The 126,696-nt window shown below is 34.5% G+C and overlaps 4 protein-coding genes across 7 annotated transcripts; 1 reads left to right on the top strand and 3 right to left on the bottom strand.

The window, feature by feature from the left end:
- Positions 1-6,307: 6,307 nt before the first annotated feature.
- Positions 6,308-19,505, bottom strand: LOC123528596 (store-operated calcium entry regulator STIMATE-like). The gene is made up of 7 exons (XM_045308418.2): positions 19,063-19,505; positions 14,891-14,939; positions 14,392-14,487; positions 8,644-8,765; positions 7,826-7,938; positions 7,029-7,112; positions 6,308-6,836 (listed from the first exon to the last, which is right to left on the bottom strand). The coding sequence occupies exons 1-7, from the start codon at positions 19,235-19,237 to the stop codon at positions 6,594-6,596; spliced, it is 882 nt and encodes a 293-aa protein (XP_045164353.1). The 5' UTR covers positions 19,238-19,505; the 3' UTR covers positions 6,308-6,593.
- A 3,803-nt stretch (positions 19,506-23,308) lies between these two features.
- LOC123528625 (uncharacterized) lies at positions 23,309-75,571 on the top strand. Of its 4 annotated transcripts, XM_045308486.2 has the most exons (7): positions 23,309-23,613; positions 32,095-32,139; positions 52,229-52,295; positions 58,291-58,410; positions 67,770-67,980; positions 68,676-68,823; positions 71,329-75,571. In XM_045308486.2, the coding sequence occupies exons 1-7, from the start codon at positions 23,428-23,430 to the stop codon at positions 71,431-71,433; spliced, it is 882 nt and encodes a 293-aa protein (XP_045164421.1). In that variant the 5' UTR covers positions 23,309-23,427; the 3' UTR covers positions 71,434-75,571. The 4 variants fall into 4 exon arrangements, with proteins under 4 accessions (XP_045164421.1, XP_045164423.1, XP_045164422.2 ...); XM_045308488.2 differs by lacking the exon at positions 58,291-58,410 and having other exon boundaries at positions 23,312-23,613; XM_045308487.2 differs by lacking the exons at positions 23,309-23,613; positions 32,095-32,139 and adding an exon at positions 44,777-45,013.
- Positions 75,572-91,415: 15,844 nt separating this feature from the next.
- Positions 91,416-107,703, bottom strand: LOC123529622 (carbohydrate sulfotransferase 1-like). The gene is made up of 5 exons (XM_045310020.2): positions 107,557-107,703; positions 97,877-97,975; positions 96,318-96,498; positions 92,660-92,772; positions 91,416-92,263 (listed from the first exon to the last, which is right to left on the bottom strand). The coding sequence occupies exons 1-5, from the start codon at positions 107,639-107,641 to the stop codon at positions 91,563-91,565; spliced, it is 1,179 nt and encodes a 392-aa protein (XP_045165955.2). The 5' UTR covers positions 107,642-107,703; the 3' UTR covers positions 91,416-91,562.
- Positions 107,704-110,228: 2,525 nt separating this feature from the next.
- Positions 110,229-115,120, bottom strand: LOC128547901 (uncharacterized). The gene is made up of 3 exons (XM_053521626.1): positions 114,903-115,120; positions 113,093-114,292; positions 110,229-111,390 (listed from the first exon to the last, which is right to left on the bottom strand). The coding sequence occupies exon 2, from the start codon at positions 114,289-114,291 to the stop codon at positions 113,200-113,202; it is 1,092 nt and encodes a 363-aa protein (XP_053377601.1). The 5' UTR covers position 114,292; positions 114,903-115,120; the 3' UTR covers positions 110,229-111,390; positions 113,093-113,199.
- Positions 115,121-126,696: the final 11,576 nt, after the last annotated feature.

The following is a 126,696-nucleotide window of genomic DNA, read 5'->3' as shown; positions in this document are numbered from 1 at the left end:
ATCAAGATGGCCGAAAAGAGCATTCTACAATTCATGCCATACATTAGTAAAAAATTGTTTGAAAACCCTTCAGAGTTAAAATGACACAGAGCAAACAGTTTTGTTATGGACACATGGTTGGACGGACAAAAAAAGTATTTTTTATGTTTCCCCAGAACTGGATGGGTGGGACCTAATAAGAGGCAAGCAAATATAGTTCCGGATTCAATACGGTTAGTTAAACTAGTTTATCTACCAACATGCAATTTAAATACTAAAGAAGAAATGTTATGAGTATTTTTTGTACATGACCCTCATGTAAATACAACAAACAACAATATTTACGGGACCTTTAACATACAGACTAACTGCACAGAACATCAGCATTAAAAAGTTAAAGAGAGTAAAATATATAGCAGAAGGGTGAATTTACTACAATTACAGTGTCTAATTGACACAGGCTCCCCCTAAAAATAATAGCTAGTTCATAAATAACTTTTTACAAAATCATAAAGGGACATAATTCAAGATATTAAGTTCCATTTAAACTTTTTTTCATAATGCTTATATTTACACCTCATAAATGATCACCTGTAAAAGTTTTAAATGATTATATGCAATAACGAATGAGAAAGCTGTCAGGTAAACTTTTCAGATGATGAAGCAAATGTGTAATTAAGATGAACGAAAGCATCGCTTTTAGGGACAAAGACTGGTCTGTTCGACAAGCAATTTACAAGAAAACAGTTATTGTTCTTGACCTTCTTACTCAATTACTGACGATATAGAAATGAATTAAGTTTCCAAGCTATAACTCCTATAGTATTCAAGATATGTGGCCCTTAACAAAAAATAACAAACAAATTCCTAAGGGTCATGATTTTGACAAAATACAGGTAAGAGTTACAATTCCTGGCCTACTTACTCATATAATGATAATAAATAAGTATAAATAGTTTCAAAGCTATAGCTCTTATACTGTTCAAGAAAAAAGCACCTTAACACAAAATTAAACTGTCAGAGAAATTTCAATTTTCAAAGTACAAAAATGCTGACAATCAAGTGACGACAAAACCTTTAGATCTTTTATTAAAAAATCTGATATAAAGAGCTGTCACTGTAAGTGACATACTAAGTATGTCTCGGAAGAAGACTTAAGCAAAAAGCCTGACTGAATTAGAGCAGTAACATTCCCCTTAAATATGTGAGAAACTGTCTTTACTAAGATCCTTGTTCACAGTTTATTTGAAAATCACGATTTATAGTATCAAATACCATGTAACATTTCTACAAAAAAATCAGATGGGATGAAATATACTCATAATGTAAAATATTTCTGTTTTTGCTGGGTAAAAATCACACCAACATATAATAGGTCAGATGGCAACTTTCCTGCTTATGATGGTGGCGGAAGACAGAAAGTGTCCGCTGAAAATTATGGTATCACAGGCTGGCACCCGGACCTTTCATAAGCCAGTCATATAATACAGTTAAACACGCCATTTAACTTTTGCGCACAAACCTGTGAGAGGCAAGTGATTTAAAGTCATCAACCATAACCACTTTACCACAGATCTTCCTCTAATAATGTAGATATAGAAAATTATTTACTAGTAAATATGTAAGAAATCTGAACAATTCAGATAAATCTGAACAAATACGGCATGCATGATGCAAAACTATACGAAGGGAACATTGGGAAATTTTCTCATGATTTACCAATTTTTCTTAATAATGTGAACATGAATTACTCATACTATATGCTTTTTGCACCTTTCTAACAGTCAAAACTACTATGGCATATATGAAACACCCAACACCGAATTTAATCACAATTTATGATACTTCAGGTTTAAATTAATGTGTGGTATATTTCATGTACACTTTTAAAGACAAATATCTGTACCTTTCGAACAACTTTTAGTATGACCCTTAAATTCAAAATTACTGTATAGCGGGTTATATTCGCGGAGGTTTAATTTTCGCTATATTCGCGGTCAACATTGACATCTAAACGCCGTGATTTTTTGTTACTGCGAATATACACATTTCACCAAGGAAGACCATTCAATTACAAACTTTACTCATCAGTGTTACTGACTTTGTTTTTTGTTACTTTACATTGTGTGCGTCAAATTGCAATGTACTGTGTCAGTGTGTGTGGGGGGTACATTCACCACCTTCAGTGATAGCTCTAGTTTTATATAAATCTAATACTATTTTGAAGAAAGAAATATGAAAAATCCTGAATTTTATGATACTAATAACAGATCGACTAATCCGAGATAAAACTGTGAACAACGGAACTGACACCAGGCGTCACGCTAATTGCCGACAATTACTGGCCACTTCATTTATGAAGTTTAACAAAGGAAGATCACACCATTTGTTATCGGTCTGAATGGAGAAGTTGATATCATTTTGGAAAATGCCATTAGGAGATACTGAAAATTGCTTTCTATTCATTCAAAAAAATATTTATATTTTAAAAAAGAAACACCAAATACAACAATATTTTATTGGTTTTATTTTCAAGAAAACAAAAACCGATTGTTCACCAAGACCGATTCCACTCTCCGCAAAGGAGGTGTCGATGTAAATCCTACTTTCGTTTTCAATCTACCTGAAAATTTGCGTATTTATCATTATTTGCATGTCTAGGAAGAGTGACCGCCCTTTCTGTTGTTTACAACCGAGGTTTATAATTCGCATTCAAAGTAGTTTCCGCGAAATTAAGACACCGTGATTTCAAAACTCTTCAAAAAAAACGCGAACATTTGGCACCGTGAATATAACCCACTATACAGTACATCATAAAGTGTAATCAGCTATCTTACAATGGGAAAATGTGCAATGTTGGACCAACAGTGAAGGCTGAAACATTCTTAAAACCAAAAGTCAGATAGTATATTACAGGGCTTTTTATGGTTGTAATTGGGTATTCACAGAGATCAAAAGCCTGGGTAGCTCTTCATGAGATAGATATATGACAAATAACAAATGTAGAACAGAACAAAAAATGCTATTGGATGAAACTGATTTATTATTGATCTATTACAGCATCCAGCAATTTCATTGCTTGAAAAATGGGTTATGGCAATTAACAAAAATGACTGCATAATGTTCCAGCCATTTATATTCGACTAATTAATGACTAACAAAGATACATGCAAGTTTTACGAGTGTAAGATAACAGAAAAATATAAATTCCCGCACAGTCTAGTCAGGATCTATGCTGTTCGCTAATGGTTTCTATAATTGCAATAGGCTTTAAAAGCAAACAGCATGGATCCTGACCAGACTGCATGGATGCACAGGCTGGTCTGGATCCATGCAGGTCGCAAAGCCACTATGTTGGTTTTCTCATGGCGTGGCTCAAATAGATATCTTTACACTTGATAATTATTATTATATATATATAATTAAGTTATGTGTTCTTCTATTACACTTCCGAAAATCTGTTATGTGTGGGGCATATGGATAAGCAAAACAGTTCACTTCAAATAGGAAATAATATTTCATGAAAAAATTAGCGATGGATAATTCAACAAGCCTGCATGAACTGAACTGTCTGTAGGAATTCATCATATCAATTAGAATATTTAGAGTTATGCTTTCAGTAAGGATGAAACATACAAAAATAAACAAAAGACATAGTGTTTAACAGGGTTATTTTTGTAACACAGAATGGGGAACAAAATGTCTGGCACTATTATGCATATTTTCAAAATGCAATACAGCTGAAACTCTGTATCTTGAATTGCAAGAGACCAAGCACTTTACTTTGAGATAACAGAGCTTCGACTGAAAAATGAAATTTTGTGCACGTTTGAGATAGCCAGAAATTTGAGATAAGAGAGTTTAATATATCAAGTTTCATCTGTACCTGCCTGTATCTGACAGTATATGTCAGAAACTATTAATGAGAATATTAAAATTTCTAAAATAGAATGTTATAATTCTTATGAAAGTTTTATGTAAATGGCTTACATGGCACCAATCAAACTGAACACACACATAAGACTTTAAGTTCAATAAGTAAATGTTCATCATATACAGTAAACAATATAATAAATTAATCACATGGGGGAATAAATGTCAAGATACAAATGTAAATTGTATTCATGTAGGAAATGATGACATCTACAATTCTAGTACAACTACAAAATCACTGAGAAAAAGGCCAATCAAAACGCCCAGAACCCACATCTAAACCAACATACATACAGTAGAACATTCTAAAGAATGACTGTTTAAGAATATAATTTCTCATTAGCAAAATAAATATTCTCGAAGTAACATTTTTATATAGTTTTATATAAATACGTGGAACAAAAATCATATTACAGCACCATTCAAAACTGAGTAATGACACAGTCATATTGAAATCAAGGGTGAATGCAATATTGTCATTGCACATACTAAATAAAGAATGACTTACAACAGTATTGTGTTCATCTCTCAACATACATTCAGTAATATTGCTTGTATGAGAAGAAGAACATATAAATTCTATTCAACTACAGTACTATGAAATGTATAAATGTAACTATTAAGATTTCATCAAATCCGCAATCAATAAAATTATGACACAAAAATTTCATTCTACATTGCTTGAAGCAACATTATCTATACATAATTAACTATAACGCCAAAAGGGCAATAAAGTGCTGTTTGTGGTGAAAAGAGAAAAATGGTGAACTGTTTTGCATGCAATGGGTAAAAGATTTTTCAACATCTGTTTCAAAAATTCGATTGTTGTCAAAATTATTGCTCAAACAACACACTATATACACTGACCCTCCATGTGACTTAGTTTTACATTTACCTTTTTATGGCAACTTTTAAGCTATACAGTACAGTCTTCATCTTGTGACAATTTATTGTCAAGTTATTTCTAAATCATTTTTATACTGATGGATGTACTTTTGGTCTGGACAAGAATTAAATGTTAAAATAACATTGAATCACCTAAGCAAAAAGTTTGAAATCTATGGCATGGGTCTTGTTTATATTTATAAAAAATATTTCTAAATTTGCCCAAAGTAGGTTAATATTACAGTGCAGACAAGATTACAGACATCATAAATTTGGACACTGAAGTGTGACCTTGACATTAGAGGTACTGAACTTAGTCTTCTGTATCACACATAGTCTCCTTGTGTAAATATATGCTGAATCATTTCAAAACGCCATTTCTTGACAGCATAAAGAAGCCTCTAAAAACCACTGACTTCTAGGAATGACCTCGACTTTTGACCTTGTCTTATGGTGTGGCACATCCACTCACTTAAGCAAACATTTTTGCAAGATCAGATGCATGCACACAGTTTGTTTGTTTGTTTTGTTGGATTTAACGTCGCACCGACACATGATAGGTCATATGGCGACTTTCCAGTTTTAATGGTGGAGGAAGACCCCAGGTGCCCTCCGTGCATTATTTCAACACGAGCGGGCACCTGGGTAGAACCACCGACCTTCCGTAAGCCAGCTGGATGGCTTCCTCACATGAAGAATTCAACGCCCCGAGTGAGGCTCGAACCCACATCGATGAGGGGCAAGTGATTTGAAGTCAGCGACCTTAACCACTCGGCCACGGAGGCCCCTGCATGCACATAGAGATACATATAACAGCAATTCTGACAACTTACCAACTGCAACCAGACTATACAAAAGCAAAGAAATACAATTCAAATTAACAACTTTGTACATGTCCAGCACTTTTTTTTGACAATTGTTTACAACCTTATTACAATTAATTTATCAATATTTTGGGCAACTGACTAAACATCTAACTAAGAATATAAAGTATATTCTTGGGTTCACACAAACATGAGACTACACTGACAGATCTAATTTACAATACAAAACAAAACTTTGTAATCTGGCTTCTTGTCAGCCTAACAACAATCACCATAACATAAGCCAGGTTCAAGATAAAAGAACAATCCCATATTCTCCAATGTCCGAGAGCTATTGTCATGTCTTCTAAAATATTATAAACTATTTTAACTTCATTAATTTGTTCTTAAAAAAATGAAATGAAAAGCAAAAGAGATGTCATTTCAGAGCTGGTATTTTACTTTTTATAGTCATACAGTTCAAAATTTCTGACCTAAGAAAAAGACTAAAATCTGTTTAAACAAGGAAAGCACCTCTTCAATTTTTTCTGTCTTTGACATCTACACATCATAAATGACCACTATGAAATTTTAAACCCAAAACCAACTGATAATGTTTCAATAGAATTCCAGTTATGTAACAGCAACAGTAAACTTACTATAATGATCTGATTATTTACAGTACTAATTGTCTCAGCAAGAAATGAGAGTTTCCCCAAATAATAAGAGAAACTGTCTTCTTTCAAATCCTCCCAAGTTTGAGGACTGAACATACAAAATCTGGATTCATCGTCTTCAAATCTACTTTATGTGCAACCTTGCAAACTACCAGATAATGTATCAGGTAAATGTATACATACAGAATCTATATAACCCTCATTTTGGATTTTCAAGGAAAACAAAAGAGGGACTCAAAATGGCAGTGAATACTAATTTTGTCAAAGCGCTGGCAAATCTATTATATTTATAAATAATGTAGCACTTGAGACACTATCAAGTGATGAGCAGTTCTGCAACATCGTTGTCACTACTGTGCCTCTGGCGAAGCTCCCCGTCCTCATCTGTTAGTATGATATCTGAGTCTCCGTCTTCGGTCCTGTCTATACGATTATACAATCTTGCGGTGTCCTCGCCTCGGCTATATCGCACAGAATGGTCACTGTCACTCACATATATAGTCTTTGTGTCTTTAGTTCTCCTCTTCAGAAAATTGTCCACTACCCAAAATATAAATGCCTGAAAAACAATAAACATATAACACTGGTGGTGTTTTCTCTGCACCAATCAATAAAATGAAATCCAACAAAGGCATGCCATTATTTCTAAATTAACTTTTTTAATAAATAAATTCTTGTCTCCACAAAAAACAACTCTGGCCATAACCACAAAAATTCATGACACAAAATTAACTGATTTTACAGTACTTACATTCACAACCAGTGGGACAATAAACATGACTATCACTAACTCAACGTTAGGATCCTTCACTGGAGACATGATTATACGTCGTACCTGGAAAATAAATGTAATAAACGTGGCTATCACTGCTAAACTATAGGATCCAAGATAATAAATCATACCTAGATATTAAATGTAATACACATGACTGTCACCAACTCAACTTCTGGTAACTGTTTATTGGTAACTTTGCAGAGCCTCGTTACCACCTAAATTGTTATCCTTGCGCCAGGTATTTCAATCGGCATCTTTAACCAGTGAACACAAGACACAATATTTTCATAAGCAGTTGCAGTCGCAAGTGGGAAAACTTACCAGGTGTACACAAGTGAAAATATTTTAATCTGCCATCTATCATTCTATGCCAAACAAATTTTCTTTTTGTTTCTTGTTTTTCATACCAAAAATGTCACATATTTGATATTTTTCATATTTTTCAATGTAAAATTATCAGATATATTTTTTTCTAATATTTCAATAATTCACTAAATACATGTAAGAAAACTATGTTAAAAGAAAAGCCAAACTACTTATAGAAGGTTTAGTAGTATTCTTTCTCTTGTTCAGTTTATCGTCACACCAAACATAAATATGGTGAATTTTTAAGATTCATGGTAGAGACCTTGTGTGCCTTTTTTAGAACAGGTATTGGCAGGCACTGGGATAAAACCATTGCAAAAAAAAACAGGCTCCTTGCAGAATGAATGAGTTATTACAGAAACTTATGAATACAGGAATAGATGAAGAAAAAGTTGCTAAATACTTACATCTGCCCAGAAATCAAACTGGATTAGCCCTGTCATGAGCATTTTTTCTATAATCATCACCAGTATGTACAGACCACACTGCCCAACCCATGAACTACACTTTGGTGGACTACCTACAATGGAACATTACATATAAAGTTTAACCTTTAGCCTGCTAAATTTCTAAAATGGACTGGCCCCTCATTCAATTTGGGCAATACCATTTATTATTCGAAAGGGTGTTCACTGCAAATTTACAGACTGAATAGCGAACAGTGCAGGGCTGATTTTGGTCTGCACTGGTCGCTAACTTAAAGGCAGAATCACTTGCCGCCAGCAGGCTAAAGGTTAACATGTCTTAGCAGCCACCTGTATTAAAACAGCCACTTGCCTTATGCAATGAGTCAGTTAACTTCTAAAATCGACAATATATTCTTATTGGGCAATACCATTTATCATTCAAAGGGGTGTTCACTGAAAGTTTGCTGACTGAACAGCGAACAGTGCAGATCAAGATCAGTCTGCACGGACGTGCAGGCTGATCATGGTCTACACTGTTCGCTATTCAGTCAGTAAATTTCAGACACAATGTCTTCTATCAAATGGTCATGGAGAACATACGCCTTGCATGGGGATCGAATTCACGCCACCCACCCCCCCGCAATCCGTAGATCTGCACTCTCCCTACTCAGCTAAGAGGGTTGAATTCATAAAATCATGGCCCCTCTGAAAGAAAAGCATTAAAAGTTATGCAATATAATTAAGAGACCTCATAGTACAATGCAGCTATATCAAAGGGCTATTCAAACAAGATTAATTCTATGCATTGTATTGTTTACCATATTCTCCAAAGTATAGCGTCTCCATCTTATTTCTTCTCACAAATACTTGTGTTAACTTTAGGCCTATGTAGATCACAAACAAACCAATTGTAGAATCCAGTATGAAGCTTACAACATACCTGTGAAAATATAAATAAAGTTATTCCATGTCATAGCATAAAACAGTCTTTGCACTAGCAGTTTCTTAAGAGATTTCTTTCTAATTAATTTTAAGCAGTAAGTGCAAAATATTATACATTGTAATAATTTTTGTCTTTCCTTGTATGCTGGGTTTAATGTCACATCAACACATATATTAGTCAGATGGTGACTTCCCAGCTTTTCATGACATAGGAAGACCCCATTATCTCAGGCACGGATGGGCACCTGGGTAGAACTACCAACCTTCCATGAGGAAAGTGCCACAACTGGATGACTTCCTCATATTAAAAATTATTACCGGTACAACCAAAGCAAGTTTTGAACCTGGGTAGTAAGAAGTAAGTGGTCCAAAGCTAGCTACCTTAACCACTCAGCCTTGAAGGCCTCTCATATTAATTCCTATGTCTTGTATGCAAGGCTATAAATGCCTGACTTTTTGTCTTCATATATCGACAAGACTCTTACGCAGAAGTGAAGGAAGTAAGCATTCACAGTCTGCTCCAAGTTAATTTCAAGATCAGATTGCTTTTGTACCTGAAATCTCAGTCAGAGGAAAATGTACAAAGAGCAAACATAGTTTATTCATTCTTGCAAACCTCACCTCGTCTATATCTTTAGTTTCATTCATGTTTAAGGTTTCCACTGATCAGCAGCTTTTAATGTCATTTCTTCGCAAACCAATTAAAATTGTCTGTGACAACCATGGCCTCATGACTATGACAAATCTCTGATTGATGCAATTGAGTATTTTAGGTAAGAACAGAAGTCCAGTTTTATTTGTTTGATTTTAAATTGAGTATTTCATTTTTCTAAGCATTTTTTCTTCATTTTCTCCTCTAATCTGATTGTACCATATTCCAAAACTCTGTATATATGATTTTTACTAAGTTCTGTTCATAGTATTATTATTGTACAGCAAAAGTATTCAGCAAATTCTAAACAGTATTTAATTCATTGATAATGTCATATGGATATAATATTATAATAAAAGTTTGGGAAAATAAACAACCTTCACTCTACTTTACATTGTATACTCATTGATACATCATTTTGTTTTAATTATATATCTTGTTTCTAAAGAAACAGAAACACGATGGCTACATTTGTATGATGGTCCCGGATTGCTCACCTGATATTCAAAGCTGGATATTTTCAACAGTTTTTGGAACAGGTCAAATAGGGAATATTTCTATGAAATTATTTTGACATTGGGCTAAAGGTTTCTGAGAAGATTTCAAAGTTTTCCATAGAGCCAAATAGAGAAAACTAGTCCCACCCCTGGCAGTCATATTTTCAGATAAATCATAATTACTTATAGGGAATTTAGTACAGGGTCAAAAAAGGAACATTACTGTGAAATTATTTTTAAATCGGGACAGTGGTTTCAGAGAACAAGATTTTCCTAGTCTTTCAAGTTTTTGTGGATCTTGTCATAAACATGTACCATGTAGGTGATACTGTAGAACAACAGGTTAAAGTTTGAATCAAAGCCATTCAGCAACAACTAAGATAGAGAATGAAAGTGCATCAAAACATAAATCAGAAATTTTGCAGATAAAAAAGGCATAATTCATACAATATATCTCACAACGTTATGGCCCATGTGTCTAATAATATGGGTGATGATATGGAATAAATACTAGCTTTATTTTAATTTGAAGAATGAAAGGACATCAAAACTTTTAATAAAAATCAAAGTACAAAAAGGGACATAATTCATGCAGCACTTGTTTTAAGGCCCTTGTGTTACATGATATATAACATTAGTATGGAAGTGTATCAACACTTTAACCCGAAATTCTAAGTAAAAAAAGTATAATTGGGCTGTTTCAAAACAAATGGCTAGTTTTAGTTTTTCTTAAACTACTATCACATCATGCATTATTAGATGCTGATTTGTTTGTCTAAAAATGCAAACTGGTGTCATAGAGCTGTATGCAAAGTTTGGTCAAGATTGCTTCACAGAAAAAAAAGTTATGTCTGAAAAACATGCCAAAAATGTCAGGAGTGCAACAAAAAAGTGTGACACTTTAAGAAAAGCTTAAAATTCAAAATATTATTTCAATGTCAAAATGTATATGAGAGAGTAAAACATGTATTTTTTATTCAAGTTGAATGTCTTGACTAAAAGGTAACATAAATCTATGGATAATATAAGAATGTTTTAAACAAAATACAAGGCTGAAAAGGAATGAGGGCAGTTATGTTAATTTCCATAAAAAATCAGTATAAATCTATGTAAATGACTACAAATTTTTGGTACTAATAGTATTTCATAACCTACACTTACTATTATAGAGTAACACATATAATTGACTTAAAAAAGTAATAATTTAATCATAATATCTCTCAAAACTATCTTTAACACGGTATATCGCAGTGGACCCAAATTTGGTCAGGAGTGAAACATTTGCGCTTAATGAGGCACCGTGTTTGAAAATAAAACATACATGTACCCAAATGCAGTTTTTCAAGTAGTGTGTGTAGTGTTGCAATCATAAAAGACAGTCATGAGTGAAGTTGTGTTTTTGTATGAAGTACGTGGCTCGTATGTATATGTCAGGAGTGAAACATTATTTTCAGTTTTGGTGCTATTCTTAAAACTAGCATATTAAAAAGCAACACTGTTCAGCTGGGCATTTTTTAAAATTCTGGGTGATGAATGGAGGATATCACTACAATCTGGTTCATTTTAGGTAAGTGTTTTACTGCTCTATAAACTGAAATTGATACATTAATATTTTAGCAGTAGAAAATATATCTTATAAATATCCATGTCCACAAAGTAAAACATTTTTATGTATTACTTTTAAGATTTTCCTGTTTATGTTTTATCAAATGTATTTACCTATTGCTGAAAATAACAAATTACAGCATATATCTTTTCTTTTTAGCATGCTTTCTTGCATGAGTAAAAATGTTTCACTCCTGACATTAAAATGGTAAAATTGCATACATTCATTTTATAGAGTAAATATGAAGCAGCCAAGATGAGAAAACTTATTGTTAGCCTTCCAGCCATCAGAAAAATCATGAAGAACATAAAGACTGAAACCAATAGAATAACATCCACAGAAAGAGTTTGAAAACTTTTACAAAAGCTGAAAAAGGATGGAAAACTACTTGAAAAGGCGAAACTGAAACAAAAACAGAAACAAATCAAAACAGCTGGTCAGAAAAGGAAGAAAATCAAACAAAGTTGTAGATGAAAGAATGAAATCTAAACAGAGAGAATGGATAAAAGAAAAGTAGAATACAAGCAGTATCATTGTTGAAGGTAATACTAAAAACACTAAGGCTATCACTGAAGCTGATGAATGTACCCTACTCACCTGCACACAATGACACAGTACATTGCAATTTGATGCACACAAGATTGCATAATTATGTGGAGTGTATGTTTAGTAACAAAAAACAAAGTGCCATAACTCTGCAGAATATTTATCAAACAGAACCTAACATGCACCATTCACTGAACTAGAGTTTTTACTGATCACTTGAGTGAGGTTCCATTAAATTTGTATGCAGGGGTTCGGGATATTAGGAGTGCACAAGATTGCATCTGCAGATTGTATGTATATAGTTTATTAACAAAATACAAAGTCCCATAACTGTGCAGTATTTTTTTCTGAAAGAATCTAACAAGCACCATGCACAACTAGGTTTACTACTGATCACTTGTCTTAAGTTTCATCAAATTGTGTGCATGGGTTCAGGAGATTAGGCACGCACAAGAATGCATATGCAGACTATGTATATAGTATAGTAACAAAAAAACAAAGTCCCATAACTCTGCATATTTTTTTTTTCTGAAAGAGAACATAACCTGCACCATGTACAACTACAGTTGTTAAATTTCACTTTTGTGAAGTTTGTTTCATCAAATTGTGTCAAGGGGATGAGAAGAGTTGATTTGCACAAGATTGTGTCTATAGACAGACAAAAGGAAACTAGTATACCCCCTTACAACTTGAGTTTTTTTGGGGGTAACAACTGATGAGCACAAGGTTGTGTCTATATACAGACAGATGGACAGACAGGCAGATGAACAGACTGATAGTCAGACAAACTGAAACCAGTTAACCCACCAGGCACCTTACAACTTCGATGTTCAGGGGGTTTAATTACGATAGTAGAAACTGACACTTCAAATAATATAAAATAATCAAGTTTATATGTTAAGGTAATAAAATATGACTTATGTAATGTTTAGCTCTAATTTCTAAATATAACCTTGCATTTCACGTAAATTTGCAGGATGAAAAGGTTGATGAACCGGAAATACAGTTGAGGTTCCTCCAGAAGACACTGAGGCTTTCCGGGAGTTCAAACATAGCCAAACACTGGTGTGTCCTGGCAGTCACCACATGATACTTAACAAACTCTAACTCAGCCTAACTGTTGCCTTGCAGTGGAATCAAAATGGAGTTCAATATACCAGAGCTTGAATGTGCAGGATGAACTATTCATTCTTAGTGTTTAAGTTGACAAACGTGTCAGGAGTGAAACATTTTGACATTTTTATGTTATCATGGTTATATTCTATTAATAGCTCATTGTTACTTTGATATGTAACAAATCAGCACTGTGAGGAGCTGTTCTTATAAAACTGATCGTAAGTTAACTCAAAGTTGAAAATCTGTTGTTGTTTCTTGAATCAAATTCATCGTTGTTGTTCTAAAAATATAAAAATATCAAAGTTTCAGAATCAAAACTTGTTAAAAAGCCGCTTCTTTTCTGCATTGCAATAATAAATTAAGGTGTTATTAGACTTGCATTCTGTTTAGATCACAACATTAAGTTAAAATCTAAGTTATGGTAATAATGTGTATTATGTCAGGAGTGAAACATTTATTGGTCAAACTGTTAATCAGTTCTGTAATATGAAATACTAAGTCATGTTTATGTAATACCTTGTGGTATTTATTTGATATTCTTTAAAATATATGGCAAAGTTGCCTTTTTGTATTAAGAGTACACAGTTAATTTAAAAAACAAACTTTCTTCATTATAATAGCCATAAAATTGGGCTAAATAACGAAAAAATCAATTAATTTAATTTTTTGGAGGCATATAGCTAGCTCGGACATTTTTTTCATTTTCTTTAACACCTAAACTAAGAAAAGTTAGCATAAAAAGACACAAAGAATTATACTTTTTGTTTCTGCAGTGACTTTGAAGATGGTATGTTGTTTTCTCTTTTTTGTTGGGTCAGTTGAATTAAAGATCAATAAAAAACTTAATATGTGTTGTATTGTTTGCACGCAACCATTTTTATAGACTGCAATGACGGCTTATTAAAATGAGATAATCAGAATGCTACTTAGACCTGTTTTAATTTTCGATCATTTTTACATGTTTCCTGCCATTTTTTTTAAAACAGCCCAATTCGTGAAATACTGGAGCAAGAGCTATTACCTTTGTGTCATATGATGTGTGTGATGATGAGGAACAGACATTTCAAGCACCAAATCCATCAAGTCAGAACAGAAATAAAGTGCACCGAGCTGTGGAAGCTGACATGGCAAGTAGGATATCTCTCTATATACCTGGTAAATATGGCTTTTTTTGATGGGTTTATATGTAATATCCTATATAACTTACCAGGTACATGGGTCTCCTTGAAAAGCATCGGCAAGAAAGACATTAGCAAAATGTATAACTGCAGCACCAAATGCTTGTTTAGATGTGTCATAAAACCTGAAATTTGTATTTTGAAATTTCACATAAAATATTTAAACACATTATAATATTAGAAGTTGGTGACATAACATCATTTATCTAGCTGATGATAACCCTGTACAGAACAGTATTTGCTGAAAGAGGAATATTTGTAAAATTAAATGGAAAACACCAAAACAAATGTAATCTTTCATTTAAAATTTTTTCTATATGAGGCCCCTAAGATGAAATGAGATTTATTATTTCCCAGAAGATGCTCACTCACTATGATTCTTTCATTTCCTGGAAATGTGTCTACAAGCTAAATGAGGCTTATTTAAAGGTATTTTGTTTTTTTGTATCATTTTTTTTTTAGATTCTGTTCCGTATGATATAATAATTATCTCAAAAATTAAATGTAACATTAATAGCACAATAGTACCATATCTTCCATGGTCTTCTTTCATATCTTGGTTCACAGTATCTTTTCACTGCAAAAGAAAACAAACTGTCAAGACAAGATAAAAGCCCATCTGGTGGCATGATTACGTAATAATCCACTAACTTTTGTTTAACTTTAAAAATACTACAGTTACATAAAACTTAGCATTTAACTTAGTTTCAACTTGTTCATATTACTGTTAACAACTTGTTACAATCATGAATCTACATATAAAATATTTTGTAATGTTTTCAACTTTTACAACAAAAGGATGAAAGTGTCAGTTGAATATAAAAAACATAATAATTATTGGTTTTACTTTAAGGAAGTGGCTAGGGGTCCTGTAACTAGACCTCTAGCTACTGCCTTACTTTTAATGTATCACAAGAAAAAATTTACACTGATGAGTCAAATAGTCTCAATGTAAGAGAAGTCTCTCATTCTGATTTGATAAAAATCAAAGGCAGTGGCTACTCAACCGTCACCGGTGCAGCAGACCCGAGGTCTAGTGCACCGTCACCGGTGCAGTAGCCATGAGGTCTAGTGCACTGTCATTTTTGTTATATATAAAATACAGCCTTTCTTTGAACTATAATTATAACATCCTGTCACCAGTTACATGTATGACCATTATTAAAAGAATGAAGTAAGATTTCCCTCAATGCGCTAATTTCATTCTTCGGCAACATTATCATCCACCATTAACTAAGATACAGTTGAATATCGTTACCTCGATATCGGTTAGCTCGATACTCCGGTTAGCACGATGTATTTTAGTCGGTCCCGATTTTTCCCTATATATTCTAATGTAATTATTTATCATTACCTCGATATGATTAGCTCGAAATTTTGTTTAGCTCGATGAGATTTTTCAGTCCCGCCAACTTACCTGTAATATTTTTACACCTGGTTTCGTTGATATCACAGCGTGTCAAAAAAAATATCCATGTTATTTGTAAGGTGTGAAAAGCAACCTATTGCTGTCCGGCGATGTATTTATCATAATCAAGTTAGTGTGTTTGTTATTTAATCTTTAATCCAATTCAAATGTTAGGAAGTTTGCATTTAATTCCCAATAATTAGTCTAATAAAACAGCGTGCAAGCGGGCAACTTGCTTTCAAATATAACAACTAATTTGGATGAAATATTTTCCTGTATCTGCCATTTAGGATTAACAATATGCGTATTACACAGGCAAAATTTCGTTATCGAAGCACAGTCAAAATGACTACTCAACTAGGAACATTACAGCTGCATTCAGACTTGTTTATGGAAGGTCAGAATAAAATGCAAATGTTTACACGTATATTTTGAAAAATTTAAAACTTAAATGTAAGTATGTACTATTTAATTAATTAAAATGTTTATTTGTCAATAAAATTAAAATCGTATTTACGTTATGTTATTTCTTTCCCCTTTCAAACCCTCTGAAAAAAAAAAAAGCATTGGATATAGTGACAAAAAAGACGTCCGACACAAGTACAAAGTTGTCCCAGATAGTCGATATCGTTACGTCGAACTTCGGATATGTCGATGCAATTTTTACAGTCCCTTGAATATCGTGGTAACGGTATTCGACTGTATTTCCAAATAAAAACATCATGCCGTTATCAGATACGGTCTGTTAACAGAAAGTTAATTTGGCGGAATGATTTTTAAGAAGAGCGTTCAGTTAAGACAGAATGAGTTTCATTGAAAGAAATTATTAATTTTTAATTTTCATAAATAGCATACTAGTACATTTATGTAAATTTAAGATAAGTTATTGTCTGTATTTGGATACATCAAAATTGAAATCCGAACTTTATTTCAGATTCACTATCTCATGATCAGAGCTGCCAATACAAAAGACAAACACGCCCAATCCAATCATTAAATAACTTTAACAAGCAGCCCAACAAAGCCTACATTTGTAGACCTCCATTTATTGTCTTAATTTAATCTTTATTGTTTTTCCCACTTTTTATCATAGATTTCGTAAGATGTAGCTTTTGTAATAATAATATAACAAATATTGAAATTATAACAGTTTTCTCCGTACATGTACATTATGAAATATTTGCTTGCAAGGTGTCAATATTTCCGAATTTCAGGTTCCATGAAGAGTTAATCGTCAATTGTCACTAACATAACCTGAAATTAAGATCGAATTTCAATTTTGATAGATGTTCATATATATCCTAATGCAGCCAGACAATAATTAAACTTATATATTCAACTTAAATTGACAAAAATAACGATCAGTCAGGGGTGTAACTGTTTTCAGTTACTTTTTCAAGCATTTTATAACCTGTATTAGTTATAAAATATAATTAACTCAGGTAAGTTATTCAAAAAATGTCTTTTTGCAGTTCTCACAAAGTGACCTTTAAAGTGCAATTAGTAGCAAACTGTGGTTAATCAAATTCTCTTTTAGTCTGATCATGACCTGATAAGCATAATGGGTTGTTAAGAGTTTTATAGCTTTAAAACTTCTGCGTAAAACTTTATCAGCCTTGCGTAAAAAAATTTATTGCATAGCTGGAAAGATAGAAGTTCAAGGATTCAGGAAATAATTGCATTAGTCTCATTCAAAATAAGGAATTGGCACAGGAGGGCTTTGTAATATTTCATGATAACTGAAACAAGTTATGAAAGTATAAGCAATAACTCAAATGGGTTCTAAACTGCGCTAACTTGAAACAGTTACACCTCTGACTGACGATATGTGGTTTTCATGAAAATTTTAAAAAATCAATGAAATTCATTCTGTCATTCGGAAATAGCTTAGTAAATAACGGATACCACTTGCCGAAGAACAGAGATCATCTCTTTGAGGTAAACGGTAAATTAACAGGTAAGTCAAGGTTTATATTACTGCATTCTTTTAATTATGTTCTTGCATATTACTGCCACTGGTGAAAATATCTTTTGGTTAAATTTTACATAAAGGTTATATTTTACAGGGTGCGACACCTTATGTACCAGTCACTTTATGTACCAGACACTTTATGTACCACTTTGACACTTAGTGTACCACCTATATATTATATAGTAATTGTATCTCATTGTGTAGCACTGTCAATATGTGATAATTACCTGTGAAAACAACTTTGATTTAATCAGCTTAAGTCCATAGAATGTTGTTAACATTCCTATGTGCATATAAATTACCTTATTAATTATGACAATTAACATTTAATTTAGTAAAAAAAACATTTCAAGTAACATAAAATAAAACATTTTCATCAAATAAAAACAAAAATGATCATCTAGTATATATCATATATGTGGTACATAAGGTGTCCAAAGTGGTACATAAAGTGCTGGTACATAAAGTGTCTGGTACATAAAGTGACACATTCTATTTTACATATAACAAAAATGACGGTGCACTAGATCTCAGGTCTGCTGCACCGGTGACGGTGCACTAGACCTCGGGTCTGCTGCACCGGTGACAGTTCACTAGTCCAAATAATTGTACTCGAGAGTTGAATATCGTTATATTATTTTGACTTGTCGATATCCGCCTCCGAGTACAAACCAGAAAAGGTAAAGAATGTGGTAGCACTGTCCTCTTCTTTGCGTAAGTAACACCCAATGGAATCCGTTGGGCGGGAATCATGTTATAATAATGCAACGGATAAAAAAAAGAAATACATACATAGAAAGCCTGTAATTTTTCCTTTTCAATGATGTATATATTACCGAGATTTCTTGAGAAAAATTCAAACTATGGCAGTTAAAAAAATGCCAAGGTTTAACACGAGTGTACTACATATTGGAAAATGGCCGATCACCGGTAAACGAAGCGTTTTCATTGGTCACGCCTCCGACCGCCATTACATGAAGACGAGGTTTAAATTTTTTACAACAGAAATTCTTGATAAATATGTCCTGTTCTTATGTTTTTTATTTACTATTTATGATTTAAAACAACAGGTAAGCAGTTAGGCTAAAGAAAAATCGTGACTACCGATAAATCGTAATTTCAATTGACCACAGTTTCCACCACAGTTTTGATTGTTTCTGGTTGAGACCTCTAGGTAGACAATGTAAAATATCAAAATGTAAAATCGGTCTGCCCGAGGTCTCATTATTTAGACTAACAGTTCACTAGCCACTGCCAAAATCAAAATGATCCTCAGATATGCTAAGGCTAATGAAAATTATTCATCCATCGTAAACTTACATATCAATGAGGTAAATGCTAAAATGGCCAACAGAAACTGAAGAAAAAGTCCTAGAGTGTTCATCAAGTAGCCACTGTTGCAATGAAATGCACCATCTGTCTGGTGACTTCCACTATTCAGACTCTTGTTCAGTGCAGAGCTTGGAGTCACCGACTTCATCACATCAGACGCCATTTGTATCGAAATTAGATCCTATTAAGCTATATTTAGCCAACACATTAAATCATTTCTCAGTAAAAATACATTTTGTGATTTGCCATTTTCTTTAAGTTGTCATATGGGGTTTGTGTAATAGCTAAGCGAAATGATATAAATGATATGAAATTTGTAACATTAACAACAATGTGGTAAATGTCATTTTAGAAATGTTTTGAAGTTTCTGTGCAATTTTTTGCTAAGCAATGAAGAGATGCACGTTCGTGACAGGAAACCAGGAAGTGCACATTTTACCGGTGAAGAAGTAAAAATATTCTTTTAGACTGGTTTCTAAATTTATTTATTTTCAAACCCAACTAAAGAAAATCTCCCATGTCTTTTTACAAAATCCTGACAGGTTGAACTTTACCATCTATTTCATATATAACCCGTTTGTTTGATAACACTATTTCGACATTTTTTAGATTGTCGATCAGATTTTCAGTGAATTATGCTAGTGGGAGGATAGTGCAAGATACAGAAGACGGTCCAATTCCAAAAGTTTTCCCTGGTTCTTTAGTTTTTAGTTAACATCCATTCACGGGACTGTATTGTCTCAATGTTAGTATTTTAGTTAAGTTGGAGGAGTGGGGGCTCTAATTCACGACCCGTGGTTTCTTGGTTCGACCAAAGAGCTATAAAAATAATTAATTAAAAAAATAATTAATAAGTATTTTATACTTCTTTGGTTCGACAACGTTTACAAGACAAGCTAGAAAACGTCCAGAAAAGATCAGCTAGATTTATTTCTTCCAACTACAGTTACGAACCTGGTTCTATGTCGAAAATTTTAAGTGAATTGTAACTTACTCCATTGATAGAAAGAAGAGAACAAAACAGACTAATCCTATTTTGCAAAGGACTCAATTCTATGGCAAATCTTCCACTTGATAATCTGCAACGACCATCTCGTTTTACAGTAGCGTTGTTTGTGCCGTGTGGCGGCCGTAAAAAGTCTCCCCGACCGTACATTCAATCAGGGCTGTTATATTTCGATCTTCTCATATCGTTCAGCACGACTTTTATGTCGTGTTATTGGTACTGTTTAGTTTCTCAACATGACCATTTCGGCCTGGGTGGTTCCAATACTCCCGCTTTCATAGTATTGGGTATTGTATAATCACCCTTTGGATATGGTGCCTGCTTTTTAATTTTGTCTTTTGACAGTTCCTGTGATACGCAGTCTCCATAACCTCAGATCCCCTTCCTAAATTCCAGTTTGTTTAGTTCTGCCCATTGTTTTCTCGTTTGGGGAAAACCCTTTACTTTATCTGGGGACCAAACGCCGCTCTTCATGGAATTACACGCCTCAACACGTGTCATTAAAGGTTCCATGTTCACCGCCGTTTGAATACATCTGCGGATGTCTCTAAATTGCTTTTTGTACTTTTAGCATGTGTAAATGTTGTGTTCTGCTCAACCCGGGGCTAGAGGGCGTGGACGGTAGCATGCATTTCCACTACCGTCCATGAACAAGCTCAATCAAACCGAGCCTGCACCATTTTCGTTTTTGTCGTGTTGAGCGACCTGTGAAGTTTCCACTTTTCTCTATTTTACAAAGAATATGCATAGTGATCATTTCAACAGAATTTATGCAAGAACTAATACATTAAAATACAGTCAGTGACTGGGACTCTCTACCTCCGGATTTAATCAGTAAATACATGACAGCAAACAATCCAGTCTCCACATTTATATCAGCAGTCAGGGAGAGGGGGGAGTGAATTCTAAAATATTAGCAACTTGACGCAGGCGCGGTGAGTAAACGTTTCTTATGTTTCACCGTAATCAATCAAGATCAAAACGAAGAACGTTACCACTGAATCACTGTGTCCGCTCTAAAGAAAACTGTGTGTTAGCCTTTACATAAGAACGTTACGCTTCATCAATTACAGCCTCTAAATCAAACTCATTTTCATTTCTTCCAGTCTCACTTTTCAGGACCTAGGAGTTAGTCTGTGTTCAGACCCTATGTTTTGTTCTATGTTTTGTTCACAGGAGATAACTCCTGAGGCTATACAAATTTTGTATCATTATGTCCCTTTTATTTTCAAAAGATTATCAGAGCCAAGATTGATGAAGTCAGAATATATACAAGAATTATTTTTTCTAAAAAAAAAAAGATTATCTAGTCGGTAGCCAGACTAGGTATCATAATGCTAAAAATATTCAAACTACTCAAACAGTGGAGTAAAAAATATATTTGGACTACTTATTATTTGAATTAGTACTGTTCACTCTGAATAATTATGTTGACTGAAAGAAAGATTCTTAAAAGCCCTTTATATAATTTTATTTCAATATTTTATTGATGAAATTGTCTGTGATTACGGACCCTGGGTCTAGAATTACGGAAGTGATAATATGAATATATATCTATAATTACTGTCATTAAATATAATTAGTGCTATTCTGTGGGGAATCACATGATCAAAATAATCACTTAACCAAAATAAATTCATGAATACTATGGGATAATACTGAAGCAACTTTTGCTGTAAGTATTGAATATAGCCTATCATATGGCAACATAGATGTATCCTAAAACTGCATAGATTTCAATCACAGTCCTGATAATCTGTAACACTTCAAGAAGCTGAGACTTCTTATCTTCCTTAGTGTTTGTAATTACATAATATCTATCATTATTGGCAATAACATAATAATTTATCAATATTTTATATGTTAGGCTATGTTTAAATCTCATATCTTATCACGGTAGGAAATTTATTCATGTTCTTCAAAATATAACTTTGGTTTAAAGATTTTTGATCATGTGATTCTCTACAGTAAAGAATATCGTGCAAAAATCCTATGTCAGTAATTTAATACGTTTGAACTACTAGTCACTTTCACAGAACTCACTTTTTATGAATTTTTGTAGCCATATATGGATTTTTGAGAGAAATTATTTTTCGCCTAAAATGTGTGGATTAGTCCCTTTAACCTTACATGTATTGCTTTATGTATTTTACATAATTATGGTACATATAATAAAATCTGTAAAAACATCCTTTGGAAGCACAGAATGCAACCAAGCAAAATAATAGCAGACTCAGTTTGATTGCGTCTGTTCATGAGAAGTAATGGAAAGTACAACACCTCTCATGCCCCCTAGCACCGGCTATAACCTGATCCACATAATACGTGGTACACACTGACCAAAAGTGGTACACTTTGACCATAATTCTAGACAAATGATAGGGTTTTCACTAGGATCAAGCTGTAAATCAAATACTATTAACCACGTGTATTTACATACTTCCATTGTGATTGTTTATTTCCAAAAATGTATAAATATATTTGAAGTAAAATATGGTTATTTTTAAAATTGTCTAAATTTTTTATTATGCTGTAGGCTTGGTTTCTGAATTATCGTGGTACAAACTGGTTCAAATGCACTCAAAAGGACATAGTAAAACATATTTTATAAATAATGCTTTGCTATTTCAAAGAAATTCAGATTTAATCATATCATTCATACCACGTTGACTAAAAAAATCATTATATTCATTAATTAGAAAAATATAATCCTTTTCGCATAGCATTTCCATATGCGAAAAGGACTTTACCATAAGCCGCTTTTCATGGAATTACACACTAGTGTAGCATTGAAGGTTCCATGTACACCGCCGTATGAACACATCTGCGGATGTCTACAAATTGTTATTTTTTGTACTTTTAGCATAAGTAAATGTTGAGTTCTGCTCAACCCGGGGCTAGAGTGCGTGGACGGTAGCATGCATTTCCACTACCGTCTATGAACAGGCTCAATCAAACCGAGCCTGCAACATTTTCGTTTTTGTTGTGTTGAGCGACCTGTTGAGTTTCCACTTTTTCTATTTCATCAGATCACTGTTTTATAAAGTGTCAGAGACTTTTTCATTTAACATCGAATTTTGTTTCGTTTAGATATGTACTATATTATTCATACTGTGTTGGAAAAAAATGCAATATAAAATATAAAAGGAGTCCTTTTCGCACTTTTGGCGTATTGCTTTGGGTTTATTTGCAAAACACAAATTCCTACCCGTCAAATGTAGTAAGGGAAGTAACTGCGTATGAACGACGAACGTAAACAAGAATATAAGTTACGGATGCAAAACATTGACAAAATTTAAGTGTTTCCGTTATTCTTTGAAAATGCTTTCCTGAATAAACTTACAAGTATGGAAATTTACGTAGCAATTTCCGATTTCACGCCGCCAATAGCGGACGGTTCACAAAACATCCTTGAGTTTAAAAAAGGTGACACTTTCGAAATATTTGACTGTCACAAAACTGACGCAGACTGGTGGGGTGCCCGAGCATTAAAAACTAATACTGTTGGATATGTACCTTCCAGATACATGCAGGTTTGTTATTTTAAGTGTCATTTTATATACAGTATGTTGTCACTTCTAAGCAGTGACTTTAGCAGTCGCTGCTCAAGTGAAATTTTTTGGCGGTACAGTACATAGATCTCTATATGGCAATAATTTTTATGAGTGACGGATACAGTTCTTTAGTCTGTTTCGGATCATGGGGGTCCTGGATCACAGCACTGTTTACACAGACATGACGAAGATAATCATTTAGTTCTGAGCATGAATATTTGCTTCAATCAGAGAAATAACATACCAAAATATAAGTTTTGCAGATTGATGTAAATTATGTGAAGAAAACTCATATTTTGTCAGTCCATGAGATCCGAAACTCGCGCGACAGGGACACAACACAATCAAGAAATTATTTTAAACAAGAAATTATTCTTATCTTTCCAGATTATTTGGCAGGGATATAAACTAGCTATTTTTATTTGGGGGCCCAGGCAGTTAAAAATGAATGTTTAACATTAGGTATATTGGCATTTTCTCCAACAATTTAGGGGCCCAGCCCAAAAGCTAGGGGCCGTGGGCTACTGGGCCCCTGCCAGTTTATATCCCTGTTTGGTCAGATGAAAGAAATCAGTTATTATCTCACAGGTTTCCAGTGCGTTTTAGTTTTATTCTAAAATGATCTGAGATAGACCAAAATGATCTGTAACTGAGCAAAGTGGTGACACAACTGTTGCTTCTACAGTATAATTATTTACTTTGCATTTACAAATTAAATAGCAAAAGGATTTTACTTCCTACCTGTGCAAAAATATGTTGTAAAAAAATTTATTTCCGAAGCTCAATTTATAGCCCTAAGAGATCCGGAACTGACTAATCGACTGTAAATAAAGTTTTAACTTTACCTTAGGATTGGAAATGAAACAGAATCATTTAGATATGACCAGCTGATATTGTCAGTTAGATCCTGCACACTAGCATACTTGGTAGCATTGTTAAAAGGCTGATGCTATAGATCTGCACAACCAGACCTCCAGACAGTCTCTCCCTCCCCTCACCACCACCCCCCAGGGTTGGCTAGAGGTCCATTAATCAATATGTCAGAATACTGAAAATGGTATATTTTATCTTTAAAATCGGGAGATGATGTCAAATGTTTGCTCTCATATTTTTTTCATCTTCTTAAATACATGTATTCATGATTGTGAATGACAGGAAACAAGACTTAGTAGATCTATTTATTATTCTTTAATCCCGAGAAAGATAAGATCGCAAATTTGATAAATAATAAATAGCAATTTGTACGCCGTAATCGGGAGCTTTTATCAAATTCTTGTTTTTCTCTGGATTGATTAATAAATTTAAATGATAAACATAATGTTTTCTTTAGCATTTAAGACGTGGATTGTGCTCATGAATTGTTGAATTTGTTAAATAAATAACGATGACTACCGGAAATTGCTGTTAAAACTTCATATTCAATAAATCTGCCTCAAACTTGAACAAACAAAAACGTAACAAGGGCAACTTTATGACAACTAATCATAACTTTTACCAGCAATTACCTTATGCAGCTTATCTGGAACCTGGTATTAGACAGGGCACACACATCTTTATGCATGTTTCGGCTAGTTTATGTTTGGGGCCAAAAGTATAATTATGTAGTGAATGTGCTAGGTTGCAGGCTCACTGAAAAGTACAATGTCGTGCCACTTGAAAATGAAATCGCCATTGCCTATCTTACTAAGATTCTTAGGTCAAGGTTGGCATTGAAGCGGGAAATACAGTACTAGTATTTTCCTGGAGGGTGGGATATACAAGAATTTCTCAGGAAATATTGGGAATTTTGAACTTTGTTGTTAAGATAAAATCTTCATCTATAGGGCAAACAAATAACCATCATATCTGCAGTATTTCCGACTTTAAAAGTTAACTTATTTTTGGAGTATTTTTTCAGTACAGGAATTACTGGTAGAAACATTTTTCATATGCTTACACACCTAGCTGAGTGTGCATGCCCATAATACTTTGTGTTAGTTTTTTTTGGTGTGAACCAGGTTTAAATTCTGAAGAGAGCAGGCTAATAGCTCATTTTTTATGCAATTCCTGAAATGTGAAGGTCAACAACAAACCTAGGAATAGCTCCGAGACGATTATCAATTTTATTTTTTTTTTTCCTCCAGATTATCTATCAATGTAAAGTAAACTTCATTCATAGTTTCTGTGTAACCACATAAAGTAAAATTTAGTTAAAGTCACTTATCTAATTCATACATAAATATGATAATAAAAGTGACAGCAGTTTTTGTTGCTTATGATGGGTTACAAGTTTGAAAAGTCTTAGTCAGTGCCATATTGTTCCAGTATATTTAATTTTCATAGGTATTGCAACAAAGTAATTGGTTCTTGATTGATATGGTGTATTTTGAGAAAAGTTAAAAGAAGGTGAAACAAAAATTTATTTTAAAAAATGCACATAATGTTAATTTCCTTGAGTATTAACTTTTCTTAGCATTCCAGAAGCATACATGTATATTAGAAGTCAAATTTAATGCTTTTCGACTATCGAAAAAAGTTTGTGTATTTTACAGGTGTAATTTGCAAGTCAATAATTTTGCAATATTAATTAATGGTTTAATATACTTAGTACCATATAATACAAAATAGAAATTCTGAGAGGACCTATTTTTATAGAAAAAACTTTATAAATGACACCCAAAATAGCTCTTTTCATTGCTTAAAAGGCTTGTCAGTTTTAAGTGCCTTCCTATTAACAGTTGTTCACAATATACTTTAAGGTTAAATGGTGTTGACTGTATCTGTATAATAATTTGTCAGGCCGCTTTAATGTAAATTTGTATAAACTCGCAAGAATTAACAGGGTAAAAATGAAAATTTGCCTACCATAGTATAGTATAATACTTTGACCATGAAATGAAAATTTGATACTTAAATGGTGTAATACATGTATTCATGGGATGGTTTTAAACCACCTTTTAAAGGTGTAACTGAGGGTTCCGCTTGACCTGGTAACTGGTATGTGACCATCATAGTATTTTAAAGTGTTTAATATGTTTTATAAATGAGCTTATTACATATTACAAATGAAAAATAAAAATATTTAGAAATATTAGTATTTAGGTAGCTCTTGAATTAAATCAGAGAAGAATTGGGACATGTATGGTGTCAAATAGACTCCCAAAATGATTTAAATTGCAGTTCAGTTAAAGTTGCAACAGCTGGTACAAGTTGTTGATAATACTGTTACAAAAACAAGGTCTTAATAACTTTTTACCCAATTTTCCAGCTGAGTTCTCTTTTCAAAATCTGATGTCAACATTTGATAATTCACTGTTTATCGTGATGATATAAAGTGATATGGCTATGTTTTTTGTTAAACATTAGATATCTTTATTAAAGCAACAAGGTTTCCACCGGCCCTAGTTTTTTTTGGCCACAAAATATCGAAGTCAGGCACGATCCCCCTTAGCCCGGCCCTAGATCAGGGCCTGGAATTATTTTTCAAATAAAAGGGCTTTATAAATCAAAGAAACAGTCTTATGCAAGGTTAGGGGCTTATAGAGATATACATGTTGTTGTATTTAACATTTTGTCAATTTTATTTTAAATTGAAAATACATATGCATAGGTAGGTCTTTTAAATACATTTACGACAAAAACATTTTTGCCACATTTTTATTTTTTTGCCATTGGTGAATTGTTGTGGAAACCCTGAAGCAAGATTGAATTTAACTACTGTGTGACTAAACTTTTAATGCTGACTTTTCAGGGCACAGAATAATCAAATTTTTTAACCTTCCTTATATAATCTGACAGTGATCAGTATAAATTTTAGAATGACTATTTCACCTAGATCAACTTTTAGATTTTAGACTTTGATAACCTAAAACAGTTGTTTTCATACTCGTTTAGTCGTTATCATTAAAATTAATAAGAAGTGAAAAATAGAAACTTATTTCCTGATTTTACATTAAATAGTAATACCTTAACTTTATAAGACATTAAAGGCATGTGTATATGATTGCCACTAACTTCAAATACAGCATTTAGGTCATAAATCTGAATATTGTAATATTTTGAATATTCATGCTGTAATAGGGGCGAAAAAAGGGCCCTTTGGCTAAATGTTATAAGTGCATCAACTAAAAATTGCCTCTCAACTGTCACATTCTGAGATCTGAATTGCATCACAGGTTTTTGTGACCATGTAGTGTTTGTAAATAATCTTGTATGTGTATCTAATAATGTTGTCCTATAGCTATCAAATGGTAGATGACATTTGTCATGATATCGTTAACATACCTTGAAGGTAAAGATCAAAGATAAAAACAAATACCATATTTCATGTAACATTTTGTCAAACAATTGAAGTACTCCAGTTTCACATTGTTTGGAATGCAAGATCAATATGATGTCAAATAATAATATATAATATTATAATATTTGATATAGTTATTATTTTCTGTTATTGTATACTGTGAAATCATTAATATTCATGGGGGCCAAATTTTTGTTGAGTTCATAGTGGAGTCTATCCATATAATATTATATTAAAGGTTCCCATACTTTTTATGTCAAGAAGTCATATCTGATGAGTTAATTCATATCCCAAAAGAAATAACCATTTCGACTAATGATTCCGCTATTAGAGACCAGTACTGGTTGTTCCAAGGACAGATGGCTTCGCGTGTATCAATGCTTTACATCGGGCATGTTAATTTTAAGAACCAGACTGTCTATTCGCAAAGAGCTAGGTTAAGTTAGCCAGACATGCCTGTATGTTGAAAGATTTCTCTCTCTCTGTTATGGGGGCTTTGTCTCAGACTCTGTCCCTCTGGTCAGATCGCTCTGTGTCTGTACTGGTAGAGGATGAATTTTGCACCCTAAGTGGCTGCCTTAATTATATATTTGCGCTGTGTAAAGCACATTTGAATGTGTTCGTCATGAAAAGGGAGCTATAAAAATCTGGTATAATACATTACATTAGGTAAAAGAAAAAAACATTTGTGCCCTAAATGAGATCTTCATAAGCATCGGCTTGAAACAGAACTTAATGAGAAATTTGAAATGACATATTTATTTTCATATTTTTCAATGTAAAAACTAAATCTAAATTAATTAATATAAGATTAATATTAGACATCTAAGGATACCAAGTTACTTCAGGAAAGTAGGCCCATTTAGGACTGACTTTTAAATTTTTAAAGTTGTTAAGATTCTGACTGATTTAATTTCATCAGATATTATCCACAATGTGAAGATTGTATATTGGTATAATAATATTAATACAAACATTGGGATTACACTATACATTCATTTAGTCAGAAAAGTACATTTGTGGTAAATTTTATACACAGCAGATTTTTTTAAAATGCATCATTTCATATTAAGATCATAAACAAAATGACAACCTAACATATTAAAATAACATATTTGAAACTCTGAGCCCAAATTTATACTTTAATGCAAACACACGAATTATAATATTCTTGCAGATATGCACCCATACAAATGAGCCGCATCATGAGAAAACCAACATTTAGTGCGTTTGTGACTGGCATGGATCCAGACCAGCTTGCGCATCTGCGCAGTCTGGTCAGGGTCCATGCTGTTCGCTTTCAAAACCTATTACAATTAGAGAAACCATTAGCGACCAGCATGGATCCTGACCAGACTGCGCGGATGCGCAGGCTGGTCTGGATCCATGCCGGTCGCAAATGGATTATGTTTGTTTTCACATGGTGCGGCTCAAATGCAAGTTACATAATAATGCTCTCAAAGATAGTTGAGAGTGGTGATAAACAATTCTAATCTGATCTACGGATCAAAATGTTCACAATATTATGACTGAACAATGATTATGATGCAAGCCTGATAACAACTTTGAAAACATCATCTGCAAAAATGAGAGAAGATGCAGTGGTAACACTGCATGCATAAAAAAACAGGGCTTGAAAGTTTGATCCCCCACTCAGGGCTCAGCCTAAAGGAATGCCCTATTTCCCCGGGCAGGTGAAAGTGGAGTATCAGGGCAGGCAAACAATCATACTCAGTTGCACATATATGAAAGATCCCAGGAAATACTTAGTAATACTGTTTTTTTGTTGCTATACTGCATTGCAATAATTTCAACACATCACCATGTTACATTTGGACAAGAAACAATTGGGTTCAGGCAAGTAAAAATATAATTGAAGTTGCCCTATGGGCAAGTGCTAAACAAAGTTAAAGTCCTCCTCCCCCTCCACAAAGTTAAATCCTATAAAAATTTCCAGATGAGCTCCATTAAAAATCTATAGTCATGAAATTGATCAATCTTTGCAAAAGTTCATCAGAACTAATTCTGTCAAATAGTTATGCTGTTGATATTGAATATATAATTGGAAAGTTTTTCCCAATTGGATTAAAATACTGTTAAAATTCCCAAAGCAGGTAAGTCAGTAAGTAAAGTAACAACTTTATTTCTAGTGGTTACACATTCACCAGCATTCCCCCATTACTTTGTGGACCTCAAGCCAAAGGTATGGGTAATTTTTCAAAAATACTAAACAAAGCCCTAGTTGATGACATCTATACAGAATCATAAATAAGAATACTTACAGTAAGAAAATAAAAAAGAGAAGAAAATAGAGCTTAATTTAATGTGCAAGAAAGCTGAAAAAAAGATTTTTAAAAATTCATATTTATGTTAAAAGTTTTCATGAGTCAGTGGATTTGTCTTTGTATTTTCTATAATTTGTAGCTGATATATCTGTAAATAGTCATTTATCCTTCGGCCACTCCACAATAAATACTGTTATATTAAATAGTGGTTAAGACAGAAAAAACAACTTTTTTTTTACAGTCGACCAGCTTGCGTAAAAATCTAAAAAAAGAAAACAGTAAGTTGAGTTATAAAAAGTAAATTTTCTATTTTGATAGGCATGTAAAGTATGTTTTTTAAAAATGAAAACATTAATCATTCAGATGAATGAGAGCTTGCAGACTGTGTAACTGCAGTAGAAGATTGATGAGTCTATACAATGTTTATGTGATTACAGTTTCTCCCCTGTGTTAAGAATAATTTCTTGCTTCAAACTCTTCTTAAATCAAAATTGAATGTATATCTAGTCAGGTAAAATTTTCCTTGCTCCTTGAGAACATTTTTATGCAGTTGTGGTGAACAATGGAAAACTGTGTTTAAGTTGCAGTGAGAGCAATAGAAAACTGCACTGAAGTTACATTGTTGTATGGTGAGCAATAGAAAACTGCACTAAAGTTGTGGTGAGCAATAGAAAACTGCACTCAGAGTTGTGGTGAGCAATAGAAAGTTGCACTCCAGTTATTGTAAAGTTTTGATGAGCAATAGAAAACTGCACTAAAGTTGTGGTGAGCAATAGAAAACTGCACCAAAGTTGTGGTGAGCAATAGAAAACTGCACTAAAGTTGTGGTGAGCAGTAGAAAACTGCACTAAAGTTGCGATGAGCAATAGAAAACTGCACTGAAGTTATGGTGAGCAATAGAAAGTTGCACTCCAAGTATTGTAAAGTTTTGATGAGCAATAGAAAACTGCACCAAAGTTGTGATGTCTCAGCAATAGAAAACTGCACCAAAGTTGTGATGAGCAAAATTTAGAAAACTGCACCAAAGTTGTGGTGAGCAATAGAAAACTGCACCATAGTTGTGATGAGCAAAATTAAGAAAACTGCACCAAAGTTGTGATGAGCAATAGTAAACTGCACTAAAGTTGGGGTGAGCAACAGAAAACTGCACCAAAGTTGTGGTGAGCAATAGAAAACTGCACCAAAGTTGTGATGAGCAAAATTTAGAAAACTGCACCAAAGTTGTGATGAGCAATAGTAAACTGCACTAAAGTTGGGGTGAGCAACAGAAAACTGCACCAAAGTTGTGGTGAGCAATAGAAAACTGCACCAAAGTTGTGATGAGCAAAATTTAGAAAACTGCACCAAAGTTGTGATGAGCAATAGTAAACTGCACTAAAGTTGGGGTGAGCAACAGAAAACTGCACCAAAGTTGTGGTGAGCAATAGAAAACTGCGCCAAAGGTGTGGTGAGCAACAGAAAACTGCGCTAAAGTTGTGGTGAGCAATAGAAAACTGCACTAAAGTTGTGGTGAGCAACAGAAAACTGCACCAAAGTTGTGGTGAGCAATAGAAAACTGCACCAAAGTTGTGGTGAGAAATAGAAAACTGTGAGCAATAAAGTTCTGTTGCAAAGCTTCCAAAAGGTATGGTCATAGTTTCAAGTTTATGAGAATCTTTCAAAGTTTCACTGGTGGTAACTTCAAGGCATGGATGGGAATATCCAGCTTGAAGATAAATGCTTAGGTGGTAACAAGGCTGCACCAGGCTGGTCACCAGATATTGGTCATGCCAGATATTGCAGGTTCTTCTTGCGTACCATATTCTACAAATAACAGAATATAACCCTTTATAGATACACCAGTTCAGCTATAAATTTTGTAATAGTGAATAATGATACATATTTTTTCTGTTTCAGTATGAAGAAAGAAGAATAGGTAAACTATTACCATCAGGCTATAAGGTATTTATGTTTTTATATATCTGTTTTTCCTTTCTCCTTAGGTTACACGAATTCTTTCATTATGTACTCTTTAAACACTTCGTGAACCAGGTTGAAAAAAAATGCAGTATACAATGCCAAATGTTAAAAGTGATTGTACCCCCTGACAACAAAGTTGTAAGGGGGGGTATACTGGTTTCAGGTTGTCTGTCTGTCTGTCCGTCTGTCTGTCTGTCCGTCCGTAGACACAATCTTGTGCGCACCATCTCTCCTCATCCCCTTGACACAATTTAATGAAACTTCACACAAGTGATCAGTAACAACAGTAGTTGTGCATGCGGCATGTTAGGTTCTTTCAGAAAAAAAAAATTGCAGAGTTATGGGACTTTGTTTTTTGTTACTATACTATATACATAGACACAATCTTGTGCGCACCATCTCTCCTCATCCCCTTGACACAATTTAATGAAACTTCACACAAGTGGCATGTTAGGTTCATTCAGCAGCAAAAATCGCAGAGTTATGGGACTTTGTTTCTTGTTAACATACTATGTACATACAGTCTGCATATGCAATCTTGTGCACGCCTAATCTTCCGAACCCTTGCACTCAATTTAATGAAACTTCACGCAAGTGATCAGTACCAACCCTGGTTGTGCATGGTGCATGTTACGTTCTTTTAGATAAATATTCTGCATAGTTATGGGACTTTGTTTTTTGTTACTATACTGTATACATACAGTCTATATACATACAGTCCACATAATTATGCAATCTTGTGTGCGTCAAATTGCAATGTACTGTGTCAGTGCATGCAGGGGGTACATTCATCACCTTTAGTGATAGCTCTAGTTTTTAGTCGAGTTAAATGCACCTCAAAGGTCAAGGTCACAGACAAAGGACTTTAACACACAAGCAAGAAACTTATAATCTATAGACAGTAATAGTGCCTATTTATCACTTTATAATATATATCAGCTCATTTTGAAGACATATTTATCAAATGTATTGCAAAAGCTTGGTAAGGCATAAACAGGTCTGATGTTGGAAACGGTTTTTCATGTGCAGTTATGTATAGACAAGTATTGATGACTGTTTTAATACTCGTGCTTTTAAGGTGACTTGGATTTTCTTTCTAATTTGTGGTTTTATGATTCACTTAATGCATTGATTTAGAATAAAATGAAAAAGGATCAGTCAGTGAAAAGTTATCAGTTCAATAGTTATCTTAATTAGTCATGATGTAACACTGAAAGAATCTGTCCAGGAGTTCATTGCTTTTGTATTACATTTTGTGTAGGCAATTGTCCACTGGTACCCAGATCATAAAACTTTGTAGACCAGTCTCAGAATGTGACCTTGTCATTTAGGTCAATTTTCAGAATGTTCTCTGAACCAACCAATCAGATGCTGTAGGTGGTGTTTCAAAAATGGTTTATGAAACATGTAACACTGGGACAACATTCTAATTGATATTTTCGAAACATTTATAATAATAACATAAGTCTTTAAAATGTTAGAAATCTGTACAGTAAAATTCCAAGCGCTCAAAATTGCATGAGGTCATGAATAAAATCCTCAGGTTATCCAGGGTTTTCGAGGGATCAAGACGTGGAAATTGTAAGGAAAATGGCTTGGGTCCATCAGGTTCTCGCCAACTTCACGGGTCATGAATGCTCAAACAAATGATGTTTCACTGTAAATTTGAAACTGTTGCACATAACTAACAAGTAATCAAGGTTTTTGAGTAGTTTGTGATCTGATTTATCATGATTCTTCCTAACTTCAGATGCCAAGAATCTGAAACACGTGGGCGTCAACCAGTGTGGTTAAATATCTAAGCTTCTGATCGATGAACTGTGGTAAATTAGATGATAAACCACAAGAAGGCATTGATTGTTTTCATACTTACATGTTCATTGAAATATATTAATGACTTTTATGCTGGGTTTCATACGAGTAGTAATGAACTGGACTTCATGTGGCAATATGACATCAAAATTGACGTCATAGTGCTCTCTTACCGGTCTGTGCGTCAGCCGTTGTTTATTGCAGAATACATAGTCTGGCTATCGACTAGATAATCTTTTTTTTTATAGAAAATAATTCTATCATATATTCTGACTTCATCAGTCTTGACTCTGATTAATATGTTTTGAGCAGACAAGGGGCATAATTATACAAAATTTGAATAGCCCCAGGAGTTATCTCCTGTTAATAAAACTTTCTTCTTTGTTATGCCCCCATTCGAAGAAGGAGGGGTATATTGTTTTGCAGATGTCTGTCGGTCGGTCGGTCTGTATGTAGACCAATCCGTTTCCGGATGATAACTCAAGAACGCTTGGGCCTAGGATCATGAAAGTTGATAGGAAGGTTGGTCATGACCTGCAGATGACCCCTGTTGATTTTGAAATCTGTATGTCAAAGGTCAAGGTCACAGTGACCCTGAACAGTTGAACGGTTTCCGGATGATAACTCAAGAACGCTTTGGCCTAAGATCATGAAAGTTGATAGGAAGATTGGTCATGACCAGCAGATGATCCCTATTGATTTTGAGGTCAGTGTGTCAAAGTTCAAGGTCACAGTGACCCGGAACAGTTAAACGATTTCCGGATGATAACTCAAGATTGCTTGGGCCTAGGATCGTGAAAATTGATAGGGAGGTTGGTCATTACCAGCAGATGACCCATATTGATTTTGAGGTCAAGAGGTCAAAGGTCATGGTCACAGTGACCAGGAACAGTAAAACAGTTTCTTGGCGATAACTCGAGAACGCTTGGGCCTAGGATCAGAAAAATTGATAGGGAGATCATGACCAACAGATGACCCCTATTGCTTTTGAGGTCATTTGGTCAAAGTTCAAGGTCAGATTGGCCAGGAACAGTTAAATGGTTTCTGGACAATAACTTGAGAACACTTGGGTCAAGGGTCATGAAAGATGATAGAGAGGTTCATCATGACCAGCAGATGACCCGTATTGATTTTAAGGTCAGTAGGTCAAAGGTCAAGGTTACAGTCACCCGGAACATTTAAACTGTTTCCAGAAAATAACTTGAGAACGCTTGGGCCTAGGATCATGAAACTTGATAGGGAGGTTGGTCATGACCTGTAGATGTCCCCTATAGATTTTGAGGCCTGTAGGCTAAAGGTCAAGGTCACATTGACCCGGAACAGTTAAACCCTTTTCATATGATACCTTGAGAACGCTTGGGCCTAGGATCACTTAACTTAATAGGGAGGTTGATCATGACCAGCAGATGACCCCTGTTGATTTTGAGATCAATAGGTCAAAGGTCAATGTCACATTGAATCAGAACAGTAGAACTTTTGTTTACAGTGAGCAAATAATTTCTGTTCCTTGTTCAGTTACTGAATGCATCAAGGGGGGCATTTCGTGTGCGACGAGCTCTTGTTTAACTTGCAGTCAAACTGTTAGAATACTTTTTGAAAAGCCTAAAAGTAGATAATTTTTCTACCTATTTATATTACTACACCAGTTTATCAGTAAAATCTGCATGGAACTCATCAAGTCAATTAGCTTTTTTACTTCTTGCAAATGAATGAACATTCCTAGTTTTGAAAACAAATGAGGTAAATCTTGAGCTATTCCCCTTTAAAGTGTGAATGTTGCAGCAGACCTGTAAGATCTAGTGCCAAACACAGATTTTTAAAATTCAGTGCCTTGTGAAAAAAAAGTGTTGAGATTGCCAAGGAAAGCTAAAGGTTCTAGCCTGGAGATATAGAGCCTTATGTAACTGTATTACAACTGCAAAAAAAAAAAGAGAAAAAAAACCTAATTGAATGAAAACTGCTTGCTAAAATCTAATCAGACTTGGATTATACACACTGCACTGTTTCTGATAAGGAAATTGATTTGTGTTTCAAAATATTATGTATGTCTCTTTTATTTCTGTTATATATGAAAACAAGGGGGTCTGAGAGAGATTTATTGCCAGACAGGGAAAGTAAATAGAATAATTTCAGGTTAATCACCCATGTAACTAAGCATGTAATGAGTTTGTTTATTTAGAGATTAGCAAAGATCTGTATTTTACAGTTAATGATAAAATTAATTTACTATTTACTAAAATACTTCAGCAACTGTGTAGACTGTATTATATTGCTAAAAAAAGTGTTATGTGGCTTTATTAGCTCCCCTGAGCATGAAGTGCTCAACGGTGAGCAGTTCTGGTCAGTGGTTGTCCGTCGTCCTTCGTCGGCCGTCAACGTTTCCCTTTAAACAACATCTCTTAAACCACCAGGCCAAATTTGATGAAATTTCACAGGGATGTTCCTTTGATGGTCTTCTATTCAAAAATATGAGTTCCATTCAGAACTTCATGGAAGCCAAAAAAAACAACTTTAAAAACCTTCTTGTGCAAAACCACAGGGCGTAGGGTTTTGATATTTGGTATGTAGCATCATATAGTATTGTTCAAATTATTCCCCTATGGTCAAATATGGCCCTGCCCTGGGGATCACATCATGGTAATATGTAGACTTATATAGGGAAAAACTTTGACAATCTTCTTATCCAAAACTGCGGGTCCTAGGGCTTTGATATTTGGTATGTAGCATTTTATATCTAGTGGTCCTCTACCAAGATAGTTCAAATTATCCCCCTAGAGTCAAATATGGCCCCACCCTGGGTGTCGCGTGGTTTATATAGACTTATATAGGGAAAAATTTGAAAATCTTCTTGTACAAAACCACAGGGCATACCTGGCTTTGATATTTGGAATGTAGCATCATATAGTAATCCTTTACCAAGTTTGTTCAAGTTTCCCCTTGGGTGAAAAATGGCCCTGTTGACTGTAAAAACCGATCTCTGTATAACAGTGTTACCTGTTTTCCTGTGTACATGGTCAACTGGAAGTTTACATGTTGACTCTATACACTGAAACTTTATTGTTTACCTGTCTGAAACTCAGTGAAACAGTATTGTTTACCTGTGGACTAGGTAAACTGAAACTCAGTGAAACAGTATTACTTGTTTACCTGTTGGATGTGTAAAACTGAAACTCAGTTAATCAGTGTTACTTGTTTACCTGTCAACTAGGTAAACTGGATCTGATAGTAAAACAGTGTAACTTGCTGGATGTGTAGCACATGGAACTCTGTTTAATAGTTTTACGTGTTTATCTGTTGACTGTGTTTCTGAAACTCTGTAAATCAGCTTTACTTGTTTACCTGTCACCTAGGTAAACTGAAACTTATTAAAACAGTATTACTTGTTTACCTATCAACTGTGTCTCTCTGAAACTCTGTAAAACAATTTTACTTGTTTACTTGTCAACTGTGGGTTACTGAAACTCTGTAAAACAGTGTTACTTGTTTACCTGTCAACTGTGTATTTCTGAAAGTCTGTAAAACAATTTTACTTGTTTACCTGTCAACTTTGTCAAACAGTGTTGGTTGTTTACCTGCTGACTGTGTACACCGAAACTCTGTTAAACAGTGTTACTTGTTTACCTGTCAACAAGGTAAACAGAAATTATTATATGCCCATCTCTGAAAGAGTGGGGCGTATTATGTGAACACCTGTGGAGGGCAGGCGGTCAGCGTCCAAAGCATGTCCGCTCTCTAAGTCGAACAGTTTTCATCCGATCTTCACCAAGCTTGCTGACAATGTTTGTTGGCATAATAACTCGGCATTGTTGATAACCACCCTAATCGCCCCAGGCACTCTTGGATTATGGCCCTTGAATTACTCGAAAAACTGCGAATTTAGCCTTGTCCGCTCTCTAAGTCGAACAGTTTTCATCCGATCTTCACCAAACTTGCTGACAATGTTTGTGGGCATAATATCTCGGCCAAGTTCGATAACCACCCAAACTGCCCCAGGCACTCTTGGATTATGTCCCTTGATTTACGTAACTGTATATTTAGACGGGCGTATTTTGTGACAGTTAGTCCGGCACTCTTATTGCTTGTGACTGTTACTGAAACTGTTGAACAGTGTACGTTACTTGTTTACCAGACGAGTCAGCTGTAGGCTACTGAAACTCTGTACCATAAAGCAATTGTAGTCAGATATCTGATACAAAGATATATGATAGAAAATGCAAGGGTCATAAACATGACATGTGAAGTAATAGTAACTATGATAGTATATAACAGAGTACTTTGTAGATGGTTATTAAATCTTCAGGAAGTATTTGATGTGAAATAAGGAAGTGTCCACTTAAATAGTGTTCCTAATGAATTCTCAGGTTGTGTTTTTGGTTTGTGTGAGTGAAACATAACATATAAATGATACAGAACTTAAAGAATTGCTCAACTTGAGGTAGGGAAGTTTCAAATTAATGTTTGGTTTTTCAGGTTTTATTATGGGATGAATTTTTGTCATACTTATAATGAAATAATGTTTGTTTGGGGGAGACTAAAATTTGTGTATTTGAATGTGTCTTCACTTCAATGCACATTTCTTAAAGTGTTGTTATATGTTGCAATACTGTCACATGCCAGCACACCATTTAAGCCAAGGAAAAAATCAGCCGCAATAATTTGTGGTCCTCAAACAGCTGTTTTTTGCAAATCTATAGGTGTCATTTAATGAGTAAAGACTTAAATGTTTAGTTTGTGAATTAAAGTAAGAAGTAATTCAATTTTATATTTGACTCCTGTTGGTTTACTTTTCTATATAAATATTCACCTTTGACCGTAGATTTTTGGTAAGATATTAAATCACTGCAAGTCTTAAAAGTAATTTACACAGTGTCGAAAAATAAACATTTTCATTTCCTTTAATTTATCTTAGAGGCATAATTTTGTCATTCATTATATCGGACATGACGGTTAACTTGATTTTGAAGTTTGTTTGTACAAGTATATTTCTTTCTGAAATTAGGGGCTTTCTTGTTGCTTAATAGTTCTTTTTGTTATAGGATAGCAAAAAGTCCTTCGAAAAAAATATACGATGCTAATGGAATTGGAGTTAAATTCCTGGAGTGTAAAATGAATGTTGTAAAAATGTACAACTTGAATAATTGCTTCAAAGGTGCACATGAAAACTTTGCTCAATTCTGTGTTATTTAAATGAAAGTAATCTGTTTTTTTATGGGGAAAAAAAAATATGCAGACTGACTTGTTGTTCCTTTATGATGAAATTGTTACTATTTAAGACTTTTGTATTTCTTAAGGTACTTTATAATTGTCATAGTTTTGACATTTGTTAAAAAAAGACGCTTCGTGTGACATTTATAACATTAAATGCTTTGTTTTCTCACAAATGCTCAAAATTAGAACATAAAACATGCAGACAAAAAAATTCATTATATATTGTATCATATCATAATGGGACACAGGGGCATTTATATTGTAAGTGATTTGTCATAAAATACTGGTAGATGTATTACAATTGTCACTTGATACATTTATTGTTATTAAGTAACAGTGCGCCTGTTTTTAATGTTACTACGGTAATTGTTTTTATTGTTCGTAAAATAATTGTTACCACAGGTTTTTTCTCATGATTAACGAAGATTGCATTTCTGTCTCATATATGATGCAAACTTACCTAAAATTGGATTTTAATTCTAATTTTTGTCATTAAGTGAGATATAGCTAAAATATTTTTTCCAAGTCCAGTGGCTCTACAGTAATTAATAATTTGAGCCGCACCATGAGAAAACCAACATAGTGGTTTTGTGACCAGCATGGATCCAGACCAGCCTGCGCAGGTTGGTCTGTATCCATGCTGGTAGCAAAACCACTATGTTGATTTTTCTCATGATGTGGCTCATTTATGAGTGACTGTCAATACATCAGCTGAAATGACAAATCACAACTGTAAAGATTGGTACATTTATTTATGAGTGCTTAAGTAACAATTTACAAAGGTAATCAATTATTGTTTCAATAAAAAAATGTTGTTTATTATGTATCAGTGTCATTAGAAGCTTTTTGTGCAGTCTCATTTAAACAGTCTTTTGTGTGAACTTGAATTACGTACAGTAATCAAAAAACTTGGAATCATTTTTGTCAGGAGAAAAAAATAAATAAGCATATTTTTATTTCATTACTAAACATTTTATTGGATTAAAAATGAAAATGGAGGAACGTGCTATTTGATACTCTTACAAGAGTAAGGGACAAATTGACAATTTATATTTTTTTCTGTAATTGAAAATGTATCATGTATATACATCGGATGGATGGCACTGTGTAAAGTCTAAAGTAAAGCCAGCATCTTATGTAAGTATAAATAAGTAGTAAGGTTTTATTTGGGGAATTATTAAAATGAAAAAAATAAACTAAAGGCGGAAAATAATTTGTTGTGGATGAATTTTCTTTGCTAAGTACAGTTTGGGCCAAATTTAGTTTATTTTTTAATGCCTACGTGGGACTAATTTTCACTCTAAATTCTAGCAGGGCTTTCGGTAGGTTCTGAAACTCAAGAGTCATTGACTCTTCAGCCTAAATTTTCAAGAGTCAAAATCAGATTTTCAAGAGTCAAAGTCAGATTTTCAAGATTCAAGATCAGCTTTTCAGGGGTCAAGCTATACTTTTATTAATGCAACTCTCATAGACATTATCTAAAACAAGAACATTAGTCATTACAGATTTTCTTCAGCAAATTCATATTTTAGTTGTCTTATTTTGCACATTGCCTAGAAATGCGTGGGTTTGGTGTTTTACTTTATTCTTGGTAAATTCTTCTAAATTAGAACTAAGAGTGATCATATTTTTCTTAAATGCAGACTTCTTATTGTCTTTTTATTTAGATTGTACTAGAAAAATCTTAAGAAATGATAAAAATGTCCGAAAATGGCGGTCGCGAAAACGAGTGACAAATACGGAAAACGAAAGTAAACATTAAAAATTCTTGCTAAAATACCTGTTTTAAATTTAAGAAATAATATATCTCATCCAGTGATTTGTCGTTGAATAAATCACTGCTTGGAGTTCAGATGCGAAGGAATTATATCACGAGGGCGTAGCCCGAGTGATATAATAATACGCATCTGAACGACAAGCAGTGATTTATTCAAGAGCAAATCACTAAATGAGATATATTATTTCGATTCTAACACGTTATAAAGGATTTTAAAGTACATCCTTGATGACATGCATTAAATATTTGCCCGTTTTCAATCGGTTTCTTTTCCAGCGCGCCGCTATGCCGCTTGACGCCGTGACGTAATAAATGTGACGTCAGAACAGTGATTTGTTGTATGATAATTCATTGCTTTCTTCCTTCTTTGTTTAATAGGAAAATGAATCGGATCGTGTTAGAATTTATTTTTTTTCACCATACCACGTATAATTTCTGCTTATTTAAAGCATTTATTTTTTTTGGCCCAAACAAAACCTCGGCAATGATAATGAATTTATTATAGACCGTGACGGCCGACTGGCTCATTACACGAGTAATCGTGTCAAGCACACAAAATAATTAACAAGTAGTACAAACATGTTAATCTTGGGCTGCATTGTTTACCAATTAACATTTACACATTGATCAATAAACACCTTTGATAAATTCAATACTCAATACAAACCGCGAGATGATTACGTGTCAGTCTGTCAGTAGCTAATTAACATACGACGCTCCGCCTATTGCCATACTTCCGTTTGTGCCGGCAACAATATTGAAATTCACTGAGATTTTGATTGATATGGGGCAGAACTTTCTAACTCGAGACGCATCAAAGTAAATTTCCGCGAGTCAAGCCGACGCACGGGGTATATTTTATGCGGGTCAAATACAAGTTTTTCTCTATTTTCGTGGGTCAAAACCCGGGACCTCGGGTCAACCGAACGCCCTGTTCTAGTATTTTATATTTACCAGTGTTTAATTTACTGAAGTGGAGATATGTTTAAAATACTACTAGGGGAGGTAATCCACTGTGTTTTATATCCCAACAAAAGAAATTATTCTTTTTTAGTATAAACTTCTTGTATTATTTCTAGATTTTCACTCAGTCATAGACCTGTTTTCAACAAGAGTACATCTATATACATTTGAATGAAAAATCAAGGGGTGTCGAATTTTGTATGCTGTGAAATGCGAGTCAGCTTAGTCAGGTACCCTCATACAGTCACCCATTTCAGAAATCAGTCCACAGAATAAATGCTGCATACTTCTGTTTCGAAAACATGTGGATATAAGCATAAAAACTGGTTTAATGTTATGTAAATTGTATTGATTTCAATGTGAAATAATGTCCTGTTAGCAATGATTATGGACACCATATTATGCACTGAAAATGGAAGATAATATGGCTTTTTTTAACTTAATTCACTATGGAAGCATATTTTTGACCGAATTATCGCTATTATACCAGCTTAGAGGAAGTGAGTGAACTACTGTTGTTATATACTGATTGATACTGCTAGGGGAGGTTACCTTCTTTGTTTAACCTTTACCCTGCTAAATTTCTAAAATGGACTCATCCATCATTCAGTTTGGGCAGAACCACTTATTATTCTAAGGGGTTTTCACTGAAAATTTACTGACTGCATAGCAAACAGTGCAGACAATGATCAGCAGGCACAGATGTGGAGGCTGATCTTCAATGTCTGTACTGGTCGCAAAGGCAGAATCACTTGCCTCCAGCAGGCTAGAGGTTAATATACTGTAAGGGGAAGTAATCTACTGTGTTTGCTTCATTGGGGAGGTAATTTGTGTTTGATGTACTGAAAGTAGAGATTAATCTGCTTTGCTTTTGTTTTTAATGAAAGGGGAGATAACCCATTGTGTTAAATATACTGCTACTGGGGAATGGGGAGATACCCCTGAACCATTTCTCTACTGTATACATTTAATACCTTGCTTAGGGGAGATAATCTAATGTAATAATTTAATGTCTGGAGAGATTCTGCTTTAAAACTTTATGTTTTAAACTATGCATTTTCATTCCCCTTTAAAACTTCATATTTAAAACTATATATTTTTGTGCATTTTTAAAACTTTAAGTGATGCATTTTCATGCCCCTTCATATTTAAAACTAAATACATTTTTGTGCTCCTTTAAAGTTCATTTTTTAAACCATGCATTTTCATGCCCCTTTAAAACTTCATTTTTAAAAATATGCATTTTATGCCCTTTTTAAACTTCATATTTAAAACTATACATTTTCATGCCCTTTTAAAACTTCCTATTTAAAACTATGCATTATCATGCCCCTTTAAAACGTACGTCATATTTCAAACTGTACAGTCATTTTCATACCCTTTAAAACTTCATTTTTAAAACTATACATTTTCATGCCCTTTTAAAACTTCATATTTAAAACTATACATTTCATGCCCCTTTAAAACGTCATATTTCAAACTGTACAGTCATTTTCATACCCTTTAAAACTTCATTTTTAAAACTACACTAGTCTAGGTGTTGTGGTTCAAGAAACAGATGCTGCACCAAAAGCAGCCGTTGTGCCAAATTTCTTTCCATAAGTTTATAATCTGTTTGAAGGATATGTTAGAAAAGAATCTTAACACTAAGATACCCTGGCAGCATTCTGGAATGTTCATGCATTCTGTTTTTGTTTGGTTTAACTTCTGTCACTAGTGTAGTTATACGTATGGCGACTTTCCAGCTTTTGATAGTGGAGGAAGACCTTAGTTAACCAATTGGTCACAGAAGCCCCAAGTCAGATTTTTAGGTAACAATTGATAGAGCTCTTACCTTTTCAAAGAAAAAAATATGATGTTAATACACTAATCGGAAATATTTAAAGATATTTTGCAGATTGTATGCATCAAGTTTGTGATTTTTTTGTGAGAAAACACAATAAATAATGCAAATGCATCATTATCGAATTTTATTTCAGTAAACATTTACAATATTAATAGGAAACAGAATGATTTGAATGGAAGGGTTGCAGAAAATAAATTAATATTGAAATAACATTACGTGATCAATACACATCTGTAATGCTTAAGGACTAACTTTGTGTTGTGTAGCATAAGGGGCATAATTTTCAAAAGAGGAGCTATAAATAATTTCATGCTTGAATTAACTTACAAACAGCACAAAGTCCATGATTTTCACAATTTCTCCTTTCATTTTATTAAAAATGTAGTTTGAGGCTCTAACCAGTGGTGTCACATTTAGCAACAGGTTGTTCCCTTTGACTGTGTCCATTATGAGTTCTTTTTGTAAAATGCTCTGTAAGCGCAGTTCTATGGACCGCAGGGTCATTCACTTTGATCCCTAGGTGCGGCTCATGTTCTTCATGACGATTTGATAAGAGACATTGTGTCTGATTTCATTCATCCTCCATCTCAGATTCATGTGGGGAAGTTGGCAGTTACTTGCGGGGAACAGGTTTGTAGTGGTATAGAATCCAGGAAAACTGGTTAGGTTAACTGCCCGCCATTATATAACAAAAATACTGTTGAAAAAACAGCATTAAACATAAAACAAACAAACAAGATTATAGTCATTTACATCAGGACTTACATGCATAAAGTTACAATTTCAGTATTTACCTAAAGTTTGAATTCTAGAAAGAGATTCATTTGATATGAGGGAGAAACATGTGCAGTATCTTTCCATTATTCAGGTCAGGGCAAGTTCATTCAATTAGCATAAACTAAGACTTAGATCTTCAGAAATCATACAGAAAATGTTCACGATATTCAGACCCTACTGAAGGGCCTCACTTAATTATTGCATACACTGTCAGTTTAGTTCAGTTGAGTTCTGAATGTGTAGAAGTGGAGATGTCATTAGATAGAAAACTTCTCGAGAAAAGACAGGCCGAGTCTGTTATGTACAGGTCACGGTTAGTCCTTTCTCGACACATGACTGTCATACCTGTACGCCATCAGTCAAGGTCAGAGGTCAAGGTCGGTCATTTGACCTCACACTCTCAGCGGTCACATTCTGTCACAGGGTGTACGGAACATGTATACTATGGTAGAAACAGAGCATTTTCATATCAGGTAAAAACTGTGACTTTTATTCAACCTGAGTATTGTCTTGGAGCCTGTGCTGTACATAGTTACTTTCATGAGGTGTGTTCGTTAATCTTTACACTACTAAATTTCTAAAATGGACTGGTCCATCATTCAATTTAGGCAGCACCACTTATTATTCAAAGGGGTGTTCACTGAAAATTTACTTCCATGCAGGCTGATCTTGGTCTGTGCTTGGCTCACATATGTAAATTTTAAGATCACTTGCCATCAGCAGGCTAATGGTTAATATTAGCCAGCCCTTTTAGCACAGTAAGTTAGGTCACCAGATGTGTAAGACACTGCGTCTGAAATTAATACAGGACCTCTGATGTCAGTTACTTGTAGAATAGTTGATTATATGAGGAGAAAAATGGGTGACTACTGTGTTTAAATACAATGCAAAAAAAATAATGATTGCTTTTAATTCTCCTCAGTAATACTACAGTCACACATATGGGGCAGATAGCTACGTCTAGCCAAGGATAGAAAGGTAGTTATCCGTATCAATCCGTAATTGAGCCGTACCTTAAAGTAGTAATCCGTATCAATTTGTACCAATCCGTACGGCTCAAGTACAGATCAATACGGATTAGTACATTTCTATCCTTAGCTATCCGCGCCGTATGTGTGACTGGGGTATAAGGAACCTAGATAGTTTAACTTTTCACTTTAAGATATATTAACTCACACACGGAATTTCACCTCTGATAATTCATGTGGGGAAGTTGGCAGTTACTTGTGGAGAACAGGTTTGTACTGGTACAGAATCCAGGAACACTGGTAAGGTTAACTGCCCACCATTACATGACTGAAAAAACAGCGTTAAACCCAAAACAAACAAACAAACACATGGAATTTAAAACTGTATAATAGAATATTATGTCGGAATCATGTAAAATAAATTGGAATGTTAAAGATAATTGTCTATACTGTCAGTTCTTTGGGGTTTTTTTACTTTCTACTGGAAAAGTTCATATTTCCTTTTGTTTTTACATTCTTAAATGATTTATTTCTTTCTTAAAACATGAAGGAGGAACAACAATGAAATATGAAACACATGGAAGTATTTTCTTATCTCAGGGTACTTCACTTTTTGTAAGGCCTGGTGAGTTTTATCTAAAATGCATTATTAAACATTTTGAAATGACATGTAAATTTAGAGAATAAGCAGCTTGTTTCATGTGAGGAAGATATGTGGCAGAAGGTTGTTTGTTGTCTTTTTGTGCTCTCCTGTATGACAGTGCCATTTGAGTCAAAAGGCTGCATTGCGTGCGTGCACATTTCAAAATATAAAAGTACCTATAAAAATATGTGGAACACATCCATGTGTATATTTTTAAATGTGCATGCATAAATATGTTGTTGCACGCTTATATGAACGTGCCTGTGTTACTATTCAGTATTGATATGCCTGTACTTGTAATTATGCATACATGTATAAATTTATGCATACACCTCCATATATGCATGCAAGTTTATATATATACTTGCACCTATAATTAAAAGGGCTCGTGTAAATTTGTGTGCACACACACATTTGTACGCACACATGTATTGATACGAGCAGCTAGGGTTACAATGTTATACGTCCACAAATATATATTTACGCACTTCTGACATTGTATGCGTCTTCATGACGATTGTATATTTTAATATGTGTATGCGTAAATATATATGTGCACGCTTGTATTAATGTGCATGTATTTATTTAAATGTGCACATGTAATTACAAGTGTTTACATAATACACGTGCACGTCTAAATATAAGCATATTTTTATGCATGCATGTATATTTTGAAATGTACGCACATGCAAAGCAGTCTTTAGACCCAAATGGTACACCATACGCCTGAGTGGTATGTGTACCACCAGTGATCTTCCTCAATCATCATCTAAGCTCTGAGCCAGAAAGTCAAAATATGTCCTACTGTTGTGTCTAGGGGTACACCTGATAGGATTCTTTTTCACAATTAAAGATACATCTGATTATTATTCCCTTCTAATAGACAGAATGATTTCTCTGAAATTTCACTAATTAATATTATAAAGCAATTTCCATTTAAAAAAAAAATTTGGCCAAAAAAATCTCCTGTCAGATGAGTGAGTGAGTGAGTGAGTTGGGTTTTACGGCGAATCGACACAAAATGGTCATATATCGCCCATCCTGTCAGATGAAGCTGTACAGTAATGATATGACCTAAATAGTACCTTAAAATTCCATAAGGCTTAAGAATTTTATGTTAAAAACAGTTAAACAGCTATCCAAACAGATGTTATGCACAATTACATAGCCAGAAAAGCACTACTTTCATTACTGCACATGAATGTATACAGTTGGGGTCATAAAGGGGGGTAATTAAAAGTAATGAATTAAATAAAACTTTAGAATATTGTAATCAGTATTTGAATCTTTGACAAATGTTGCAGAAAATAGTTATGGAAAATTGGATTTAACAAGAAATTGATATACAAAATGTATTATAATGTTCAGTTTCAAAAATGTGACAGCCACTAAATTATAAACAAAGGCATTATGAGCATTTAAGGGTGCACCTTGGATTTTTTCTCCAATTACAGCAGGAGAGTCACAGTATGACATAAATTATGTCTAAATGTGCTTCTTGAACATCAAAACTGGAAAGTTACAATATAACTTTATAAATTGTATGTGAGTGAGATCTTTTTCCATAATTAAAGCTGGAATTTTTTTAGTCACTATAATTATGTGACCTAAATTTTGTATGTGTGACTAATAATAAATTATTAAACTGAACAACAAACAAATTTTGTGGCTAATACATGGCAGTTATCTTTTTTTCTAGCTGATCTATGACCCTGCAATAAGGAAGTGCATTGAAGAATTGAAGTTTTGGAAGATAACTCCGGTTTTCTCTCTCACAGTAATGTTTTCTTTCCGGGGCTTAAATCATTAAGTGTAGGGTCATATTTTACTATAACACAAGATTAGCTTATGATAAGTGTTTACATGAAGAAAGAAGTGGATGTCAGTTTACATTCTTGTAGGGTTTCAAGCACCCAAGTATCTCGGCTATCTGTTACACAAGCAGCCTGCTATCTCTATTAGGTACCACTTAAAGTGTTTGTATTTGATAGGTAATTATGATACCCATTTGTTTCTCAAAATGATTCTATCTAAAATATCTCTATTATTTGACATTGTATTATATTAGGTCTCATCTTGACCTTCACTTAAGTATATTTGTTTATTATCAAGTGTTCATATATAAGATATATACTCAAGATCTATGGGGTCAGTTGTGTATGTGAATACATTGAACCTTTTGAGTGTTAAACTGTTGTATGAATATTAAACATGTTCTGAATAATTATTAGACGCATATAAAAAAAGCTTGTGTTGCCTTTTCAAAATTGCAAGTCATCCAGCTGGCTTGAGAACTTTTAGAGAGCTCTTAATGTTGGAATTACCCAAGTTATAGAACTCTGTTGCATATCCAAGTTAAGATTAATTAAAATTAATTCATAATACGGGCCTTATTTTTGTTGAGTCCGCTTGCGGAAGCTAATGGTTGTTCGGTGTATGTGCGACCGTGTGTCCGTCCATCTGTCTGTCAGGATTTGTTTGTCCAGACCATAACTTTTACATGCGTGGAGCAATCTTGTTTATATTTGGCATGAATGTTAACCTCTGTGAGACGGAGGTTCCTATCTCAAAGGTCAAGGTCACAGTTGGAGGTCAACGGTTATGTCAGATCTTGTCCGGCCTATAACTTTGACATGCATTGAGGAATCTTGTCTATATTTGGCATGAATGTTTAATTAAATGCGGTGGAGTGTCATCAGCAAACCCCAAGGTCAAGGTCGCAGTTATGGGTCAAAGGGCGGGCTCGACATGTTGCTCGTGGGCATCTAGTACTTAAGAAAGTATTGCATGCTAACTGTTATCATATCCTGATAAAATTTTAACTTGTAATAAATTGTAATAAAGTAATTCAGTCACATATTAATTAGTCATGCAAAGTTATGGCCCTTGTTCAACTAATAGAAGTTGTTTCATAGACAGCTTATGTCTGTATTTGGCTGGCTTGGAGCTCTAGGTAGCCCTAGCATTTAAGAAAAATGCTTATACCCTGGCAACCTTGCCGGATCAGTGTACTGTATTTCTAATGCTGCTGGTCACCTCGGCCTTTGATTCATGTGTAGGAATTGCTACTTGTGTAGAAAGAGTAATACGAAATCCAGCATCACATCCTAAAGTAGTCAGAATATTATATGACATCACAAACAGCCTTTTCGGGAATAGCACATTACCGTATAATTATTGAACTTTTATTGTCTTGTGGGAGCCCAGGGACTGTGATGATCTTGCTCTGTCTGCTTATATATATGGGTGGTTTTCAAAATAATGAAGCTTTTTCTTCTCTCTCACCTTACTTTAATTCAGTTCAGTTTTAGAATGTGTTTTGGGGCAAATGATATCCAAATCAATGAAGTCAATAAATGTGTGCAATTTCAGCTTAATGGCTCAAGCAGTTTTAAAGTTATATTAAATAATATAGCTAATTTTGTCCCCTGTGCACCCAAAAAAGTGTGACATTTTACATGAAGGATAGTTTTCAACTGTGTTTTACTTTTTCAAACCAAGCTTTATTGTTACAACTTTGGCTTTTTTATGTAACTTAAACTCTGCACATTTAAAGCAAAATACTTTTTTTCATTAACTACATCTTATTCTTACCAATATTTCATATCTTGTGATGGAACCCCCTTCACAAAAAAATAGTGAAAAAATACTGAATTTATATGTTGAACACTACATTTTCATAACCCCATTACTTTTCTTAAGTCCTAATGTTTTTCTAAAACCTTTATCCTTTCAGCTGTGAAGACACAGTATGATTTTTTTGTTTAATAAATCAACTTTCTCAGAATCTTGATGAATGTCTATACACCCAAAAATGTCCCCTGTGCACCTTTTCAGTTGTTAAGTGTCAGATTTCTTTTATTCTTTGAATAAAACTGGATTTTGCTTTATTTTCCTTGAAAGGGAGTTACAATGGATACAAAAGCAGCTTTCAACTTCACATATTAAGGACTGTTAAACATTCACAAAGCCAAAAGTGATGTCCCCTGTGCACCCTTTTTTGACATTCATCAATTATCATAGAATTACTGTAATATGTGGTGGCAGTTCTATATTCTTAGCAGTGTACACGCAAAATTTAGGCATTACTTGATAATTTAGCATTATATAAGTAACCCTGGACAATTAAAAATTCATTGTTTACATTTTTTCTGAAGTTGCCAATTTTCAAGTTTAAAAGTGGAAACATCAATTTTATTGCTTCTTAAGCTTTTAAGTTTACCTACATATGTAAATGTTCACTAGTGAATAATGTGTAGTTGAAAGAATTTTACTTACTATGAACATATTCTATGAATATATGCTTTGCTATAATTTGTCCCCTGTGCACCGTCTCAGTAACATTATAAAGTATGTATGAATTTTACTATTCCATTTTACCATGCATGGTATTTTGTCATTTTTCTACTATGAATAAGCAGTGCATGTAAACTAAGTGATTTCAATGTGTTAGTTATGTTTAAAGTCACTTATTTTTCATTTAAAGCATTACATGCTGTTAAATTTTCATGTTTTTGTTGTGAAAATTTTCAGTTTTGTAGTTATTTTGTGAAATAAACTAATTGTTTGATAGGATCTGTCTTAAGTTGATCACCGTTAGTCTTTTTATGAACAGAAAACTAATATTCAATGAATATTACACTGATTTTCAGTATGTGTCCCCTGTGCATCTGTAAAATAACTCAATTTTGAGTTGACAACTTTAGAAATTAAAATTACTGGACATTCTTGAAATTTGGCATGTTGTTTATAAACATGCAAAATGCGAGAGAAAAATAGGTTTTATAATAATATGTTTATTATTTTTCATTCAGCAACAACTTTTCTAGGTAAAATTTTATTTTCATGTCAGATTTGTGCAGAAAGGGTGATTTTAAAAAGCAATGTCCACAAACATTTGATTAAATAAGTTTCAGACCATACACAGACACCTATTACATATCATATATGTTGAAAAAAATTACTGTTACACATATTTCCTTGTCATAAAACACTGCAACATTTATCACCCATCTTACTGGAAATTCACTGAACTTTCGAATTAAAGGCTGAAATATTTTCTGATTGGTATTTCTCAACACTTTCCCAAAGTTATTTCCTTGAAATTTGAAGTATTTGCTATCATAAAAAATAGGTGACCACCATAAGAAATAGGTTTGAATTTTCAACCCCTATGTCACACTTTTGCTTCATTATTTTGAAAACCACCCATATAGCTATGAATTTTTTATTACCTAGACTGTTTCTTGCATGAGACAATACTAAAGTCCCACAATTCTTTGAACTTTAATATTCCAGTGAGGTACATTATTATCATTATGTACTGTTTGGTGCCTTTTTAACTTGCAGGCTATGAAATATTACTGATAACTTAAATGATTCATGAACCATGTGTGTTGAAAATTTCGAGAGCTCTCGACACGATCCATAGGCAGTTCATGAATTGCTCATAAACTATTTTTCGTGTTAAAATATCTAAGGATTATTCATGATTTAGTTCATGAACTGTTCATATTAACTCATGAACAAGTTCTTTAACCATGGCAGTTTATGAATTTTTCCAATTTCTATTTCAGCGGGGAATTCATGAACTTAGTTCATAAGTTGACTAATAATTCTTAGGTATCTGTCTTGAGAATAGCTTCTACAGTACAGTATATAAGATTTATAAAATGTTCTAACACAACCCGAGTTATTCCCCTATTAAACTAAGAAGAACTGTGTGTAATTTTTATGCAACACTTGTACTATGTTACAGTTACCATTTGTCATAGCATCAAATGCCGTCATGGAATGCTGGAAAAGAAAACCGCACAGGACAAGCAAATATTTTGTTAATAAGTTGTTGATAATAATTCAATAATTTTGGGTTATAATCAAAATCATATATCTCAAAAAGGAAATTGTTCTTGAATATAATAATTGTTTGTCCTTCAGATGCATATTATTATACCGCCCTCGTAATGTTATTGTTTTGCATCTGAACTCTTTTTATTCAATTGGGATATATCATTTTTGTAAAATTTATCAATGATATCCATGTACGTAATTATTATTTTAAATATTTTTTTTTTCAGGATCAGAAACAAACATCACTGAAAAGGTTGTCGGATATACAAAACAGTCCAGACCACAGAGCTCCAGGTAACTATTTGGTTTGTTTTCTAAAGCTGTAAAATATTTTGTATTTGCATGGAGTTTATTTTCTCACAAAAATTTATATTTTTCTTTTTTGTGTTTTTTTAAGCATAACTTATCTCTATGTACATGTATTCTCCAGTAAAATACTAAAATTTAAGTTGCAAAACTGTTGAAAATTAGAGATATCGAACATTTAACCTTGCATTGAAAATATGGACTTAGGTAAAAAGTGGACTGCAGAAAAAAAAAGATGGCAAATATAAATTGTTTACAGTATATTTTCTGTGTCCAGGTGTTTTGCATTGTGTATTTTTATAGAGGTCTTGACTTCATCAGCCAGAAAACATGTTTTACAGATGCCTAAAAATCTACTTATATCATCATTAATTAACCGTTTCTTTTCAAGTTTCTTCCTGTAATTATTTATCCATTCCATTTCTGTTCTGTAAATTGTTTATTTTGTGGGCGAGGATGGAGAAAACCAGAGTAAAAATGTAATGTAAAATGGCAGCTGGTTAGATGATAAATTTAACAAAACAGAAATTTTGATAACCTTTGACCTGTTAAATTTAGAAGCCCTACTCCAAATTTACATTCATGACCAACTGATTAAGTCAAAAGGCAGAGCATAAAGGTCTCTAGTTTGATTCCAGAGTGAGGCTGCGATATTTGGACAAGTTGCTTCTGGTATACTGGTTAAGTAAACTGGCATTACAGAAATTTAATTAGACAAGCTAACAGAATGATAATGTTAATAAAAAAGATGAAGTTAGAAATTTTTACCAGTGTCATGGTTGCCTAATATTTACATCTGAGACTGCACAAATAGCTATTTATTATACATGAAGGCTGATGCAGGAAAAATACTTTATAAAATTGAGCCGTGCCATTTAGAAAACCAATATAGTGGCTTTGCAACCAGCATGGATCCAGACCAGCCTGCACATCCGCGCAGTCTGGTCAGGATCCATGCTGTTCGCTTTTAAAGCCTATTGAAATTGGAGAAACTGTTAGCGAACAGCATGGATCCTGACCAGACTGCGCAGATGCGCAGGCTGGTCTGGATCCATGCTGGTTGCAAAGCCACTATGTTGGTTTTCTCATGGCACGGCTCAAATGATTTGAAAAAAGATACATGTGTGCAATGGTCAAGTGTATTCTGCAGCACGAGCTGTTCATTGTTTTTTCTGTAATTTGTACCTGAAATGTTCACAGTTTCAAAATTCTTTTTAGAATTTTAGTGCAGATATAGAATAAGACATATAATTATGTTCATTTTTAAAAAAAATTATTAAGAGTTATTTTTAATCTGAAATTTTCAGTTTACATTTTTTTTAGAGAGTGCAGCTAATAATTGGAATAAGACATATTTAATAGAATTGACTTAAGATTTGATATAATATTGTCTCAAATTAGCTAAGCCCTGTTTGTTATTATTGAGAATTAAAATTAGATGAGGAGTTTCTAGCACTGCGTCTGATGCACTGACTGCTGTTAGTGAGCTCATTTTGTTGAAGTGGCGTGGAGCTTTTCGCCAATTAGACATAATTGATGCTAACGATTTTGGCAGATCTTTTCTGTGAAGTGAAATTTGCCACTGTTTGTTAGAATAATACTTCCGTCATCACTCTTGTAGTGATTAGAATTCCAGAAGAATTTCCCCAGCAAGACACCTTGAATTATGTAGACTGTTTACTGTAGAGCAATGATGATATTTAAAATCTTCAAAGGTTGAAATCCTTGTATTCTATAGTCATTTTAAAACCTTGAAATTAAATAATATTTCAAAGTATTCACAAACAAAGTGTTAGGTGATGAATATTATGCAACAGTATATCTTAAAGCATATAATGATAAGAATATACATAATGTAATTCTTAACAATGCAGTTTAATAGCTGTTGTCTTTCTAGTCAATTTAGTATAAAAGTCACTCAGTTTGTGACAAAATTACAAATTAGCAAGGGCTTTAACCAAAACACTAGAAGGAAGTGAATGTTATTTCACCTTTTAAAGGCTTGTGGGATAAATAAAAAGGAACACATTGTATTGTAATTGAGATGATTTTAGATCAAGTTTCACCGTGTGTCAGATGGGTTGTTTATACAGAGTTGTTGCCCCTTGTATAGTACTGTATACTGTTTTTACCATTCCCATATTTCACTACACTGGCATTGCTGGTAGTTTGAGAAAGACCTGTAATCTCTAGTTCATGGGTGGTAAATGCGCAATCCAATTCCCACTGGGAATACGCTTAAAATGGGTTGCGCGACTTCCGGTGCTGGGGTTGCGCATCAATATATACAAAATCGAGGTAGGTGGGATTTTGTTTTTGTAAATAATGACACATTTACGAGTGTTTTCGAAAAAAAACAAAATGCTATTCGACACAGAATTGAATAAAGATCATTATGTTTGAAATACCAAATTATTAATTTAAGAATCAGCCCTGATATCACGAAAACTCTGCTGGCTCGATCTGTCAAAAAAGTATGGAATCATGAAAAATGCAAATTTTCTAACTCTTGTGCCTTCTTTCTGGAAATGTGACACTTCTGATGATCAAACACGTGTAAAACAGTCATGAATATTGCATACACTTGAATGAAATGTTGCTTTTGGGGGAAAGATTGGCAAGAAAACAATCGGGAATGGGGTTGCGCCCCGGGAATGGAGTTACGCGTATACAATATATACATTATGATGTATACGAGCAACTCCATTCCCAGTGCGCAACCCCATTCCCGATGATTTTTTGTCAATTATGTCCCCGTAAGCAGGATTCGAAGCAAATGATTTTGATATTCGTTACTTCATAACAGTTGAGTTATCATAAAAAGCATCAGATGTCCTCAGATTAGGCATATGAGGTCAGAAACTGCCATTTTTGTTGATTTCATACTTTTTTCATGCTTCGTGTCGCCAGAGTTTTTGTGATAATAGAGCCAAATCATAAATTACAAACCAGATATTTTACATATATGATGTTTAATCATATTTGTGTCGAATAGCATTTTCCTTTTTTCGAGAAAATTTATTCTTGTCTTATACTAAACAAAGTCATAACTTCACATACCTCAATTTCAACTTTTTTTACGCGCAACCCATATTAAGCGTATTCCCAGCGGGAATTGGATTGCGTGTTTACCACCCGTGTAGTTGTAAACAAGAGTTCAGACTAGGCATGATAATTGACTTATTATTAATAAATTAATACAGGATAGAGGATTCATGATTATGCCAGTCTATCTACATTGTTACATAAATATAATGAAGTTTATCTTACATGGAGCCACCCATCCGACAGTTATTTTGTTTATGTCCTATACCATTAAGTGTATCTTAAAGATTCTAAACATTAAGAGAGTGCAAATTTTGGAGCATTAATTTTAAGCTGCAGCTAACAGAAAAGGAAGCTTAAATGTGAACTGGTTGTGGGGAATGAGGTTAATTATTATTGGCTAGATCCTCTGCATTGCCAAAATTGCTGTTTTGTTAGGAAATGAATATGAATTTGATTAAATTTCATGGATTGATTCAAGCAAGAAAATCATGAAAATTAGTCATGTTTTCACAGTATTCCTTTTACTTCTAGGGAAATTCTGCAGGTGTTAAAGAAAGGAGTTATTAGTGTTCTGGAATTTTTCCAGCCTATGTGCAGACTGATTCTAAATCAAACTTGATTAAAATAGAATATATCGTCACATGACAAATGATTATTCAACAATGGAAAAGCAGGTTTTTAGTCCCTGTCCACTATGGATGGATTAGAATGGAAAACTGTGATTGTATACTTCAATTTAGAAATCGTCTCTAAAATATTAGAACAATGTTCTGAGTATAGTCTGAGTATGAAAAATGGCCTAAAATTTAAGAACAGTGTACTGAGTAGTCCGAGTAATTAAAACGTGGCCACCATCTCTTTAACTAAATTGCCATAATAGGACATTATGTTTGAGAAATGCATTCTGAAAATGCCACTTAATTATTTCAGTATTTCTAAAAACAACTTCTACATATGAGTAGACATTTCTTAGATGTCAGGTAGATTTATGTATTTTCATGTAATATTATACTTAAAGTACATTTTGTTGCCAAGGTGTTATAGATTTTAAGGAGAAAAAAATACTGTTATTTAGAAATTTAATATTCAGGGAAGTTCAAAATTCACATTCTGTTTTTTTTTTTTTTTTAGCTCACCTGTCACATAGTGACAAGGTGAGCTTTTGTGATCACCCTTCGTCCGTCGTCTGTCAGTCAGTCCGTCAGTTCGTCAGTCCGTCAACAATTTCTTGTCTGCACAATAGCAGCTTCATTTATGATATGATTTTAACCAAACTTGCACACAACTTGTATCACCATAAGATCTTGGTTCCTTTCTTGAACTGGCCAGATTCCTTTATGGGTTCCAGAGTTATTGCCCCTGAAAGGGCCAGAATTAGCTATTTTGACCTTGTCTGCACAATAGCAGCTTCATTTTTAATTTTATTTTAACCAAACTTGCACACAACTTGTATCACCATAAGATCTCATTTCCTTTCTTGAACTGGCGAGATTCCATTTTGGGTTCCAGAGTTATGGCCTCTGAAAGGGCCAGAATTAGCTATTTTGACCTTGTCTGCACAATAGCAGCTTCATTTATGATTTGAATTAAATCAAACTTGCAAAACACTTGTGTCACCATTAGATCTCGATTCCTTTCTTGAACTGGCCAGATCCCTTAATGGTTTCCAGAGTTATGGCCCCTGAAAGGGCCAAAATTGGCTATTTTGACCTTGTCTGCACAATTATAGCAGCTTCATTTATGATTTAAATTTAATCAAACTTGCACACAATTTGTATCACCACAAGATATTGGTTCCTTTTTTGAACTGGCCAGATTCCATCATGGGTTCCAGAGTTATGGCCCCTTAAAGGTCCAAAATTTGCTATTTTGGCTTTTGCAGCCATATGGAGACTTCATTTATGGTTTTATTTGATATAAACTTCCAAAATATCTTCAACAACAATAAATCTTGGATTCCATGATAAATCTTTCAGATCCAAAAATTATTTTATATCCGATTACCTCCCCTGATTGTAATCAAAATGGATTTATATCAGTAAGTCGTTATAGGACTTATTTGAAATTTCATTATTGTCATTAGTTGGACTGAGACAATCAGGGTAGATAACTATGGACTGATTTTATGTCAAATTACCTCCCTTTATTTCAAATTAATATGGGTATTTCTCCATAACAAATGAAGATACTGATCTGAAATTTCAACAGATGGACTTGGACAGTCAGTGAAGATCATATTGACTGAATTTATGACAAATTACCTCCCTTTATTTTTTATCTAAATGAATACACCTTAGCAGCTTCTAATGAGATTGGTTTGAAATGATCATATCATTTTGAGCAATGGTACTCAGGTGAGCGATATAGGGCCATCATGGCCCTCTTGTTTGTTGTTTTTTTTTAAATGGCTTCATTTTATTGACCTGTCAGTTCACACATTATACTAAGTTGACCTCCTGGACTTTGGCATGCTTGGTAAAATTCATTGGTATTGGCGTTATAAATTTCTAATTCTGAAAAAAAAGGAAGATATTTTAAGAAAATAACATAGAATTTTGTATCATATTTTTGACATTTTGTTTCCCGTTCATTAAATGCAAGAAATTTCCCTAAAGTTGGGTGAAATCGAGTGAAAGATTTTATGAATGTTTTAGTGTGACGAAGTAGAGAGATGGTAATCATGACTTTGATAAATGATACAGTATTTCACTTTAGGTGTAAAGAAAAGGTATTGCAAAAATGAGTGCACATGCTGTGAATGAAGAAAAACAAATCAGTTTTTCTAACATAACTGGCAATGAAATTGAAATGCACAGGGCTTAAGAATTTTTCTCATCTATTATGCATGAGTAATGTTTCTTTTTCATCAGAAAATTGTTTAACAGGACTTCCATGAACAGTGCTGATATTTTCCGATGTTTCTGGAAATTTTCAGAACAAGTTATGCCTGAAACACCTGTACCAGATTACGGAGATGCGGCGACTCAGGAAAACCAGAATGTTTTTAAATTTGCCCAAAAATTTCAAACTGTTTTAACAAACATCCAGAAAATAGGTATTCCTTACTAATTTCACGCACAGCTTTTTATATAGGATGTGTCGTCACTTTGAGGGAGTAGAGCTGGTCTAATAATTCTGTGCTTTTTGTTGCTTATTAGTCATATTCTATTTAATTTTAATTCCTATTCTTTTATAGCTCTTCGTACATGGGATGTTGCCAAGTGGTTAAGGTGGCCGACTGAAATCACTTAATTGCCCCTCTCTGCTGTGGGCTTGAAACCTCACTTTATTTGAGCTGCGCCATGAGAAAACCAACATAGTGCCTTTGCGACCAGCATGGATCCAGTCACCAGCCTGCGCATCCACACAGTCTGGTCAGGGTCCATGCTGTTCGCTTTCAAAGCTTATTGAAATTAGAGAAACCGTTAGCAAACAGCAAGGATCCTGGCCAGACTGCGCGGATGCGCAGGCTGGTCTGGATCCATATGCTGGTCGCGTATGCACTATGTTGGTTTTCTCATGGTGCGGCATATTTACTGTATACCTTGCATTGTAACTATGAGTGAGTCCTGTATTCTCTGCAAGCAGAAGACGCCATGCTCCAATTGTAATAAAAAAATCAAGGTCGAGTATTTGAGGTCATAGACTGAAACACTTAATTGGCTGCAAGTTGCCGTTAGTTCAAACCTTGCTTCAGATCAAGAATTCTTTCATGTGAGAAAGTCATCAAGCTGATTTATGTGAGGTTTATGGTTCTACCTTGATGCTCACCCTGGTCTGAACAAAATGCCCAGAGTGTCAACTTCGGTCTTCTCCACCTCCAGATTTTAGCTTTGTGAGCCAACCAAACTAATAAAAAATTCCTTTGAAATTTAGCTTCCTCAGATATCTTCCCCAAGAGCTAAACTAATTTATATGATTCTGAGCATTTTATAATAATTTCTTGCAAAGATTTCTTTAAATGCAGTGGGTTTTTATTTTGTGACTTAAGTGGGCCTAAATTAGAAAGACGGCTTGGGTCAGTCATGCTCCTCATGGTCTGTTGTATGTAAAGTCAAGATGAAGGGAACTATATAATACTGTTATAAGGGTCCCTGCAACCTATGACATAATACCGATAACCTGAAATAGTTCAGAAAAAATTGAAGTTTGTCTCTTAAAGCAAAAACAAAATTAGATTTTCTCATTGATTTACATTTATCAGATGGTGATTGTAATTGCATTATAGTGTTGGAGAATGTTATGGCATTGTGAATGATTCAGTCTGTAACATTGATTTTGGCATCAGGAAATTTAAAAGAAGTGCATCTGCTAAAGCAGTTGTTACATGCATTCTTCTTTTTTTTCTTTTTTTAAGTTTTTATGCAATATCATTTTGTGGGAAATAAACTGCGTACTTCATATCTAATATCATTGGATATTAATAGAATTATGCTTTTTTAGCTCACCTGTCGTGACAAGGTGAGCTTTTGTGATCACCCTAAGAATCGTCCGTCGTCAGTCCGTGCGTCCGTCCGTGCGTCAACAATTTCTTGTCTGCACAGTAGTGGTTTCATTTATGATTTTATTTTAACCAAACTTGCACACAACTTGTATCATCATAAGATCTCGGTTCCTTTCTTGAACTGGCCAGATCCCATTATGGGTTCCAGAGTTATGGCCCCTGAAAGGGCTAAAATTAGCTATTTTGACCTTGTCTGCACAATAGCAGCTTCATTTATGATTTTATTTTAACCAAACTTGCACACAACTTGTATCACCATATGATCTTGGTTCTTTTCTTGAACTGGCCAGATTCCATTATGGGTTCCAGAGTGATGGCCCCTGAAAGGGCCAGAATTAGCTATTTTGACCTTGTTTGCACAATAGCAGCTTCATTTATGACTTGAATTTAATCAAACTTGCACAAAACTTTTGTCACCATAAGATCTCGGTTCTTTTCTTGAACCGGCTAGATCCCTTTATGGATTCCAGAGTTATGGCCCCTGAAAGGGCCAAAATTAGCTATTTTGACCTTGTCTGCACAATAGCAGCTACATTTATGATTTGATTTTAACCAAACTTGCACAAAACTTGTACCACCACAAGATCTTGGTTCCTTTCTTGAACTGGCCAGATTCCATCATGGGTTCCAGAGTTATGGCCCCTTAAAGGTCCAAAATTGGCTATTTTGGCTTTTGCAGCCATATAGAGACTAATCATTTATGGTTTTATTAGTCCCCTACTGGTTGAAAACCAGTTTCGGGGACTATAGGAATGCACTTTTCCGTCATTCCGTCTGTCCGTCCGTCCGTCTGTCCGTCCGTCTGTCCGTCCGTCCGTCCGTCCGTCCGTCCGTCCGCAATTTCGTGTCCGGTCCATAACTCTGTCATCCATGAAGGGATTTTAATATTACTTGGCACAAATGTTCCCCATGATGAGACGACGTGTCATGCGCAAAACCCGGACCCCTAGCTCAAAGGTCAAGGTCACAATTGGAGGTCAAAGGTCAACAGGGCTTTTTTCCTGTCCGGTCCATAACTCTCCCATCCATGAAGGGATTTTAATATTACTTGGCACAAATGTTCCCCATGATGAGAGGATGTGTCATGCGCAAATCCCGGACCCCTAGCTCAAAGGTCAAGGTCACAATTGGAGGTCAAAGGTCAACAGGGCTTTTTTCCTGTCCGGTCCATAACTCTCCCATCCATGAAGAGATTTTAATATTACTTGGCACAAATGTTCCCCATGAGGAGACGACGTGTCATGCGCAAAACCTGGACCCCTAGCTTAAAGGTCAAGGTCACAATTGGAGGTCAAAGGTCAACAAGGCTTTTTTCCTGTCCGGTCCATAACTCTCCCATCTATGAAGGGATTTTAATATTACTTGGCACAAATGTACCTCATAATAAGACGATGTGTCATGCACAACTTTCAGACCCCTAGTTCAAAGGTCAAGGTCACACTTAGCAGTCAAATGTTAACATAGCATGAACAGGGTCTGTTTCGTGTCCGGTCCATAACTCTGACATTCATTAAGGGATTTTAATATCACTTAGCACAAGTGTGCCCCATGATGAGACGACATGTCATGTGCAAATCCCGGACCCCTAGCTCAAAGGTCAAGGTCACAATTGGGGGTCAAAGGTCAACAGAGTTTTTTTCCTGTCCCGTCCATAACTCTGCCATCCATGAAGGGATTTTAATATTACTTGGCACAAATGTTCCCCATGATGAGACAACATGTCATGCGCAAAGCGCAGACCCTTAGCTCAAAGGTCAAGGTCACAATTGGAGGTCAAAGGTCAATAAGGTGTTTTCCCTGTCCGATCCAGAACTCTGTCATCCATCAAGGGATTACAATATTACTTGGCATAAATGTTTCCCATGGTGAGATGACGTGTCATGCGCAACACCCAGTACCCTAGCTTAAAGGTCAAGGTCACACTTTGAGATCAAAGGTCAAGAGGATTTTTTTCCTGTCCGGTCTATAACTTTGTCATGCAAAGCAGGATTTAGATATCAGTTGGCACAAATATTCCCCAGGATGAGACAACATGTCATGCGCAAGAACCAGGTCCCTAGGTCTAAGGTCAAGGTCATATTTAGAGGTCAAAGGTCAAATTCAAGAATGACTTTGTAAGGAACATTTCTTCTTCATGCATGGAGGGATTTTGATGTAACTTGGACCAAATGTTCACCACCATGAGGCACCCTTGTTTTTAGAATTACGTCCCTTTGTTATTACTATAAATAGATTTTATTGTAACTTTTTTATTACTGGCGGTAGAGAAAAATCGAGACCACTTTTCTGTGGTACAGCATGCATGTTACATCCAATTTTTAGGTGTATTTTGACCTATCTCTACCTGGTAAAGAGTTTCTTGTGGACTTATATTATATAGATTTTTTTTTTTTTTTTTTTTTTTTTTTTAAAGATTAATTTCCCTTTGTTGTTACTATAAATAACTTACATGATAACATTTTTATAATCAGCCAAAAAAATTCAATATGAAAACAACTGTGGGTTTTTACATATGCACATTTTAATCCAAGTGTGTTGTTATCACATATTGTATATGTAGTACAATATCGTTTATACATCATTGACAGATATCAGTTCATTATGTTATACTGCAGTAGAGAAAATTAGGTGCCTTCCAGTAGGGGACTTTGTATTGCATGGCAATACTTCATTCACTTGTTTGATACAAACTTCCAAAATATCTTCAACAACAATAAATCTTGGATTCCGTGACAAATCAGATCCATTCGTAGGTTCCAGAGTTATTTTATATCTGATTACCTCCCCTGATTGTAATCAAAATGGATTTATATCAGTAAGTACTTATAGGACTTATTTGAAATTTCATTATTGTCATTAGTTGTACTGAGCCAATGGGGGTAGATAACTATGGACTGATTTTATGTCAAATTACCTCCCTTTATTTCAAATTAAAATGGGTATATCTCCGTAACTAATGAAAATACTGATCTGAAATTTCATTTATGTCAACAGATTTATTTGGCAGATCCTTCTCTTGTTAACTTACAATCATTTTTTTTTTAATTACGTCCCTTTTACGTTACTATAAATAGCTTGTTTTTAGTAACTTTTTTATTATTGGCCATAGGGAAAAACCGAGACCACTTTTCTGTGGTACAACATGGATGGTACCTCCAATTTCTAGGTGTATTTTGACATATCTCTACCTTGTAAGAATTTTTTTTTTCTTTTCGGTTCAATTTCTCCCTTTGTTGTTCCTGTCCTTTGGACTTAGATATTTTTTCTGAGGACCTTCTTGTCCTCAAGTGCAATGATAACAGGTGAGCGATATAGGGCCATCATGGCCCTCTTGTTTCCTTTCTAATTGGTTATAAAAAAGTAGTGGTTCAACTTAAAGCTATTAGAGCTAGATTACCAGCTGAGTATCACATTATCATGTCACTGGTGTGATGAAATCATTGCTTTTTATTGTCTTCTTGTATGTTAGCACAGCTGAAAACTCCTGCCACTCACCCTGTGAGTTCAGAATTCTGTCATGTTTGGAAGCTTGTTTAACCAGGTGGGGTCTTCCCGCAGTCCCTGAAATTATGTTGAGGTGGGCTTTTGGGATTACACTTCATAAAGCTTTCTATGATGACCAAATAAGTGTCAAACAAAAGCAGGAACATTATACTTTCTGTAATATATTGATGAGACTTAATTAATCTAATTAAGCAATTTTTCTGCAGTAATTACTGGTTAGCAGGCTATCAGTGCACATAACTTTTGTGTTTTGCAATGTATATATAGTGCTTGTTATCATATTGTGTAATGAATTCTTAAAGATACAAAGGGAAAAAACGAAGATAAAGCAATGATTTCTGTTTGTGAAATATTATTAATAATATCTTACTCTGTATTTATCTAGATTTGTCACCCTATATTATTCTGTTAACATTTCTTACCAGCCTCAAAAGTCTTATACTACTAATGAAACAAAACAAAAGGAGACATTAAAAATTAACATTACTTTTATTAGCTTGACTATACGAAGTATATGCCATTGGAGAGCTATCCTACTCATGTCGACGTCGGCATCTTTCCGCGTCTCCAGCTTGGTTAAAGTTTTTTTTACACTTTCTCTTTTTTCTCCTTATCTCTGTAATTACTTGATGGATTTGTTTCAAACTTCAAATAGTTATTCCTCATCATCACCCACATCATATGGCACAAGGACCATAACTGTCACACCAATATTTTATTAATTATCCCCCCTTTTTACTTAGAATGTCAGGTTAAAGTTTTGGTGCATTTTCACTCTATCTCAGTTATTACTGTATGGATGCGATTCAAATTTAAAATAGTTGTTTCACATCATCACCCACATAATATGACATAAGGGCCATAACTCTGGCACCAATTTTTCATGAATTATGCCCCCTTTTTTACTTGAAATTTCAGGTTAAAGTTTTGGTGCACTTCCACCCTATCTCAGTTATAACTAAACCGATTTGATTCAAACTTAAAATAATTGTTCCACATCATCACTCACATCATATGGCACAAGGTCCATAACTCTTGCACCAATTTTTCATGAATTATGTCCCTTTTACTTAGAATTTAAGGTTAATTTTGAAACATCTTCACTATATCTCAGTTACTGCTAAATGGATTTGATTCAGACTTAAAATAATTTTTCCACATCTTCACCAGCATCATATGACACATAGTGCAGAACTCTTGCACCAATATTGCATGAATTATGCCCCCTTTTTGCTTTGAATAGTTATTTAATGTTTTGGTACACTTTATCTTTATTTCTCTTATCACTTAATACATTTGACACAGATTCAAGTTATTGTCGAATATCTTCATCCACATTGGAGTCATTAAACACTCCAATGACAGCTCCAGTTTCCTTAGATGTGCCCAGTTTCACTATCAAGCTTTAAAATAGTCAAGTGTGCTGTCTCCTGTGACAACCTTGTTTTCTTGGGAATAAAGGTTTCTGTTTTGACAAAAAGTGTTACATAGTTTATAAGACTTTTGAAGCTGAGTACATGCTATAGTCCCTGTATAAACACCACCTGGGGCATTACATTTTGTGAGCAGGGGGCTGTGTTGTTTTAGGCCTCTTTTCTAAATTTCTTAAGTGAATAGAAACTAATGTGAAATAATTGATTTCTGAAGGTAATAGTTTTTTGTAGGTTTCACAGGTGTGTTAGTGGTGAACTTAAATCCTAGTAAGTAAATAAAATTCCCAATTATTTGTTCTTTAAAAGTTGAGATCCACGAATGCATATCACCACGAAATAGCCGTCTGAGCCGAAACAACAAAATTTCATGCCCACAAAATTAAATGATTTCACAGTATATATCCAACTTCTAACTTTTTATTATATGCCCGAAGAGACGTTTTAATTTATATTATGACGCCAGTGTCAATCCGTCCATCAGTCGGTCCATTAGCAATTTCGTGTCCACTCTGTAACTCTTGAACCCCTTGAAGGGTTTCGAGGAATCTTGACACAAATGTTCACCTGACACTGAGACGACATGCAGAGCGCATATTTTGGATGGTTCGCTTCAAGGTCACACTTAGGGGGCAAAGGTCATTAGACTTTGTTTCCGCTCTGTAACTCTTGAACTGCTTAAAGGATTTTAAAGAAACTTGGCACAAATGTTCACCACATTGAGACGACATGCAGAGTGCATCACAGTGCTTCGGATGGCTCGCTTCAAGGTCAAGGTTGCACTTAGGGGTCAAAGGTCATACCTTTTGGTGCTCTTGTTTTTCTTAGTGAATTTGGTGGGGCTTTTTAGCTCACCTGAGCACAAAGTGCTCAAAGGTGAGCTTTTGTTTTCCGTCGTCAACAATTTGACTGTTAACACTCTAGAGGTCACAATTTTGGCCCAAACTTAATGAAACTTGGTCAGAATGTTACACTCAATAAAATCTTGGACGAGTTTGACATTGGGTCATCTGGGGTCAAAAACTAGGTCACCAGGTCAAATCAAAGGAAAAGCTTGTTAACACTCTAGAGGTCACAATTTGGGTCCAATCTTAATGAAACTTGGTCAGAATGTTACCCTCAATATAATCTTGGACGAGTTCGATATTGGGTCGTCTGGGGTCAAAAACTAGGTCACCAGGTCAAATCAAAGGAAAAGCTTGTTAACACTCTAGAGGTCACAATTTTGGCCCAATCATAATGAAACTTGGTCAGAATGTTACCCTCAATAAAATCTTGGACGAGTTCGATATTGGGTCATCTGGGATCAAAAACTAGGTCACCAGTTCAAATCAAAGGAAAAGCTTGTTAACACTCTATAGGTAACAATTTGGGCCCAATCTTAATGGAACTTGGTGAGAATGTTACCCTCAATAAAATCTTGGACAAGTTTGATATTGGGTCAACCAGGGTCAAAAACTAGGTCACCAGGTCAAATCAAAGGAAAAGCTTGTTAACACTGTAGAGGCCAGATTTATAACTGTATCTTCATGAAACTTGGTCAGAATGTTAATCTTGATGATCTATAGGCCAAGTTCAAATCTGGGTCAGGTAGGGTCAGAAACTAGGTCACTAGGTCAAATCAAAGGAAAAGCTTGTTAATACTCTAGAGGCCACATTTATGATGTATCTTCATAAAACTTGGTCAGAATGTTAATGATCTCAAGGTCCGGTTTGAATCTGGGTCATGTAGGATCAAAAACTAGGTCACCAGGTCAAATCAAAGGAAAAGCTAGTTTACACTGTAGAGGCCACGCTTATGACCATATCTTAATGAAACTTGGTCTGTATGTTAATCTTGATTATCTGTAGGTAAAGTTCAAATCTGGGTCAGGTGGGGTCAAAAACTAGGTCACTAGGTCAAATCAAAGGAAAAGCTTTTTAGCACTCTAGAGGCCACTTTTATGACTGTATCTTCACGAAACATAGTCAGAATGTTAATCTTAATGATCTTTAGGTCAAGTTTGAATCTGGGTCATGTAGGGTCAAAAACTAGGTCACCGGGTCAAATCAAAGGTAAAGCTATTAACACTTCAGAGGCCACATTTATGACCATATCTTGATGATACTTGGACAGAATGTTAATCTTGATATTTAGGTCAGTAGGTCAGGTTAGCGATACAGGGCCTTCATGGCCCTCTTGTTTTCAGTGAGCATGTGTTAATATGGGGATAAAACTATATTGTCTTAAATTTGTAATTTAAGCAAGTGTTAAGTGTGTTTTCAGTTTTCAGTTTCTTTTGTACTACTGTCAGCTTTACACTTACCTATGAAGCCAAAATTTCTTTAAGATGTATTCTTTTTCTTATTTATTAAGCAACATGAAACTCATAAATGTATTATCTTTAATAAAAAGGTAAAAATGTTTAACTGTTTGCTTTAACAGAAGAGGAATAATAATGTACTGGATAAATTAATTAGAAACTCACAGTAACCTCCCCTTAGTTGACTAACTCCCATCATCTGAGTAATAATGGAACTATTTTTGGTTTAATGGGAAGTGAATCGGTATATTTTATTTTGTTCTTACTTAAGTTCCTGTTCCAGCTTGGTGTTTTCAAGTGTTAAAAATTTCATTCTTTTTAATACATAAGAGTTTCATAGAATACAGACAAAAGTCTGTATTCTATGAAATCAAATTGGTTTATTTATTTACTTAAACAGTGTTGTGTATGATTGTCTTAGATAGATAAAAATAGTGGTGGAATAAACAGAACACCATAAACTAATATGGAATTTTACCATTTGAACATTGACCCCAATGGATATGTTTAATGAAAAAAAAAGTATATTTAGGGGCATTAGCTAAACAAAGGAGAGAAAAAAGCATTGCATGAAAACATAAAATAAGCTTAAATTTTCAGCATTCCAATGCAGAAATTCTAGTTTATTGTCTGAATTTTGGTTCTAATACAAAATGTATTTGTACTAATTCAGAGGACATGTATAATGACAGCATGGAGCCAGAACCAGACTACAACGATGAATTGGATACAGTTGTCTTAGAAACGGAGAATGGCAAAAAGGAACGTCCACCATCTCAGTCCTCAGATGACGGTCTTATACCGGCAAAGAAATTACAAAATCCGTGTATTGAGTCGCCGACACGACAGGCATTACATAAAGAGTTGTTACTCAACTACAAAAGGTGTGTTTGTTTTTTATGGGTCTTAATTTTTAAACAGTAGTTCAGTGTTGCAGCGATAGAACCTTAGTCCAGATCAGGAGGTCATGGGTTCATATCTTAGTGAGAGCCAAATTTGACCAGAGGCAATCGTATTTGACCAGTTATAGACATGGTTACTTCTAATCTTTGAAACTTTGCTTTTAACTGTCATCTAGACTTACAAAGTCTGTTGAGATCAAATAGTCTGTAATAATATTAATTTCTTCACACTGACACTAAATTATTTTCTCTCTAGGCTCATCTCAACAGAGACAGAGGCAAGAGATATTGTAAAATTTTTTAGAAAGTGGTATCAGAGAGGATTGATTTTATGGCCAGGTGCTTTACATTCAATGACTCTAACGACTGATGCCAGTCTAACTGTCATCATGTGCATGTTGCAAAAACAGTGCTTTGTAAACAAATTTTGATTCACCAAGTGTTTAATTGTCATTGCTACACAAACTTGCAGTGTTTGCAGAAGAAAGGAGAATTTTTCTGAATATCTTCTGTGAAGCCACTGTGTCATTAACATTTTTGTATAAAATAAAGAAATTTTTACAATATTTTCATAATTTAACCTCAAAACTATGTTCATTATCAATTCAAATGAATTTGAGTTCATATGCTTTGGCAAAGGATTAATAAAATTTACTGCAATCTTTTTCACGTAACAGAGGAGTAAATGTACTGGAGAAGCCAGAGTTAAACAAAGTATTACAGAATCGTCGAGAGACTCAGAAACGTAAAGAATGGCAGGAGCAAGCGTCTAGCAAACGGACAAGTCTTGAGATGAAGTTAGAACAGAGAGCTACGAGATTAAAGGTATACTAAAGATATAGAGTGATACTGTTCACTGTAGTAATACATACCAAGGAGAGCAGTGAGAAATAAAGCAAAAAATACAAATTGCAATGCTGGGCCTTCTTTGCTTAGAGCTGTGCAGGTCACTGATTTCAAAACACTTCTCAAAGGTGAGGGATTGAAATTTCACTTTTGATGTAGTATTATTTCATTTTGACGGAAATTTCCAGCTGGTTTGTGAGTTGGTGGTTCTACCACTACAGTGCCTACCCTTATTTGAAATAAGACCTGAGAGCACCGTCTGTTGTCATCAGAAACTGGAAAGTTACAAAAAGGTAAAGGTAATGGTCTTGTTTATTATAGTGTCACGCCTATTAAAAGGGCCAGCCAATTTGGCTTATGAGACACCTTTATTGTGCGTACCAATTACCTCCCACTATGCCAGGCACCAGGCGGATAGAAGTCGGTAACCATTTAACTAGCTCGCGGCTCACGAACCAGCCTTTTCAGAACGAGTCCCATGACAAACATCCCCCGGACGAACGCTCCCCGTAGGCCTCGAACCTTCGACCTCCCAATCCCGAGGCGGACGCCTGAACCACTGTTACAATATAACTTAAATTGTGTTAATATGATGTGAAATCAAGCAACACCACAGTAACATTAACAGTTGACCTGGGTTTGAGTTGCTTCCATTGTATCTATAAAAGATATCATGTAAATGTGTCAGCAAGAGTCGTGGAACTCTCTTTTCAATATATATATAGATTTTCTTATGAAAACTACGTTTTTTGCTGCAAAATCAAAAATATTGAAGTTATCCCAGAGGCTAAGATACTCCTACGACATTGTTAATTCATATTTAGTTCATGTAAAATCTGGTAATGTTAAAATAGCACATTCACCAAGTTGGTAAAGTAAACATTGAATATGGCAGGCCTGGATCCAGAAATATTTGATTGGGGGTCCCCAGTTTAGAACAAAGGCGTCAGCGGCGAGATGCACAGCGCCGAGAGGGGGTAGGTACGGGAGGGGGCCTCTGTCCATATTTTGGGTAAGTTTGGGGGTCTCCTCCCTGAATTTTTTTGATATACAGATATGAAATGGTGGCCTCGCATTTTTGTGGCGCGCCCCCCCCCCCCCCCCCCATGAGTGGTTGGGGCATATAGATTTGCTCTTGTCCGTCCATCCGAAGTTCGTGACGCGCCTAGCTCAAAAAGTATTTGATTTAAATTGATGAAACCTTGCAAGAGTCTTTATCATGATATAAATTTGCGCACCTCCTATTTTTCGTCTGGCTCCAATCCCTATTTTCAGAGTTGTGGCCCCTGAAATAGTAAAAAAATGCACATTTTCATCTTGGGACACGTTTAGCTCAAAAAGTATTTGATATAGATTCATGAAACCTTGCGTGAGTCTTAATCATGATATGAACTTGCGCACCTGCTATTTTTCATCTGGGTCCCCTCCCTATTTTCAGAGTTATGGCCCCTGAAATAGTCAAAAATGCACATTTTCACCTTGTGACGCGCCTAGCTCAAAAAGTATTTTATATAAATTTATTAATCCTTGCATGAGTCTTTATCATGATATGAACTTGTGCACCTCCTATTTTTCATCTGGGTCCGCCCCCTATTTTCAGAGTTATGGCCCCTGAAATAGTCAAAAATGCACATTTTCACCTTGTGACGCGCCTAACTCAAAAAGTATAACATACAAATTAATGAAACCTTGCATGAGTCTTTATCATGATATGAACTTGCGCACCTTCAATTTTTAGTCTGCCTCCGCCTCCTATTTTCAGAGTTATGGCCCCTGAAATAGTCAAAAATGCACATTTTCACCTTGTGACGCACCTAGCTCAAAAAGTATTACATATAAATTGATTAAACCTTGCATGAGTCTTTATCATGATATGACCTTGTGAACCTCCTATTTTCTGTCTGCCTCCGCCCCCTATTTTCAGGGTTATGACCCCTGAAATAGTCAAAAAATTAACATTTTCACCTAATTATGTGCATAGCTCAAAAAGTATTTGATGTAAATTCATGAAACATTGCTTGAGTCTTTATCATGATGTGACCTTGCGCACTTGGCATTCTTCTTGAAAATCTTAGCACTTATTACAGAGTTACAGCCCTTGAAATAGCCAAAATAGTGGATTTTTTGTTTGTGATGCTCATAGCTCAAAAAGTATATGGCCTAGAATAATGAATCCTTTTCATAAAATGTTTGTTGAGGCTATACCCCATTAAGACTGCAGACATTTGAATCATTCCCCCTTATTTGTGACAAATGTACCAGTGGGGGGGGGCACACCCTGTGTCCTACAGACACGTTCTAGTTTGTCTAAATTTTGAGGTACTGTAGGGGTACTTCCCTCATTTTAGGGGGGTCAGGGGGTTCTCCCCCTGGAAAATTTTGAAATATAGGTATGAAATAGTGGCCTATGGTGCATTTTGGATCTAAATTTTGAGAAAATGTTGATTCGGGCCTGTGTGGTAAACTATTTTTTATTTATTGCAGGAGGATGAAATGAAAACAATATCGGAGAAAGATGAATCAGAAAAACCTGAACTACATAAGGTCTTCGCAAAATTTGCTCAGAAGTCAAATGGACAAGTAAAGTGAACGTATCTTCAACAGACAATCTTCCTCCCCCAATCCTAGTGCTTTCAGTCATTTTTCAGTCATTGTTGTTCATTTGTTGCTCTTAGGTGTCAATAGTTTATTGCACAGTCTTGACCAACTTTGAATTTGAAATTTTGATTGTGCTTGATACATTTTGAAAATGTCAAGAATTATGAGACCAACATTAAGAAAATTGTAAGCTGTTTATTGTCAGTTGATGAAGATGGTGCAGATAACTTCATTATTTCATTCTATTGTTCATTTTGGTTATATTTAGATAGAGTATATAGGTAGTTATGTAAAGTAAATATCACGAAAAAATGTATATATATACAGTTACAAGATATTGTCGTATCATTTTGTTTGAGCAAGTTACTAAAATACACGGTAGATTTTAGGGGATAATACTATAATTAAAGGGATATAGGGTGTGTTGGCTTTATTCCTTTGACAATTCCACGTTCTATGGACATGTTCTAGGTAAATGGAATAACTTAGAATAGTATTCTGAAAAATTTGGAACATATGTGTACTGTTCTAAATAAAAGCTTTAGGGCAGAAAGGTGACATGAAAGATCAGAGTAGATGTCAAACAAAGTCAAGCAATTGTTCCAGTCCACTATGAATGGTCATGATAAAACTGGAAACCAGTTTGGAACATGTTTTCTGTTCGTTGATACCAGTTTCAGATCAGCATTCTTGAAGAGTTCTAGCGCCCAAAGAATCAAGCCTAAAGTCACAATCTACCTTGTATCAAATTTAATGTGTACCAAATAGTTACTACGAAACAAAAAACATTCAATATTATTTGAATTAAAAAGCTGTATACATACAAATAATACTCGGAACATTAAGGAATGAATGTTTCCTTTCATGACATACAGTTAAACGAGAAAAAATGTTTACCTAGCCTTTACAGTGCATAATTGAAAATAAAATTGCTCAATCAAAATGTCAGTTATGGTTTTTCAAGTTTGCCAGACTTTTTTATGGCAAGTATACAAAGACATAAAAGATTCTAATTTCACTTCTCAAGTCATGTTTTTCATTAAAATTATTAATTTTTGTGCATAAATTTTCTTTCAATCAAAATTTCATTCTGAACTGCTTTTTCTCTCTCAAAAGTCAAGTTAGCAGTATCACAAGTTGAAAAATTTATCCATTACCATAGAAATACTGTTTATCAAAAAATTCTATTTCAGTAACCATAGTTAAGTGCATTTTTATTACAATGGGAACTGTTTAATCAGGATAATGGTCACAGTTTGATTTTGTGTATCTTCGTATATAGTAAATACTTTTACATTTACGGAAAGTAAACAAATGTAATATTCCAACTTATTAATAATAAATTCATATTGTAATTTTACCTAACTCTCAGAGTAAATGTTTAGATAGTATCTCAGCAGAGCTGGGTATTTTCATCCACACCTATTACCAGTAAAGGAATCATAATCACAAAAATTGTTTTCAATCACATGAAACTAATTTTTTTAATTCATTTTATTTAACCCTTACCCTGCTATATTTCTATAATGAACTTGTCCATCTTTCAATTTGGACAGTACCATTAACTGTTAAAAGGGGTCCTTACCATAAAGATACTGAATGGCGAACAGTGCAGATCATGTACAGGCTGATCATGATCTACACTGGTCGCAAAGGCAGAATCAATCGTGTCCAGCATGATAAAGGTTAAGGGTCTGCCCATTCATGACCTGGAGAAACAAATGCTTTAGTTAGAAGTGTATTAAAAACAGTACGGTAAACAATGTTTATACTGTTATCAGACACTTCTGAAGTATTCAGGGTAGTTGCATTCTTTGTTTTCATCTGTATATAAGACCATCATTAACTATAATGGGTGTATAAGGTCATAGAGTAGGTAGAGTTTGCAACAAATTTCAGGCGCCAAGGAGTCAAACACATGATTGTCCAGTGATACTAGAACATAATATTTTGGGTATAAATGAATGTCTGTTATAGATATATAATGCCCAAACATATTTGAAAATGTGGCAAATAATTGCAAAATGTCTGTTTTAACTTGGAATGAAAATGTTTATGTGTAAAAAGAGTACTGTATATTAGGTTTAAAAAATACTACACTCTTATATGTGTATAAGTTTACACAGTATAAATATGTCATGCCACAAAAAAAGAGATTTTTTTTTTAAATCTGATATGTAATTGTGTGTTTATGTATTTAGCCTAGTTAAATATATTTGATGAAGATATTAGAAATTTAAATCGAAATCATTTGATATATATATTTTTTTTAATGGGCATAGTACATCTTTAACAGAATGATGTTCTGACTCAAGACTGCTTTTTCTCAATTTGTTTACATGTTCGTGTAACTTGACTTGAGGCATTTGTTGCAGAGATCATCATGTTGTTTGACTCTGAGGCACTTTAGGGCCAGTTGAGGTGTGAGAGCAGCATTATATGAAAGTAATTCCAGAAAAAAATGATTATTTTGAATGTGTTTCATAGTTAAGTATTATGACTATTGCAGGGAGTGTAGTATATTTGTTTGTTACCTATGAGTTGCCTAAATTTCACCTAGGCAGACTTTTGGCAGGTTATAAGTTAGTGTATTGTATCTTAGTGTTTGTGGATGTTTCTGTCTGATTCACCTTAACTGTATTTGATTTCCTACCCTCTCTCCCTCCCGCTCCATCCCCAACCCCACCCACAACCGCCATCAGCTATATTTACCTTTGCCGAGGTTGAATTCTATACAATAAAGGGAAGCCACCCTGCTGGCTTGCAAAAAATGGATGGTGTTACCCTGGTGAAAAAAAAAATGTGGTAAGGGGATGGTGGGGCATCATGGTTTTATGACTTTTTTAATAACCTAAAACACACAAAGAAAAACCATTAGGAATTTTAAAGTTGGCCAGCATTATTCATTTGATATATGTTATATAGGTCTTTAATACAATAAAGAAATGTAGGTTGTGTAGAATTAACTGTTTACATTGCTGAATTCATATTTTATTCTATCCAGATTATAATAGGATGAAAGTTTATGCACTTGTGTATCATTTGCCTTTGTTAAATGGCAGGATGCTAGTGTATGTAAATTTTTCATTACAGTAAGTTTAAAATAGAAGACCATTATATGTTCTAATTTCCAGTTATGAGTGAGTTACACGGAGAGAGACTTGTGTATATGCTAAGACAGTGTTTCTGTCATTATTGTAAATAGTCTGGAACATTGTAAGGACAGAATTTGATTATTTAGTATAGAGTATTCTAAAGAAAACTTAAGAAAAGTAAAGAAACTATTGAAACATTTTATTAATGAAATTGAAAAATTGTATATTATATTCATAGAGGATACTACATGAGTGTCTTTTCATATTGAATTTATTAAACAAGTTTAATAAAATGTGAGGCTGTGCTGAGCATTTTATCAATATTATTCAGTGAGTTTAATAAATTCAGTGTGGAAAATCACAAATGTAATATTCTTTTTATCACATGTTAGCTTTTCCTGTCAAAACATAAAAAAATTCTACTTTCTTTAACTATTATAAACAAGTCACTTTGACCAACTCTCCTATATTGTAAACGACGTTGACGTCAAAGCTTTATTTCACTAGTGTATTATCATTTTCATGTAATGGCTTTATTACATTCCCTGCAACATCAAACATGTGGTAATAGTTACTGATAAAATTAATGTATCAGTTTAACGAAAACTATATTGATGAAATTTGTAGTAAAAGTAATGTTCCAGCAGACCAGTCAAAGTTTATAATAAATATATGGTAATGTTTCTTGTACCTCAAAATAGCACTTTGGTAATTAACTTCCTTGAGGTAAAGTTTTAAGTTGGCATTTTATAATAGCTCACTAAAAAGCTTTTTCCTCACATATTACTGTTCTGAATAACTAACTTTTACTCTGTTGTTTTCTTTCAAATACTCAGATTTTGGAAATTGTTTTGGTAATTCCAGATTTTTGATTTTGGTTTTTTATCAATATTGATAACCAGTAAGTTTGAAATCCTTTTTTGCCCTGAAGAGCAGAGATTTATGTAATAAATGGCTTTGCCTGATTTTTATGTGTTATAAAAATGTTTTGATATACTTTCCATAATATGTCTAATATGATTTTTGGTTATTTTTTTTGTGTTCTGTTTTGACTTTTAAGTGCTAACCGTGGGATGAATTAGCTTCTTTTTTGCCAAATATTTTTGATAATTAAAAAAATATTGTGTGGTTCAGGTAATATTGAATAAGTTGGTAGATTGTTTTCTATGCCCCCCGAAGGGAGGCATATTAGTTTTCAACTGTCCGTCCGTTCTTTAGTTTGTTCGTTCGTTCGGTCGTCACAACGTTAACTTTTTGCATGAAGGCACTTTACTCGGAACCACTGCACCAGGTACCTTCAAACTTCACTGCTGATAGTACTTATTGAGTACACGACCCCTACTGACTTTGGGGTCACCAGGTCAAAGGTCAAGGTCACAGGGGCCAATGTTAACTTTTTGCATGAAAGCACTTTACTCGCGAACCACTGCACCCAGGACCTCCAAACTTCACGTGCTGATAGTACTTATTGAGTACACGACCCCTACTGACTTTGGGGTTACCAGGTCAAAGGTCAAGGTCACAGGGGCCAATGTTAACTTTTTGCATTAAGCCTCTTTACTCGCGAACCACTGCACCCAGGACCTTCAAACTTCACCTGCTGATAGTACATATTGAGTACACAACCGCTGCTGACTTTTGGGTCACCAGGTCAAAGGTCAAAGCACTGTGGGGGCATTTATCACCATTAGTGGCAGCTCTTGTTTTTATATAATTTGATATTTCAGGAAATATCATTTTTCATTTATGTGTGATGTAACCTATCATTTGGTTCTTATGTCTGTCTGTTAATATGTACACCTCATGTGTGTTGGTTTGTTTGTTAACTTTACGCAGTCCAGCTGGATTAAAGTAATATTATCTACCTTATTTGGAAAAAAACACAAAGGTTGGCTTAATAAAAGCTGGGGTCCTGTTACCTGAAGCACACTTTAGTTTTTTTTTGGCCTTGACAAAAATTCTGTCACCTAAGCGCAAAAAGTTGGTAAGCACTTCTTTACGTCAATCCGCTGTTTTTCTGTTGAGGTGACGATTATTTAATGTTTTTTATGTACAAAGTAGCTGATTATTGTTTAATTCTAGAATTAATAGAATTTTTTCTGTTATTTATATGTTTTTCTGTTGATCTGCCTTTACTAAAGGGGAGTTTAATTTTACCTCACGTAGCAGAAACATGGACATCCACATAAATATATCCTTATACCTCAGTTTATATGTAGTTTGTTTCTCTCTTTTTTCAGCTCAAGAAAAAAATTGGCATGTATGCTACTTTTACCTCTTTTGCCCAATGAAATTATTTAGAAATAGAAATGTTAATCCTTATATGTGTACTTTTGTATATTTAAAGGGCTTTTTTTTTCATGAAATAGAGCTATGATGTATTTATCCTCTTTTAGGCAACTAATTATGGCAAGCAGCAGTGAGCCATTTTATGGGTCAAAAACTTGCCTTAATAATCTCTTTCTGACAATGATTTTAAAAATGCGTAAATATTTTCCAGTCAAGAATTTTGACTATCGCTTGCTGATTTATCTAACTTGAGACAGTGGCAAAAATGAGAACTATTAAAAAAAGGAAAGTGAGGTGTTTCTATGATAATTGTAAGAAGTTTTTATTTTTGCTTCCAGTATTTGACTTAAATATCTCTTTAAGATATCTGTAATTATATGCTCTGTAGAAATTGTATGTGTTAAAAGCATAATAATACCTTCTGTATGTGTGTCAAAGTTTATTTTTAGCCTCTACCAGTTTCCTATATGGGACACTCCCCAAGAAGTGTGTAAGTCAGTATAGGGTTTAGTGTAAATTATGAATTCTAGAAACTTCTCAGGTTCTTCAGCATGCCAGATGTAAATCACCAATACATAGAAATCTTCACTGATTTTTTTCTTTTTGACAACTGTAGTTGGAGAAAAGAACATTGCACGTGCAACCTGTGGTTATGTATTCCAGTATTATACCACAGGATGTCTGAGGTCGCTGTTAATTTATTACCATTTGGTGGTAGTATAACTGCTACGCATGATACAAAGTAGTATACTTTAGATATTGTGATGTAGTATTGCATTGCTTTAATGTACTGGCTTAAATGCAGGCTTTTGATATTCATAGTTTGCGTGCTGAATAATTAGAAACTTTACATTCTTGTAAGCCCATTTTGGAACAACTGGCACATTATGTGATGACATGTGTATCGGTCTGATCCTCCATCCTATTTTGTGTCCCATATATAACTTGATAACAGTTCAAGGTATTAAGTTTAAACTTGGCATAACGGTAGGAGGTGATGAGACAATGTGTTTTTAGGTCAAAGTTCAAGGTCACAGCAACCTCAGAAATCTGTCTGTCATATTTCATGTCCAGAACATGACTTGGTAACAATTCATGATATTAACTTCACACTTGGCATATAGGTTGATGGCAATGAGACGATGTGCATAGTACATCAACTGGTTTCGTTGGTCAAAGGTCACTGTCACAAATGGAGCTCAGGTGTTAAATCTGTCCTTCATATTTCGTATTTGATGCACAACTTAGAAATAATTCAAGGGATTGACTTTTGATTCAGAATGTAGGGATGGTGATGAGACAATGTGCAGAATGTAGCAAACGAAATTACTCACTCTCAACCCTTCCCTCGTCTCAGTTCCAAAAATAAAAAAAAATACGTTTAGTTTATTGTGCCCTAGTATCCTGTCACCCCAAACACACACAAAAAAACAGCCCACCGCCACATTATCCCCTGCCAAATAATCAGCCCAAAAATTTCTTCTTTTAATTTCATTTCCCCATCATCTGATCTAAAAAATCTCCGGGCGTATATTACTTTGCAGAGCTCTTGTTTACCTTTGAGTGCACTGTTCTTGAGGAAAAACATCAGAAATGTGAAAAAAAAAAAAATTTCTGTAAATGCTTATTTTCTGATCCATCTATTCTCATAGAAATGTTTATTTTCCAATTAATACTTTCTTGTAGTATTTTTTATACTGCAGAATGAATGATATCTATAATGATTTCAATTTGATAATTTTGACTGTGAAATTATTTTTGACCAAAATTTCTAGAGATCTGAATTCATGAATTTCAAATTTTGAAACTAAATGTGTAGAAATTTTACTTGTTCACTGGGTTTATAATGTTTTGGATAGGCTAGATCACAAAATCAATGAAAATAAGTCCCCAATCAAATTTGAATATTTCACAATATTTGTGAGTATAGCAGTTCTAAACTTGGGGGATGTGAATTGTTGCTATTTTTAAATTATAGCTAGCCGAGCAATTGGGAATGATGTGGCTGACTGCCACATCACATTTTAAGCAATACAAATTAGCAAATTCATTTACACGTAAAATGTGATAAAAGTTCATAAAATACGTAGCTATTCCAAAGAAATTCCTCAGCCTATTTGAAATTATGCCAGAGACTGTAACAACATTTTCCATGTTGACAACGAATTCGATTTGCAAAAATATACATTTTTATATCTATATTTTCCTATATTTCTGTAACACAGCTTCTGTAAAATGTACTATATTGTTACAGATGTATCTCAAAGATTATATATGTAATATTTATATGCTATTTTTGTTGTCACGTATTTACCTTAGAGATGCTATTTTTTCTTGACAAATACGATGAAATGATGTTTGCCGCATACACTGCATGCTTTGAAAAGCATTATGTTAAAAGTCATAAAATGCTGTTTATATACATGTATGTTACGCTAGTTATCTACACAATATATTTTATTATATTTGTAAATAGACTTTAAGTGTATTCAGTATGAAGAATATTCTTTATATCTATTTTTGAGATTTTATGTTTTGCTCTACTGTGAAATCATTTAATTTGTGGGTATGAAATTAGGCCTAAAAAAAATGTTTCTTTTCGGTATCCCAACCTACCCTAAAAATTTGCTGCGGTCCTAAATGTTTTTATGGCGTTTGGAATTTTTTTCTCGATATTTTTGCTATTTTTTTTTATACTTTTCGCTTTGTGGTGCTCTTTCGTCATTGTAAAAATAAATCAAAATTTTTTTTTCCTACTTACCTACCCTATTTTTGGGGTTACCGGAAACAAACAATAGTTTTTTTAGGCCTTTCCTTGTTTTTTGCCAAAACGGTCATTTAATGATGATATGAAATTTGTGGATTTCAACTTTTCAAGATAAAATTGATGCGGAATTTACTTATTCGTTTTGATTTTACTTCGTGGATTGACACAACCATGGAATCCATGAGAATTAGGCCATCATGAATATTAAGAAAAACTCATGAATACTAATGATTTCACAGTATATGATAATGGTACCAAACTAAGGGTTTAGGTTAAAACTTAAGTGGGACCATAATTATATTCTGATATCGTATTTTTATGACTCGAGTGTAGCTGATTTTTTGACATGCATGTTTTTGTTAAACATTTAGTAAATTTCGTATTTTTCCTGTACATATTTGAGAAACAAATCTTGTCTATATATAAGTACACAACAGAATAAATAAGAAATTCACGAAAATCTGAGAATTGCTGTATGCATGATTTAAATCTATTTTGAGAGGTTGAGATTTTAATTTGTGTACTGTAATCTCTGTAGACAGCACCAGCACCTCTGAAGAGCAGATGCATTTACTTTCTGGCTAGACAAATTTCTTTGTAAACAAATCTGTATGGAGCAACTGCCTTTGAACAATAACCAAGTGATGTTGATCTACAGAATGCGAGAAAGCCATCCAGCTGGCTAAGGGAAGGCTCGTGGTTCTCAAGTGCCTGCCCATCTCTGAAATAATGATTGGAGTGGCATCTTTGGTCTTCATTTGCAATCAGAATTTAGAAACCTGTCATTGTGTCAGTATGACACGGGAACAAAACAAAAAAAACAACAATAAAGGTGTATAGGTAAGGGCCAAAATTGTAGTGCGAAATATTTCTGGAACTGGGAAAATAATGATATAACAGCCTGGGAGGTCATCAATGATTTATGCTTTTGGTGTACAAAACTGAAAACACTCAATACATGTACATTAAAGATCAAGCTAAATAGACACTGATAAATTTTAATTGGCATTGTTTGAATTTCTGATATAGTTCTGTGATATAATTGATAATACTTGGAGGGGCACCTGGGGTCTTCCTCTACCATCAAACCTGGAAAGTCGCCATATGACATATAATTGTGTCAGTGTGGCATTAAACCCAACAAAAAAAAATTGATATAACTGACAAAGTTTTGGGAAGAAGAAGGTTTGAAATTCTCAGTTTGGATTTTCAGACTAAAGACTTGTTGCTCTAGAGAGGTTAATATTCGAAGAAACTGGTGTAGGTGGAAAGAAAGTGAATGCCATTATTGGGGATTACTTTCTGTTTAGTGTCATTTATTGTAAGCAGCTGCAGATAAACCTGAACCTTGAAAGTGGTAATTTAATTTATTTGAGTATAAGTTTAGATGTGTGAAGTAGTTTATTTAAGCATGTAGAAGACAGCTCGTTTCGGTATTGTGCTATGCTGGTTTATCTGTTATTTTCTTCTTTAAAGTATATTGTTATTTGTGAAAGAAAAAATAAAAAATATATTTAACTATGATATTGGAAACTTGTTACTCTTATTTCACTGCATCCCCTCAGGAATTTTAGCTCAGGAAGGCACTAGAGGTAAGCATTTTTTTTTTATACTGTTCTCTTTTTGTTGCCCTTTCTTCATTGTAAAATAATGATTAAAAAAAACCTTACTTACTTACACATTTTTTTTTGTGGGGGGTTGGGGTATGTTACTGGAAACAACAGTTTTTTAGGCCTTGTTTTTTTGCCAAGATGATATAAAACTTTTCAAGATAAAATTGATGCGGACTTTACTTATTCGTTTGGATTTTATTTCGTGGATTGACACAACGTGAAATTAATGGTTTCACAGTATATATCATGGTACCAAACTAAGGGTTCAGGTGAAAGTTTTAGTGGGAACATAATTATATTCTGATCTCATATTTCTATGACCTCGAGTATAGCTGGCATTTTGATATGCATGTTTTAGTTTAACATTTGATAAATTTCGTATTTTTCCTGTAAATGTATGTATTTACGTGACAAATCTTGTCTATATATAAGTACACGATAAGAAAATCACAAATCTGAATTGCTGTACGTATGATTTGAATCTACCTTTAGAAATAGAGAGGTTGAGAGTTTAACCATTAGCCTGCTAAATTTCTAAAATGGACTGGTCCATCTTTCAATTTAGACAGTACCATTAACTGTTAAAAGGGGTGCTTACCAAAAAGATACTGACTGAATGGCGAACAGTGCGGACCATGATCAGACTGCATGCATGTGCAAGCTGATCTTGGTCTGCACTGGTAGCAAAGGCAAAAACATTGCCGCCAGCAGGCTGAATGTTAATTTGCGTACTTCAATCTCTGTAAACAACACCTCTTAAGAGCAGATGCATAAATTTACTTTCTGGCTAGACAGATTTCTTGGTAAACAAATCTCTATAGAGCACCTAACTTTCAGCAATAACTAAGTGGTGTTGATCTACAGAGTGCCTCAAACTACTGTGCGTTTGAAACCACCGTTGCGATGTAGAATTCTTTAATGTACGGAAGAGCATCCATCTGGCTATAAGGGAAGGCTTGTGGTTCTCAAGTGTCTCTCCATGTCTGAAATAATTATTGGAGAGGCATCTTTGATCTTCATCCGCAAACAAAATTTAGAAACCTATCATTGTGTCAGTATGACACAGGAACAAAACATAAAAACAATAAAAGTGTATGGGTAAGGGCCAAAACTGTAGTGCAACCTTTACATAGCAAAATTTTATGGTAAGGTGAAAAATATTTCTGAAACTGGGAATATAATAATATAACAGCCTGGGAGGGCATCAGTGATTTATGCTTTTGGTGCACAAAACTAAAAATATACTCAATATCTGTACATTAAAAATCAAGCTAAATAGACACTGATAAATTTTAATTGGCATTGTTTGAATTTCTGATATAGTTCTGTGATATAATCGATAATATTTGGAGGGGCACCTGGGGTCTTCCTCTACCATCAAAGCTGGAAAGTCGCCATATGACATATAATTGTGTCACTGTGGCATTAAACCCAACAAAAAAAATGATATAAGGCCTCACCAAATTAAAAAGTTGTTCATCGGATTTGCCGCTCGTATATTTTCAGAAACACAAAAAAATATTTTTTTTGGTTTTTGGCTTGCACTCGCCCCCATTGAAAAAAATCAATCCAAAATTTGTTGGTGCGCTACTTTTTACGGACGTAAAAGTGTATAAATGCTTATAATTTCAGTCCCAGATTGTTTTCAAATGGATTTTAATCAAAATAAATACATACTACGCTCACATCGCCTATAATAAATCATAACACTTATATTTAGTTGCATTAAAGTTATTTCCCCTTTATGCAGTTATGCCATTTTCTTCAAATGTTTACCAAATTACATGCTACAAATAATCGATTTATTTCATTAAAAACTGGACGAAGAAAAACATACTAATTTATCTGATAACATCAATCTATATTATTTTGGTAAGGTAACATACTTATTGATGCATGTCACTTGTCTGTTTTCTTTTTCCTGTCCAAATGGGCAGTATTTGCATACGAAAGTTGGTGGGGTAAGGAATTTACATTATGAGTTGTTTTCAGAACAGTTTCGATTTTCAGATTTTCCAATCATTTAGTAGACTAATGTTAATGTACATTAATCTCCATTTCAGATCTTAATTGAGACTTTGTTTCAACAAATTTAATATATTATGAAAGTTTATAAAGTTAGAAAAAGAGCTGTACATAAGACATCATGCTCGACTTTTTTGAATCAGAGCTTTGCCAGTAATAGGGGCATAATAGTCAGAAGCTATTAGTCATTGTATAAAACTTAATTAAAAATATTCTATGTTAAAAAGGGGGATAACTCTGTCTAGATTCAGACTTAAGAGTATTGTTTCTCCAGGTGTAGACTTTGACAGTAAATAACATTTCTAAGTTTCAAATCAAAAGCTTTGATAGATCTAGTAACACTCACAGAGATATTTGATGTATCAAAACCTTTGTAAAGTTAGCTAAAAATGCTACATTTTCATAGCAGTAAATATTCAAGTCATATATGTAGGTGATAAGTATGGTTGTAACGTAGCGTGGCCATTCAATACAACAAACATAACCTTTTAACCAGTTTTATTTATCATAGCAACAGTCTTTAATATTTAAACATAACATTTTAGCTAGATATTATTAAGTAAAGGTGACCTTATCAATCTAGCATTTTTAACCCATCTTTCTCTCTCTAACTCCCAATCTAACTCTCTCTAGATAATTATATTTCAGCATATATATTTAATTAAGCAGTCTAGCCGCTATGTAAAATTACACAATTCGTCGTGCCTTTTTCCTTAACATATCTAACTTTGATCCCGGAAGTAAATGATATAAACAACTAAGTATACCTGTTTAACCCTTGGGCTACATGTTTTGTGACAGGTTTGACAATTCAGCTTTTCAATTTAGATTCAAGTATTATAGTTTATCATCTTCCTTCGTAGCATATTAAACAATGATTTATAGAATATACAATATTCCGAACCTTTCAAACCTGTTACATTACATGGTGTAAGGTTATGCATTGTTGTTTATTACATATTTTCTAACAGCATTTTCAAAAGCATGCATTATTTGATTACAGTGTACTGTATGACAATGTTATTACCTTTTTTCACGAGTTTGCTTTGTTGTGCGTCTGCATGTCAGATTTTCTCAATCCCTGGAAACTTACTTTTTAATTTAAAAGGGCTATACATTCTATTTTAAGGTATTTATTAGTCAGTCGAGAGCTAAATGAAGACAAATATATTTCTTCGCTCTTCGCTCGCTCCTGATTTTCTCAAAAACCAAAAAAAATATTTAAATTATTTTTTCGCTCGCCGCCTCAATTTTTTCAGAAAAAAATCCGATGAACAACTTATCAATTTGGTGTGGCCTAACTGACAAAGTCTGTGGGAAGAAGAAAGTTTGAAATTCTCAGACTGGATTTTCAGACTAAAGACTTGTTGCTCTAGAGAGGTTAATTTTCGAAGAAACTGGTATAGGTGGAAAGAAAGTGAATGCCATTATTGGGAGATTACTTTCTGTATAGTGTCGTTTATTGTAAGCAGCTGCAGATAAACTTGAACCTTGAAAGTGGTAATTTAATTTATTTGAGCATGAGTTTAGGTGTGTGAAGTAGTTTATTTAAGCATGTAGAAGACAGCTCGTTTTTGTATTGTGCTATGCTGGTTTATCTGTTATTTTCTTCTTTAAAGTATATTGTTATTTGTGAATGAAAAAATAAAAAATATATTTAACTATGATATTGGAAACTTGTTACTCTTATTTCACTGCATCCCCAACGTTTACTTTAATCAGGAATTTTAGCTCAACTGAACTGAAGGCACTACAGGTTGTTCTTCTTTTCACAATTTTGGTTCAGTTGTAATGAAACTTGGTCAGATTGTTTGCCATCGTAAAATCACTGATTTCAATACTGGGTCATTTTAGGATAAAAACTAGGCCACTCGTGTAAACACTCAAAGGGTTTCCAATTTTTCACCGGATTTCCATGAAATTTGGTCAGAATGACTGTCTTTATAATATCTTTATAAAGGTAAAAATTGGTCATCTGGAGTCGAAAACAATGCCAAATCATAGACATTTTCTAGCTTACCTGAAATCTGTACAGGATGAGCTGTCGCTATAGGTGGGTGGTCGGGCATCTGAAATCCATCTTGCATATATCGTCCTGCGTCAACAATATTACTTAACGTCTTCTCCTGTGAAACTGCTGGGCAGAATAAGAATTTTGGTCAGTAGCATCCTGGCATGGATCTAAATCAAAGTTCAAATGGTTCACCTTTGCGACTTAGAGCCCTTTAGAGTTTAAAATAGAAGCAAAGCATTTAGACTTCATCTCATGAACCTCTTAATGGCTCTTCATGAAACTTTGTAGCATCAATATAAGGTCCTTTTGCAATTTTGCTCAAATTTGGGTGTTTGGTCCCTCTTACGGTCCGCTACAGCTAATTTTAGAAATACGTTTAAATTTCTTCTTCTCATGAACCGCTTCATGAATCGTCATCAAAGTTTATCTGTAGTATCCAGTTCAATTCAAATGGGGGCACTTGGGCCCTTTTAGAGGCTGTTGGAGCTAAAAATAGATAACACATTAAAATGACTTTTTTTTCATGATCGGCTTGATGAATCTAAAATCAAACAGTGTTTAAGAATTACTATAACGTTATATCTCAAATTTGTTCAAATGGAAATGCTTGGCCCTTTTGAGGGGTTGTTAGGCTTAAAAGTAGAAAAAAACACCTTGAAATGAAATCATTTTTATGTCCTCGCCCAAATTTATTCAAATGAGAGCACTTACCTCCTTAGAGAGCTGCTAGAGTTAAACAAACAATTTCTCGTGAACTGATTGATGGATCTTAATCAAACGTAGTACGAAACGTCATTTCAATGTCCTTTCGCAAATCTTTTAATTGGGACACTTGGCTCCTTTTAGGGACTAGAGGGTTAAAATTATAAAAATACGTTTGAGTGAATTTTCGCATTAAGTGATAGATGGGTGTCCATCAAACTTGATCTGTTTGTTTGTTTGTTTGTTTGTTTTGGGTTTAACGCCGTTTTTCAACAGTATTTCAGTCATATAACGGCGGGCAGTTAACCTAACCAGTGTTCCTGGATTCTGTACCAGTACAAACCTGTTCTCCGCAAGTAACTGCCAACTTCTCTACATGAATCACAGGTGGAGGACTAATGATTTCAGACACAGTGTCGTTTATCAAATAATCACGGAGAACATACGCCCCGCCCGAGGATCGAACTCACGACCCCGCGATCCGTAGACCGACGCTCTACCTACTGAGCTAAGCGGGCGGGCAAACTTGATCTGTAGCATCGTCATAAGGTCATCTCCCAAATTTATTCAAATGGGTCACTCCGCTCCTTTTTAGGGACCCCTAGAGTTATGAATAGAAATGCCTTTTAAAGAACTCCGCATGATTGATCTTTATCTTACTTGGCTTGTAGCATCATTGTAAGGCCCTCTCAAACTTTGTTGTTCAGGCAAATAAGAGAATTCGGTCCCTTTTAGGGGCCACTTGAGCTAACTATATAAAAAAAAAATCCTGTAAACAACATCTCAGGAAACGCTTAATTGACCGATCTTCATCAACTTAGGTCTGTAGCAGTCTTATAAATCCTTCTGTTCAATCATAGTTTTCAACTGGGGTGGGGTAACCGCTGGGTGGATCTTCATTTATCTTGATCCATAGCATAATTGTAAGGTCCTTTTGCAATTTGTTTTCAAATAAGGGCACTTGACCTGTTTTATGTTTTTGATGAAATCTAGGTCAGTTTCGAAACTGAATAATAGCAGACCAACACTTTATCACTAGGTCAACTCATTAGAATTCATTAGAAAAAGCTTAGTTAATAGGGGATCGATCCTTCTATGGTAATATGGGTTTTACCGAATGAGATATAATACCGAATTAAAAAAAAAATGTTTAATTCCGGCACGTGGACAGAGCGTCTGACTCAGGATTTGTTGGAAGAATACGCTCTTTCTCTGTGCCGAACCGCAACGTCTTGCACATCAGTACAAATATGGGCAGAGTTTTTTATTCCAAAATTTACTTTTAAATTAATACAAACGCATATTCGTCGGCAAGCTGATGGATTGTAATGACTGAAAAGAAAACGAACGCTTAGGCGGCAAACACGAGTGATTTCCCGCCAAGACTGAAAATAGCATTATCTTCGTCAATGCTCACTACGAGGGAAGGCGCTACCCTGTGTTGTGTTGTTGCCTTATGGGATGAGTTGAAGTCGGATCGATTCCCGATTGAGACAGTGCCTTATTTCATATTAATGACTGCCTAGTTATTTGTTAATGTTATTTCATTCGTATAAACAGCACTGAATGGGTCAAGCTTGTTCATAACTTTTCATATCTATTTTATACCTGTTTTGAGTTGCAAAATTCAGGTGAGCAACCTAAGGACAACATTGCTCTTTTGTTGATTACATTTCACAGCCTTGACGAGTCCTAAAAGTGGCAGAAACTGTAATATGGTGTAACGTCATAACACAATAAGGATGCCGTTTACGTAGCGTCAGTAAATATATAAAACACAAAATGATGAGTTCCTATCAACAGTTACAGGTTTAGTGGAGGTTATTTCAGGGAGCAATATAGGTTTGGCACTGTCCGTACTTCCGTCCGAAGCCATTCCTAACACATTGTTTGAAGTATTTCGCTAAAAGAAGGTAAAAATGTGAAAGAATGTTAAAATAGGGCCGGTGTAATGAAGTATTTCGACCCCCATAGAATAATGACCCCCGGTCATTATTCTATAGAAAAAGCGACCCCCGGTCATAGTATTATGACCTCCAGATCATAGTACTATGACTCCCCCACGTGAAGTAAACTGAACCTCACGAAGAATATTGACTCCCATAAAAAAACGACCCCCGTCATTTGGTCAAATTTAGTGATAACTCATGTATCTAAGGCCTAATTTCTGCATTTTATGGCCCCACGCGGGGGAGGGGGGCATATAGATTTGCCCTTGTCCGTCCGTCCGTCCGTCCATCCTTCCGTTTGACCATTAGCCCCAGATACCATCACTTGACACAGAAATCAGAGCATTCCGCAACGGGTAAAGGGATTCTATTTCTAGACGCTGTATCTTGGTGTATACATTTTTTCAGGAAAATAACAATTCACAATACGTTCACAAAACACACCAGTGTCAATAATCCCTGCAAACTTCGGTATGAAGTAATTCTTCAGAAGAAAACTGCACAAGAAACTGCTAGCATAGAACTTAGTATTAATAGAAGTTGCAATACTTAACAGTGGCAGTAAAGTACGGTAGCGGCAACAATAGAAAGTAGTAGTAGTAGTAGTAGTAGTAGTAGTAGTGGCAGTGGTAGTGGCAGTTGCAGTAGCAGCAGCAGCAGCAGCAGCAGCAGCAGCAGCAGCAGAGGAATATGTGACAGCAACAACAGCAGCAGGAGAAGAAGATGTAGATGTACAAAAACAAAGACAAATATCAAACTTGGAATGCCACGTACCAAAATCGCAGCCTCCCCAAAACGAAACCTACAGCACGCAGACGTGCACACCACAAACACATACACGTGCACACACACAAAGCCAACACACGAGGACAAAACGAACAAACAAAGGAACACACACACATACACGCGCACACACACAAAGCCTACACAAGAGGACAAAACGAACAAACAAAGGAACACAGTGCGGCACCGCCTTGGAACGGTCAGTGGCAAAAACACCACTGGGGAGCTTAAACCGGTTTATGGTGCGCACCCAACCTCACTCTTACCCCCACCATGTTCCAAAGACACGGGACAGTGTAAATAAAAGTAATCCCCTCCAGGTGAATCTCTAACACATGTAATGGAAACAAAAAGGCATATAAGACGTATTAGTGGAAGCAGGTATAGTAGTATCAGTAGTAACAGTTGTAGTAGTAGTAGTAGAAGTAGTAGTAGTAGTAGTAGTAGAAGAAGAAGAAGAAGTGCATGTAGTAATAGCAATAGAAGTAGCGGCACCAGTAGTAGTAGTACAATCAAAATGTTAACTATTGGCAATGGAGGGTATTAGAGTTGTAGATCTAGTAAAATTGTCCGTTAGGTTTGGTGGGGATCACTTTTTAATAGATATTATCGTCGAAAGTCTTTTTAGGAGCCGGTGTTTTACACGGAAAGAGTAACTTTTTTTAAATAGAATAATGTCCGAGAATCGATATTGTATGAGAGTTCGAATGTAGTAATTTCGGCAGTGAGTATTTTACATGGAAGGAGTCACTTTTTCTATAGAATAATAACCGGGGTCGTTATTCTATGAGATTCGAAGGGAGTCATCTTTAGGGAGTCAGTATTTTACTTGGAGGGGTCAGTTTTTCTATAGAATAATGACCGGGGGGTCGTTATTCTATAGAGTTTTCAAAGGGAGTCAGTTTTTTTATAAGGGGAGTCAATATTTTACAGGAAAGGAGTCACATTTTCTATAGAATAATGACCGGGGGCTCATTATTCTATGGGGGTCGAAATACTTCATTACACCGGCAGGTCTGTGAAATTGTTTGACGAACACAAGCGTTATGGTCCTTAGTATATATAGGGTGTTTACTATATCGTGTGTGTCTTTCAGAGTCCAGTTTTCCTGTGAGATACTGTGACCAAGATTGGTACGTTTGTAACTTTCTTGGAGGCTGTTCAGGTGGCTTTTATGAAGACCAATGTTTAGTTGCATTTTTGGTTGCTTTGGTCAAGATATAGGGCGCGTGTGGAATGGCCGTGCCGCTTAATTATTATTACAAACCACATTTTCATTATACCCGTTTATTCGGCGTTATTTGACTTATTGATAGCTTTACTTTAAACTGTAATGAACATAACTATAGTTATCTTCATTGTGTGGGTAATATGGCCGCACCGCTTATTACGAAACCATATTTTCAATATTTGTTTTACAATATTCGACTTCTTGAAAGCCTTAATCTCTGGATATGCTAGTAAGTATGGTGGAATAAAACTGCCACCACTTAATTATCACGTTTCATGAAAACTTTCACGAAAATAATTTAGGTTTTCACGTTAATAATGGAAGATTTCATGAAAACAGTAGATTATCACAAAGGCCACTTAAATATCTTAACACGAAATTATGCTAGTTAGTGCTTTGAACTGACACCACTTAAAGAAAATTTTCATGAAAAGTTTCGCGAAAGCAGATAATTTTTTCACGAAAGCAGATAATTTTTCATGAAACCAGATAATTTTTCACGAAACCACAAAACATTTCAAGAAAAGTTTTCATGAAAAGTTTCGCGAAACCAGATAATTATTTCACGAAACCAGATAATTTTATATGAAACCAGATCATTTTCACGAAACCAAAAAAAAAATAGATCCAACAGAATTTATGGAAAGAAAATTGTTTACCTTGTTCAGTGTTCCTGAACCACGTTACCACAAGACAGAAGAATCGTTCCGAATATGTTCCGTTTCTATTCTTAGTTAACTATTTCCATGAAAAGTAAATTGGTATCATGAAAACTTTAACTGGTATGCTGTGGCAGTTTGAAGCATTAACGAGCAAATTTTCATGTTAAGATAGTTATCTTGCATTCATGAAATGATTATCTTTTCTCGTGATGTTTTTTACTCTTCGTGAAAACCTAAATTATTTTCGTGAAAGTTTTCATGAAACCTGATAATTAAGTGGTGGCAGTTTTATGCCACCATACAAGCACGGCCTATTTCCACAAAAAAAAAATTCTACTGTCACCAAATGTAGCATATTGTCACCTTACTTTTTTCATGTTATCAAAACGGTATTTGTATTTTACATTTTTTTTTCACTGCGGAAAATGGTTCCGTATACGGGAGTGTACGCATTCCGTATACTCCTAATATACGGGCGTATACGGAAACATTTTTCCCGTATACGGAACATTCCATATACGGGAATCCCGTATTCTTTAATTGGACATTCATGTTTTTCTCACATGGATCCGTTCATTCATACTTAGCATAAATACGTTTCAACAGTTTATGTCAGTATACAAAGTTAGGGATTGTCAAGGTCCAAAAGTATGTTTAAGGCGTAGGTTTTGATCATACTTTCAGGAAAGATACCTTTTATATGATATTCGTATAATAGAAATATACGGAACCGTATACTCCCGTATATGCACATATTTTTCGCAGTGAATTTAAATTACAATTATGAAACTATTATAAGAACAAGTATATAATAAAATTGCAAACATGAGACTGTATGTAAGTACAGAACATAGATGTGTCTTGCCATATGTAATTCCTGACTTATGTCATTAGCTTGACATTGGCCCTGTGGCAGGGTAGGGCCCAGGCATGAAACAATAACGTATTTCAAAGTATTTTTTGAACATTCATTAATCAATTTTTTACTACCTACATTAACTCAAACGGTAACTTATCTATCACAACATTTTGGGTCAGGTCCCGATATTCTTCCTCTGTTTTGAACTGTCTTAAACCTAGTTCTCTCAAAACATCCCCACAATGTTTATGTACAGTCTCAGCAATGACCCAATCCATTTGCTCTCTAAACAGAAATGGGTGAAAACCATCGTGTCTTTCATACTTCACGTTTGTGCTTGACATCTTTGCATGTAGTGAATTGTCCTCCTTCAAACTTTGTAAAATATTATTTTGTTGACTTATTAATTCCATGTTAAGAAACTTGTAAAGTTTTTGCACTTTCTCGTCTAGGTTTTTAAAGTCTTCATATTGAAGCAGTCTCACTCGGTCAGGGTATAATTTCATCAGTGATTTTCCTGCTAGAATATCGTTTCTTAATCTTGAGCAAAGCACTATAGAATCAGCTTCGATCTGTTGGTGAGATTTTAAATTCATTCCATACCATCCTGTACGCAAATGACTGTTCATAATAGCTCTAGGATCACGTAACAACTGAACTATTTTCAGTCGCGGATTTCTTTCGAGGAGAGATGCAGTACCTTCTAGATCTATGCGGAGTACCTTTGCAATGCGGTGCTTTGTCTTTTTACATGAGTTAGTCAATGCAGTGTTACAAGTCAAGGATTTGTTCAGGCTTTTCTTGCACTTTGCGTATTCAAACCAACTTGGAGCTGTAATTTAGACGTAGAAATACAATATAAACTCCTAGAGGACAAAACACAACATATTCAATGTGTGATTAAATTTATCATGTGGTCCTTGGTTTACATTGTGTATTTATGTTCTGAAAAGAAAATGTCCACTTTATTATGTATTGTTTAAAGATATAAAAAGCAGCATGTATGCATCTATAGTTTTGAACAGTAGCAGCTTCAAAAGTTTTGAAGTCTTGCTATTTGCTAAAATTGAACAACTGCATGCATTTTATAAATTGTACTGAAGATAAATTAGGGATATTCGTCGATCTCTTTCAGAATAAGAATAGAAGAATCCATTCGGGTAGGATTTTGTTGAAGATATGTCTGGAAGGAGGGTCCGTACATTTGACACTAACCATGCATACTTACGTAATAATTCTGTTTTAAAGTTGATATCTGTTGGCATGCTGTCATAGGGCTGTAGGTTGCAGTCAAAAATATCCAGTAGAAATCTTAGAGCTATCTTTTGTTGGTTGCTTGCACTTCCATTCATGTAGATAGATTAAATTCAATGGTTAGAATTTACTGTAGTCAGACTTTGTATCTTAAGTAGCATTTTTTGTTTACTGAAACTTTGCGACTTAAAGATTTAATTTAATGTTGACAAAAACAATAAAAGGTTAGAATAGAATTCCCAGAAGCACAGAGTAACCAAAACATATTTAGCTATATTGTTTTAGATCAACATGAATTTTCAGTCATGAATTTCAGATTTCTTTTTCTCCTTTTACAATGAGTAACTTTACATGCCCACCATGTTTTTGGTCGCAGGCGTTCCTGGGCGGTGCCCAACTGTGTTGTTTTTTCTGCTTGTTTGCTGTGTGTGCGTGTGCGTGTGTATTGCGGGTGTGTAGGAACGTGGCTTTTCCTGTTGAATATTCATCCTTGTTCCCCTCCCCTCCCCACCCCCGCTCCCCCCCCTCCCCTCACAACATCCCCACCCTTTTGTCTATCCCTTACCCTCTTTTCAGTAGTTTGCATATAATTAAAATGTACGGTGTGTTGGATTTTTGAAGCTACTCTTCTGCTATATTTTTCCGTTACAGTTTCTTTTTTGTTGGTTTAAACAGTATTAATGAGTACATGTATACATGCATACATCTGGATACATATGAGCAGAATCAAAAAACAAGTCGTCGAAAAAGACGTATATGAATCGTTTCCGTAAGCGTGTAAAATTTCTTTTTGTTGTTGGCCTTCTTTGCGATGCATGACTTTATGGCTGGGTTTTTGGTGCTCTGCGCTTCCGCGAAATCTACCAATACCTTTTACCTTTGAGCGAATAGACAACCTAAAGCAATCAATATTCTTAAGTTAACTAGAACTTTCTTTCTTGCAGTCACAAAATGTAGTTTCCTTCCGTGTAAAAATTTAACCTATATTTGAACTAATCATTTTGCAGAATGAATAAGATACATGTATTAATTTTTTTTTAATCACCAGAATTATCATCTAGACCCTTATTTTAATGTTAATTAGAACGTTCAGTATGACAGAATACATTCAATTAATATGAAAGGTATTACCTGCCGTAAACAGGCACATTATATATTAATTTGTGATCGAAGCAGTTTATGCTACATGTAGAAATGTTACGATGGTGTATATTTAGCTTGACCTAATTAAGATAGCAGTAGTTAGAATTTAGTTTCTGCTACGCACAGAAGATCTATATTGTACAGACTGACCTTTAGAAATATAATTTCTGCTGCATGCAAAAAGGGTTTCAAGATCTGTTTTACACAGCCGGGCCTATTGTTAAAATGTGGTTTCTACTGTGTTTAGAAATAATAGCCGGAACTTAAGTTAAGAATAATCTCTATTTCATAAAGAAATATTGTTAAGGCCACACCAAATTGATAAGTTGTTCATCGGATTTTTTTCTGAAAAAATTGAGGCGGCGAGCGAAAAAATAATTTAAATATTTTTTTTGGTTTTTGAGAAAATCAGGAGCGAGCGAAGAGCGAAGAAATATATTTGTCTTCATTTAGCTCTCGACTGACTAATAAATACCTTAAAATAGAATGTATAGCCCTTTTAAATTAAAAAGTAAGTTTCCAGGGATTGAGAAAATCTGACATGCAGACGCACAACAAAGCAAACTCGTGAAAAAAGGTAATAACATTGTCATACAGTACACTGTAATCAAATAATGCATGCTTTTGAAAATGCTGTTAGAAAATATGTAATAAACAACAATGCATAACCTTACACCATGTAATGTAACAGGTTTGAAAGGTTCGGAATATTGTATATTCTATAAATCATTGTTTAATATGCTACGAAGGAAGATGATAAACTATAATACTTGAATCTAAATTGAAAAGCTGAATTGTCAAACCTGTCACAAAACATGTAGCCCAAGGGTTTAAACAGGTATACTTAGTTGTTTATATCATTTACTTCCGGGATCAAAGTTAGATATGTTAAGGAAAAAGGCACGACGAATTGTGTAATTTTACATAGCGGCTAGACTGCTTAATTAAATATATATGCTGAAATATAATTATCTAGAGAGAGTTAGATTGGGAGTTAGAGAGAGAAAGATGGGTTAAAAATGCTAGATTGATAAGGTCACCTTTACTTAATAATATCTAGCTAAAATGTTATGTTTAAATATTAAAGACTGTTGCTATGATAAATAAAACTGGTTAAAAGGTTATGTTTGTTGTATTGAATGGCCACGCTACGTTACAACCATACTTATCACCTACATATATGACTTGAATATTTACTGCTATGAAAATGTAGCATTTTTAGTTAACTTTACAAAGGTTTTGATACATCAAATATCTCTGTGAGTGTTACTAGATCTATCAAAGCTTTTGATTTGAAACTTAGAAATGTTATTTACTGTCAAAGTCTACACCTGGAAAAACAATACTCTCAAGTCTGAATCTAGACAGAGTTATCCCCCTTTTTAACATAGAATATTTTTAATTAAGTTTTATACAATGACTAATAGCTTCTGACTATTATGCCCCTATTACTGGCAAAGCTCTGATTCAAAAAAGTCGAGCATGATGTCTTATGTACAGCTCTTTTTCTAACTTTATAAACTTTCATAATATATTAAATTTGTTGAAACAAAGTCTCAATTAAGATCTGAAATGGAGATTAATGTACATTAACATTAGTCTACTAAATGATTGGAAAATCTGAAAATCGAAACTGTTCTGAAAACAACTCATAATGTAAATTCCTTACCCCACCAACTTCGTATGCAAATGCTGCCCATTTGGACAGGAAAAAGAAAACAGACAAGTGACATGCATCAATAAGTATGTTACCTTACCAAAATAATAAGATTGATGTTATCAGATAAATTAGTATGTTTTTTCTTCGTCCAGTTTTAATGAAATAAATCGATTATTTGTAGCATGTAATTTGGTAAACATTTGAAGAAAATGGCATAACTGCATAAAGGGGAAATAACTTTAATGCAACTAAATATAAGTGTTATGATTTATTATAGGCGATGTGAGCGTAGTATGTATTTATTTTGATTAAAATCCATTTGAAAACAATCTGGGACTGAAATTATAAGCATTTATACACTTTTACGTCCGTAAAAAGTAGCGCACCAACAAATTTTGGATTGATTTTTTTCAATGGGGGCGAGTGCAAGCCAAAAACCAAAAAAAATATTTTTTTGTGTTTCTGAAAATATACGAGCGGCAAATCCGATGAACAACTTTTTAATTTGGTGAGGCCTAAATTCTAGTTTCTACTTCATAAAGAAATATTATCAGAATCTATATTGCACTGTCGAACCTTTTTTGTTACCTTTAGATATCCTTTCAAAGTTTTATACTGAAATGTCTAATTTATAGTTTTTGGTGCGTGTAGAGATTATAGAACTGCCGGACCTATAGATAAAGTCTTTCTGCCTCTAGACTTCTCTCTAGCTGATTTCAGGTAATTTATATGATCTAAAATCATTCCCTTTAGCATACATGAAAAAACGCGTATAGTTACAACTGTGATATTTGCATAGAAATAAACAATGTCTCATATTAAAACTTACGTTATTTCACAGGCGGGCTTTAAATCTTGACACAGAAGGTCGTTTCCACGCAAGTATTGCCAGTTCCTATCTTTTCTCAGCGGTTCGAACCAGAAGAACACGTCGTCTCTCCAGCCTAGAACCTTTCCAAGAAATGTTGACCCTGTTCGCATGTAGGCAACAAGTAAAACATCTGTCCTGTCTGTTGCAATAAACCAAGATCATACATTTGCTTATAAATCAAAACCTAAAGTATCATTTAAAAGCTGCTAAATAAGGCTGGGGACTCTGAGGCCGCTGACTAAAGGTATCCGATCCACAAATAAGCAAGTTCCATATAATAATTCTATCAAAATATATCATGTACTGATGCCTGGTTACGCTCATATAGCTTTGGTATAATTATATATGATTATATATGTTGCATATATTTTTTTTATTATTTTTTTTTTTTTACTTTCTAGTTTTCAGTAATATTTATGGTCATCTTATTTACTAATTCTTGTTCAGCAGACACAACTCTTTCAGATGTTTCCTTAAAAACATGGAGTCACCAGGTATCGAAATGTCACCTATTTGTAAATCGGATACCTTAAATGACTTGCTTCTCACCGGTGTTGCTTCGGCTTGGACATGAAAAAGCCACCCAGCTTTGATATTCTTCTGGAAAAGTCGTCATAAGACCTATTTTTTTCGATTTTACTCTTAATTAAACCAATAAAACAGAACACTGTAATTGTTTCGTTTTCTGTGTTAGGTGTTGATAGAAAACAGTTAATTTTCACAGGCATTTTTTTTCCTGAAATTAGATTACTCTCATATAAAGAGAAGGTCACTTGAAAATTTTACAGTTCAAACTGCTCGAGAAAAAAATGTACCTGTGATTTTGTATTGACATGTGAAGTGTCTCCTATGTAATAACTGGTTATATACTTATCTACTTGAACCTGACGGATTAGAATATTTATTTGGCGTATGTAACAATAAAGTTTAAGAACCTCTGATAAAATAGTTTAAGCATTGTAAAATTATAGCTTTGGCGTAATAGATTTTGCCATAGCAACAGTAGAGTTAAGATATGGTTATTATAACAGTAGCTCGATCTGGGATGCTGTATTCAGCTCCAGTGGATTTTGCCAGATCGGATCTCACGAGGGGCGCATGCGCCGAGTGTGATCCGTCCTTGCAAAATCAACAGTAGCCGAACAGAAAATCCCAGATCTAGCTACTGTTGTAATGTAATGACCCTTTTATTATATACCTCTACCTTTTTGTTTGTTTATTTGTAATCGAACAAAATCTTAAATGTTTGTTGATGTTAAAATGAAATGAGAGATGTTTTTGTGTGCGCTATTTACATAACTGTGTCCGCTCATGCATATTCAATGAAAGTAGTCCGGCAACATACAATACAAAAGGTACAATACGGATTTTTTTCTGCCGGTCATATTTGCTTGTGAAATACTATCCAAATTTTTGATCGAATTTATATAAGTATATAATAAAAGGGTTTATAACATTTTAATATAAAAGTAAAGTTAAAGCTCGATTATTGTATTTTTTCGATGACTAATAATTACCTGGGAGAGTAGAGTTTACGCTCATCGCTTTCTTTTCAAACGCTGTAGAAACAGAGCTGTTATACAAGCCCACTGAAAATACTGTTTTGACGGAGTTGTCTGAAATGAGGAAAATATTTAATTATGATAACTGCACACATTATATATATTACTGGACAACAGACACAACACGTTTAGTGTATTTTAGCGGTACTTCCGATTTTGGCACTTTCACGCTTCCATAAAAGCAACACTTACTGCCCAGTCAATGATAACACATTTAGCCGATCTGGTAATAGATCTGGGTTTTTAACATGCGTAATCACTGCTAAATGACAAGTAACCATCGCTAAATAACAAGTTTACCACCGCCGAATGACAAGTTATCGCCGCTGAATGATAAGAAAACACTACCGAATGATACGTAACTACCGATAATAATAAGAAACCACTTTCGAAGACAAATTACCGCTGTCGAATGAAAAATAACCACTGCTGACATCGAACTGCATCAGAATGTATTATGCACCACGTCATAATAAAGCGACATCATCAAAATGGAGAATGACAAGTTAGTCTAACTGAATGATAAGTATTAGCTGCCAAATAACAAATTACCACTGCCGAATTACCATAAACCATCAAAGTTCGAATTTGGCGTTCCATATATTAAGTCATTTATTTTTAGTAAACTTTTACAACTTATTCTATTATAAAGAGGAGCAGTATTTCCTTTTTTACTTTCATTGCTGGAACACTGCAGTTTTACATTAGGGGTCATTTTGGTAATTCAAACCTAACTTAAGTCAACGACATCCCGTGCTTAATACCGAACAATTACATGCCTGCTCGGCTAACATTGAAACTTACACTGAAACTCTTGTACTATTTTTATACAATTATATATTCTGGGACATTGTGCAATAAGTTTCAACACATGAAAATCTCTTTTCGATTCATAGTGAAAAGCTAGCTTGTGAAGCTGCCAAAGATAAACGTTGCGCTTTGCGTATTGCCCTCTATGCTACAGAATATAACATAACATTAATGTAGTCCAAATGAGAAATAACTAATGACAAAACAAGTATTTCTGTAGCATTCTTTGTTGGTAGTTCGTCATAGCTGTACGGCATTTCTTTTAAATATGCTCTTTGACATTCAGCGTTTCATAAATACATTATACTACTTTCAGATTAAACTTTATCACCTGCAATGCTAATTCCCTTGATACAACATTCATTCAACTGTGCTCTACAGCACAACATAATAAATTCAGTTTCAGGTGTGTCAATATTTTAAGTTTCCTCCCATTAATCTAGCTGTTTATCGTCGTTGTATGTTGTTCAAGTTCATTCGGTTTTGGTTGATGTCGGTTTGAAACGGTTGATAATATCATTCCCATAATTTGCAATGCCATTATGATGATCCAAAATGGTCTGAAATCTAGACCTTAAAGTTTAGCTGTACCAACTTCATTTTTACTCTACAAGTAAAAATAGATACAGAAATTTTCTAACAATAGGAGCTGTCTTCAAGAGAACTTTTATGAAAATAGTTTTTATCAATTAACAAAGAAAAGAAGGTGATTTTAGAGTCGATGAACACGTGGCGCAAGATTTCCACATTTACCAATTTCAAATGAAGTTTACTTGGTATTTTCTTCATGGAATAATATGGGTATTAGATGTAAATAGGTAGGGTCGTGTGCAATGCAAGAAAACATTCACATACACAAATTGGCTCAGAAATGACATTCCGAATAGAACTTGGCGGCTACAATCAGAGTTTCCAAAATAAATATTGATGGTGTTTGACCAGTACTCTTAGAATGAATTATATTTCAAGCAACGCCTGGTGGCAAGTGCTATTTATGTTATGATCATTGTTCTGTATACGTTTGTTGAATTTTTTGTTCCTATATGCTAATGTCGTTTTCTGAACTGAATTATAGGATAATCGTATAAACCGCATTCAAACGTTTGTACTGCTATTCTTTTTATATTTACTTTAGGTTAACATAACGGTACAATGACTTATTAACTGTTATTTTAGTCCATAGTGTATACAATAAATCATTGATACGTGATGTTTGTTTCTGGTGAAAAACGATGTACGTTCAAGTCACCTGAAATTAATTAGTTTAAAAGACATTTGTCCTTTGGGATAAATAGAAGATGTTTAACTGCACCGTGACTCAAAACTAAATGATAAATCAATAATATTCTGAGTAAATATTTTATGAGGATTACATGAAGTGTAAACTACTGCAATGTTATTAAACGCGTTTTTATAATGACACTGTAATAGATACGAGTTAATTTATAATGAAATGTGCAACACTCATTACATTCCCCCACTGCCACCGGCTTGAAGCATGCTATTATTATTTCGTATTGCAAAATTAAAACAAAACTATTTTACGCAATTTTTTTGAAACTTTCATTTCACCAAAAATATAACATTCTGTCCATTTTTTTTCTATCGAAATGTCATACATACATCCACAATGAAATTTAAAAAAAAAAAACAGCTTTATTTTAGACCTCTGTGGCCATGCCAAGTGAAAAAATAGTGTCCAAAAAAAAAACTGTCCGCGATTACGCTACTAGACCAGATAGCTCCCTCGCTGTTCCATTAGGCCAGTTAGGACTCTATCGACTTGACTCTTATAACAACGAGAACAAGGTAAGTTATCTGGTACGAATACGAAGAGTACCGAGAAGAACTTGCGCACCAAGGTCATTTTCTGACTTCACAATGAGAAATAGTAAAAGTTAGAAGTTGATTATTTCTACAAAAGTGTTACACTATGAAAATATCTTATTACATTTTTATGATAATATGGTTAATTTTGTTAAGGCACAGAGGTCAGTAAACTTTTTTTGGATTTGATTACTTATAATGAAACTAACTTTACGCCTTTAACAGGGTGAGCCAAGTTTTAAATGTATGGCAGAAGATGCATGTCCGTATCCTATAACGTCTGAACTGTACACACTCCAACGATGTTTGGTTTTATTGTAAATTCCAAAATGGCATTGTAGATTTCAAAATCTGTATACCTTGAGATGTTAGAGTTTCATCATTCGAAGCATAAGCTGGTTTCGTTTGTTATGTATAATTCCACATATTGTTACCTCCTAACCATTCAAAAGATCGCAATTTCAGTCTCGATTGAGTATGGTGATAAATTTTATTTTCTCTGATAATCAAATGTTAAGTTAATAACTACCGTCTGCAGAACTATAGACCATTCAATGGTGGTGGTCTGTCTCAATTGGAATTTAAATTTGAAGTTCTAGTAGAATTTTCTACTAAAATTTTAATCCCAATCTCAGTTTAGGCCGAAAAAATGGTTTGCGAGCATAGGGCCGGGATAGAAAAAAAACCGAATCATTTTCATTTGTTAACAGAAAATAGAAACAACTGCACTAATGTTTCAATTGACATATTTCTATTGTAATATATTTTCAGCTTGTCTTACAACACCAAGGGCACAAGTTGGATTCGTTTTATTTGAGATCATCACAGACAAACATTTTTGTCTGGCCTTAATGCCATATTAGCTTTGTTATATTTATAAAACAAGAAAACATGAGAAATTCCAAGTAAATTTTAGAACATCCTAACTTTTCCCTGCCTAAAGTTTCCCTTCTTTTACCTTTTACCTACTGTCCCATGTTCTGAGCACACATAAATACCAAATAATTCCAAAGATATTACATTATTGTACAGAATGGTTAGGAAGTTCTAAAGGTTTCAAAATGAATTTAAGCAATTTATTTTGAATTTATTACCAAATAATCATAGAGAAGGGTTTATTTTCATGCTATATGTAAGCCATTTCAAGTTAGAATCTACAAATGCAAATTTTAATTCATTTGTTGTCAGACTATTACTGAATTCTTCCAGTATTGACTAATTTTACTTTTCACATACAGTATGATCTTTTTTCTTAAATGAACTTTTTATCGTCATGGTTTAACATAATTGATAATCTATACTGTATATTTTGTTTGAATTAAGATATGACTTCTGTCTCATCATTTCCATTTCTGTACAAATGGCTTTCTTTTTTAAAGAGGGACAACTTTTTGAGAATATTTTAAGTATCCACCGGATACGGAGCAGAACTAGACAGGTTGACTGTTGAAAAAGATGTTGTTTTCTATGGTTTGGTGATATACTGCTAAACCTTTTTGCATGCAAGTGTGCTTTATTATGTAATATAAAATCTCATTTCAAAATAAGTCTTTTATAATGAAGACATTTGCCTTTTATCACATTTCAGTATAGGGGGATATGCAAAATTTGGCATCATTTCTTATTAGAAAGAACTAGATAAAATATTAACACTGCCGAAAAAGTATCGAAATCAGACACAAAAAAACAAACAAACAAAAAAGTTATAGCCATTTGAGTACCACCTATGTAATGAAACGGCAGCCATTCTGGGCACAGTGACATCATTATCCTTTTCTCAGTGAATAACAACTAAGAGAATCATATTTTGTGGGACATAATAAATAATATGAACCCTTGTGTGTGTGTAAAAGTGTATACTTTTTTATATTGTATTTTAAGTAATTTTGCCATAAATACCAGATTTGATAATGCCTATAAAAGGAATGAACGATGACGTCACTGTATCCAAAATGACTGCCATTTCATTAAATTTACAATATTTAAATTGTCATATCTTTTCTGTTTGTGGTCGGATTTTCATATTTTTTGCCAGTTTATAGTTTTCATGAAACTCTTTCTAATTATATACATTGTCAAATGTTGAATATTCCCCTTTAAACGAAAATAACTTATAGCTGTTTTCCTTTTTATTGCAAAGATCTATTTATCCAAATTGTTTGGGTAATAGATTAACACAATTAGAGCATAAAATGTGTTTATTTTATAAGATTTGTAGCTATTTGTGAAAGAGTATCTCATAGTTGAATAGTTCAATGGCAATCACTACATTCTATGCGTTTATTTAATGGCGTAAAAATGTATCCCGACCTACCCTAAATGTTTTATGGCCTTGTAGAATATTTTTTTCAACTTTTTAAAAAAGTTGCAAAACTGCACTTTTTATGCTTTCAGCATGGTCAGTGATGTTAGAAATCAACTTATTGATGCTCTAAAGGCATAACCCCCTTATTTGTATTCATTTTTTGACTACCCTAATTTTTTTGAGCATGTTACCGGCCTATAATGTTATAATTAGAACATGCGCTTGATGTGCAACGCTGTGTCGATAAAAAGTTGATTTATAATACAAACTGACAAATACACTGCATTACATTTTATGATTAAGCAGAGTAACATAAACATTTGAGCCGTTAATGGGTTCGCGACCAGCATGGATCCAGACCAGCCTGCGCATCCGCGCAGTCTGGTCAGGATCCATGCTGTTCGCTTTCAAAGCCTATTGCAATTAAAGAAACCATTAGCGAACAGCATGGGTCCTGACCAGACTGCGCGGATCCATGCTGGTCGCAAACCCTCTATGTTGGTTTTCTCATGGCACAGCTCATTTGTGCTTGACTGCAGTTTTGAAGGATGCAATCGAACTAATCAATTCAATATGAAAATTTGCTATTTGCGGTTTGTTTGACGGTGTTGTTTTTTTATTTTTCAAACTCTCATTTTACCTCGATGAACTTGCACACAGCGGTAACAGGGCATGAACTGGTACTCCAAATCGGGTCGCAGAATACCTTTCAAATGCTTGTTTAACTAAACTTTTTAGACTCAGTTTGTTAAATAACAAGTGATAAGGAAAAATGTAGGTTGGCCAGAATATGTGTCAAAGGAAAAGTTCGTAGTAAAATACTAGTCAATCCTAAATTTACTATTCTTTAGTGCATTTTCGCGAGCTCTAAACACACCAAATAGCATATAATATCATCGATATAACATTATTCTAAATAACGGATGGAAAGGTTTGAAATTATTACCAAAATGATTTCCAATATAAATTACAGCAATGATTTCAGATCGGAATTTAGAAAATTCGCAAATTTACATTTATTTCCGATCCTGTTAACATTTTAGCCAGCAAAAACAAACAATTCGTTTTTAGGGCCAAAAATTGAAATCTTGGTTTTTCTATCAGGAATTTGGGAGAAGAATCGTGAATATAATTATGTCTGTATATATAACTTAAGTTTAATAAAACCAACTATAAAATCCAGGTTGCGTTAAAGATAATTATCCACTCAAAAGACTTGATTTTACCCATTTACGCTTTAAGGCTAAAAACTGAAGAACCGACCATTTTCGAAGGAGAAATTGTGCGCGTACAGAGACATCTGAAATGCTCTGCTGCATGTTAAAAGATTAAAATAATATCTGCAGAACTTTGCAGTATGCTTTAACAGAGTCATGGTAAAATGACAACATCAAAATGTGATCGCGTCAAATCTCCAGCAAGAATACCTTACCTAAAGTTTACTCTTCTTCAAAAAGTTAATGAAGGTTTTATTCGATTTGCAGACTAGTCTTGAAACAAAACGCGATTAGACGTCTGTAGTGTGTAGACGACATAACTCTTTGATATGAATTTTTAATTGAAATACAATAAAACCTGCCCGTTAAAACATAAATGTAATTTTCTGTGCTGAATGTAATTTATTAATTAATGATTAATGATTATTTAGTTATTAGCTGAAATCGTTAACTTGTTGAAATGCTGAGTGATGAAGTAATGCAATTGCCTTGAACTGAAAGTCACTTGAACTATCTACCTTTTCCGTAATAATAGAACTATTTTTTACGTTAAAGGAGAAACGGGAACTTTCAAATTTATACCTGCATGTTGCACACGAATGTCAGATGTTTGTAATACAATTTGCTTACTTTTATCAGTTTGCGGTTTATTTATGTTTTTGTGGTGGCTCACTTCTAATCTCTGTGATATGGTAAAGAGATGCATGGGTAATATTATGGATGAAAAATTGAAACTATTTAAATCATGGCCAAAAAAAAATATATTTTGTATTATGCAATTTACTTCTCATGAGATTGTGTCACCATTAGTATCTTACAAGGTTCAACGAGTTTTCTTTGAAATCTTGAATATCTCTGGAAATATACCATTAAACGTAATGTGACCCATTAAAAATTTTTCAACGATGTAGAATTAAAGTTCGATGATATTTTACCTAAGACAGTAGAGTAAAATTATCAGGTTCAGTCTAATTCATAAGAATTCAAATACAATTATTGAGAGTATATATTTCATCGAACTAAAGCAATGGGCCGCAAAAGCATACAAACACTTCTAACATCTGGTCTCTATTATTCTCTGTAGCTGGTCTCTATTATTCTTTGTAGATGATGCACCATCCCATGCTACGATGCGTCAACGCATTAAGTGTGACATTTAAACTTGCAATGTTCTTACTATCATACTTGTTACATGCATCTATAAATGTACTAATTTTTGGAACAACAGGTCCTATTTCAAGAAGTCTCGTAAAAATCATAGTAAAAAATCGTCGTCAGTTTAAAAGATAATATTTCGAACTGAGAAAATAAAATTTACAGCAACAAAATACATTGTTGAACATATGTCCTGGTGAATGTTTGCATACTAACATTTTCAAATGTAATGTTTATCAATATTTTCTATAATACTTCATTTACTTGCTATTTAATTTTTAATCTAAAGTCAACAGTGTATTTGAGAAATAAATGCTACAGGACGGTCACCGGCGTCTTTGTGTGGACAATAGTCTTTTTTTTTCTGAAAATGATATAAAGTATAATCCATAAAATGTCAATAAAAACTTGTTTTCCTGAGACCTTGTTATTGATCCGAGGTATGTTGTATAAGTCTACCTTTGTAATTCCATAAATGATATTGCTACAGGACCTATAAGCTTTACATTTCAAGTTATAAAATAAATATTGACGCATATCAAAGTGTGATGCCGTTCAGTTACGTACAACAATAACTGACCTAATAGCCTATACCTTTCTTTTCAAAATATACCGTTCATCCACCTTTCATGTGATATTCAGACTGGGTTCAGAAATAATATCTTTGAAATCTTTAACTTTCGTGGACATCAAATTTCTTTGTTTTGGCCGAAACGGCTATTCCGCGGGAGCCTAAATTTGTAGATCTCGAAGTTAAACGATAATATATATAGAAATATTTTAATGTTCAATGGGGGCTTAATTTCGTAGATATACGTAACCACAAAATACACGAAAATAAGTTCCCCCATGAAAAATAATAATATTACAGTAGGTCAGAAAGATCCTGAAATGCTATCGAAATGACATTGGGAAAGGTAACATAACTAGCATTCTGTCTATTACACCATATTTGTCCCGAAACTAGTATATGCATTTATTATATAATTAGATAAACTATGTCAGAAATACAGCTTGTATTTCACAAGTAAATATGAACAGGCAGAAAAAAAATCCGCATTGGGCCTTTTGTATTGTATGTTGCCGGACTACATTCATTTAATATGCATAACCTGACACAGTTCCATAAAAAAGCGCACGCAAAAACCTAACTCATTTTTATTTTAACGTCGACAAACATATACATATACAATTTCTTTCCGATAACAAAACAACAGCAACAAAAAAAAAAAAAAACAACAAAAAATAACAAAATAAAAAACACGGTGAAGGTTTATGATAAAAGGATCATTACAACAGTAGCTAGATCTGGGATTTTGTATTCGACTCTCGTGGATTTAGCAAGGACGGATCACACACAGCGCGTGGGATCCGATCTGGCAAAATCCACTCAAGCCGAATGAATGGTAGAGTTTTGACCCAGACATGAAACAGACACTATCAATTTTTGACCTGGAAGTGTGACAGTGACTTTGGAGGTAGATGTCAGGGTTTTGTAGTGCGGTACACTATCTCATTATGGAGAAGAGCTGTGGCCAATCCCTTTATAAATGGCAGAGTTATGGACCGGACACGATACAGAAATAAACTAAGTAAATAAATGATAGACAGTCATTGAGAAAGGAGCTGACAGTTGTTCTAGTCACAAAACTAGTTTAGTTACATTGTACATAATTCTAAATAATATACAATGACGGCGAAAACACTAACCGGTCTTTTGTTTTGTCCTAATATATACCTCAATAAGAGACGGTGAAGGAGGAGGAAACAGAATAAATTGGTTCTCTCCCACGCAACCTCCTGCACACGCACGCACGCACGCACCCCCCTAACAGGTATATTCTTGCACAATTAAAAACCAAGCGACTGAAATATATTCGGAAGAAATAAAGGATCTTTCTTTTATGTGCAGATGAATAAAATAAAAATTAACAATAATACATAAGTTTAGACATATACAATATGTTTCTGTTATAATAAAACTATTATTCTAAAGAACTCTAATAATAATTAGATTCTGGATTTTTCAAGTGTCTACAGCACATTTGAACTTAATGTTTAACATTCATTTTGAAGGGTTTTTTATTGTAAATTCCAGCTATATCTGGCCGAAATTTAGAAAAATCATAACTACCTAATTTGATGTCCGATATTTGTATTACAAAATTTGGAATATCTTAAATGTATTAAACAATAACATTTTTCCAAAGAATTCATTGGCCAAAAAAAAAATTCACTTTGTTTCTCCCTTGAAAAAAATCAGAAATCAATGTTAACTGGTCAACAATAATGAGTTAAACGTAAACATATTTTACAAATACCTGTAAATAAAGTAAGTAGAATCACCAGTAAAACCCAGCATGCACTGCAAATTATCACCACCTTAAAACATGCAATATTATTCATTTTAAGCGCGTAGGCCAAAACACTGTAGAACAGTTCAATTCCAATGAGATAGTGTATCTATAATCCAGCCCGTGAAAAGATTCCCAATGCTTTCAATTCATTTTCATACTTTTATTACGTCCAACACATCCAAGAGTGAAAACCTGATAATCGCAATCAACCAATCGCTAGCTATTATTTTGATTGTATACCGGTCTGTTAATGTTTATTTATTTTAAATGTGTTTAAAAATAAGATTATTACAAACATCTCATAAAATCAAAGTGCGACCGGGGGTAAAAGGGCTATATCAAAATATTTTTGTAAATGGTATTGGAGATCAATAAAAAAGAAGTAACATAACTAGAATGAGAAATACATGTATACTGTAAAAATTAATAACCAAACAATATAAATGACAACTTGCATTTACATTAAACTGAAAGTTTAAAAATCCATTGATCCGCAGATAAAGAGGCCGATTATTTGAACTTCTGGTGGGGTGGAGGAGGCGGAGGGATTTTACTTAGAGCCAGGAAAAAGAATGCCTGCTGTGAAAGTCAGAATATTTTTTCAGAACTTGAAATCCAGAGTAAAGCAAATTAAAGATGATTTCTTTTTTCTCTCAAAGCAGTTTTTTTTATACTTATGTTATTCAAAACTAACAATCGTGTTAAAGTCATATATTCTGTATTGTGTAATTTCTCCAAGTACACATAAAATAGCTAAATGCAAGTCTCCTTTAAATAAATTGTTAAATAAGAAGCAATTTGACTCAAATTACAGTTCCTTATTTTGATCACAATCGTAAAAGCAATTTGCTTTTAAGGTATATAAATAAATTATATGATTTTTACCTAAAAGATGAATGAACCCCAAGAGGCAAATCCAGCCAAAACTGGATGTTGATCGGGACAAATTACGGGGGTTCAGGGGACATGTTCCTATGGAAAAAAATGAATTGCATTTCGATGCATATTTGGAGATACACTCTCCCCAACTTTTGGATTTTTTTAATATATTATCATTATATCTGTGAACATCATGAGCATGCCCTGACCTCTGGACCTGTGTAGCTTATCTGATGTGAATGCAAGCAAAAATGTCTGATAAAATTCACCCATATATTTGAATAATAATTGCTTTGTAGGTCAAAAAAACCAGACCTAATACAATGCACAAGCAGTCTGGTGCGCAGATAAATGGAGAAGAAGCAAACAAGCAAATCTTGTATAACTAGAAGAAATTGGGTCTCTTTCTGCTCCCTACTGGGCTTCAGCTTAATATAATAATACTACTGAGACCAGATTTGAAAGCAAATCAAGCAGAAAATTTCTTTTGAAATGCTCTGAGATTTGAATTCTGGGCTTTAAAAATGTATGCTTGTAGTCTTTTTAGGAACAATAGCGCGTTGGGTGCACCCCTGACTCAGATAGTGTATACACCGTATTATATATGTATGTATGTTTGTAAACCAGGGTGTAGGAGGGTGGGGGAGACTATTCGAGAGGGAACCCTATCCTGCAATATTTTGGTATTTTAAACACTAAATCCTGCGTTTTGCTGAGTTTCAAGAGAAGGTCATTTCAGTTATTAATTGAAGTTTCACAAGTGTTATACTTTGTTTACCTGATGAAAAGTTTTGTTTTTTAATGAAATGTTTGTTATAAAGAGTTAAATGTTATGAATTTTGTTAGTCTATGTGTTTCAGAGCTGTTCTCAATCAGATGGTCTTATTTTGACAAAGTGGTGTAATATTATTATACGTGCGTCCTCTACCGTAAAATTTTGCAATTTGTGCTGAATGCCAAATACTGAATTCTAAGGGGAATTCAACACTGTAAAGTAGGGTTGTCGATTACTTTATATTTAAGTTATATAATGTTAGCATACCTTGGAAATACCTTTGCGACCAGCATGGATCCAGACCAGCCTGCGCATCCGCGCAGTCTGGTCAGGATCCATGCTGTTCGCTAACAGTTTCTCTAATCCAATAGGGTTTCAAAGCGAACAGCATGGATCCTGACCAGACTGCGCGGATGCGCAGGCTGGTCTGGATCTATGCTGGTCGCAAAGCCACTATGTTGGTTTTCCCACGGCACGGCTCAAATGTATTTTGAGTAGAAATCTTTATTAGGGTGCAAGATCCTTGTAGGAAGTGGTACTGTAGATGAATTTGAATATTACAAAAGCCAAATGATGAATTCTAGTTGAAATTTCATCGACCACAATTCCCCAATGGAGCTTCACATAGAGAGATGACGCAGCTATCTGCTGGAACTTATCAGTCTTTAGAGTACGTGCAAGATGTTGCTTGAACATCTTGCCAAATATTATTTTGAAAATCTTACACAGGGCAGGGTAAGGGTGGGTATGTGAAGCTCCATTGGGGAATTGTGGTCGATGAAATTTCAACTAAACTTCACCTTACTAAGGTAAGTCTCGTTTAATTTTCCAATTTCATCTCCCACATATTCCCCCAAGGAGCCTCACATAGAGATTTGATTTTAGAGACGATTTTCTAAAATAATGCCACAAATCAAAGTATAAGACTAACAATTTTTAATGGTCACACAGTGACATATAAGAATACATTTACATATTTACAATCATTCCAAAATGGCTTCCTGGAAGGTATTAGTATCCTGTTCAATAGTCTTGTCATAGTAACAGGCAAAAACCTTCGCATTTGCCCAGCCTGCTGTCTTTATGATTGTTTCTAATGAAACCCCTTGATTTTTTTGCCTTCGAAGTGGAGGCTGATCTAGTACTATGGGGTCCATAACTGACATCAATACCTGCCTTTAGCATAGTCCGTTTCACCCATCTGGAAACAGTGCTTTTGGCCACTTGTTTATGTGGTTTCATTGTACTGATCAGCAATTTCTTGTCTGTCCTGAGGCTTTGAGTGCGTTTCAGATATTCATGAAAGGTGTTTACAATACATAAGGCCCTGTTCTTATTAAAAGCTCTTAATTTTATGACATCTAAATGTTTCCCTGGTTTAGTCTGTTTAAGCATGTGGTTTGGCATAATTGTAACCATATTTTCTGAAATTGTTATATCCTGGATTTCAATTAAATGTAGTGTCTGACAGCGTTGTGCTGTTACTAACAGAAAAAGCATCGACAATTTACACGATAACTCTATTAAAGTCACATCATTTAATGTTTGTAGATATAAAAGAACTTTCCTGACTTCCCAAATTTGGTGGTATTTTGGTAAAGCAGGCCTTTCTAAAAAAGCACCTCTCATGAATCTTACAATTTCTTCATTTTGATGAATATCAATATTACTGCAAAGCTTCAGGAAGACACTAATTGCTGATCTAGCTAGACCTAATGTTTTGAATTTAAGACCACTATGAAATAAATTTGACAAGAATTTTAACACCTGATTAATTGTGGGTTGAAAGGGATTAATTTGTTCGCCACAGAATAAAATCCATTTTGTAATATAGCAGTGATATTGTTTTTGGTACTGTTTCTCCATGATTTAAGAATGATTTTTCTTGCCCTTTTAGGGACTCCTTTATTTCTAAGTGCTGCCCTGATATATGAAAAACTCCTAAGCTCATCTTTGTTAGTGGGTGTTTCGCTTGAAGTTTGTGTGGCAGGTAAAGACACTCGGACACCCTGGGAAGCTTGAAGCAAGGTCCGCATATCAGATGCAGCAGACTTGGCCACCAACTTTGTGTTGGCCACACCGGAGCCACTAGCACTGCTTCGGCTTGGTTCTCCTCCACTTTTTGCAACACTCTGTCTACCAGACTGAAAGGAGGAAAGATATAATACATGTCAGTGTTCCATGTGAGGGAGAAGGCATCAATTGCAAATGCTCCGGGATCTGGTCTTCGCGTAACATACTTATTCAGTTTACTGTTTAGTCTGGAAGCAAACAAATCTATAGAAAGGTCTGGGTAAACCCTGAGTATTTCATCAAAAAGTCTGGTTACAATAGACCATTCCCCATCATCATTGATTTTCCTAGATTGATTTTCATCTGCTTCACAATTTTCTACCCCTGGTACATGAGCTGCACTTAAATGTATTTTCCTTTCAATACATCAAAACCATATTTCACGTGCTAGATTGTCAAGCTCTGTTATCCTACCACCAAGTTTGTTAACATAAGCACAGCTCGTTGTGTTGTCCATAAAAATGCGTACATGTGTGTTTGTGATATTCTTGCAAAATGTTAATAGTGCTAACTGACACCCTTTTAGTTTAAGGATGTTTATATGTGAATTTTGTTCTGTAACCGCCCAGTGTCCGCCTGTTTTTACATTATTCGTTTGATCGTGAGCACCCCCCCACCCCCTCCCCAACCTGTTTTTGAAGCATCGGAGAACAATATGAGTTTGGGTTCGCCGTGTGAAATACGTTTATAAGAATTTTTTAAAGAATTGATCCACCAGGTTAATGAAGGTAGAATTGACCGTGGGATGTTCATGAAACTGTCAAAGTTTCCAAAATGTTTTTGTAACTCCGCATCTCTAATTTTCTCAAGTGGTTTGTAGTACAAGGGAGCATATTCTACACCAGGTTCAGCTGCTACAAGTTTCCCTATCAGCTTTGAAAAATATCGAATTGTACATCGTTTGATTGAAAAAATTTGTTCACAGAGTTGAATGATGTCTAAACATCTTTCACGTGTCAATCTAATTGTCATAGATCTTGAACAAAGAAGAAACCCAAGGAATACAATAACCTGTGTTGGTTCTAAAGCAGATTTTGTTGGATGCACAGTAAATCCTAGCGAGTCCATGAGCGTCACTGTGTCATTGATATTTTCTAAACACTTTCCATAACTGGGGCTTTGTAAGCAACTGTCATCAATGAAAGCTGAACTGACATGACCTTTGGTACGTAATTTAGCAAATATGGGTTTTAGTAATTTAGTGAACACTCTTGGTGATGTAGTTAATCCCATTACAAGTGAAGTAAACTCATATTTTTGACCATTGAAATAAAACCTGAAGTATTTCCTATCAGCTTCTAGTATTGGGACCGAGTAAAAAGCCTCGGACAAGTCTACTGACCCGAAGTAGCAATTACGTCTCATTGCGTTTACTGCTGAATGTAGTGTTTCCATCTTAAAATGTTTTTTGTCCATAAATTTCTCATTAAACATTTTCAAATTTAAAATTACGCGGATTTTTCCCTCTTTCTTTGGTCTGTAGAAAATGTTCGAAATGTATTCATTGTTATCAATTGTGTGAACTTTCTGAATAATGTCACAAGCTAAAAAGCGATCTAGTTCTGTCTGAATTTTGAGACTTTCTTCTGGGGAAAATTTTAAAGGTTTTGGTATGAATTTTTGTTTTGGTTTTTTGTCAAGTTCAATTCGATATCCATAAACAGTCTGCAGAATCCATCGATCAGAGGTATTTTTTTGCCAGTTTTCTATAAATAGTCTTGTTTTGCCTGCTTTAAAATTGTTAAGTGTATTACATAAATTAAATGTACCTACATCATTTAGTGTTTCTGGGGATTGTTCCTTCTGCCTCCCCTCTGTTGTTGTTTTGTTCTTATTTGGTTTTGAATTTGATTGTATCCTCGGCGCTGTTGGTGGTTGTTTTAGTTGTTGTGACCGGGGAAGTAACTGGCTGGTCGGTTGTTGTTGTTGTGGTTGTTGTAGTTGTTGTTGTAGCTCCTCCCCCCTTTTTTCCCTAAAAAAGGAAGCCTTGAAGTGGTCATCTTGATTTTCGGTCCGTCAAGCTTCTTCAGCGATTCTTCGAAATTGTCACCAAACAGACCTTTTGAACTTGCTGGCAAGTCGCACGCCGATTTGTATTGTGGTGGTACCCATTTTTTTATTCGTGCTGCCCTTGTAGCGGTCGTTTCTCTAATAAGAAGGCACAAAATTTTGAACGTGTCCATTACCATCTCTTGTGTGCGATGTGCCTCTCCATTTTTCTTTATGTTCTCTAGTGCTCGAATTGCTGGTATCAGAGCCAAGTTTAGGGCAGCAGTTGTTTTTTGCAACATGAAATCATATGATTTAAGGCCACTCCTGGCATCCCTCCATATGGCATCGTCCAGTCTCGGAACCTGTAGTGATTCAATGTTCTCAGGCCTCTTATACTTCTTCTTGTAGGCCTCCAGTGCTTCTTCATCTTGTTTAGATAATTTATTTGTGCGACCTCGCAATGCCAGTCCTGATATCTTCGCAAGCTGTTCTTCTACAGGCCCCTCAGTTTCTTCCGCACCCTGGAAAAACTGCTCCAGTTGATCAAATTCGTTTTCGTCTGCTGTATTTTCGCTTCTGTTGTCATTATTAAGGTACACTAATAATGGATCATTGTTGCTTACTTGTTGTTCGGCATCGTCGTCGTCGTTTTCCGAATCCGTCGTGCAAGTAACAGTTGCAGGGAGGTCGGAACTGTTTGACCTCTCATAATCCTCCCCAAGGGAAATAATTCGTCTTTTGGGTGGTGTGGGATCTATTATTTCTGTTGCAGGCCTCTTTTTTATTTCTTTTATTTCTTCACGCATTTCTGCTACGGCTGCCGCCAATGTTTTGATGTTTTTAGTTGTCTCACCAAAGTGAGATAGTTGTTTTTCAAGTTGGTTTACGACATTATCGAGCTTGTTAGCACCGCCGGGTGCGTGCGCATGCGCCGTCTCTTGTTCGGCGTCATTTCCGCCGAAGCCGTCCGCTTCCATCATTCTGAAAAACCAAACCCACGTGTTGGTGAATATGTAAACCAAAGAGTGTCAATGATATTTTATATCGTTAAATGACATTATATGACCGATTTTTAATTTCCAACTTTTAATTATAGTAGACGACAACGATGTACGGTGAAATTTTAGTCATGTCTACTTGACCTATTTTGGTCATAAATCTATTTTTAGCTCCGCCATGTTTTTCCATTGTTTACATAATTACGGATATCTGGCCGTTATACGGCGTAACTGTTCATAAATTTTTTCGAGCTGCAACCATTTTATGGTAATAGGTGTCTGTGTGATCGGAATTCTTTCCCATCAAGTATCATACAAGATTTATTGCGATATTTGTCATTTTATGACCGGGAGAACAACATGTTCTATCCGCTCGCAATTATACATGTGCAATGTTTACTTGGGAAAACCCGATATGGTCTACGAAATCGAAACTAGATTTTGAACATGTAAAGCTCGCTGTGTTTTTAACTTGTTTAAAAGCAGGCCTACGACCACGTTGCAATGCGATCAACAATATGGCCTCGTGGAGAATCCTGCAATTTAACTCCAACATTATTAAGTTAAAAATCGAGGGAAATTTTGGAACTTACCCTTTGAAATTATCCGAATTATATCACTGAATGTCCCTGCTCCTGTCTGATTAAAGAAATTAGTTTAAAATATTGTTAAATACAGTGATTATTTACGATATATTTTGGAAGTATTTCCTGGTTGCTGATAAGCCCAGCGTCGTTAGCCTCGTTCTGATAAGTTCCAGCAGATAGCTGCGTCATCTCTCTATGTGAGGCTCCTTGGGGGAATATGTGGGAGATGAAATGAGTGCCAGGTCAATACTTACGGGCAATGCACTGCTGACTAGTGTACAAAAGAAACACAGTGACACTACAGCTAATGCGGTCTCAATCAAATCGAGTCTGCAATATTCACTATTAGCCTTGTCATCAGTGCTTCCACCTTTTAACGATCTTTCAGCAAATAACTTCTTATTTATCCTACAGTATGTTCTTTGATTTTTATGCCTAGAAGGTGGGCATATTAAAATCGCCTTGTCCGTCCGACCGTAATTTTGTAAATTCTTGTCCGGGCTGTAACTCTGCCATCGATGAAGGTATTTTGAAATAGTTTGGCATAAACATTAACCTTAATGAGACGACGGTTCGTATGTAATACTCGGACCCCTAGCTACAAGGTCAATTTCACACTTAGAAGTCAAACGTTAATAGGGTCTGTTTCGTGTCCGGTTCGTAACTTGGCAATTCATCAAGAGGTTTTGAACTTACTTAGCATAAATGTTTATCTTAATGAGACGACGTGTCATGGGCAAGACCCAGTCCCCCTAGCTCCAAGGACTTAGAGTTCTAATGTTAGCAGGATCTGTTTTTGTGTCTGTTCCATATTTCTGCCATCGATGAAGGGATTTTGGAATACCTTAGCATAAATGGTAACCATAATCAGACAATATGTCATGCGCAAGACCCAGATCCCTTGCTCAAAGGTCAAGATCATACTTAGAAGTCATAGGTTAAAAGAATATTTTTCGTGTCCGTTATATAACTCTTTTATCCATGACAGATTTTGAAACAACTTGGCATAAATGTTTATCATAATGAGGCAATGTGTTACTCTCAAAAAGTTTAATAGGGTTTGTTTCATGTCCGGTTCGTAACTATGTCACTCATCAAGGAATTTGAAATTACTTGGCTTAAATTTTCCCCATAACGAAGAAACGTGTCATGCATAACAAAAAGACCACTAGCTCTAAGGTCAATATCACATTTAGAGGTTGACAGTTTACATGGTGTGTTTCTTGTCCGTTCCATAACTCTTCCATCGATTAAGAGATTTTAAAATTACATGGCATAAACGTTCCATATATTGAAATGACGTGTCTTTTTTTATTATTTTACGTCGCACCGACACATAAAAGGTCATATAGGGACCCCAGGTGCCCCTCCGTGCACTATTTCATCACGAACGGGCACCTGGGTAAAACCACCGACCTTCCGTAAGCCAGCTGGATGGCTTCCTCACATGAAGAATTCAACGCCTCGAGTGAGGGAGGCTCGAACCCACATCGATGAGGGGCAAGTGATTTGAAGTCAGAGGTTTTAACCACTCGGCAATGACGTGTCAGACACAAGCTCAAGACCCCTAGCTTCAAGGTAAAAGTCACACTTAGACTGAACATTGTATCTTTCTTGTGCAGTCAATAACTCTGCCATTCATCAGAAATTACTTGTCACAATTCTTCCCTGTGATGAGCTGGTGTGTCATGCTCAAAACCCAGACCCTAGCTTCAATATCAAGGTTATCTTCGGAGAACTTGTTTAATCTGGCCGCAAAATGAGTCATACCTAAACTATACTGGCATATTTTGCGCAGACAACTGTAACGTTTTTGGGCACACTTCGGGGGCGTTTGTCACTAATAGTGCCAACTCTTATTTGAGCTTCAATTCTAAATGCTTAGTATATTTTGAGAGTTATATTATCCATATATACTTGTATTTTTTCCTATAAAATGTCAAGGTCAGTAGTGGCTATTGTTAAGTTACCTTAAAGACACACCACAAAATAACTGTAATCTTTTGTATTTCCATGACTGTAATTATACATTTTTTATATGAAGAAATGAGAAATAACAAGTATCTATTTACAATTTGACATTAACAGATATAGGGCTAAGACAATGTATTTAATGTCTAAATATATTATTCAATTAATGTAGTGGTATGCACGATTATCTGCACCAAGTTCATGTGAGAGGAAAAAGTAGACGATTAGGTATTGGTGGGTCTTTAACACTTCTAATTTCTTGAATACCGATGGATAAAAATAAATGATAATTAACGGTTAATGCGAACACGATAATGTTACACACCGATAGCTACACGAGAACTACATGCAGATATAGACATGCCACAGTCCGCTACTGCGAAAATATAAAGTGGTAATATTGGACTGGGAATTCATGGCATGGATTATGCTCAATTCTCCCCATCTTTCTGCTGTAACGCCTATGTATACAATATAGATTACTGTTCGTACACTGAAATTATCTGTATACAATGTAACATATTGCAGTCAAAATTACATCAAAATGCTTTAATACTTTCAAATCAATTTCACATTCTTCTTTATCAGTGTTCAATATTTTAACGTGGATGTATATGCTTCTGTACCTTAAAGCGACTGACCTCCAGATCGTTCAGCAACAAAACAATATTTTTAGATATCTTGAAATAAATGCTATATTTCTTATTAAGGCTTTAAAAATTTTTTACTGACAAACTTTATGTTACGGAAACACATGAAAATTTGCTGTTTTTACTACTTTTTGCGATGAAAATCGAAAAGCGTTTGTCACGCTTTCACTCTAGGTAAACTGTCTCGATTATAAATAATAAAAACTACTTCAGCTATAGCGCTATTGGTTACGATGACGGAAAAATGTATTTATTGCCGCGGCAGTCCGGGGTTCGATTCCCGACGCGGTTATCTTTTTTTCTTGATTTGGAATTTTAGAAACAAAAATCCATATTCTAATGTTCATAATATGACCCAACTTCAATTTGAAAGAAAGATTATTTTAGCCAGATCTGGAGGTCAGTATCTTTAATACTAAAGAAAAAGTGTTATGCTATGATATATACTAACCTTATTACGTAATTATAAAATACCCAGAAGTCTAAAAGCAATTTCAATGGCTTTAATAGTAATGGAAATATTTCTTTTAAATCTGACTTGGAGTTAGCATTTTTTTTAGTGATTTGCAAGTCAGAAGTTTTTATAATATGTTGAAGCCAGAATACCTTTTAAAGCAAATATCAAATGGTCGGCCCCTAACAGTGCAGAACCAATGTGGTATACACGGAATTTACACATTCAATATGATTAGGATGCATTAATTTTTTTCCACGTGATAATGACAACAGCAATTGCTTCAGGTTCACTTTTTTAAAAACATTTTTATGGAAATTTCAGTTGGAGATAGCACAATATTTGTCGTATCATTCTTGTCGGTGTAATGAGAAAATCACGATATAGTAAAATGCGTAACTGTTATAACAAACCATAAAAATAAATACCAGCGCTGCATTCAGTTCGATTATTACTACTCTCGCGCGGTATTTGTAACAATAACATGTTAAATGTTATCACTGAGAAAAGGGGAATCGAGTATTGAAACCATTATCCGTGACAAAATAGTTGTACTACTTTTGAATCATATTGACTATAAAGACCATGAAGTAAACCCTGAATTACTATTAAAGACATAATCGACTTTTCTGATAATGTTTTCGTTATCGTTCTCTACTTATAGGTCGTAGTAAAAGACATTTTTTTAATTTGGATTTTAGCATTTATGATAATATGTAACCGGTAAAACGCAGGTAAAACTTTAGGTAAAATTCCCAAAAGTTGATATTTTTATGCTCAACATCTTAAAATTTTATACAGAATTTTGAAATAAATATGTTTCATGAAACTTACAAGCATTCAAAAGCTAATATCATTATTAAATATACATTTTGAATAAATATTATATTAGTTAGTGTAAATGCCAGGAAACAGCCAAGTAAACAGTTACAAAAAACAATAAAGATCTGGGCCGTCCGGATGACTTTTTTCTTAGGCGAAGTGTGCCGACTTAAACATAGGCCAAATTTAGTTTGTACGGCAGGAGATCCCGGGCCCATTATGATTTGTTATTGTATCCCTCAATGATTTAGGAATTGTAAACAGCTAACTCTAACAGTTTTCTTTCTTCAATTTTGCGACATTATCTCATACTTTTTTATTTATTCAGTTTGGTCATCTGGTCATTTCAGTCGACTCCTCCAATATATATTTACCATACTCTTCAACAGATGGGGTGGATGGCAAATCAACCAGAGTTCCATCTTTATATTTTCTAGATGTTGTTAAGTTTTCCTTTTCATGAACATGGGCAGTATATAAAAATAAACCATTTCTTTATCTTTCCAACATGTCGCAACTATAGAACTACACTGTCGCCATTCGTAATATCCCCAAGAAACACGCTTTTTTCCGCCTTTGTTTTCACGATGTCTCGTTGGTAGCCCTTAGGTTAACCAACTGGATTGTCGGTGGTATTACCCAGGTGCCCGCTCGTGATGAAATAATGCACGAAAGGTCTTCCTCCATCAGCAAGGCTGGAAAGTCGCCATAAGACCTATAACTGTATCATTGCGACGTTAAATCCAACGAAAATTATGAAAAATAGAAATTTTATCGTATGCATAAAGATGATCTTGTCATACAACCGTAGAGCAATTTCTAGTGAACCTATGTTAACTCAAACGGTAACTTATTTATCACAACATTCTGGGTCAGGTTTCGATATTCTGCCTCTGTTTTGAACTGTCTTAAACCTAGTTCTCTCAAAACATCCTCACAATGTTTATGTACAGTCTCTGCAGTGACCCAATCCATTTGCTCTCTAAAAAGAAATGGGTGAAAACCATCGTGTCTTTTATATTTCACGTTTATGCTTGACATCTTTGCATGCAGTGAATTGTCCTCCTTCAAACTTTGTAAAATATTATTTTGTTGACTTATTAATTCCATGTTAAGAAACTTGTAAAGTTTTTGCACTTTCTCGTCTAGGTTTCTAAAGTCTTCATATTGAAGCAGTCTCACTCGGTCAGGGTATAATTTCATCAGTGATTTTCCTGCTAGAATATCGTTTCTTAACCTTGAGCAAAGCACTATAGAATCAGCTTCGATCTGTTGGTGAGATTTTAAATTCATTCCATACCATCCTGTACGCAAATGACTGTTCATAATAGCTCTAGGATCTCGTAACAACTGAACTATTTTTAGTCGCGGATTTCTTTCGAGGAGGGATGCAGTACCTTCTAGATCTATGCGGAGTACCTTTGCAATGCGGTGCTTTGTTTTTTTGCATGAGTTAGTCAATGCAGTGTTACAAGTCAAGGATTTGTTCAGGCTTTTCTTGCACTTTGCGTATTCAAACCAACTTGGAGCTGAAATTTAGATGTAAAAATACAATATAAACTCCTAGAGGACAAATAACACAACATATTCAATGTGTCATTTAATTTATTATGACCTTTTTCTGTTTTGTCCTTGGATTCCATTGTGTATTTATGTTCTGAAAAGAAAACGTCCAGTTTATTATGTATAGTTAAAAGATATAAAAAGCACCATGTATATAAATCTATAGTTTTGAATAAGTCTTGCGAATTGCTAAAATTGTTACTTAATTGCAACTGTATGTTTTATATAAATTGTAGGGATATTCCTCGACCTCTTTCAGAATAAGAATGAGGAGAATCAATTCCGACAGAATTTTGTTGAAGATATTTCTGGAAGGAGGGTCCGTACATTTAACAATAATCATGCATACTTACGTAATAATTCTGTTTTAAAGTTGATACCTGTTGGCATATTGTCGTAGGGCTGTAGGTTGCAGTCAAAAATATCCAGCAGAAATCTTAGAGCTGTCTTTTGTTGGTTGCTTGCACTTCTATTAATGTAGATTGATTAAATTCAATGATAAGAATTTACTGTAGTTAGAATTTATATCTTAAGCAGTCCTTTTGTTTACTGAAACTTTGAGACTTGAAAATTTAATTTAATGTTGACAAAAAATAAAAGGTTAGAATAGAATTCCTAGAAGCACAGAGTTCCCTAATCATATTTCGTTATATTTTTTAGATCAACATGAACCGTCAGTCACGAAGTTTAAATTTCTTTTTCTCCTTTTATTATGAGTAAGTTTACATGCCCACCATATTTTTGGCCGCCGGCCGTCCCTTGGTAGTGCCCAACTATGTTGTTTTTCCTGCTTGTTTTCCTGCTATGTGCGTGCGTGGGTGCGTGCGTTCGTGCGTGTTTGCACGTTGCTTTTGTTTGCGCTTTAGGGAGACTGCGTTTTAGGAACATTGCTTTCCTTGCTGAATATTTATCATTGCTTTTTTCCACTTTCCCCCAACATCCTATCCTTTTGTATATCCCTTGTCCCCTTTTTAGTAGTTTCCATCTACTACTTATTAAATGAATTTGGTGTTGGATTTTTGAAGCATCCCGTCTGCTATTTCTTTTCGTTAAAGTTTCTTTTTGTTGCTAGCTTACTTTGCAATGCAGACTCTATGGCTGTTAAGGGTGCTCTGTACATCCGGGAACCTTACACCTATACCTTTTACCTTCAAACGAATCGATTGCTTAAAGCAGAAAACCTATGATAATCAACGTTTTGATGTTTATTGGAACTTTTCTCCTTGTAGTTAAAATCAAGAGTAATGTATTACTATCTATTTTTGTCCCTGTTCAAGTGTAGTACTTTTCGTGTCGATCATTTTATGCATATTTGAACTAATCATTTTGCAGAATAAATAAAATATTGAAATGATTTTTATAAAAATCATCAGAATTATAATCTAGACCCATATTTTAATGTTAATTAGAACAATACATTCAATATGAAACTTATTCCGGCTCTGCCGTTATAAAAGTGGGAAAGAACATTATGATGATGCTACAGACCAAGTTTGATGAAGATCTATTAAGAGGGCCATGAAAAAATGTCGTTTTAATGCATTTCTTATTTTGGCACTATTGACCCCTTAAAGAGGTCGTCAGATGCCCCATTTGAACAAACTTATGAAAGGACCTTATAATGATGCTACAAACCAAGATTGATGAAAATCTTTCAAGCGGTTCATGAGAAGAAGTCGTTTAAAGGTATTTCTAATATAGGCTCTAACGGCCCTACATGAGACCAAGTGCCCCCCCATTTGAAGAAATGTGAGAGAGGACCTTATAATGACGTTACAGGCCCAGATCTATCTAGCCATGCATGAGAAGAAGTCGTTTAAAGCTCTCTAGCGGCCCCTAGAATGGAGCAAGTACCCCCCCCCCCCCCCCCCCCACCCACACACAATTTGAACAAACTTAAAAGAGGACCTCGCCAGGATGCTGCACACATCATGTGGTGTTATTCTGACCAGTAGTTTCATAGCAGAAGATTTTTAAATGAACATGTGGACGACGGACGACGGACCTTTCACCTATACTAATAGCTCACCCTGGTGAGCTAAAAATGTGGCATCTGTTGTATTATGAAATCCTAATCGTACCTTAAGCTAAAGTCTTGTTTCAACTTCATACAGAAATATTGTTAAATTCTATTATCTACTTCACAAAGAAATATTATCAGTAGTTATATATTGCACTGCATGACCTATTTTTGTTACTTCTTGATATCCTTTCAAAGTGTTTAATTTATAGTTTAAATCATATTTCTGGTGCTAGTAGAGATCATTACAAGATTAAAGAAAAGCCGGACCTATAATTAAAGTCTAGTGTTAGTCGCTAGACTTCTCTCTAACTGACTTCAGCTACTTTATATGATCTAAAATTCTTCCTTTCCGAATACATGAAAAAAAACGCGCATAATTACTGCTGTGATATATGATATTTGGCTTGATATAAGCAATGTCTCATATTAAAACTTACATTATTTCACAGGTAGGCTTTAAATATTGACACAGAAGGTCGTTTCCATGCAAGTATTGCCAGTTCCGATCTTTTCTCAGAGGTTCGAACCAAAAGAACACGTCGTCCCTCCAGCCTAAAACCTTTCCAAGAAATGTGGACCCTGTTCGCATGTAGGCAACAAGTAAAACATCTGTCCTGTCTGTTGCAATAAACAGAGATCACACATTTGCTTATAAATCAAAACTAAAGTATCATTTAAAAGCTGCAAATAACGTTGGGGCCTCTGTGGCAAAAAAAAAAAGGCCGCTGACTAAAGGTATTTGATCCACAAATAAACAAGTTCCATATAATAATGTTATCAAAATATAACAAGTACTGATACCTGGTAAGCTCATATAAATGGTATCATTCAAAAGTGTAATGTCTTCTGAAAAAGAAAATATAAATTACATGATAAGATATGTTATATAATTTTTATATTTTTACTTTATAGTTTTCAGTGATATTTATGGTCATCTTATTTAATAATTCTTGTTCAGCAGACACAATCCTTTCAGATGTTTCCTTAAAAACAAAGGGTTACCAGGTATCGTTATGTCACTTATTTGTGGATCGGATACCTCAACATGACTTGCTTCTCACAGATGTTGCTTCGAAACCTAACTTTCGGCTTGGAGTACAAAAATATTCACATGAAAAAGCCATCCAAGTTTAATATTCCTCCATTATAAAAAGCTGGAAAAGTCGTCATATGACCTATCTTTTCGGTTTTACTCTTAATTAAACCAATAAAAGAGAACAATATAAGTGTTTTGTTTTCTATGAAATTTAGTTGCTGACAGAAAACAGTTGATTTTTACAGGCATTTTCATATGACTGTATTCATTGAAAGTTGTGCGGTAATATACAATACAAAAGACACAATACGGATTTTTTTCTTCCTGGTCATGTTTACTTGTGAAATACAATTCAGATCTTTGACAGAATTATATAGGTATATAATAAAAGGGCTTATAACATTTGATATAAAGTAAAGGTAACGCTCGACTGTAATTTCAATGACCAATAATTACCTGGGAGAGTAGAGTTTACGCTCATCGCTTTATTTTCAAACGCTGTAGAAACTGAACTGTTATACAAGCCCACTGAAAATACTGTATTGACGGAGTTGTCTGAAATGAGAAAAAATATTTAATTATGATAACGGCACACATTACATATTATTAGACATTTTAAGACAACAGACACAACACGTTTAGTGTACTTTAGCGGCACTTTCGATTTTGGTACTATCACGCTTCCATAAAAGCAACACTGACTTCCCCGTCAGTACTTCTTGCCATTATGTTAACAGGGCATGGCCCAAGCTTATTTCAGTGTAATTTTCGTTTAAGGCACTTTCTCGTAACGTAGAAACAAAACATTCTCAGTTTTTGTACTTTGATAATATCATTCCCATGATAACACATCTAGTCAATCTTGAAATAAATCGGTTTTTTAACATGCGTAATCACTGCTAAATGACAAGTAACCATCGCCGAATAACAAGTTACCACCGCCGAATGACAATTTATCGCCGCAGAATGATAAGAAAGCACTACCGAATAATAAGTAAATACCGATAATATTATGACACCATTTCTGAAGACAAATTACCGCTGTCGAATGAAAAGTAACCACTGCTGACATCGAACTGCACCAGAATTAATAATGCACCACGGCATAATATAGCCACATCATCAAAATGAAGAATAACAAGTTAGCCTAACCGAATGATAAGTATCAACTGCCAAATAACAAGTTATCATAAACAATCAAAGTTCGAATTTGGCGTTCCATATATTAAGTTACTTATTTTCAATATTGTCATTTTAATTTATTTCTGTTATAAAGAGGAGCGGTTTTTCCTTTTAATTTTCATTGCTGGAACACTGCAGTTTTATATTAGGGGCAATTTTGGTAATTTTAAAAAACCTAACTAAAGTCAATGGCATCCCGTGCTTAATACCGAACATTTACACGCCTGGTCGGCTAACATTGAAACTTACACTGAAACTCTTGTATCTGATTAAACATTAGGTATATATATTGGGACATTGTGCAATAAGCTTTTAAGCATGAAAATCTCTTTTCGATACTTAGTAAAGGGCTTGCTTGAAACTGCCAAAGTTTGAAACATGTTTTGCACATATATTTTGAACACCTTGCGCTTTGTGCATTGCCCTGTGTGCTACAGAATATAACATAAAATTAATATAGTCTAAATAAGAATAACAAATGACAAAACAAGTATTTCTGTAGCATCCTTTGTTGGTAGTTCAACATAGCTCTACGGCATTTCTTTTAAACATGCTCTTTGACATTCAGCGCTTCATAAATACATTAAACTTTATCACCTGCAATGTTATTTCCCTTGATACAACATTCCTTCAACTGTGCTCTATCGCACAACCTTATGAACTCAGTTTCAGGTGTGTCAATTTTTTAAGTTTCCTCTCATTTATCTAGTTGTTTATCGTCGTTGCGTACTGTTCATTTCGTTTGAAATGGTCGATAATATTATTCCTATGATTTGCAATGCCATTATGAAAATCCACAAACCAAGTAGTTACAGACGGGATAAAATCTAAAAGAAATCCAAAGATACCACCAAGGACCCAAACATAGGTCTTGGGGAACATTAAAGAATAACAAACGTGGAGATAACAACACTAAATTTGACCCACCTGGCACCTGCGTAGTCTTAAAGGCACTGGCCTCCAGATCGTACAACAACTAAAAAGGAGAGATAAATAGGTTTCAGGAAATTAATGCTATATTTCTTAAGAAAGTTTGGAACTTAATTACTGACAGACAATATGTTATGGAAACTTGGTCGTTTTTACTATTTTTAAACTGAATATTGAAGAGCTTTGTAACGCTTTACTCGAGGTAAACATATATTTCTCCGTGGTGTTAGTGGTAACGACAATGTGAAAATGCGGTCTAGGCTCGATTATTAACTTGGGCATCTTTTTGTCTTGATTTGGAATTTATTAGATAGTTTAGAAACAAAAACAGATAGTGTAATGTTCATAATATGACAAAACTTAGATTTTAGAGATTGACCATTTAAGCCAAAATCTGGAGGTCAGTGCCTTTAAGACACCTGTCGCCTTATTTATATCATGGACTAACAGGTCAATGACTGAGTTAAGATCAATTTCGATCAGAGCCGATATCACTTGTCTCTCAGTTAAAACAACCACGAATCACATGAACAAAAAAAAAAAACAAACTTTAACCGCATTGGTTCTTATCACCTGTAATGTTTTCTATTTCATTTTCTTCCAGACTGATACATGGTACCTCTTTCACATGCTCTTTTCGTCGAGTGTCTTTCCTGTTTGCAGTTTTATTTACAAAATGGTCATTTTAGTTCAATTATAATTTGCTATCAAACAGATATCTGTTGAAAAATGTCTTTACATTTTTGAGTATGTAAGACGGGTGTGATTGTTTTTAAGTTTTAATATAACTATTCCAGCGGCATCCTATATCTACCTGCGCTGTCAGTATTCTAATTGCCTTGAGTATGTTTTCCGTTGACATACGTTTTCTTCGAGGAAGGATTGTATTCCAATTAGTATGAATTATTTTGCCAACAGACACCACAATATACAATCTAGTGCGTTAGTTTATATACGTCACGCTTGTTTGCTAGGAGATCTAGACCTTTTTAGCTGCAACTTCTCTTTAAATGCAGCGTAGGCCTACTACTGAAAATAGATACAATAGGAGCTATCTTCGAGAAATATTTTATGTAAATGTTTTTTATTCATTTAACAAAGAAAAAAAGAAAAGACAAAAAATAGTCATTCTAACGTAAGTTGATGAACATGTGGCGTATGATTTGTAC

The sequence above is a fragment of the Mercenaria mercenaria genome, chromosome 13 (assembly GCF_021730395.1).
Source record: "Mercenaria mercenaria strain notata chromosome 13, MADL_Memer_1, whole genome shotgun sequence".
Lineage (NCBI taxonomy): Eukaryota > Metazoa > Mollusca > Bivalvia > Venerida > Veneridae > Mercenaria > Mercenaria mercenaria.
This window is presented reverse-complemented; position numbering and strand designations above follow the sequence as displayed.

What these genes read in the sequence shown, in the direction of transcription:
- LOC123528596 (XM_045308418.2), bottom strand. Translation starts at nt 19,237, where the DNA reads ATGGCGTCTGATGTGATGAAGTCGGTGACTCCAAGCTCTGCACTGAAC. An exon ending in CAAGGAGACCCATGTACCTG is followed by an intron (nt 8,766 to 14,391) that starts GTAAGTTATATA and finishes ATATTTTCACAG; the next exon opens with GTATGTTGTAAGCTTCATAC. An exon ending in AGTTTGATTTCTGGGCAGAT is followed by an intron (nt 7,113 to 7,825) that starts GTAAGTATTTAG and finishes TTTATTTTCCAG; the next exon opens with GTACGACGTATAATCATGTC.
- LOC123528625 (XM_045308486.2), top strand. Translation starts at nt 23,428, where the DNA reads ATGGAAATTTACGTAGCAATTTCCGATTTCACGCCGCCAATAGCGGAC. An exon ending in AACAAACATCCAGAAAATAG is followed by an intron (nt 58,411 to 67,769) that starts GTATTCCTTACT and finishes GTACTAATTCAG; the next exon opens with AGGACATGTATAATGACAGC. An exon ending in TTGTTACTCAACTACAAAAG is followed by an intron (nt 67,981 to 68,675) that starts GTGTGTTTGTTT and finishes TTCACGTAACAG; the next exon opens with AGGAGTAAATGTACTGGAGA.
- LOC123529622 (XM_045310020.2), bottom strand. Translation starts at nt 107,641, where the DNA reads ATGAATAATATTGCATGTTTTAAGGTGGTGATAATTTGCAGTGCATGC. An exon ending in CGTAAACTCTACTCTCCCAG is followed by an intron (nt 96,499 to 97,876) that starts GTAATTATTAGT and finishes TTATTGCAACAG; the next exon opens with ACAGGACAGATGTTTTACTT. An exon ending in CTTTAAAACAGAATTATTAC is followed by an intron (nt 92,264 to 92,659) that starts GTAAGTATGCAT and finishes TCTAAATTACAG; the next exon opens with CTCCAAGTTGGTTTGAATAC.
- LOC128547901 (XM_053521626.1), bottom strand. Translation starts at nt 114,291, where the DNA reads ATGATGGAAGCGGACGGCTTCGGCGGAAATGACGCCGAACAAGAGACG.